The sequence below is a fragment of the Triturus cristatus genome, chromosome 6, assembly GCF_964204655.1.
Source record: "Triturus cristatus chromosome 6, aTriCri1.1, whole genome shotgun sequence".
Taxonomy (NCBI): Eukaryota; Metazoa; Chordata; class Amphibia; order Caudata; family Salamandridae; genus Triturus; species Triturus cristatus.
This window is the reverse complement of record NC_140589.1, coordinates 1,922,630,898-1,922,775,076: the sequence shown is the minus strand read 5'-3', so window position 1 is coordinate 1,922,775,076 and position 144,179 is coordinate 1,922,630,898. Positions and strand designations below refer to the sequence as shown.

Genomic DNA, 144,179 nt, shown 5'->3' with positions numbered 1-144,179 from the left:
TTGACTAAATTGTATGTTGTTTGGTTTTTATATATGTATATATGTATATGTAAATGTAATATATGTCTGATTCACTCCTTTTTTACATGTGTTTGTAAATGTTATATATGTCTGATTCATCTTTTGTACATAACATATATATTTGTCAGAATTTGGAATTGAACTCTTGTGTTTGTTGAGGTGTGTTTATTAATTTATATGGTAATATGTAATGATGTCATTTTTCTATGTAGTATTGGTTATGTAGTTTGTTGTGTTGTATGGTGCTTTTATGTTTGTTTTTTATACATATGTATGTTTTTATCTATGTTTTCTCACAGCCCTGACGAAGTTCGTAGAGAACGAAACGCGTTGGCTGAGTCTGTTTTTTGAGAAATTGAATGGAAATAAAAGAACAACAAATTGGACTTATTGAAAAGACTTTTTTCCTTGGTGCACCGTCTTTGTGTAAAAAATGCTCCGGGAAAGGCAGCTGGACCCGACGGTCTCCCCGGCGATCTTTTGCTTCATGAAAAGGACCTTTGGGCAGAATGTATTCTTTGAACTTTAAATAATTTAGCTTTAGGATACCAGTCCCGGATTCATGGAAGGGGGAGGAGGTGGTGGCTATTTACAAGAAAGGGGACAGGGGGGACCCTGCCAACTACAGACCGATTAGTTTAATCGATGTAATACAAAAAGTGGTTGGCAGAGTCCTCCTGACTAGGATTAAGGCCTGGATAGAGGAGGAGGGCATTTTGAGTCACTTCCAAGCAGGATTTAGGGAAGGAGTCGGTACTATCGACCAGGTTTTCAGATTCTGTACCATACACTGGAAATCTGTTGTTATTGAAAAAGGCAGCCTGTATTTGGCATTTATTGATTTAAAAACAGCCTTTGACCTGGTCCCCCCACGATTACAGCTGTGGCAGGTGCTGTGCGATTTGGGCATCCCTCCCCTAATCCTGGACCTCCTTAAATGCCTTCATGAAGGCAACTTTGCCAAAGTCAGGTCGGGACACCAGGGTCAGCTCACAGAGAGGATAACTGTCGAGAAAAGGGAGCGCCAGGGTTGTGTCCTTGCCCCGACCCTGTTCTCTCTTTTTATAAATGGGGTGGCAGCCCATTTGAGAGATGACATTGTCGACGCCCCAACCCTGTGCGGGGAAAAAATACCCACTTTGCTTTTTGCTGACGACACTCTGTTTCTATAAAAAAAGCCCTATGGGCTTACAAAGATTGTTGTCCCGTTTTTCCCAGTTTTGCGACATCAGGGGCTTGAAAATAAATACATCAGAAACAAAGCTGATGTCGCTATCACCTTCAAAAAACTTTACGAATAACATCAAGCTTAATGATACCACACTTGAGCTAGTGGAGGCTTTTGACTATCTTGGAGTGAGGGTCAACAACAAGCTTAAATGGGCCCCCCATCTGTCGAAAATGCTCCTTGTCCATAAAAGAGTCTCAGGGGCAATAGCGAAACATCAGAGGCTCTCATATAGTAGGCCAATAGCTGCGGCAGTTAAGGTCTACGAGGGGAAGGCATTGTCAGCGGCCCTCTACGGGGCGGAACTGTGGGGATTTGAAAACCTAACAGAGTTGCTCAGATCGAAGAATAAGTTCTTTAGAGACTTAGTCTCGCTTCCTCTGTCTACCCCGCTAGTTCCACTTCGTAGTGATCTCGGTAGACAAAACATCAGCAATGTGGCCAGGCTGCGCCCTATATTATATTGGACAAGGCTCAGAAGGTCCCCTTGACTTCACCACTACGCTTCTGCTCTGGACGAGCAATTAAAACTTGGAGCAGAGCACAAGATCCCCTGGGTATCGAATTTGAAAAAACTGTTGCAGAAGATAGGTCTGGAAGAGGCTTGGGAGAGCCAGCTCCCTCCACCCAAATCTATGCTAAAAAAGATCTATTGGGAATGGGTCACGGCTGACACTCTAAGAAACCAGGGGGGTGCGCTAACTGTGAATTTTTGGGATGCGAAACCTACTCCCAGTATGGAATCCTTTATGGACCTGATTGAATCTCCTGGTGATAGGTCACTATATCTCAAAATGAGATATGGTACCCTTCCACTTCACGAGTTCCAATCTAGCTGGAGTAAGGCAATCGTGTACCCAAAAGGCTGCCCAGGCTGTGCCTCGCCCATAGAGTCCATCGGCCATTTTATGTTTGCCTGCCAGGCGTACAGGCAACCAAGATCAAGATGGCTGATACCGGTCTGTAAAAATCTGGGCACTAGGTCTGCCAGGGTGGCATTGCGCATCCTGACCTATGAAACATCAGTCCCTAGTGTTATCTGTGGGACTGCCAAATATCTGGGCTGGGCCTGGAGGATAATACGCAAGCTACTCAAGGCGCACCAATCATAAGCCAACCATCCTTCTTCCTGACTCTGTACGAATATCACTGTTTATTATATTACCTAATGGGGGTCTGCGTAAATGCTGTATGTACATATATATTGCTTTTTTTACTCTTTTTAACTTTATAAGGATTGAAGCCATTTGTTGTTGTGGGTTTTTAAAATGTTTTTATATGTATTGTATTATACTTTTATGATATTTTGTATATATCGAATAAAGTAACTACAACAACCTGGGAGGCAACGATCTCACCACTATGGGCAGGGGTGCTCTCTTACAGGCGATGAGGACTGACCTGGGGGATTAGCAAGCACATGGGCCAATATGAACTTTTTTGGCCTGAAATCGTGCCACGCCTGTCTTGGCACGGTGCCAAGTCTAACGAAGCAGTTGAACATTCCCGCAAAAGGGTTAACAGTGCGATACGCAAGTTCACAGACCAAAGAGGTTTTGGGTTTATCAGACATGAGCTGATCCAAATGAAGGTGAGAGGCTATTTTGATGCCGATAAGGTCCACTTGTCACAGGTTGGAATGGACCTGTTCCTCTTGGACATGCAAGAGACACTGGAGGGAGCCGGGTGCAAGTGAAGAAAGTGCTGTTGGATGGTGGGGGGCTCGGTAGGCGACGGGGGCCGCCTCCAGGGCTGTGGCGGATTTACAGGGCGATCTGGAAGCAGGCTGGGTACAGGAAGATACCTCTGCACGAGCACAATAGGGGTGCCAGAGCCAAATCACAGGAGCCTCAGGGGAGGGTCCTGGAACAATGACGTCGGCGCCCCGTTAGTCCGTAGGGTGGTTGTGGGCCTCAACAACCGGGGGCTTGCCTTGCTACGCGCCGCCCTGAAAGGGGCGTGAGTAATAATGGACTAATGTCTCACGTGATCCAGTAAGGGGATCCCCCCTATAAGGGTAGCGCTGATTGGGTTTTTTCCACAGTGCTTGGCTCATCAGGCGGGCAGGGCAGCATAGGTTAGTACGGCAGCCGGCCCTTGGATCGCCCGTAAGATAACCCACCGTATGTTGCATACTTTTGTATGGAATAAACCTGCAGCAATAACTTTCTCCAAAACAAAGAAATTATGTGGTGTATTTATTCATGCGTGCTTATTCTGCCGTGGTGTGGGTGGGGGTCTTGTGCCTATAATGGAACTATGCACAGCCAGCTCGATCAGCAGGCTTAGGGTAAATCAGGATGTCTAAGACAGCCGCCTCACCAGCGTCAATAATCTCATCTGTGATTTGGGTGAACGGGCGAGAGAGAGACTGGAAGCAAGCCTCATTTACAATAATGTCACTAATCTGATATCTCCATTTTTCTTGGGCATTTTAACACCCATGACGACTTGAGATTCCTGCTGATAGTTTAGGGCTACCTTGCGCCAACTCACAAGTTTTCTTTTTTAACTTCTTTTTAAGATCGTTAATCGTTTAATTGTTTCAGTGTAAAATGTGTGTGTTTTCATCAGTGCGCTCCTCCCGTTCTTCACACAGCTGCACATGCTGTTAAAGCAGATTGTATATATTAAAAGAGGGTAGGACCCTCAGGAGTTGAACCTTAGCCATGTTGGACCGCCATGTTCCTATTTTCACACACCGACACAACACACAGGATGCGGGTAGTCAGCCCTTAACTCTGCTGCTCATCCCCGTGGAGGGAGAACTCATAGTTCTAGTTTATACCAGCACCTCGTTAACCCACGGTGTGTTCCTTGCCCTGTACTAAACCTCAACTCATTAAAATGCACTCGTATAGCTATGATCAGTGTGCACATTTTTATAACAACATTGCATGAGTGCACTTATATATTAAATGTGAATCATGATGTGCCCTAAATAGAAGATGTGAGTGAACGTGAACACGTATGCTGCAAACAAAGAGAATGTGCCCCCTTTTAAAGCTAATGAAATTCAGCTCAGTGTCTGGATCTGATCGAGAGCAACGCACTGAGAAGACTCCCTGCGCCGAAACGCACTCGTCTGTCTGTTTCTGGCTTTCACTGCTGGTGGCCATTATGGTTTGTGTGTTAAATATCATCTATCTGTTTCTGGCTGTCACTGCTGGTGACCATTATGGTTTGTGTGTTAAATATTGTCTGTCTGTTTCTGGCTGTCACTGCTGTTGGCCATCATGGTTTGTGTGTTAAATATTGTCTGTCTGTTTCTGGCTGTCACTGCTGTTGGCCATTGTGGTTTGTGTGTTAACTATTGTCTGTCTGTTTCTGGCTGTCACTGCTGTTGGCCATTGTGGTTTGTGTGTTAACTATTGTCTGTCTGTTTCTGGCTGTCACTGCTGTTGGCCATTGTGGTTTGTGTGTTAAATATTGTCTGTCTGTTTCTGGCTGTCACTGCTGGTGGCTATTATGGTTTGTGTGTTAAATATTGTCTGTCTGTTTCTGGCTGTCACTGCTGGTGGCCATTATGGTTTGTGTGTTAAATATTGTCTGTCTGTTCCTGGCTGTCACTGCTGTTGGCCATTATGGTTTGTGTGTTAAATATTGTCTGTCTGTTTCCGGCTGTCACTGCTGGTGGCCATTATGGTTTGTGTGTTAAATATCATCTGTCTGTTTCTGGCGGTCACTGCTGGTGGCCATTATGGTTTGTGTGTTAAATATTGTCTGTATGTTTCTGGCTGTCACTGCTGTTGGCCATTGTGGTTTGTGTGTTAAATATTGTCTGTCTGTTTCTGGCTGTCACTGCTGGTGGCCATTATGGTTTGTGTGTTAAATATTGTCTGTCTGTTTCTGGCTGTCACTGCTGTTGGCCATTGTGGTTTGTGTGTTAAATATTGTCTGTCTGTTTCTGGCTGTCACTGCTGGTGGCCATTATGGTTTTTGTGTTAAATATTGTCTGTCTGTTTCTAGCTGTCACTGCTGGTGGCCATTATGGTTTGTGTGTTAAATATTGTCTGTCTGTCTGTTTCTGGCTGTCACTGCTGTTGGCCATTGTGGTTTGTGTGTTAAATATTGTCTGTCTGTTTCTGACTGTCACTGCTGGTGGCCATTATGGTTTGTGTGTTAAATATTGTCTGTCTGTTTCTGGCTGTCACTGCTGTTGGCCATTGTGGTTTGTGTGTTAAATATTGTCTGTCTGTCTGTTTCTGGCTGTCACTTCTGGTGGCTCTTATGGTTTGTGTGTTAAATATTGTCTGTCTGTTTCTGGCTGTCACTGCTGGTGGCCATTATGGTTTGTGTGTTAAATATTTTCTGTATGTTTCTGGCTGTCACTGCTGTTGGCCATTATTGTTTGTGTGTTAAATATTGACTGTCTGTTTCCGGCTGTCACTGCTGTGGGCCATTGTGGTTTGTGTGTTAGATATTGTCTGTCTGTTTCTGGCTGTCACTGCTGTTGGCCTTTATGGTTTGTGTGTTAAATATTGTCTGTCTGTTTCTGGCTGTCACTGCTGGTGGCCATTATGGTTTGTGTGTTAAATATTGTCTGTCTGTTTCTGGCTGTCACTGCTGTTGGCCATTGTGGTTTGTGTGTTAAATATTGTCTGTCTGTCTGTTTCTGGCTGTCACTGCTGTTGGCCATTGTGATTTGTGTGTTAAATATTGTCTGTCTGTTTCTGGCTGTCACTGCTGTTGGCCATTGTGGTTTGTGTGTTAAATATTGTCTGTCTGTTTCTGGCTGTCACTGCTGTTGGCCATTGTGGTTTGTGTGTTAACTATTGTCTGTTTGTTTCTGGCTGTCACTGCTGTTGGCCATTGTGGTTTGTGTGTTAAATATTGTATGTCTGTTTCTGGCTGTCACTGCTGGTGGCTATTATGGTTTGTGTGTTAAATATTGTCTGTCTGTTTCTGGCTGTCACTGATGTTGGCCATTATGGTTTGTGTGTTAAATATTGTCTGTCTGTTTCTGGCTGTCACTGCTGGTTGCCATTATGGTTTGTGTGTTAAATATTGTCTGTCTGTTTCTGGCTGTCACTGATGTTGGCCATTATGGTTTGTGTGTTAAATATTGTCTGTCTGTTTCTGGCTGTCACTGCTGTTGGCAATTATGGTTTGTGTGTTAAATATCGTCTGTCGGTTTCCGGCTGTCACTGCTGGTGGCCATTATGGTTTGTGTGTTAAATATTGTCTGTCTGTTTCCGGCTGTCACTGCTGGTGGCCATTATGGTTTGTGTGTTAAATATTGTCTGTCTGTTTCTGGCTGTCACTGCTGGTGGCCATTATGGTTTGTGTGTTAAATATTGTCTGTCTGTTTCTGGCTGTCACTGCTGTTGGCCATTGTGGTTTGTGTGTTAAATATTGTCTGTCTGTTTCTGGCTGTCACTGCTGGTGGCCATTATGGTTTGTGTGTTAAATATTGTCTGTCTGTTTCTGGCTGTCACTGCTGGTGGCCATTATGGTTTGTGTGTTAAATATTGTCTGTCTGTTTCTGGCTGTCACTGCTGTTGGCCATTGTGGTTTGTGTGTTAAATATTGTCTGTCTGTCTGTTTCTGGCTGTCACTGCTGGTGGCTATTATGGTTTGTGTGTTAAATATTGTCTGTCTGTTTCTGGCTGTCACTGCTGTTGGCCATCATGGTTTGTGTGTTAAATATTGTCTGTCTGTTTCTGGCTGTCACTGCTGTTGGCCATTGTGGTTTGTGTGTTAACTATTGTCTGTCTGTTTCTGGCTGTCACTGCTGTTGGCCATTGTGGTTTGTGTGTTAACTATTGTCTGTCTGTTTCTGGCTGTCACTGCTGTTGGCCATTGTGGTTTGTGTGTTAAATATTGTCTGTCTGTTTCTGGCTGTCACTGCTGGTGGCTATTATGGTTTGTGTGTTAAATATTGTCTGTCTGTTTCTGGCTGTCACTGCTGGTGGCCATTATGGTTTGTGTGTTAAATATTGTCTGTCTGTTCCTGGCTGTCACTGCTGTTGGCCATTATGGTTTGTGTGTTAAATATTGTCTGTCTGTTTCCGGCTGTCACTGCTGGTGGCCATTATGGTTTGTGTGTTAAATATCATCTGTCTGTTTCTGGCGGTCACTGCTGGTGGCCATTATGGTTTGTGTGTTAAATATTGTCTGTATGTTTCTGGCTGTCACTGCTGTTGGCCATTGTGGTTTGTGTGTTAAATATTGTCTGTCTGTTTCTGGCTGTCACTGCTGGTGGCCATTATGGTTTGTGTGTTAAATATTGTCTGTCTGTTTCTGGCTGTCACTGCTGTTGGCCATTGTGGTTTGTGTGTTAAATATTGTCTGTCTGTTTCTGGCTGTCACTGCTGGTGGCCATTATGGTTTTTGTGTTAAATATTGTCTGTCTGTTTCTAGCTGTCACTGCTGGTGGCCATTATGGTTTGTGTGTTAAATATTGTCTGTCTGTCTGTTTCTGGCTGTCACTGCTGTTGGCCATTGTGGTTTGTGTGTTAAATATTGTCTGTCTGTTTCTGACTGTCACTGCTGGTGGCCATTATGGTTTGTGTGTTAAATATTGTCTGTCTGTTTCTGGCTGTCACTGCTGTTGGCCATTGTGGTTTGTGTGTTAAATATTGTCTGTCTGTCTGTTTCTGGCTGTCACTTCTGGTGGCTCTTATGGTTTGTGTGTTAAATATTGTCTGTCTGTTTCTGGCTGTCACTGCTGGTGGCCATTATGGTTTGTGTGTTAAATATTTTCTGTATGTTTCTGGCTGTCACTGCTGTTGGCCATTATTGTTTGTGTGTTAAATATTGACTGTCTGTTTCCGGCTGTCACTGCTGTTGGCCATTGTGGTTTGTGTGTTAGATATTGTCTGTCTGTTTCTGGCTGTCACTGCTGTTGGCCTTTATGGTTTGTGTCTTAAATATTGTCTGTCTGTTTCTGGCTGTCACTGCTGGTGGCCATTATGGTTTGTGTGTTAAATATTGTCTGTCTGTTTCTGGCTGTCACTGCTGTTGGCCATTGTGGTTTGTGTGTTAAATATTGTCTGTCTGTCTGTTTCTGGCTGTCACTGCTGTTGGCCATTGTGATTTGTGTGTTAAATATTGTCTGTCTGTTTCTGGCTGTCACTGCTGTTGGCCATTGTGGTTTGTGTGTTAAATATTGTCTGTCTGTTTCTGGCTGTCACTGCTGTTGGCCATTGTGGTTTGTGTGTTAACTATTGTCTGTTTGTTTCTGGCTGTCACTGCTGTTGGCCATTGTGGTTTGTGTGTTAAATATTGTATGTCTGTTTCTGGCTGTCACTGCTGGTGGCTATTATGGTTTGTGTGTTAAATATTGTCTGTCTGTTTCTGGCTGTCACTGATGTTGGCCATTATGGTTTGTGTGTTAAATATTGTCTGTCTGTTTCTGGCTGTCACTGCTGGTTGCCATTATGGTTTGTGTGTTAAATATTGTCTGTCTGTTTCTGGCTGTCACTGATGTTGGCCATTATGGTTTGTGTGTTAAATATTGTCTGTCTGTTTCTGGCTGTCACTGCTGTTGGCAATTATGGTTTGTGTGTTAAATATCGTCTGTCGGTTTCCGGCTGTCACTGCTGGTGGCCATTATGGTTTGTGTGTTAAATATTGTCTGTCTGTTTCCGGCTGTCACTGCTGGTGGCCATTATGGTTTGTGTGTTAAATATTGTCTGTCTGTTTCTGGCTGTCACTGCTGGTGGCCATTATGGTTTGTGTGTTAAATATTGTCTGTCTGTTTCTGGCTGTCACTGCTGTTGGCCATTGTGGTTTGTGTGTTAAATATTGTCTGTCTGTTTCTGGCTGTCACTGCTGGTGGCCATTATGGTTTGTGTGTTAAATATTGTCTGTCTGTTTCTGGCTGTCACTGCTGGTGGCCATTATGGTTTGTGTGTTAAATATTGTCTGTCTGTTTCTGGCTGTCACTGCTGTTGGCCATTGTGGTTTGTGTGTTAAATATTGTCTGTCTGTCTGTTTCTGGCTGTCACTGCTGGTGGCTATTATGGTTTGTGTGTTAAATATTGTCTGTCTGTTTCTGGCTGTCACTGCTGTTGGCCATTATTGTTTGTGTGTTAAATATTGACTGTCTGTTTCCGGCTGTCACTGCTGTTGGCCATTGTGGTTTGTGTGTTAGATATTGTCTGTCTGTTTCTGGCTGTCACTGCTGTTGGCCATTATGGTTTGTGTGTTAAATATTGTCTGTCTGTTTCTGGCTGTCACTGCTGGTGGCCATTATGGTTTGTGTGTTAAATATTGTCTGTCTGTTTCTGGCTGTCACTGCTGTTGAACATTATGGTTTGTGTGTTAAATATCGTCTGTCTGTTTCCGGCTGTCACTGCTGGTGGCCATTATGGTTTGTGTGTTAAATATTGTCTGTCTGTTTCCGGCTGTCACTGCTGGTGGCCATTATGGTTTGTGTATTAAATATCATCTGTCTGTTTCTGGCTGTCACTGCTGGTGGCCATTATGGTTTGTGTGTTAAATATCATCTGTCTGTTTCTGGCGGTCACTGCTGGTGGCCATTATGGTTTGTGTGTTAAATATTGTCTGTATGTTTCTGGCTGTCACTGCTGGTGGCCATTATGGTTTGTGTGTTAAATATTGTCTGTATGTTTCTAGCTGTCACTGCTGGTGGCCATTATGGTTTGTGTGTTAAATATCATCTGTCTGTTTCTGGCTGTCACTGCTGGTGGCCATTATGGTTTGTGTGTTAAATATCATCTGTCTGTTTCTGGCGGTCACTGCTGGTGGCCATTATGGTTTGTGTGTTAAATATTGTCTGTCTGTTTCTGGTGGTCACTGCTGGTGGCCACTATGGTTTGTGTGTTAAATATCGTCTGTCTGTTTCTGGCTGTCACTGCTGTTGGCCATTATGGTTTGTGTGTTAAATATTGTCTGTCTGTTTCTAGCTGTCACTGCTGGTGGCCATTATGGTTTGTGTGTTAAATATCGTCTGTCTGTTTCTGGCTGTCTCTGCTGGTGGCCTTTATGGTTTGTGTGTTAAATATTGTCTGTCTGTTTCCGGCTATCACTGCTGGTGGCCATTATGGTTTGTGTGTTAAATATCATCTGTCTGTTTCTGGCTGTCACTGCTGGTGGCCATTATGGTTTGTGTGTTAAATATCATCTGTCTGTTTCTGGCGGTCACTGCTGGTGGCCATTATGGTTTGTGTGTTAAATATTGTCTGTCTGTTTCTGGCTGTCACTGCTGGTGGCCATTATTGTTTGTGTGTTAAATATTGTCTGTCTGTTTCTAGCTGTCACTGCTGGTGGCCATTATGGTTTGTGTGTTAAATATTCTTGAACATTCACTGCCCTCAAGGAGGTCCGAAGGGGGGCTTCTCTGAGCCACACCGACATTTTTAAAATGTTGGTATGTATGTGCTGGCCGGTGAATTCAGAAGAGTAAAACTGCCTTTTACATACTTTCATCATGAGAGGCCTGTAGTTTTTTTTTCTCCAAGTGTTATATAGCGCAAACTTGACCCGAAGGTATCCGGCATCAGAGCGCTTTACACAAGCACCAGTTACGCACAGCGCAGGGAGATGAAGTGATTCGCCCAGAATCACAGGATGTGGAGCATCGTTGCTGAGACTCGAACCCAGTTCCCTAGTTTTGAGGTCGACCCCCTACCCGTTAGGCCAAATCCTCTCCACAACACCCTCTACCCAAGGCAGTTGGCAGATTAAAGTGCGCAAATAGATTCGCCTGGCAGTGCCACATTCAATCCTGCCCTCCCTCCGCACACTGGGTGATCACATTGCGACCATGTCACCTCCCTCACATGGTGCCTGTCTGCACTGGTGCATCTAAGTCACACATGGGCTGCTGAAGCCACCTACATGTTACCCTGGGTGTCACAGCTCAACACACAGATCCTGGCGGCTTGGTTGCTAAGACCAACATACATTTGCGCACACATCGATTAGGGTGACGTGGGGGAGCATCAGAGCATGTACATTGCAGCGCAGCCCCTTGGCTATGTCTTGCCAGCAATTCTGACACCGATCCTGGCTCTGTTTAAAAGAAAATGGCCACTATGACTAGAAATCGTCTGTCTCGATATGACAGTGGAATTTGCTTTATTCTCACTGGTTTGAGGTCTCTGGTTTAACAGAGCAGCACTTCGTGGCCGTGACCAATAAGGATCTCCACTGTGGCACCTAGTCAGTATGAAGCAGCACTGGGTGAGCCCTAATCAATACCAACAGCACTGTGGAGCCGCCACTGGTCAGGCATGAGCCTGGCACTATCTGTGCCAACTGTAAGCTGGCAGCAGGCCTCTGTAGTCTGCAAGCAATGTGCATTCACACCCAGAGTGTAAATGACATAAGCGGATAGAGCCACACACAGTCTCACAAGCATGTCCTCTTCTCATCCTTGCCCCCTGATTGGGAGTACTTAGGCGTGTGCCTAGCACTGTTTGCCCAGGAGTCAGGACACATACTGAGTTTCCACTTTAAAGGTCGGCAGCAGGCCGCAAACGCACAACCCAGGCTGAAAAGAGATAGTGTCACAAACACTCATCACACAATGGCACCGACATAAACAGAAAAAGGCTAGCCACATCTGACAAAGTAGCAAAAACAGCAAATTTCACACATTCCACCTTGTGGCTTGGCTTTATTAAGTTCTGTGGTTATACTGAATAAGCAGCTACCTACATCATTATCATATGAAATCCCTTTATTGAGGTCATAACTATACTTTCACAATTACCTTATTAACCTTCTTGCTTTCTCAAATTTATTTAAAAATACACCATTTGCCCACCCTTTGCACACTGGCCACAGGTCACTCGTTTCAAACTTTTACGGCTCACCACTTTTAAATGTCACCAGCTGCCACTGCTCCAAGGTACAGCCTGCACTCTACCAGGAGGAAAAAAAGAGAGAGCCTGTGGACCTTCTGTCCCATCCTCATGTGCATGGTTATCCATGTTAAAATCATCATGCTCCTCTAAGTCAGGGTTTGAGTTTAGGTCAAAGAAGAGGATACCTTCCAGCCCATCCGCAATCCCTGTCCCACCCCCTCTCCCTACTTCATCTGGCCCTGGAGCCTTCCTAAGGTCATCTAAGATAAGTACCTCAACGAGTCGTTGGGTACTGGGGTTTCTCCCTGTCCTCAGCTTCCTGGACACACACATGGCTTTTAATTCATTGAATCCCAAGCCATTGTATCTAGTGGGTAGGGAGCCAATGGGCTCACCTTTGGAAGACATACTTGTGAGGTGTGGTGTATGCACCTACCTATCCTAGTGGGAACTAAACTCTCTTAGGTTGGAGAAAGGGTGTGCTAGACCCTTAACTTACCCAACCCCAAGTTCAGTAGAACTTACTTATTCTAAACTTGAAGTATTATATGTGCCTAATAAGTTAGTGGTTTTCAGTTAATCAATCAATGAGATTTATCAGGTAAAACAATAGCAAGCTTGAATCCCACCGCTGCACACCAGTGTGAGAAGTTGACCTGGTATATACTGTCCACTAATTGAAGTGGGCACCTTGCACTAGTCCAAACAACCCTTATGATGTATGAGGTCAAAGATAACCTTTATTGAAAGCTATCCTAGTGGTATCTGTGGAGAGCAGCCTTCAGGCTTAGTCTTGAAGGAATGCAAAGCCGCTTTTTTTACCAGAATATCACCTCCTGAATGACCAAACGAAAGGAGAACCACACAGTGTCTGTATAAAAATATGTATTTATTTCTAAAACACTCTCTACTGTTCCCAATGTGAGAATAGACACAAAAAACACTCAATACGTTGCAATAGAACAATGCAAGTAGCACAATACACAGCGGGCTCCAGGGGGAGACCGAGCCATATACTAAGAAAATGGCATAACATAAATGACTTCAATAGACAAAGTGCCTAGAGCACGTAGAATTGCTGGGACCCCAAGGACCAATCCACAGGGAGGAGATTGGGACCCCACGGAGGACGGGTGCAGTGTTAAAACACGGACGCGGGCTCCGTACAACTCTATGGGAAAGTCGCAGTCAATGTTTTACAATTTAAGGACACTTCAGAGAGGACTTCAAGCAAGATAATCGAGAACTAGGAGGTTCTAAGGCCAACCCACCCGTGGATACCAAGGTACCCGAGTTACCTATCCCAGAGGAGCCGGGTGCATAGGAGTCAATTGGTGTGGGAAACCTCAGTCATTTTCAATGGCGTGCTGAGAAGAAGTACTGCTGCCGTGCAAGTGGAAAGTGTCCGGTGGAACCCAAGCCTGGATTCGAGGTGAGAAGAACCTGAAAGCAGAGGGGACAGAGTCTGGGTCACTTCAGGTGACCAGGGGCTCAGTAGGCGAATGCCCACCGATGTCGGGTGCTTCAGGTCAGAAGAAGGTGCTGCTTGACTCTTCAGCCACAGGGACCAGGAGACGTCAAAGATAGCCAAAGTCTGGAGGTGAGCTGTCCCATGAAGGATGTCAGGTGGAGCACCAACAAGCCTTGGCAAATGCAACCCACTCGGAAAGAGGAAACAGGTTCCGGTGTGGACCAGCAAGGTCCAGGAACTCCCCAAGCAAAGGAGAGTCTGGGCACATCTGGAGCAACCAGGTAAGCCCAGGAAATCAAAATATGACCCTCTCCAGGATCCACAGACCAACGGACCAGGGATCGCGAGGAGACCTCAAGCAGGATTACAAAGTACAGGCCCACGGAGCACACGGTGCGAGGAGGCCGGAGATCTTTGAAGGAAATATTGCTCAGTGTCAGGAATACTCAGAGTCCAAAGCACGACTTCAGGAAATGCTGGTAAGTACGTGCAGTAGCAAAAGAACACCGTGCACAGGGGTACGGGTCACACGGTCCCCAAGATGGATACTGGCATCAGCTGCGCTGGAAGGGCAGATCGACCGCGAAGACCTTCAGGGACCCACCTCCTGTGTTGCAGAAATCTTCAGAGTATTCAGGAGCTTGGGAGATGCAAGCCGGTCAGTTGCAGTACAGGTGCCTGCTTTTGCAGGGGAGTAACTCCTTTACTCCAAGGGAGATTCTTCAGTCGTCCAGTGGTGCAGACAGTTGACCAGCATCGTGCAGACAGTCGAAGTACCTGGTTTCTTCTTTGCAGATTCCTGTCCAGATAAAAATCTAAAGTCCTGTAGCCAGGTAACCCACTTTATACTCCTGAACCGGTTTGAGCTAGACTATGCACAGGGACACCAAATGTGCCCCCAGTGCAGACTTTCTGGCACTCTAAGAGTGCCCCCATCCAGCTACAATACACTAAAGCCTGTCTGGGAGGTGGTTACACCTCCTTGTGACAGGAAACCTATTGTCATGCCTTCCCCTGTTCGAGCTTGGCTCAGCAGCAGGAGGGCAGACGCGTGTCTGTGGCTGGCAGCATCCATTTTGTGCCGCACGGGTTTAGGAAAGCTGGTACGGAGTAGACCGGTGACCCACGCATGTCTTCGTGGCAGGGAGGAATCATACCTCCCACCCCAGTCCTGGGTAGGATTCCAAGGTGTTTGACACCAAATACGACATGTTTCGGTGCAGCCGTTGTAAAGTTACATTTTACAGCGAGATTATAATGCACTAAACATATATGTATGGCTGCAACACAGACAGCACCGGAGAATGGACTCCGAGCGCTGCAGAGGGGCTCTACTTATGCAGGGGCACCCTCTCACGTAAAACCCAGCACCCTGCCTTCAGGATTGATAAGGCCTGCTATAGGGGTGACAATAGGTTTTAGGTGTAGTGATATATGTATCAATATAGGGATACTATATTGAAGAAAGTGGTGCACGCACCAGCTTACACAGTTTGCAGTAGCCAACTGTTGGTGTCAGTTTGAATGGACTCTCAGGGGTGGCACAAGACATACTGCAGCCCCTGAGAGGCCTCTGAGGTATTCCAGCCCTTGGTACCTCTGTACCATATACTAGGGACTGATAAGGGTACCCCACAATCCAATCTGGAGTGTACCTAAAGTACAGACATTGCCAATTTAGGGAGAAAGCTGAGAGACTGTAGTCGTGAATAGCAGGATTCCAGTCAGACTAAGCCATAAAACAGTGAAACATCAGCAAAAAGTGGGGGTAATCATAAGAAGCAGATCCTACTTTCCTGCAACGGGGACCTTAATATGCCACACCGCCTGTGAACTGACTATTAGCACACAACCAACAGATAAACCTCAGGCTAGGGAGGTATTTAGGCATGTCTTTGATACTTAGGCACTATATGACATATGGCGGACCCATCACCACACTACCCCCAGCTTCACATTTTACTCAGGGCCCGCTCGGTTTGGTCACGGTTAGATTAGTGGTTCCTGTCGGCCACTGCCCACATGTGGGTGTCTGAGATCACCATGCTCCCACGGACACTTTTGGACCACAACCCTGTCATTTTTAAACTCTGGATCCCACATGGCTGTTGCCTTGAATACCTTGGTGATTCCATGGCGATGCGCTCTGGGACCAGGTGTTCCATAGAGAACTGCAAAGCTCCATCCTTGAATACAGCTGGCGATTCCATGGCGATGCGCTCTGGGACCAGGTGTTCCATAGCGAACTGCAAAGCTCCATCCTTGAATACAGCTGGCGATGCCATGGCGATGCGCTCTGGGACCAGGTGTTCCATAGTGAACTGCAAAGCTCCATCCTTGAATACAGCTGGTGATTCCATGGCGATGCGCTCTGGGACCAGGTGTTCCATTGTGAACTGCAAAGCTCCATCCTTGAATACAGCTGGGGATTCCATGGCGATGCGCTCTGGGACCAGGTGTTTCATAGTGAACTGCAAAGCTCCATCCTTGAATACAGCTGGTGATTCCATGGCGATGCGCTCTTGGACCAGGTGTTCCATAGCGAACTGCAAAGCTCCATCCTTGAATACAGCTGGTGATTCCATGGTGATGCGCTCTGGGACCAGGTGTTCCATAGCGAACTGCAAAGCTCCATCCTTGAATACAGCTGGCGATTCCATGGCGATGCGCTCTGGGACCAGGTGTTCCATAGTGAACTGCAAAGCTCCATCCTTGAATACAGCTGGTGATTCCATGGCGATGCGCTCTGGGACCAGGTGTTCCATAGCGAACTGCAAAGCTCCATCCTTGAATACAGCTGGCGATTCCATGGCGATGCGCTCTGGGACCAGGTGCTCCATAGTGAACTGCAAAGCTCCATCCTTGAATACAGCTGGTGATTCCATGGCGATGCGCTCTTGGACCAGGTGTTCCATAGTGAACTGCAAAGCTCCATCCTTGAATACTTTGAGATTAAACTTGTACCTTATAAGTGTTTAGCCATGCAACAGTTGATGTTGTTGCACCAAGGATATTGTGCTGCATAACTAAATACTTATAAGGTCCCAAAAGCGAGACCTATTGGCTATGCCAATGCTTGTTTCACTTTAGTGCCTAAAATAGGGAGGGTGCCAAGCTCCTGATGCCACCAACACGGAGACCAGAAAGACAAGTTCCTTCCGAACAGTAAGACCTCAGTTTGGGATGAGTTTAACTTTGGACAGTTGACACTGTACTACACTAGGCAGCGCGGCTAGTCGGTGATAAGATACATATACCCGCACAATGCAAAATGGAATGTAAAGCAATACTCACCTGCGCAATTACCATGCCAGACGTATAGACCTGACGGAGGAGGGAGGGCTCTTGGGTAACCATTAGTAGTTATGTTGATAGCCAACTCAAACAAATGCATCTATTTTAAACTTTCATCATACAAACTGCCTTTGTATTAATAATATTATCCTGGTGTACCTGTGCACATATGGTAATACTCCTACTAGCATAAGCTAGCTGCATAATGACGAAAAATGCCTCAGTTAAATGCTTTGTAACTATTGGACAATGCTTTATGGTAATCAATAAAGTTTGTTTAAAAACAAAACTGGACAGTTCTTGCTCATCCATGTCCCTGTATGTAGAATACAGTCATGGAATCTGGCAGCAGCCCCCTCTGGGTGGCCGGTGACCGACACCGCAATTTTGGTGTCATCTGTATAGGTCACCAGCTCAAAACCAAACAATTCAATCAGTGGAGTCACATAGCGATTAAATAAGGTGGGTCTTAGAGCTGAGCCCTGTGGGACACCACGTGGCAGAGAGAAAGGGGGTGAGCTAAACCCATCTAATGCCACAAACTGCACTAGTGCAGGTAAAAAAGATTTAAGAAGGGAGAGTGCTTTGTCCCTGATATCTAACAAAGCCGGACGGTCCAGAAGCAGAGTATGGTTGACCATGTCAAAGGCTGCCGAGAGGTCTAATAAAATCAGGGCTTCGTTTCCTCCCGCATCCAGGATCTGCCTGATTTCCTCAGAGGCCGAAATGAGGGCTAGTGCTGTACTATGGTGGCTTCTAAAGCCAAACTGGGTAGCTTCCATAAGGTTATTTTGATTGATAAAAGATGTAAGTTCTAGCTTGATGGCTTTTCAACTGTCTTTGCAGAGAATTGGAGCCGTGATATCAGCCGATAGTTGTTTGAATCTGTTTTGATCCAGATTGTTTTTTTTAATCAAAGATGGAATGGGTGCTTTCTTCCACTCTATTGGAAAGTGACCGCACTGAACATCTTACTAAAGATGTCAGTTAGAGCTATGGCAGCAGTTTCAGGCACGAACTGCACGATTGTGGGAGGACAAGGATCATTGGGAGCACCAGATTTGATAGACTTTAACATCCCTAAAGTTTGATCGATAGTTAGAGATGAGAAGGAGGTGAGCAAGATGGACGGCCCCTTCTTTGAAAAGGTTTTTAGTAAGAGCAGTGACAGAGTCTATGATATTACTGTGAATTGTGCCAGATCATGAGGAGAAACTCCATCAGGTAAACAAATCAAAGGAAGATGGGTTACACAAACATCATAGTCTATGGTCTGAGAGGAGTTGGTTCTGGCTAGGATATTCAGGCTATGGTACTAATGTTGTATCCTCTATCCTGGTTTTGGTGAGACTGACTCTGAGGCTGCTGGGCCTCATGGCCTCCTGCATCCTTCTTGTGACGTGCCCGTTGGCATATGCAGGCTTTATAGTGGGACCAGAAGTTCCAGTTGTCGAAGCATCAGGGGAATCTCTCTGACATGGGATCTTGGACGGAACTGCTAAAGATCTGCAGGGGTGGCTAATGATGAACCGTGATTGGGTTAGAGGCAGACAACTCTCCCTTCCCCAACCAGATCTGGTGATAGTGACAAATGCGTCACTCCTGGGATGTAGAAGCCAGCTCGGGGAGGTGGAGATCAGAAGACTCTGGTCTCTGTCGGCATCCAGACTCCACATCAATATGCTGGAGCTCCGTGCAATCCGACTGGCACTGAAATACCTCCATCGGTCCTCCATCAAGGGACTACTAGTGTAGATGTTCACGGACAACACATGCCACCATGTGGAACTACAACAAACAGGGTGGTGTAGGGTTGTCGATCCTGGACATGGCTGGAACAGCTGGACATTACCCTGGTGGTTCAACACCTGGTAGGCTATCGGAACGCCAGGGCAGACAAACTCAGCCGCTTATGCCTAGCAGATCGCGAATGGCGTCTCCACCCGTAGGTGGAATAAGATCTCTTTCAGCAATGAGGAAAGCCTTGGTTAGATCAGTATGCCTCCACGGAGAACGTGCAATGTCAGCAGTTTTGCACACTAGAGTTTGCAAGGTGGCCTCCTGTACACCTTTCCGCCTATACCACTCCTGCCCAGAGTTCTCAAGAAGTTCAGTTACGACCGGGCCCAAGTCTTCCTTGTACCTCCAAACTGAGCACAGATAGTTTGATTTCCTGAGCTACTGAGCATGGCCATTAATCCTCCGATCAGGCTGCCCCTTCGGGAAGGATCTTCTGTTGCTGCAGCAGGGGACGGTTCTTCACCCAAACCTTTCAACTCTCCCCCTTCTTGCATGTAGATTGAGGGACAACAGTAAGTCTATGATGTCATCCTGGAAGCTAGGTGTCCCTCCATCATACGCCTGCCTCTGGAGAAAAATTGTGGAATGGTGTACAGAAAAACACATTGACCGCCCTCCCCCCCCCCCCCCCCCCCCATCCCCATCCCCATCTAAAGTCTTACTCTTCATTGTTTCCCTTGCCCGGTCTGCTCTTTCTGCGACTGCCTAACCAATCCTAATTGTTTAAGTGTCCTACTGAACACTGGTTTCTAAAGGGTCTTGTCCATCCCTTCCCTTCTTCACCATGTATTATCCCTTAGTGAGACCATACCCTGGTCTTAACTTTTTTATTGTGTGCTCTCACATCCACATAAGACAAAACTGCTACAGGTGTTGTCCATTGTGAAGTAGGTTACCAGTCAGTAGCATGAATGAATGAATGATGGATTTGTAAAGCGCATGACTGCCCTTAGGCTTCCCAGCGATGTGCAGTCAGGTACTGAGTTTGGGCAAGTTAAACCTTACAGATATTGCATGAACAGCCATGTTTTGATTTTCTTGCAGAATTGTGGCTCCCCCTCTATCCACCTGAGTTCCAGTTGTAGGGAGTTCCATAATTTGGGAGCCAGGTGGGAGAAAGATCTTCCTCCCCATTTTTCCCTAATGACCTTGGTCTGTACTAGCCTCTCTTCTGCGCTGGAGCGCAACTGTCTCTTTGGAATATAGGGGAAGATTAGATTTCTTATTTTTGGGGGCTTTCTTGTGTCGTGCTCTGTGAGTTATGACCAAAATGTTGAACTTTATTCTGGCCTCCACTGGGAGCCAGTGAAGTTTCCGCAGGTGCATTTTTACTGATTCCCGCGCCGGGGGTTACACAGTATTCTTGCGGTAGCATTCTGGGCTATCGGCAGCTTCTGAATAACATATTTGGGTGCCCCCAGGAATAGTGAATTTCCATAATCCAGTCGCGAGGTCACTGTCTTCCTTAGCTGGGTGGGTATTCTGCCTATGATTTTCCATAGACTTCTGAGAAGTCCGAAGCAAGTTGCTGTGATCTTATTGGCCTGCGCAATCAAACCACCCATCTCCATCCGAACAGGCATGGTATAACCGATAGAGACCTGCCACTGGCCAAGGGAGGTCTTTAATGTCGTTCAACTCTGCAGGTCCCGACCAGCTACATAATGTGACCACTTCACGACATCTCACAATGACAATCAGATATGGGATGATATTAACAAAGATTATTCCAGCAGATCTCTCACCATTTCTCCCTCCCACTTAAGCTGCTCAGGCCCATAACATTTAAAGACAATAGTTCACAATGTACAACCCAGAAGTAACCATCTAAGTAAACAACGATCAGAAAAAACACTATAAAGAGACTTGCAGAGCTCCTCAAGGCTTCCAGCTTAATGAAAACCATAAACTGTGTGCCTTTCTCTCACACTTCTTCATCCATCACACTGCTAAGTGCTGCGTCCTATAAAATGATAACCACACCTCAGTGGTCATCATGTATGACATCGAAAGTCTACCCACATAGATCAAAACAAACACAAAACACTTGAGAGAACACACCCTACCTGGTATAGTGTGGTACCCTGTTAGGAAAGCGCTTCAGCACCCCACATCTGTATAATAACCGCAATAAAAATGTTGCAATACAATACAATAGAACATTTAACATTCAACTAACAAAGTGTAAAACAACTGCAGACTGCATTAACAGGAAGAACAGCTCACTTATGTTAATGGTCACAAGTGCCCCCGCTCATGCGTGCCACTGCTCACAAGTACAACAATAATCGTACTGCAGCTCTTACATCTGATAACAAAATGTGGGCCAATCCCGAAGAATGTTTGCTAATTGGGCATGGATTTCTAGGGACTTAATTTCTCAACTGCAAGGTGCTGTATTCTGGGTTTTATATTTACAACGGGATGCATTCTGCGAGTTCTAGTCCTGTTTATTTTAAACACACTCCTAAATAAAATGATTTGTAAATGAAAAGCCAAGAACTGAGGGATTGTATACTTGGTGACTGTGTCACCTGGTAACTTATCCTGTTATGTTATGCAGAATTGTGGAGCACACTATCACCCGGGAGGATATCCTGGCGCTGAGCAGGTGTGAGTGAGACAAATCTATGGCGTAATGGGATTACTCAAAAGGCAGAGTCCTCAGCTTCTTGCAGAATACAAGTGGCGAGGAGGTTCATACGTGCAGTGGGAGGTCGTTCCACTCTTCAGGACGGATGTAGGAGAAGGCTCTACCACCGGATCTGGTTTTCTGTATGCATGGGATGTGGACGAGTAGGAGTCCATACAAGCGGAGGTGGCTGGAAAGTTTGTGAGGTCTGCTGGACCAGTGTTATGCAGTGCCTAGAAAGTATGGGTGAGGAGGTTAAACTGTGATTTTTTTGTGTATGGAGACCCAGTAAAACTCCTTCAGGTGCTGTGTGATGCGAGTTCAACATGGGAGGTTGAGAATGATTTTGGCCACTAAGTTTTGAATGGTCTGTTGTCTTCTAGTGAGGTTTTTGTTGACCCCGGCATAGAGGGTATTTCCGTAGTCCAGCTTGCTTGTCACGAGTGTGTGCATGATATTTTTCCATGTGCTGATTAGGAGCCATTTGAAAATCTTCCCCAGTATCTTCGGTGTATGGAAGCATGAGGCGTTGACGGCATTGACTTGGGCAGTCATGTCGAGTCTGGTGTCGATGACGATCCTGAGGTGCTTGGCGTTGTCGATCCTAACTCTGTTGGTTTCCAGGTGGAATCCCACAGTGAAGTGCTCTCCCTGAAAATCTCAATTTCGGTCTTGTCAGTGTTCAGCTTTAGACAGATGGTCTCCATCCAGTGGGCAATTTCAATCATGCAGGCATAGAACTTGATCGGGGGACTGGGCGTCTTGTCCATAAGGGAGAGAATAAGTTGGAACTAGGAGAGGATGTTGATGTCGTGAGATGATGCTGGCTAGAGCGATCATGTATGCGTTGAAGAGAGTCTGGCTCAGGGAGGATCCGTGTGGAACCCTGCAGATGAGGTCGCGGGCGTCCAAGATGTATAGTGCCAGGCTGACACTCTGGCTCATTCCAGTCAGGAGAACATCCATCGGAGTGTGTGTCTTTGGATTCCAAAGTTGTGTAGACGTTGGAACCAGATTGAGTCGTGTTGAGGAATAGGTCTAATGATCACATCCACCTCCTTTTAATTTGATCTACCACAAAGAAACTGGAGTAAATGTATGAAATGGTTTACTGAGACCGTTGGAACCAGACTGAGTGGTGTCAAGGAGTTGCTGTTCTTTGAGGTATTTTCTGAGACTTCTGTTGATGATTTTCTCTAAGACCTTGACTGGGAATGGTAGTAGGTAGATCGGTCTGTAGATGGTGAGAGTTCAAGGCTCTGCAGAGGGTTACTTGAGCAATGGGAGGACAGTTGCATGTTTCCAAGTCTCCGGGAAGGTCACGGAAGACAAGGAGGCATACAGAACGGGAGTGAGCATGGTGCTGATGGGTTACAGTCCTATAGAGGAGGAGTTGTGGGTCAGGGGGCCGAGGGGATCCCTGAGTTGAATTAATTGTAGCAACGGTTTCTTCTTGGGTGATGATGGGAAATGTGGTTAGCATTGGTTCTTTGATTAACATCAGGAGGTATCTAGTGAGTTCTTTTGGGTCCAGTTGTGTGTTGAAGTTGCTTTAAATGGCAGTCATTTTGTACTTGAAGAAATGAGAGGGATAGTTGCAGAGGTCTTGCAAGAGAGTAATCGAGTTGGAGGCGACTGTCAGTGAGGTGAAATACTTCACAATGGCGACGAGAGGGGCCCAGGAAGTCAGTCAATCAATAAATATGGGGTTTTTGAAGCGCACTAATCACCATTGAGGGTCTCTAGGCACTGGGGGAGTAAGGGGGGGTCAAGCAGTTTCATCTCATCCGTAGAGACAGGTCTTGAGGTCTTTTCTGAAGGCTTGCAGTGTGGGGGTTCATCTGATGCTGAGTGGGACTTCATTCCAGGTCTTGGCTGTGATGTAGAAGGACCACACCCCCCCCCCCGCTCTGGCTCTGCAGATGTGTAGAATTTCAACCAGGGCAAGCTCGGCGAAGCAGAGGCTCCTCTTTGGTGTGTAGAAGGAGATTCTTTTGTTGAGGTAATGGGGTCTGATGTTGTGGGGGGATTTGTAGGCATGAGTGAGGAGCCTGAAGGTTACTCTCTTTTTGGCGGGGAGCCAGTGGAGTGCTCATAGGTGCCGAGTGATGTGGTGTTGTCGTGGGATGCAGAGAACCAGTCTAGCTGCGGTGTTCTAGATTGTCTGGAGTTTAAGGAGTAGAGATTTGTTTATTCTGGTGTAGAGGTTATTCCCATAGTCCAGTCTGCTGGTTGTGAGTGTGTGGGTGACTATCTTTCTGAATTCAGGGGGGATCCATTTGAAGGTCTTGCGGAGGATGCAGAGGGTGTTGAAGCATGCGGAAGATATGGTGTTGATCTGTCGGTTCATGGGGAGGGTGGAGTTGAGTATAATGCCGAGGTTGCAAGCGTGGTCTGTGGGTGTGGGGGGGATGCCAAGTGCGGTGGGCCAGCAGGTGTTGTCCCATGAGGAGGGGGTGGATCTGAGGACGAGGACTTCAGTTTTCTCTGAGTTGAGCTTTAGGCAGCTGTTGCTCATCCAGGATGCAACGACTTTCATACCTTCCGAGAAGCTGTGTCTGGTGCTTTCGTGTTCGTTGGTGAGGGAGAGGATGAGCTGGGTGTCGTCGAGTGAGGATCCTTGTCGTACTCCGCAGAGGATCACTGTCGGTTTGGAGAGGAAGGGCGAGAGTCTGATTCTTTGGGTTCGGCTGGTGAGAAAGGAGCGGATTCAGTCAAGGGCTGTTCCCAGGATGCTGACATCGTGGAGTCTGGCGGTTAGTGTGCGGTGGGAGATGGTGTCGGAGACTGCTGAGAGGTCTAGTAGGATGAGGGCAGTGTGTGGCCCTGGTCAAAGAGGGTGCGGATGTCGTCCGTGGAAGCTAGGAGGGCGATCTCGGTGCTGTGGTTGCTGCTGAATCTGGGTTTTGCTGTGTTGTAGTAAAACAATAGTCCACTTTCCACTGGGGCACAACCTTAAAGATAATTGCAGCGTCCACAATCTGTTGGGGTGTAATTGAGATTTAGGATAAACGAAGAAAAAGAAAACTAAAATGTTATTTTTATTTCCTTTGAAATCATTCCCGGGCCAACTGTACCCACTTTTTAAGGTTTTCATGTTAGCGCACTGAAGACCGGCACAAATTGCCATGTGTCAAAGTATTTTCAAGACGCCAAAAGTCTTCAGCCAAACCAGGGTCGTGAGGCTGGGGGTGTGACTAGGGACTTTACTGTGGTAATTCTAGTGTCTTCCCACATGTAAACACTAAAATCCAGTTTAAAGCAGGCACTGTACCCACAACAAACCTAGAGACAGAAGTCTGGTAGTACAAAAATCAGGGGGTTTTGGCAACCAAAGCAGGGGCTCCACAAAAATTGTGTTGGCATTCACTTCTCTCACTTTGAAGTGTACTCCGAGTGTTACTCATAGTACAGCAGACCTGCCAAGCAGGATTTGACACTAAGCTGTCAAGTCAATAGGTCCAGGTGGCACTGCAAGTTTACACTGCAGCAGTCAGGTTACATGGCGTAGCCCTATAACGAGGTTTACTGCCATGTTAGTAGATGGCACAATGGGTGCTCCAGTCCACATATGCCACTTACTTTCCAGGCCCAAGTGTAATTTTCTACATCATACACTAGTGACTTACAGGCAAGTTAAATGTGCCAACTGGGAATAAGCCAATTTAACCAGGGTTAAAGGGGAGCATACTGGTTACAAGGGTATTGTGCACAGAGTTCTAAATCAAACAAAGATATAGAGTCCGGCAAAAGGTAAAAACAAATCCGGGGTGATCATGCAATAAAGGCAAATTGCCTTCCAAGGCCTATTAGCTCACCCATGTAAAGTTCCTCTTCTTTGTGGTTACCCAGTCCTTCATGCTAACATTGTGAGTGTATTAAATGTGCTGTATATGTGGACAGTGTAGCACATGAATGCTGTGCGTGAGTGAGCCAGAGAAATGGAGGGCAGTGGTACCCGTCTTGAATGCTCCTGGTCTTGCACAAGATGGAATTGTGACGTCTCTGTTCCCAGACAGTAGAAGTGTATTGCTTTCACCCCTGTATCTTGGGTTAGGAGACTGTAGTATCCTGTGTGCTGCCTTTCCCTGTGTGTCTGAACTGGTGTCTGGAAAGCTAAGAGTGGAATACTGAGACTGACGTAGTGGAATGTTGGTGTGTGGTCTGCAGTGGCAGCTGGGGGGATAGGCACAGTTGGTGAGGGTTGGAGCCCTAACTGGACCTGCCAGGTAGTAACAACCTAGTTGTCTTGTTTGGTATGAGGTGTGTTGAGCACCATGTCTTAGTCTGTCACTCATTTTATACAAATGTCATTTGTTGCTCTGTATCCCATTTTGATTTGGTTAGGAGTCCATTTTGCTAATGACTTGATCTGTGATACTCAATGATGGCAGGGCATGCAGAATGTGTGCAAAAGGCAAGTGACCTTCAGGGAACCCATGTACCCTTTTGTTATTAACAGCTTTTACACAAGGCTAGTTCGGAAAATGAAACTTATGACACACAGCATTTAGACAGCCTAGCACCAACTATCAGTGTCGCACCATAGATAGACTATGTTTAACATTCCTCCCTGATTGGATAAAAGAATGTGGCAAAATATGCTATTTTTAAAATACTTTGGAAAGTACAAGTCTGAATTGTTGGGCATGTGGAAATCACGAGGCCACCATCTTGTAGCATGCCGGTGGCACAAGCCATTGCCTTTCTCTGATTGGTTATGTTCTTGATAATCATGCTGAACTATTCTCCTGATCAACAGCATAAGATGCAATTGTGCATGATATGTAGAAATGCTCCTTGTGACTGTATGTTCATTGGATGTATATTAAAATGCCCTTTGTGGTTTACAAGAATAAAAGACCGCACTGGACTTCTGCAAACTGGAAACTGGGTTGCATAGCCTATGGTCCCTGTGTACACATATATAAAAATTCTTGATAAAGTCTTGGCCTATTTTTATTCCAGCTTCTACATTGTTATTGTGTGTCTTCATGGGTACTGCAGAGTATTAGAGATTGGTGTTGGGTGAATGTGTAAATGAGACAAGTTGGAGATGGAGTGGTTGTAAATGATCATTCCAGTTGCTTACATGCAATGGAATAGCTGTTTTTTGTTTGGTTAGTAATGAAGAGAGGCCTGTTGTATCCTGTGCTCCCATTTCCTGTGTGGCTGAGCCAGTGTCTGGAATGTGTGTCGTACCCTGTATGCTCCTATTCTCTGTATGTCTTATCCGGGGTCATGAATGTGTGTCGTATCCTGTGCACCTATTCCCTGTATGTCTGAGCTGGTGTCTGGAATGTGTGTTGTATCCTGTGCTCACATTCCGTGTAGGTCTAAGCTGTTTTCTAGAATGTGTGTGGTATCCTGTTGTCCCATTCTATGTATGTTTCAGCTGGTGTCTGGAATGTGTATCATATCCTGTGTGTCTGAGCTGTGGTCTGGAATGTGGGTCGAATCCTGTGCTCCCATTTCCTACATGTCCGAAGTGGTGTTTGGAATGTGTGTTGCATCCTGTGTGCTCCCATTCCCTGTATGTCTGAGCTGGTGTCTGGAATGTGTGTTGCATCCTGTGTGCTCCCATTCCCTGTATGCCTGAGCTGGTGTCTGGAATGTGTGTCGTATCCTATGCTCGCATTCCCTGTATGTCTGAGCCGGTGTCTGGAATGTGTGTTGTATCCTGTGCTCCCATTCCCTGTATGTCTGAGCTGGTGTCTGGAATGTGTGTTGCATCCTGTGCTTACATTCCCTGTACGTCTCAGCTGGTATATAGAATTTGTGACGTATCCTGTGCTCGCATTCACTGTATGTCTGAGCCAGTGTTTGGAATGTGTGGCGCAACCTATGTGCCCATACCACGTATGTCTGAACCGGTGTGTGAAATGTCTTGTATCCTGTGCTCCCTTTCCCTATATGTCTGAGCAGGTGTTTGGAATGCTGTGAGCAAAGGTCGTAAAAGAATATTGGTGTGTGGTTGTGAGGAAATGGGGTATATTCTATGGTATGGTTGTGCGACTGTGACCTCACCATGTAATACACCTACCAACCCTTTTAGGATCAGTAGGTTTAGTTTGTTAAACGTTAGCTCAACCCTGGGTGGCTGTGACTTTTAACAGCAAGGCTTACACAAAGGTACAAGTGTGAAGCATTTAAGAAAGCACTAAAACAATTGATGAAGAAACAACTTAGACACAATAAATCAGATACCAATTTATAAAAATAAAGCAGATTTTATATATTTCTAGAAACCACAATGAAAATGATCCACTGGAGGGATCTGGAATTTACAAGCTATAGTAAATCAGAACATTTAACTTAACCGCAAATAAGCAAGGGCAAATTTAACGAATTTGGCACTTAGAATTATTTTCACCAAAAAGTTGAACTAGTTGTAATGCGGTCAGTTAGAGTTACTTTGGGCAACCAACTTCAGCAGGGAGCCAGATAGGGGGCCCGCAAGGCACTCAGAAACCGTTCCCTCCACAGGAGAAGCAGTCTTCCGACAGTCCCAGGCACTTTAACCTCGTTGCGATGGATTCCTAAGGCAGTGGTTCTGATGCGAAGGATACAGCATGCTGAAAATGCTCAAGGGTGGTGTGGATACAATGTGGTTGAGGGAGGTCTTCCTGCAGCTGCTCCCTGGTGTGCAGGTTTGGTGAGGTGATCCTGGCTGCACGGGTCAATGTCCCTTGAGGTCTTCTCGGCCCTGGCAGAAGTCCAGTTTCCACTGAACTGCCTACTGTCCTGTATCACTGTCACAGCCAAATCCTTCCCTGGGCTGTAGCTTCTCCACCAACCTTCCCAGGTCCAGCAGACTCGGATGGAACTTCTGACAGCCAGGTCCTGGTCCTTGGTCCTGCACAGCGATGAGGAGCTGCGATCAGGGCGATCACTCGCCCTTAGCAGACTTCTTTAACTGTTGTGTCACTACGCTGTGAAGAGGAGGTCTGCCAGCTGCTCCTTCGAGCCTCGGCTGGGCCCGGAAAACAACTTCTCCACTAGCAGGAGACAGCAGGATGCCTTAGGCTGCACCATTCTATCCACTCCCAATACGGCAGAAAACTCCTTAGCCCAACTCAGAGGTGTGGCTACCAAGGGAGCTACATTCCTGTAGGAGAGCAGGATCTGCACTTATGTTGCCCCCACTTTTTTCTGATGTATACACTGGTTTCTGGCTATAGTCTGGCTGGGTCCCTGCTAATCAGGGCCCCAGTCTCTCTGTTCTCTCTAAACAACTTGGAGTGCATACTAGATGCACTAGTGATTGGATACTGTGGTACCTTATGAGCCCCTAGTATATGGTACCCTAGGTACTTCACAGGCCTACCAGGGGCTGAAGCATGTATTATGCAACCCCTGGGAAGCAGACTAAATCTGACACCACAGGCCTGCTACTGCAGCCTGGGTGAGGTAGTGTTAGCGCTCCTCACTGAGGTATAGGTTCCCTATATCTCACCATACACACACATATAAACCTATCAGCCACCCCTAAGGCAGGCTCTATCAATCCTGAGGGCAGGGTGCTTGGTTTACAATGTGAGGGGGTGCCTCTGCATAAGCAGGGCCCCTCTGCAGCTGGCAGAGTCTATTCTCTGTGGCTGTTTGTGACTGCGGTTAAACTATATACTCTTAAGTGCATTATAACCTACCGGTAAATGTTAACTTTGGAATGACTGCATTTCGTGTTTGGTGTCAAACAAATTGGAATCATACCCCCACACCAGTAACTGGTGTGGGAGTTTGATCCCACCCTTCTAGAGGGAACGACATGTGCCTACTGTGGTAACACAGTAGAAATCTGAAAGAGCCCTGGCATCACAAAATGGATGCCACCAGCACAGACACTGGGCTGCCCTCCTGCTGCTGACTGAAACTCGCAGTGGAGGAGGCCCAACAATAGGCATCCTGTCACAGGGAGGTGTCACCACCTTCCAGACAGGATTTAGTGTATTGGGGCTGGGTGGGTGCACTTCTAGAGTGCTTTGAAGTCCTGCACTGGGGGAGCAGTTGGCTCCTCTGTGCATATGGACAAAAACAACCTTGCCATTGCAAACTAGATATCCCTGAACGACGCTCTACAAGAAGAATCCTGGCCCTTCGATGTTCCACTACCTTTGGACGACAGAAGAATCTCCCTTGGAGTCAAGGAGTGACTCCCCTGCTTGGCAGACACCAGAAACTCTAATCAACGGTCGCAAACTTTCCCGCTCCCGCCAGAGTTCGAAGTCCCTTCAGCCCCAGAAGTGGATTTCCTGACTTCTCGATAGCCATTGTGAGTCCCCAGCAGAGCTGAGGCGAGTGAACCTCACGAGTGACGAGGAACAGCAATACCCGTGTACCGTGCACTATTGTCAAGTGCAGCCCCTTCATGACGTTCTATGAACTTGTGCATTGGACCATTTGTGGCCCAAACCTCCAGCAGTTTTTATAGCGAAAATCAGAGGCCTACCCCATCCCGAGTGACCGTGGGCTCCTGTGAAGCATTTCCTCATGAGGCATCTTTGCGATCCCTTGCCCGTTGGCTTGTGGGTCCCCCGAAGACTTTCTTATCAAACCAAAGGGCTCCTCTTGTTGCTCCAGGCCTGTCCTCACTCACCCTCACTGGGTGAGTCCCTCAGACCTTGCTGGTCTGCACCGCTGACTTTATTCACTTTCCACGAGACTTGCTGTTGCCAAGGCTTGTTGGCTCCAATCCGGATGCCGACACCTCAGTAAGCTGCAGACTTTGTGGGGCACTCCGAATCCAGCTGCTGGTCATCGTCGATGCTTCCTGGTCCTCGTGAGCAAAGAGTCAAAACACCCTTGATCACCTGAAATCACCCGACTTCACTGTCCCTCCTGCTTTCAGGTCATCTTCATCCTGAATCTACCCTTGGATTACACCGGCCACTTCTTCAGTCTTTGCAAGTAGCAAATCTTCTTTGGTCTCCATAGAAAACCCGACACCAAAAGACACCTATGCACCCGGCTTCCCTGGGTGAGGTTACTCATGCACTCCGGTGCCCTAGTGTGTGTTGGCCCTCGAATTACTTACCTTGTAAGTGGCTTGCTTGTAGACTTCCTCGAAGTACCCTTAAACTTTAAAAATCAAACCGTGACTTGCTCCATTGAAATCAATAGGGAACCCGCGGCTGTGTTCTCACACTGCACGCGTCTCCCGTGGGTCTTTTACTTACCTGCTTTTGCTGCATTAGTGACGCCCCAGCGATTCTACAGGCCCTAGGCCTAGTCATTCTGCAAGTCGACTTTCCTAAACCTCTTTTTTAGTATATGGTCTGGTATGCCCCTAGGGCCCCAGCCATATTTGTGCTTAACTTATTGTGAACGTTGATAATTGAATGTGTTCCTGACTTCTCATCTCATAAAGAGATTAGTAGAGTGTGTCTAGAAATAAATACGTACATATTTGATATATATACCTGTGTGGTGTCCTTTCATTTAGTAATTCAAGAGATTATAAGGTAAAACAAGCTGCTTTACATTCCTCTGAGTATTAGCCTGAAGGCTGCTCTCCACAGGTACCACTAGGATAGCTTTCTTTAAAAGGTTGTCTTAAACCTATCTACCATAAGAGTCGAATTGGACTGGTGCAAGGTGGCCACTATAACTAGTGACCAGCATATGCCAGGCCAACTTCTCACATTGATGGGCAGCGTGTGGGATTCCAGCTTGCCATTGCTTTACCAGAAAATCTCTATTTGAATTACTAACTGAAAACCGCTAAAGGTACTGAAGGTACATATAAAAGTCAAGCTTAGTATCAATAAGTTCTACTGAATTTAGAGCTGTTTGTGAAGGGATAGCATACCCTTGCTACAGCTCAAGCTAGGATCAGTAGGCCACAAACTAGTGTAGGTAGTACAACACTGCACAACACTAGATTGTCCTTAAGGGATGGAGCCAGTGGGTCCACCCAGCCTCAGTATAAGGACATGACCTTCTTTGACTTGAAGGCCATGTGTGTTGCAAGACACCTGAAGCTAGGACAGAGTCCCTCCACACTTCACTTGATAGATCTGTTGACCACAGATGACCTTAGGGTAGCTCTAGGAGCTAAGGGGTCTGAATCAAGGGGTGGGTCAGCCATAGTCTCTGGGTCAGATGATGAAAATCAAGATGACCTGGACTCTGTGATTGAAGGGCCAGACCCACATGGGTCTGAACAGCACAGAGGAATTCTCCCTAAGAGAACTGACAGAGTGGAAGAGAGGCCTAGGTCCCCTTCAAGGGAATCTGACCACTCATATCACTCTGGCAGAGAATCTGTCCAGCAGAGGAACTCATACGTTAATAGAGAGACCTCCTCTGAAAGAAGGTACAAGATGCTCCAGTATGAAAAAGCTAGGCTTGCCGTCAGAACCAAGCAATTGGCATTAGATAGAGAAGCCTTTGAGCTCCAGAGAGCTTCTAGAAAAGAGGGGTTAGAACCCCCTGGTGGCAGCAACAGTGTCCCTAGAGGTAGAGAATATACTCCAGACCATAGGAACCTGTCCAAGGTTGTTCCTCCCTTCCAGAGTGGGGATGATATCCACAGATGGATAACTGCTATGGAGAGGGCCTGTAAAGTTCAACAGGTCCCCCAGAAGCAGTGGGCAGCAATCGTGTGGCTCTCCTTTTCTGATAAAGGTTGAGACAAGCTCTTCACTGTTAGAGAAGAGGATGCCAATGACTATGAAGCCCTGAAGAGTGCATTAATAGATGGGTTTGGCTTAACCACTGAACAGTACAGGTTGAAGTTCAGAGACACCCAGAAAGCACAGACTCAGGATTGGACTGACTGTGTTGATTGTGCAATGAAGGCTATGGAGGGTTGGCTGGTTGGTGGTAGAGTTACTGTTTTTAAGGGATTGTATAATCTTATCATGAGAGAACAGATCCTTAATAATTGCCAAAACCAGTTGTTGCATCAGTACCTGGTGGACTCTGATCTGACCTCTCCCCAAGAATTGGGAAAGAAGGCAGACAAATGGGTCAGAACTAGGGTGAGGCAGAAAACCCAGAACCAAGGGGGTGACACTAAGAAGCAGGATCCTAAAGGCTCAGAGAAAGGTGGGGATAAGTCAAAAGACCAGAAGTCTTCACAAGGGCCCCAAAAATCTGCATCTGGTGGGGATTCACAGTCTACAAGGGAAAAGGCCAAAGGAAGCTCTGGTGCAAATTCTGTAAACAGAAAGGGCACTGGACTTCCGATTGTACCAAGTCCAAAGACCAAACCACCACCACTCAGGCCCCTAAGGCCACTGTTCCCCCTAGTGCAGCTACTGGTGGAGGTGGTAATCAGAATAAGGGTGTAGTAGGGTTGACCCTGGGTTCTGATGGGGACTCTGGCCTAGTCAGAGTACCCACACAGGCATTGATGGTTTGTGAGGGAGACCTTGATATGTCCTTCCTAGTGAGCCCCAGTAATCTGAGCAAATACAAACAGCAGCCTATAATTAATGGCAAACAGGCTTTGGCATTCAGGGACACAGGTGCTAGTGTCACCACGGTGGCAGAGGATCTAGTGGACCCTGCACAGATCATCCTGGGTGAAATGTACCAGGTTGCCAATGCAAGCAATGTCAGGACCAACCATAGTCTGGCAGTTGTGAATTTCTCCTGGGGAGGGATAACTGGCCTCAAAAAGGTAGTAGTCAGTGCAGACCTCCCTGTCGAATGTCTATTGAGCAATGATCTGGAAACTTCAGCCTGGTCTGAAGTAGAGTTATGGACTCATGCTGAGATGTTGGGCATACCTGCAGAGGTATTTGCTGTGACCAGGTCACAGGCCAAAATGCATAAAGCTGAACCAGCTCTGGAGCCTGAAACTATGGACCAGCAGCTTCCCAAGAGGAGGAGCAGTAGGGTTAAGGCAGTGCCTTCCCCTCTGTCTCATATCTCAGATTCCCCTCCTGAGGGAGGAGAAGCAGATCCTGAAGAAGGAACTGCCCCAGAGGGACTTGAGCCTGATCAGGTGGAGTTCTTGGGGGCAGGAGGACCTTCCAGGGAAGATCTGAGTAAGGAGCAACAGTGATGTCCCTCTCTTGAACCCCTCAGGCAGCAAGCAGCTGCTGAGGCTGCTGGGACTGCTAGTGGGTCCCATAACGTTTATTGGGATGAGGGGCTCCTATATTCTGAGGCTAGAGATCCTACCCCTGGAGCCAACAGGAGGTTGGTAATACCTCAGACATTTAGGGGGTTCCTTTTGACCCTAACACATGACATCCCATTGGCAGGACACTTGGGCCAAAACAAGACCTGGGACAGGCTTGTACCTCATTTTCATTGGCCACACATGTCAGAGGCCACCAAGGAGTCTTGTCGCTCCTGTGTCACTTGCCAAGCCAGTGGCAAGTCAGGTGGCACAACAAACGCCCTCCTGATACCACTACCTGTGGTGGAGGTTCCCTTTGAAAGGTTAGGGATTGACATTGTTGGTCCCCTTGACCCTCCAACAGCATCTGGGCACAGGTTTATCCTGGTGGTAGTGGATACTGCCACCAGGTACCCAGAAGCAATTCCCCTCAGGACCACCACAGCCCCTGTGGTAGCAAGAGCCCTCATTAGAGTTTTCTCCAGAGTGGTTTTCCCTAAGGAGGTTATATCTGACAGAGAGACAAACTTCATGTCAGGGTATCTAAAAGCAATGTGGAAGAAGTGTGGTGTAAACTACAAGTTCACTACTCCCTATCACCCACAATACAATGGGTTAGTTGAAAGGTTCAACAAAACCCTAAAGGGAATGATTAAAGGCATCCCAGAAAAGCTTAGGCGAAAATGGGACCTTTTACTTCCCTGCCTTCTGTTTGCATACAGGGAGGTTCTACAGAAGGGGGTTGGCTACAGCCCTTTTGAACTTCTGTTTGGGCACACGGTCAGAGGACCATTATGTCTGGTGAAGGAGGGATGGGAGTTACCTCTCAAACCTCCCAAACAGGATGTGATGAACTATGTACTTGGTCTCCGCTCCCGGATGGCCCAATACATGAAGAAGGCAACCAAAAACCTTGAGGCTAACCAAGAACTACTACAAAAAGCTTGGCATGACCAAAAGGCTGTCCTGACTGTTTATCAGCCGGGCAATAAAGAATGGGTGTTGGAGCCTGTGGCCCCAGCAGCTCTCCAAGACAAGTGGAGTGGCCCCCATACCATTGTTCAGCAAAAGGGAGAAGTCACCTACTTGGTGAATCTTGGAACTCCCAGGAGCCCCCTTAGGGTGTTCCATGTCAACAGATTGAAGCCATATGTTCACAGGGCTGACATGGGCTTGCTCATGGCAACTGATGAGGAACAGGAGGAGGAGAGTGACCCTCTCCCTAACCTACTCTCACAGAACCCTGATGATGGGTCAGTTGATGGTGTTGCTTTGGCCAGCAGCCTCACTGATCATCAGCAAACTGAATGCAGACAAGTTCTGCAACAGTTCAGACATATGTTTAGCCTGACCCCAAGTCAGACTTCCTTGTGCACCCATGAGGTGGACACTGGAGACAGTCTGCCTGTCAAGAGTAAAATCTACAGGCAACCTGACCATGTCAGGGACTGTATCAGGACTGAAGTCCAGAAATTGTTGGAACTAGGTGTAATTGAGCCTTCAGATAGCCCTTGGGCTAGTCCAGTGGTCCTTGTGCCTAAACCTCATACCCAGGGCGGTAAGAAAGTAATGAGGTTTTGTGTTGACTACAGAGGCCTCAATGCAGTCACCAGGACTGATGCCTATCCAATTCCCAGGGTAGATGAACAGATAGATACTTTGGCCTCAGCCAAGTATCTGAGTACATTTGACCTAACAGCTGGCTACTGGCAAATCAAGTTAGCTGATGATGCCAAAGCCAAAACAGCATTTTCAACCCCTGGTGGGCACTATCACTTTGTGGTGATGCCCTTTGGTTTGAAAAATGCACCTGCCACTTTTCAGAGGTTGGTGAATAAAGTTCTGACTGGTATGGAAACTTATTGCTCAGCTTATCTAGATGATATTGCTGTCTTTAGTTCCAACTGGTAGGATCACCTGGTCCACCTCAGAAATGTTTTGGAGGTCCTGCAAACATCAGGCCTCACTATCAAGGCCACTAAGTGCCAGATAGGGCACAGTCAGGTTGTGTACCTGGGCCACCTTGTAGGTGGAGGCCAGGTTCAACCATTGCAGAGCAAAATCCAAACCATAATAGAATGGGTAGCTCCAACAACCCAGACACAGGTTAGAGCCTTTTTAGGCCTGACTGGGTACTATAGGAGGTTTGTTAAGGGATATGGATCTATAGTGGCCCCCTTAAATGATCTGACCTCTAAGAAAATGCCAAAAAAGGTTCAGTGGACAGCTAGCTGTCAGAAGGCATTTGAAGACCTTAAGCAGGCCATGTGCACTGCCCCATCTTACAAAGTCCAGACTACTCCAGGAAGTTTATTGTCCAAACAGATGCTTCAGAGCTGGGTGTGAGAGCTGTACTGTCTCAACTGAATGATGAAGGTCAAGACCAGCCAGTAGATTTTATAAGCAGAAGGCTGACCCCTAGAGAAAAACGTTGGTCAGCTATAGAGAGGGAGGCCTTTGCTGTGGTGTGGGCCCTGAAGAAGCTAAGGCCATACTTGTCTGGCACTCACTTTCTAGTTCAGACTGACCACAAGCCCCTCCTATGGCTCAAACAGATGAAAGGTGAAAATCCTAAACTGCTCAGGTGGTCCATTTCCCTACAGGGGATGGACTATACAGTGGAACATAGACCTGGGACCCAACATGCCAATGCAGATGGACTCTCAACGTATTTCCACTTAGAACACGAAGACTCAACTGGTCAAGGTTACTTTAGTGTCCCTGCGTTTGGGGGGGGTTGTGTAGGAGAGTAGGATCTGCACTTAGGTTGCCCCCACTTTTTTCTGATGTAGACACTGGTTTCTGGCTATAGTCTGGCTGGGTCCCTGCTAATCAGGGCCCCGGTCTCTCTGTTCTCTCTAAACAACTTGGAGTGCATACTAGATGCACTAGTGATTGGATACTGTGGTACCTTATGAGCCCCTAGTATATGGTACCCTAGATACCTAGGGCATAGGTACTTCACAGGCCTACCAGGGGCTGAAGCATGTATTATGCCACCCCTGGGAAGCAGACTAAATCTGACACCACAGGCCTGCTACTGCAGCCTGGGTGAGGTAGTGTTAGCACTCCTCATTGAGGTATAGGTTCCCTATATCTCACCATACACACACATATAAACCTACCAGCCACCCCTAAGGCAGGCCCTATCAATCCTGAGGGCAGGGTGTTTGGTTTACAATGTGAGGGGGTGCGTCTGCATGAGCAGGACCCCTCTGCAGCTGGCAGAGTCTATTCTCTGTGGCGGTTTGTGAATGCGGTTAAACCATATACTCTTAAGTGCATTGTAACCTACCGGTAAATGCTAACTTTGGAATGACTGCATCAAAACATGTTGTGTTTGGTGTCAAACAACTTGGAATCATACCCTCACACCAGTTACTGGTGTGGGAGTATGATCCCACCCTTCTAGAGAGGACGACATGTACCTACTGTGGTAACACGGTAGAAATCTGAAAGAGCCCTGGCATCACAAAATGGATGCCACCAGCACAGACACTGGGCTGCCCCCCTGCTGCTGACTGAAACTCGCAGTGGAGGAGGCCCAACAATAGGTATCCTGTCACAGGGAGGTGTCACCACCTTCCAGACAGGATTTAGTGCATTGGGGCTGGGTGGGTGCACTTCTAGAGTGCTTTGAAGTCCTGCACTGGGGGAGCAGTAGGCTCCTCTGTGCATATGCCAGCTCAAACCTGTTCAGGGGCTACATGTCCCTGCTCTGGCGTGAAACTGGACAAAGGGAAGTGGGTGTAAACCACCCCCTACCCTGACCCTCCCAGCGGAGTGGTCATAGAGCTAGTCCCTCCCCTACCTTCAGTATAAGATAGGGAAACCTTGCCATTGCAAATCAGACATCCCTGGACGACGCTCTACAAGAAGAATCCTGGCCCTTTGACGCTCCACTACCTTTGAAAGACAGAAGAATCTCCCTTGGAGTCAAGGAGTGACTCCCCTGCTTGGCAGGCACCAGAAACTCTAATCAACAGTTGCAAACTTTCCCGCTACCGCCAGAGTTCGAAGTCCCTGCAGCCCCAGAAGTGGATTTCCTGACTTCTCGACTGCCATTGTGAGTCCCCAGCAAAGCTGAGGCGAGTGGACCCCACGAGTGATGAGCAACAGCAATACACGGGTACCATGCACTATTGTCGAGTGTAACCCGTTCATGATGTTCTACGAACTTGTGCATTGGACCATTTGTGGCCCAAGCCTCCAGCAGGATTTGCAGCGAACATCAGAGGCCTACCCCGTCCCGAGTGACCGTGGGCTCTTGTGAAGCATTTCCTCATGAGGCGTCTTTGCGATCTCTTTCCCATTGGCTTGTGGGTCCCCCGAAGACTTTCTTATCAAACCAAAAGGTTCCCCTGGTTGCTCCAGGCCTGCCCTCACTCACCCTTGCTGGGTGAGTCCCTCAGACCTTGCTGGTCTGCACTGCTGACTTTATTCACTTTTCATGAGACTTGCTGTTGCCAAGGTTTGTTGGCTCCAATCCGGCTGCCTACACCTCAGTAAGCTGCAGATGTTGTGGGAGACTCCGAATCCAGCTGCTGGTCATCGTCGATGCCTCCTGGTCCTCATGAGCGAAGAGTCAAAACACCCTTGATCACCTGAAATCACCCAACTTCCGTGGACATCCATCTTCATGGCCCCGGGTCACTGGCAAGTGACTGAACACTGTCCCTTCTGCTTTCAGGTCATCTTCATCCTGAATCCACCCTTGGGTTCCACCGGACACTTCTTCAGTCTTCACAAGCAGCAAATCTTCTTTGGTCTCCATAGAAAACAGCGACCCGACACCAAAAGACACCTATGCACCCGGCTTCCCTGGGTGAGGTAACTCGTGCACTCCGGTGCCCTAGTGTGTGTTGGCCCTCGAATAACTTACCTTGTAAGTGGCTTGCTTGTAGACTTCCTCGAAGTACCCTTAAACTTTAAAAATCAAACCGCAACTTGCTCCATTGAAATCAATAGGGAACCCGCGGCTGTGTTCTCCCACTGCACGCGTCTGCCGTGGGTCTTTTATATGCCTGCTTTTGCTGCATTAGTGAAGCCCCAGCGATTCTACAGGCCCTAGGCCTTGTCCCTCTCCAAGTCGACTTTCCTAAACCTCTTTTTTAGTATATGGTCTGTGTTAGACCTGTCAGCCCTAGGGTGGTCTCCCCATCTATTTTTGATCGTGCCTCATTTTTTCCACCCTCATTTTTATGTTGGACTAGGTCTCCGGGCGCCTTTTCATTGCCAATCAGTGTTAAGGTGCAGGTGCTCCCTTCTCCCAAGATGGCTGCCACAGGCCCCTGCTACTGCAGAGTGGTCTTTATTAGTAGCACCCTAGCTGCCAGGAGCTGGCTGGAACCCCACAACAATGTTGCGACACCAGCCCGCCTTTTTTGTCCCATAGGTAGAATGGGGAAGCTCCTGGAATGTGCTGGAACCTTCTAGAAGGGAGGTGTGGTTTTTACTTTTGCCGCCTTGGCTAGAGGTCACCTGACCTAGGGCTACTTAAGTGAGGGAGGGAACTTTTTCTAGTTAGTTGGCCAGTGGGGTAAAGCAGAGCTGGAAAATCCATGCAGGAGTTTTAGGCGGTAGGGCCTAGCCAGGGACTTATGCCTCTGAGAGTGACAGGGCTTAGGTGCTGCCTCTTAAGTGAGTGAGGCATCCTGTAAAACCCACTGATCTTGCCCAGCAGTAGGAGGATCCAGGGAACCTCTGCACAGCCTGACAAGGAAGGACCTAGTCGCCAACTCATCCCCTACCCCCAAGGAACAGAACCCCCAAGGGCGCCAGTATCACCTGCGCCGCAAAAACTGAATACTGAAACTTCATGACAAGAACTGAATACTGGAACGACATGACACCAAGCTCAATACTAAAACTTCCTGCGAAGACTGATTGCCTGACTGCTGGGGATCAACCAGGTACTAGCGCTGTGTTCCCTGCGTTTCCAAACCTGGCCTGGGATCCCCCGCGTTGATCTACCATCGAGCACGGAGCTGGCAGAGCTCCTGCTTAATTTGTGACCCCCCCTGGCGCTAGGACCAGCAGCGCGATCACCGCCGCGGCCCGGAGGCCTCAGGGTCGTGTCAGCACTGAGTCGGGGCCCGCAGAGAAGCCCGGGGCCCCGTCGCTGCCGTTGCAGCATTGTGAGGAGGAGCTGTTGGCCGTGACGTGTCCCGCGCCGTTGCGCCTATGAGTTGAAGGGCCCGGAGCGGAGCCGGACGACGAGACAGAGGTAACCCCCCGGGGGCTGGGAGGTAGCGTGGCCGTGGGAAGCCCTGGGACTCGCCCCCCTGCTCCCTGAGAGACTTGGGAAGGCCCCGGTGCGCCCCCTGCCGAGTGGGAGCGACACCGCGTGGAGAGACTTTGACTTTCCCCCTCCGCGGGAGACTCCCCTTCCATCTGGAACTCGAATTACCCCTCCGTGGGATTGCCCTTGCCTGGGGACTGCCGTGTGTCTGGAGGAGTGCAATGCGCTCTGTGTACGAGTAGCGTTCTATCTGAAAGTTTTGCTCTTAAATGCAATGCGCTCCGTGTACGAGTAGCGCTCTATCTGAAAGTTGTGCTCTTAAATGCAATGCGCTCCGTGTACGAGTAGCGCTCTATCTGAAAGTTGCGTTCTTAAATGCAAGGTGCTCCGTGTACGAGTAGCGCCCTATCTGCAAGTTGTGTTCTTCAATGCAAGGCGCTCCGTGTACGAGTAGCGCTCTATCTTCAAGTTGTGTTCTTAAATGCAATGCGCTCCATGTGCGAGTAGCGCTCTATCTTCAAGTTGTGTTCGTAAGTGCAACGCGCTCCATGTACGAGTAGCGCTCTATCTTCAAGGTATGTTCATAAGTGCAATGCGCTCTGTGTAACGCTTTATCCTCAGGTTATGCTCAGAAGTGCCCAAGGTGGTATAAATACGGCTCAATGTACTACGTATGCGTGTAGCGCGTTGTCCTTACGTTATGCCCAGGAGTGCCTAATCTTTGATGTAAACAAGCAACGCTTCAACCTCACGTTATGCCCAGGAGTGCCTAATCTTTGATGTAAACAAGCAACGCTTCAACCCCACGTTATGCTCAGGGGTGCCTAAGGTTTGATGCATACGAGGAATGCTTTACTCTTACGTTGTGCTCCAGAGGGTGCATATGCGTAATGCTCAATGTATACGAGAAGTGCTTAATTATCAAGTTATGTTCATGTGCATTTGATTCTTTGTAGATACCAGTAGCGCCGTGTATGCAGGCCTTGGCCCGCAGCACTGGTGAAGCCCATGCTAAAGATCTGCAGGGATTGCTGAGGTAACTGTAATGAAATGCGATAATACCAACGTTAATATGTTCAAGTGAGACCCATTGCCATCTAAGAAACTGTGCGTGCTCCTTTGATTAGATAAATCTGATTAATTTGCATTCACATTAACTGTGTGGCGTCCCTTATTGTGTGCGTTTACTGCTTCAGAGGATGTGTGTGTTGTATGGTCGCTTAACACATAGGCCTTTGGGTGCCCAGCCGCTCGTGTCACGTTATCCCCTTAAGGCTTGGTGACCCCACGTCTTACATTGTTGGCAGCGGTGGGATATTAGGACCTGTGACCATACAGCACCCTTCCGTGAAGCGGATGGCGCCACAATTAAACGCCTATTGTTTTAAAGCTCTGAAACCATTGATTGCTGCATTTATTGATTCCACTGTCCAGGCTGAGGGTGTGAAATCCTGGTTAGCTTGTAGCTGTCACCCATATCCTAGGAATTTCTTCCTTAGTATCTAGGTCCCCACCTGTCACGATGGAATTCCGGTTAGCTGACCTCGAGGGGTACACTGTAAAGCAACTGAGAGAGTTCGGGCAGGGGATGGGGGTGCCTGGGGTGCGGAAGGCCAAAGGACCGGAACTCTGCACCGCCATCAGAGCATGGGTAGAGGCCCACCCAGAAGGGAGAGAGGATGAGGGACAGGAGGCGCCAGATGCACCTCAGGAGGAGAGCGCCCAAGAAGTACTAGACATACTTAATGTGAATATGTCTGAAAATGTGCCCCCAGGGAGAGGTTCTGGGGCCAGTAGTAGGACAGGGTCTAGGAGGAGCGCGTCTCCAGAGGAATATGAGGACAGGAGGGAAGAGAGGCAGTTAAAGTGGGAGCTGGCCAAGTTGGAACAAGAAAGAGAAAGGGAATTGGCCAAGTTAGAACAGGAGAGAGAGAATAAGAGATGGTCAATGGAGGAAAAGAAGCTGGCACACGAGCTTCAGCTGAAAGAGTTGGAATTGAATGCGTCCAATAAGGACAATGGTGGCAGCATACCTAAAGAGTCTCATGAGTCAAAATTTTACCTACCCAAGGAAGTCATTGCCAACTACACAGTGGGGGACGACATTGCTAAATGGTTGGAGGCATACGAGGTAGCCTTGGCTGCCCATGGGGCACCCGAGAGCAATTGGGGAGGTGGCCTATATCGTTATATACCTCCCAATGTCAGGGACACCCTGTTATATTTGGTCAAGGCGGATCAGGTCAGGTATGCCCCCATGAAAGAGACCTTACTTAAGAAATTTGGTCTCAACCCCGAGAGGTACAGGCAGAAGTTCCGTGGCAACCATAAGCTGTCCACACAGACGTGGGTGGATTTTTTTGACTATGCCCGCAAGGCACTAGATGGTTGGGTGCGTGGCAGCGAGGTGCAGGACTACCAAGGGTTGTACAATCTTTTTTTAAGGGAGCACCTCTTGGATAAGTGCTTTCCGGAGCTGCGCCAACATCTGGTGGACCGCAAGTTGATGGATCCTCGTGAGCTTGCGGAGGAGGCAGATATTTGGGTGAGCACCCGGGTGTCTCACAAGGGCCCCGGGGGAGATGGCTCGAAAGGCGGACAGGGTTTCCCCCAGAAGAAAGAGGGGGGAGATAAAAAGGTGGAGTTCTCTAAAGGCCCCCAAAATAAGTTTGGGAAGGGAGTAGGAACCCCACCCCCGTCCAATTCCACAAGACCCACTTACCCTGACAGGAGTCAGCAGCCAAGGATTGTGCGGTGCTACGAATGTGGGGAGATTGGACACTACAAGGGAGAGCCCAAGTGTCGCAAGCGACCCCCAGCCCCAACGGGCGGGAAAAGCCCCGGGGTGAGTAGTATAGCGCTTGGGGTGGAGCTGCCCTTAGATAGGGAAGGGGAGTGGACAGGCCTGACCCTGGTTTCACTCGGGGATAGAGAGGTGGTCCCCGTAGTGCCACTGCCCCCGAACACTGCTAAATATCAGCAGAGGGTGAGAGTTAACGGGGAGGAGGTGGAGGCTCTGAGGGACACAGGTGCCAGCATGACCACCGTAGTGAGGCGGCTGGTGTCCCCAGACCAAGTAGTCCCCGAGGAGTTCCCTCCGGCCGTATTGGCTGACGGCAGTGTGAGTCACTATCCAGTGGCTCGTGTTCCATTTGAGTGGGGAGGAGTCAAAGGCCTACTAAGAGTTGCAGTGAGCCCTGCCTTGCCTGTGGGGTGCTTGCTAGTGAACGACCTGGAGCACACCAAGTGGAAAGATGTCGAGTTTCGAGCTCACACAGAGATGCTGGGATTACCAGGGTGGACTTGCGTAGTCACGCGGTCCATGGCTGCCAGGCATGGAACTCACCCTGGGTTGGAGCCTGGAATCATGGCCCAACCCAACGCCAGAAGAGGAAAGAAGAAGGGGGTAGAGGACACACCCCGTGAGATGGATGGAGAGGCCGGAGAGGTGCCCCCGGAGTCCGCGGAGGTAGATGTTGTTCCCGTGGAGGACTTGCCGACCCTTGCTAACTGGCATGTGGAAGGAGGGCCTACCCGGGAGGAATTTTGTCAGGCACAAAGGGTGCGCCCCACGCTTGAAGGCATACGGCGACAGGCCGAAGTCCAAGTGGCCAGTCAGGAGATGGGAGGATATCATGTGTATTGGGAGGATGGTCTCCTATACAGTGAGCCCAGGGTGCCGGTACATGGATCTTCGAGGGCCATAGTGGTCCCCCAATGTTACCGGGCCTTCCTGCTGGAGTTAGCACACGAGATACCCTTAGCCGGACATCTGGGTCAGGACAAAACCTTTGCACAGTTGGTCCCTCATTTTTACTGGCCCAGGATGAGAATTGCCTCAGACACCTTTTGCAAGACCTTTAAGTCTTGCCAGGCAAGTGGCAAGACTGGGACTAAATTGAAGGTCCCTTTGGAACCGCTCCCGGTGGTCGGGACCCCTTTTGAGAGGGTCGGTATCGATATTGTTGGGCCATTGGACCCTCCGACCGCAGCGGGACAACGGTTCATCCTGGTTTTGGTGGACCACGCCACTCGGTACCCAGAGGCTATTCCTCTGAGGACCATCACTGCACCGGTGGTGGCACGGGCACTGTTGCGGATTTTTACCAGAGTGGGATTCCCCAAGGTCGTGGTGTCGGACAGGGGCACAAACTTTATGTCGGCCTACATGCAGGCCATGTGGAAGGAGTTTGGGGTGACCTACCGGTTCTCCACTCCTTACCACCCCCAGACTAACGAACTTGTAGAGCGCTTCAATAAGACTTTGAAGGGAATGATCCGAAAGCGGCCCCACCGGGTACCACCCCAGAACTTCGGTTCTGTGTGGACTATCGGGGGTTGAACTCTGTCACGAAGACAGATGCTCACCCCATCCCACGTGCAGACGAACTGGTGGACCGGCTGGGAGACAAATTGTACTAGTATTTAATCTATACACTAACAGTGACTCAAGTCAATATTTCCACTGTTGTCGTTTAATAACAAAATTGTACTTCTACTGCAGGTCAATACATTGAATTTTTTAATATGGAATCTGGACTCACTCGGTACACTGCAGTCTGAGTTGAACAACACCATCATGATGACCACAGTGACATAGTATCTTCGCAGTCACTCAGTAGGATCAGAGATAATTGATGGAATAAGTCAGGGCGTTTCATGAGTGGCATAAATGGTAAACAAGTCAACAAGAACCACAGCAGACCTAAATGTCTGTGTAGCGGTGGAGTCGCGTGTAGTGTGGTATGACTGCGGTGCATTGATTTAGTCACTTAAATTGTAAAATGCTATGGTGCTGGATATGTGCTTTGTCCAACTCTTTCAAAAAATGTACGCTAAATGGAGGCTGTGCAAAGGATGCCGTCAACGTGGGCCTGCTCTGTCCGGTTGTTGTAGGTTAATGCTGGAAACAGACTAGAGTAGACATGCTGCATTCATGCCGCCTCTGAAAGTGTTCTTGTTGCACTACACCATAACTTGTGCATTTTTTTTCGACTTGGCTTTTCAATATCCCTTTTGTTTTTCCATCTAAAATTACAGGCCGGCCCTTACCATGTGCTATACTTGGGCAAACAATGCACACTTATCTTACCAATGAATCTACATCTGCCAGGCAGGCAGTGGCGTCACCCAAGATTGAGGGACGGAGCATCCATGGAAGGGAGGACCAAGAGGAATGCCGAGATGCAACTTCCTATTTTCACCAGGATAACACAGTAAAAGTATCAACTTTCATCATCTTTTAAATAATTTGATTCATTTTTTTGTCTTCAATCATTACTACAGTGTGTTGTTGTTATTATATAATTCATCCCTACAGATATTTTTTAATTTTCTTTGCTATCTTTAAAAGTATGCCCGGTACAACAGAACACAAACTGTATGTAATCCGGATCAGTCGTTATCATCATGCATGCATTTCCTTTTTCTCCCTTAACAGATTGATATGGATATGGTAGTCTACAAAGATTGTGTTTTGTTGTTTGTCCATGCGTACTATTTTTCTCTGTCAAACCTTTCCCCAAACCCCCCTTCTCAACCATTCAACAAACCCTAACCCTCTTCCCCCGGGCTGTGTGACTTATTGAGGTGTGACTAAATTAAATGTACACCAATAATTTATCACACGCTTGCTGGGGCGGATGTGGCAAAAGCAACAGTAATTCAAATTCAAGGCAGGGCGAGGACCTTCTTCTGCTTGCCCACCCAAGAGCAGTATATTTGTGAGGTCATTTTTTTACCAAAGGAACCTAATACATCAGCATTAATTGCCGGCATCGATTGGATTTGTTGTCATCCTCCTACACAACACTAACGGTTATGCTTGTGTCCAGTGTACTGTAGGCCTAGTCGAGTGACTTGACACAACTAGAGTTTGTAACTCTATGTACTAGGCTATCCCCAGCACCATTATGTTTTGTTGTATTTTTGCATATTATTGTTTGGCAGTAAGTTCTGTACTGTACTTCATTCTACTACTCCTCCAACAGTCTCTCTCAGGCGACTGACGGTCTCATTTTCTTTTTTGCAAATGCTACTGCCCGTGTCTACTACTACTACTACTACTACTACCACCACCACCACAACCATGGCATGTTAGGAAAGAAAACCATCATTACCATGCAGCCCTCGCTGTGCCTAAGTTAATCATCAAGCAAAGGTAAGAGAAGTTTGGGGGAGGCATAATTAATAATGGACATTTTTTCATTAATTCAATTTCAGACACCCCTTTGAGTCCAGTTGCAGAATGCATAGACTAGGAGGAGAGACTGACAGTACTAGTAGGACAAGTCACTCAATGAGCGGTGTCGCATCTATCTGTTCGTGTCTTACAAAGTCAGCCAATTATTTAAATCAAACATTGGCTGTGGCCCTGCACCAGCAAGGAAACAGTGTGACGTAAAACAGAAACCCCACCCACAAAACATGAACAACATTGCATGTAAAGTATAAATATATAATTTAATCCCCTAACAAAAATAAACTATGTAAAAAATCCCACGACAACACCTGACCCACCCCTCCCCCTAACTCCAACCAATGTCCGTAACGAAAAAGTCCAACCTATATGAATGTCCAATTGTCCAAAGAAAGTTAACCCCAACGCCCGATTCCCACCCACCAAAAGAAGAAATAAAAAAGGGGCAATTAACAGGGTCTTATCGGCGGGCTCTCCTCTCCTGGAGAACACGAACTAGCTCCTCTAGCCGGGCAATGCGGCGCTTCAACGCGTGGCAATTGCATCCACCGGGGGGGCAGCAGTGATATTAAAAGAGGGGTGGCGGGCGGCTGCCAGACGGTGGTGCCATAACACTGGAGGGGGGTGGCTGGGGCCCGGGGCATTGGAAGAGGCTGCAGCTGCTGCTGCCGCCTACTCCTCCTCTGCCAGAACCACCAGCCGACGGTATTCCCTTTGTATGGCCTCCAGCTTCCGGCGCCGGGCCTTGGCTGCCAACTCCTTCCTGTCCGGTTTCCTTTTGGAAGGAGTAGCTATATCAAGAAGAAAAAAACAAGACTATTGTAAAATATACTCTTAGCAAAGCAGTAAGTCAAATTAATTCTACACATAGTAGCACTAGCAAGCACAGTACATAACATTTGTGGTATGTATATATCCTCCCACTTCCTTGGCCTTTAACATTTGTGGAAGCTCCAAGCATTCAACCAGCCATGCATCTGATTCCTATCAGCCACCTATGCATGCATGCATCCCATGTATCCTTCTCTGCCAGTCATAAATATTAAATCTCTTCCTTCTTCCTTCCACCCTTCTTTCCCTTTTCATTCAACACATTCATCAAGGACATCTGATCTGAGTTTTAGTCTTCTCCATAAAACTTTCACAGCTGAGTTGAAGTCATATAGAAGAGGCCATTGGTTACTCAACACTCCCACAGCTAATGCTTTTACTAATGCTAAGTAAAGGGTGTCTTCAACCGTTCACAACAACTTCTTACTTAGTAAGTCTCAACAGTACAGTATACAGTACACCCTTGCAGTGAGTGTAATGTCAATAAGTAAGGATTAGGAATATAACTTACCACCGCCTGCCACTGATGCTGGCTCACCGCTTGCAGCTCCTCCTACAACTGCATTTTCTCCCTCAGCAGCCACGTCGCCTTCGCCGCTGGCCCCGGCACTGGTGGTTGGTAGTACGCCTAGAAAAAAACAGTACACATTTTTTAGATGTCATATACAACTCCCCCTATTCTTCACTAGCAAGAATGAAAAAATAGTTCTAATACATACATATACAACATACATCACTAGTATAAATCAGGTAGTAGAGTAGACACTAGTAGTGTTATATCATGGGTACTCACAAACTTTCTCTCGGAGGCCAAATTTACAGTGTGGTTTGTGGCAGAGGGCGGGCACTGGTGGGGGCAGGGGCAGTGGGGGAGGGAGGCAGGGCTAGAGCAAAAAAAATAAACTGTGACCATTAGGTTGAACACAGGCCCCTGCAGCGGACGCCTTCGTCTACTGAGCCACCAGACCCGGAATACATACATCTATATATATATATATATATATATATATATATATATATATATATATATCTCTGTCTCTCTCCCTCTGTCTCTCTCCCTCTGTCTCCCTCCCTCTGTCTCCCTCTCTCTGTCTCCCTTTCTCTGTCTCCCTCTCTCTGTCTCCCTCTCTCTGTCTCCCTCCACCTGTCTCCCTCCACCTGTCTCCCTCCATCTGTCTCTATATGTCTCCCTGTCTGTGTCCCTCTCCCTCCCTCCCTGTCTCCCTCTCTCTCTGTCTCCCTTCCTCTGTCTCCCTCCTCCTCCCTCTCCCTCCCTCTCCCTCTCTCTCTCTCCGACTCCCTCTCCATCTCCTTCTCTCTGTCTCTCTGCCTCTCTGTCTCTGTCTGTCACTCTGTCCCTGTCTCTGTCTGTCCCGGTCACCCTCCCTCTGTCTTCCTCTCCGTCTCTGTCTGTCTCTGTCTGTCTATGTCTCTATCTGTCTATGTCTGTCTATGTCTGTCTCTATCAGTCTCTGTCTCTATCTGTCCCTGCCTCTATATCTGTCTCTCTCTCTGTCTGTCTCTCTGTCTCTATTGCTCGCTATCTCTGTCTGTCTCTTCCTCTATCTGTCTCTGCCTCTGTCTCTGTTTCTGCCTCTATTGGTCTCTGCCTCTATCTAGCTCTGTCTGCCCCTGCCTCCATCTGTCTCTGCCTCTATCTTTCCCTGTCTCTGCCTCTATCTAGCTCTGTCTGCCCCTGCCTCTATCTGTCTCTGTCTCTATATGTCTCTATCTGTCTCTGCCTCTGTCTCTGCCTCTATCTGTCTCTGCCTCTATCTGTCTCTGTCTGTCAGTCTGTCCCTGTCTGTCTCTGTCTATCTGTCTCCATCTGTCTGTTTCTGTCTCTATCTGTCTCTGTGCCTTGGGCAGTGCACCCGTACTGTGTCTACACGCCCCCATCACCAGCCCAGAGACAGCCCCTCCCCCACTCCCGCCTCTCCCTGTGTAATGTAAAAGCCAGCTCGTTTTCTCGCTGAATTTGCTGCTTTGTGGAGTTTGTGTCCCACCACTGGGCCTGGGGTCACATCTGGCGCTGGCTTTAATTTGGACTCTCACACCGAACAGTCAGATCAAAGGCCCCCTTTGGCACCAATCACACAAGTACTTCACAGGTCTTTAACAACCATTTACTTGTTAATGAGGCCTTGTTGTATCTGACCTCTTCTTAGCTCCCCTGCATCTCCATTCTGACTATCTCTGGAATCGCCCGGCCCCCATAGAGCAGCAACCGGCGGTGTTTGCAGACACTTTAAAAATAACACAGGTATGATGTCTGCAAGGTCTGCGGGCCGCACAGGAAGGCTTGGTGGGCCGCTGGCGGCCCGCAAGCCATACTATGAGTACCCGTTTGTTATATGGTCCCTAGGGTCATTCTAGTCTTTGCTTAGTTAGCCCGAGCCATGCAACCATTTTACCTTTGTGCCTTTTATTTTTGTGCATGTTACCTCGCAGCTTGTTATGTAAGATGCCTTTGAGCCCACATGAGCTCATTCTGCTACTAAGCGCTGCATACAAGGTCAAACAAAAGAAGCCACTTTGTTATGGAGTTCTGGTGTTAGTCCATATTGCTTATCCATAAAAATGCTACACTTTTTGGCACGACTGAGAAATGCTTACAATATACTAAAGCGCACCATTTTTCTCATAACAGACGGAAGATTCCCTTCTACGAACCAGAGCTTTGCAGAGCTTATGATGTAACCAGTACTAGGTTCTTCTAAGGTGAGGGGTCCCCAGAATTCACTCAGAGATCTTCATTTATAATTTTATATAAACTATATTCCTACCAAGGGGAGGGTGGTGCTTCCACCACTGTTCAGTTATCATGATTTCGCATTTTGTCTTCGTTCTATGGACTTGTAGTTGTTTTAAGTGTAACTAAGTGCAACAATGTTTATTATTTTAATCTTATGCATTTTGCTGTTGGTGCTGCATTATAGAACAACGTACAGAGCGTGTCACTTGAAAATAAACCTTTTGAATTTACATAGACTCAGTGGTATTTGGTGTGGACTTACACGAGGGAGTGAGCGAAAGGAAGGGTGTGCATGTTTAATGCTTCCCAACTGAGAGGTCGGGAGTGTTATGTTCTGAGTTGTCTACTCATTGGGTATCTTGGGGGGGGGTTGGAGAGCTAATAGTAATGAGACACTACTATAACTAGTAGGGTAGGGGTTTGTGGTGGGTTCTGATTGAGGTATGAGGAAGGTCCAACCTCCCATCACCAACGTCCTATTTTCTTGTGCAAAGTTCTGTATGTGCTGAATCCCTACAACAGTAGTAGTATGTCCTATCCTATCAAAAATAGTAAAATCTGGTTGGCCATTTTGTTGGTGGGAATTGTCAAAAAGCCTCAAGATTAAGAACGCCTCAAGATTAAGAAGACTAGAAGTAGTAGAAGAGGACAACCCAAAGGACTGGACTCCATAGCTAGAGCTATTGGGGAATCTGAGTTTTATTTAAAACCTTTTAAATAAAGAGTGGCCAACTGGGCAAGCTTAGCTACAGACAGACTAATAGTAGTAATACAGAGAGTCATAGCAGAGGCAGTTAGAGGCAGGGATAACAAGAATTTAGAAACACATAGTCTAGATCGAAGGAGAATTGCTAAAAAATAGCATAAGGAAACGGAAACAATAGTTTGGAAAAAATAAGGTGCAGTAAAAGTTAGGGAATAATAATTATTAATATTAAAAACAGGAAGACTTACTGGGGCCAGCAGCAGAGCCCTCGATAGAGGAGCGGTCCTGGTCCTCCTGTCCCTGATGTTCTCCAACTGCTCCCGCCGACTCCGACCCCGTCTTCTTGCCCATGGATGCTGATCATGAAAGGTATAAGAAAGAAAGAGACAAACATTGACGATTTGGTCGACTAGTAGTATCGGGGGATTCGCGGACCGACTAGTTACTATTTATCAACACTAATCCAGTGTTCCATTCTGATTCCAGAATACTAACAAAGCCTAAGTACCACCTGAACTAGCCCACCTATTCCAGGCGTGCCAATTGTTCATAAAGTCTACATTTCCAGTTCTTTTAGTCCTCAAAAATGCATAAATGGAGGACACATGCCTACATTTTTGCATCCATCAAACTGTTGATTGGTTGGTTGCTGCTGATGTTCTGCTAGTACTAAGCCTATTACCACTCACTGAACAAACTACAAAAGGTTCTACTAAGGACTGGGGTAAGCAGCACTCAGCAGCACGTGACATAACAGAGGGTGCGTCACACAGACCACTAAAAAATTACCAACTCATACTAATAAGTAACTAAACCTAAGTATCAATCCACCACTATCTCTTAGTGACAGGACAAAGGAAGGACTAGAGTCTCTCTAGCATTACCTAACTTAAGTTCTCTAAAAGGAACTCTTATATAATCACGCTAAGCGAGCGCAAAGTTGCAAACAAGTAAGATTAGTAGCGCAGAGCACCTGTGTCATAACAATCACAGAAGACTTTTAAACGTAATTTACCTGCAAAGTAAGCAGCAGCATTCTAGCTGGTCAGAAAAAAAATATATTCGCAATATATAACACAGAACAGAAGAACAGACACAAAGTAGTAATAATTAAATAGCTACTCACCAAGCCCTGGGACCTCCACTCCTAGCAGGTCCAGCAGGTCCTGCTCCCGGTCCAGGATATCGGACCACCGGTGCGTCAACTGGTTATGGGTGCGCCGGACACCAGAGCAGCGAAACACTACCCGGCGCACCTTTCTCCAACGCTGATGCTCCCGGAGCCCGTACCCGGACCCAGGTCTGCCACCTGCTGCCAGGGTTAAGGGGAGGTGGAGCTGCACAAAAAAAACAGTGCGGCAACCTCCGCCTTCACAAATAAGGCCCGTGCCTGCACCCCTTGTGGGCGCCGCCTTCCGCAAGGAAGGCTGTCGCGGCTCTGGCAACGACGAGTCCTGTGGGCGGAAAAGAAAAGGTAAAAATGAAAAAAGGAAGTAAAAGAAATTTAAAAAGCAGGTAATAGGAAGAGAGTGAAAAAGTAGTTAAAAACACACAAAAAGTAGACAAAAACAAAAAATAGAGAATCAGGAAAATAGAGAAATAGATAATAAATAAAAAAGATTAAAAAAAAGTTTCCTGAAACAACGGATTGAAAAGATAGAGGGAGGATTAAAAAGCAGGCCCCAGAACCATAGCAATAGAGTGAAAAACAAAATGGCTGCGCCCATTGCGCCCGCATGGGCAAGTTCGCGCAATATTTCCCACCCCGAGCACACAAAAAGTGTTACAAACACGTAATACGCGTTCCCGAACAGGAAATGATTATCGCAAACGGGCGGGAGCTTGCAATGCACGACACGGAAGGAAATAAGCATTGCGAGCAGGCGGGACAAGTGAAAACAAGATGGCCGCGCCCATTAGCGATCGCATGGGCAAGTTGGTGACACATTTCCAACGCGATCACGCAAAAAACATCGCAAACAGGCGGGGCAAGCACTTCCACGTCTTTGCGATATTTCCACGTGTTTGCAGAGATTTTTGGCGCTTTCGCAGAGATTTGCGTAACGCGATTACGTAAATTCCACCCACCCCTAGTGGCCATCAGACATAGGATACTGCTTCTGACCACGCCAGAAACCTTGGAATCATCAACAATCTCACCATGAAATCACAGATCAACGCCACCTCCTCTGCCTGCTTCCACACTCTATGCATATACAGAAGATGTTCAAGTGGCTACTCCTCCACGCAAGATGCACCGTGACACAGGCCCTCATCACCAGCCGACTGGACTATGGCAACACCCTCTACATTGTCGCACACCTCCTACAGAGACTTCAAACCAAACCGAATGCCACAGCCAGACTCATCGTCTGCCTTTCCCGACAAACCCACATCACAAACCACCTCAGGCAACTCTACTGGTTCCCTGTACGGAAGAGATGACAATTCAAGCTGCTGACCCACGCACACAAGGCTCTACAAAACCAAGGACCCATATACATTAACCACTGCCTGAACTTCCACAAACCATCGAGAAGACGACGCTCTGCCTCCCTTTTACTTACCCATACTCCCTACATCCACCCAAGCAGAAGTGGAGGACCCTCGTCCCACATTGCAGCAAAGACCTGAAACAGCCTCCCACACTCCTCCGGACCATCACCTCACTTCCCATGTTCCTTTGGGGACATTGTTGGGCAGCATTTTGAGGGGCAGGGTCTAGTTGTCAACTGGCCGACCTGACCCAACCCCCTATTTAATGGGAGTCGCGACGCGATGCAGCTGCCCCAAAGGCAAGCCTGTCTGCGCCCGTCCGTGGCCAGCACCAGTCATGATGCCCGATTTTCTACCTTGACCCATATTGCCTGGTCTGGAGATCAGCTTCTAAGCATGGACGAAGCGGCCTCTCCGGGTAAGGCCAAGATAGACCTGGGGACAGGTGCCTTTGAGTATTGCCTCAACACATGCCTCTTTAAGCCGGTGGTTAGCGGAGGTAGGGCGAGTGGCAGTATGACCACATCGAAGCCCCTTCTGATGCCCCCCTTGGCCAATAGCATTAATATCAAGGCCTGTTTGATCAACTGTACATCTTTACCCAAACACGCAGAGGACTGTTGGCTCTCCCTGGAGTCAAACTCCTGGGATCTTATGTTTCTAACAGAAACATGGCTGAGGGAGGGTACTAACCCTGACCTGACGCTGGCAATACTCGGCGGCTTTTAGATTACTTGTGCCAATTGGGGTGGCAACAAGATAGGAGGGGGAATGGCTATTATCCTGAGGGATGTTTGGGAGATCTCCAGTAGGAGAATGGAGCACATTGGGAACATTGAGGCTCTGACCTGTGTCAGAATCTCACCCTCCTCCTCCTCGCTGGCCAGGATGTTGGTATATAGACCTCCTGACAGCCCATCCTGCCACCTGTTACAGCTCCACGACATTGTCGCTCAACTCTCTCTGAAGTACATCAATCTAACTGTGCTGGAAACTTCAACATCCATGTGGATGATGAAATGTTTTCCTAGGCATTATTGCTGATAGAAACTCTAGAAGGTTTAAATCTCACGCAATGGGTGACCGCCCCTACGCATACGGCGGGCCATATGCTTGACCTTATTTTTTCCAACAATTCTAACCTTAAAGTGGAGGCACCAGTGCGCCTGACCTGGACGAACCATTTTCTGGTATCATTCAGTTTCTGGCTTGAATCCAATTGGTCTAACTCCTGGTTGATTTCTGACAGGAGGAGAAACTGGAGGAGGGTCACCCAGAAGCTATGGGACCGGCACCCCAAGATGCTCTCCCCCAGTGAACGGGTGATCCGACAGTGATGTATCCAGCTTCAATCGCTGGGTCACCTCCGCCTTAGACAGTGTCACCCCACTTAAGTCGCTGACGTCTTCAAGAAGGAAACCCTCAGCCACCTGGTACTCCACAGAATTACGAACAAAGAAAAGTTTCTGCAAAAAAATTAGAGCGTTCCTGGAGAAAATCCTATGATCCAGTGGCTAAATGCCTCTACACAAAGGCATTGAAAAAATTCCATAGGCTTCAGCTCAGTAATATGAGAGAATATTTCTCTAACCAAATCAAACAATCCAACAAAGAATTGTTTAAAATTGTCCAAAGTTTTATTAATTCCACTGCTCTGTACAGTACAGTAACGCCATCTTCTACCCTCTATGCTGACCTGTCAAAGTACTTTGAGGAAAAGATTCAAATGATCTACTTCACCTTTCCTCTGTCAACGTCCTCCCATGTGCCAAGTCTAACCCCAGACCCTCCTGGCACCTGGTCTGAATTCCGCCAGTTGCCGCCCGAGGTGTCACGCAGGGAGTTGCACAAGTGTAAATCTGGCTCTCCGGGAGATCCTTTCCCGGCTCAGTTCTTCAAACTACTGGCCCCTTGGCTCAATCTTCTTCGGAACCAGATCTGGAACTCCTCCCTGACAACTGGCATTTACCCAGCTGCCTGGAAAAAAGCATTCTTGCTGCCTCTACTTAAGAAACCAGATGTGGATCCAGGAGAACACAAGAATATTAGGCCCATCTCCCTACTGCCAGCTCCAGTGTCAGGAACCTGGTGAAAGCCCTTACCATGGGAAGTGTTATCCCAAGAAACATAGGGTAGTAATCAAACCCTCTACTGTGAATTATTGGTTTAATGTAAAACCGGTGAAAAAGACCAATGCAAGATGGCCGCCGTGTTGCCCACAAAGTACCAGAGCCTCCGAAGGTGACGTTCTAGTCTTGAAGGCTTTTCGGAATGATGCAGCTCGCGAGCGCGCTCAACTGCTCACTTCAATTCGTATCTGAGGAAGAGAAGTCTGAATTCGAAGCGCGCTTCTTTCTTTAAGTAATAGCGGAAGCGGCGTTTACTCAAAGATATAATTTCACAGAGAGAATTAATTCCCCTTCAAGTGCGCGGAGTACTAGTGTCCTACTCTTATTTTGGGCATAGTTAATTCCGCATGTGAGGGGCCAGTTGAAGCCTTCCCGGAACTTTGTGAAACCAAGGTTGGTGTGGCCTGATTCTTCACAGTCAAGGAAGCCAAGAATTTATCCTGCATTTGCGCTAAGGAGACTGCAAGTTTGGAGCAGCGCATTTTGCTTCTGTACCCTTCCTTCCTTGCGAGCTTCCCTTTCCTTTCCTTCCATTCTATCCTTCCTTGTACCTTTTTGCGCGTACCTTCCAGAAGCTATTATCCACATAATATCAAGGAGAAAAGAACTAAAATTCAGGAAGAGAGACTTTCCTTTCCTTAGACTAAATTCTGAACATTGGATGAGAATCATAAGAGATAGGTCTAGCTACCATTTAGGTAGGAGAGGTCCACTTCCCAGTAATAAGAAGAAAGGTTGATGGTTGTGCTGTGATATTAATGTTATATCTTCCATATGTATTAGGCAGCAGCAGTTCCAGGCCAATAGGGACTGAGAGACCGCAATACAGAAGTGGAGCCTAAACTCCAGCTAAACCTGGTAGGATAGAGTAAGTAGTGAATCGATAGTAATGAACCGGATTGCTATGTGTATTTGAATGCTTTTGTCCCCCTATGTGCATTAGGGATCCCAGAAGACTGAAAATCAGAAGACAAGGGAGTTCAGGTCCAGCTCGATTGTCTTTCTCTTCTCTGTCCACTCCCCTTTCCCCCTGCTTAGAGCAGCTGCTTAACACAGTGTGTTCTGAGAGGAAGGAATTGGGAATAAGCTTCTTCTGCCTCTGTGGAGAATCGACGGCCTTGACATCCAGCGAAAATTCTGGAGAAGGAAGACCAGAAGCAACTTGCTGAATTCCTTGAATTAGACAACTGCTTTCATGATTTGCAGCCGTGTTTTAGAACGGGGTACAGACCGGAGTCCGCACTTCTTGAAGTCTCTCAAACTGTGCGTGAATCTGTGGACCAGGGCACCTCAGCTTTGCTGGTGTTGCTGGACCTGTCCACGGCTTTCGACACAGTGGCTCAGCCTATTCTACTGGAGAGACTGAGACAGGTGGGAGTGAGCGGTACTGCTCTGTCCTGGCTCCAGTCATTCATGGAGAATCTCTAACAACAAGTATTCCTACGCCCTTATGCCCCCTCCCAGAAACCCCTTGTTTGTGGGATACCCCGGTGTTCAGCGCTGAGCCCACTACTTTTTAATGTATACATGGCCCCTTAGCGACCTGGGGTGTGAGAGTAGTCTCCTAAGCTGATGACACTCAGCTGGTGTTCTCTTTCAAAGAACACTTGGAGGCTGCCTTTTTCCACTTTAAGCAATGCCTGAAAAACATCTTGGCCTGGATGATTTAGAATTGCTTAAAGCTTAATGCTGAGAAAACAGAGGTCTTATTCTTCACTCAGGCGGCACCACCACCTTCTAATTTGTGGTGGCCCTTGGAGCTGAACCCACCACCTAACCCGGTGGATTTGGCCAGAAATCTGGGGTTTAAATTTGACAACGACGTCTCTTTCAAGACCCAGGTGCACCGTGTCTCCTCTATATGCTTCTGGAAGTTAAGAGCTTTGAGAAAATTCTTACACTTCCTGCCAGAGGACTGCAGGAAGACTACAGTCCATGCACTGATGACCTCCCAGCTGAACTATTCTAACTGTCTTTATCTAGGGCTGTCAGCTTATCTGGTCCTCAGGCTGCAGATAATTCAAAACGCCGTTGCCAGACTAATTAGGAATGTGCTGCTTCGCCATCACATTAACCCACATTTGCAGCACCTCCTTTGTCTTCCTGTTATTAGGAGGATTGAGTTCAAGGTGCTCACTTTGGCCTACAGAGCCACCAGATATCAGGGCCCTGGTTATCTGAGGCAGAGATTGCAAATATATCAGCATGACCAGGCCCTGAGATCAAACCACCTGCAACTGCTTAGAGTTCCTCTCTTCCTTAAGGCCAGGATAGGTGGCAGACTGTTCACGGTGAAAACTGCTAAACTCTGGAATGCTATGCCCCTTCACCTCCGCAAGATGGAGTCAGATCAGGACTTAAGGAAGGCACTAAAATCTTGACTCTTTAACCTGCCTTAGATTGACCCACTTGTTACCCTCACTGCAAATTTGCAATCTAGCGGTGGGGCACCTCTGTTGAATTAGGCGTGCGCTCTACAAACGACATTCATTATTATTACTCCGGAATTCCGAATGGCCCTTGTTAGAAATGGGGGTCTCTAGCTGGCAGAGGTAGGTACCTTTGTCCAAATAGGGACCCTTGCATCTAGTCAGGGTAAGGGGATATACACTTCAGATAACCCTTGCTCACCCCCTTGGTAGCTTGGCACGAGCAGACAAGCTTATCCCAAAGGCAATGTGTAAAGTATTTGTACCAACACTCACAGTAACACAGTGATAACACCACAAATGGTCACCAGACTGGTTTAGAAAAAAAATAAAAGCTTCTTTATCTAAACTTTACAAGACTAAAATGACAAAAATCCGACATACAAGTATTAAGAAAAATGAATTTCAAAAGGTTTTAGCAACTGAGTCCATAGAAAACTATGGATATGTGATTTCTTGCAAAGTACCTGTTGTTGCGACAAAATTCACCAAGCCAAACAGCCGCAGTGATGAGAAGCGTCGAAAAACAAAGAGATGCGTTGTTCCTGAGACCTTCGTGGATGCGATGCGGCAGTTCCGCTGTACACAGGGGAACAATGCGTCGGGTCCAGTCTGTAGGGGGAAGCGATGCATCGATTCGGAGACTACTCCGATCCACGGGTGATGCGTGGGGGAAAACTTGCCACACAGGGGCAACGCTTGGAAATCCGGGATGCGTCGGCGAACGATGCAGCAAGGCACTGCATTGACCTTTTCAGCCGTGATCCCTCGATGCATCGATTCTTGCCGCGGTGACAAGCGCTGCGTTGGTTTCGGCAGCGGCGCGGCGATGCGGGAAGATTCTTCTCGCACCCCGGCGTTGTGTTGGAAAAACTGTCGCAAAAAGAGCGATGCATCGATTTCCTTGTCGTTTCCAGCTCCCAACAGCAGAAACAACCTCCAGAGGCCCAAGACTCACAGGCACCTCTTGGCAGGTCAGAACTCCCAGCAAGGAAGTTCAGGGGAGCTGGGGGTGAAGTCTTTGTGTTCCAGAGACTTCAAAACAGGAGGCAAGCTCTACTCAAGCCCTTGGAGACTTTCTTCAAGCAGAGGATACAGCACACAGCAAAGTCCTTCTCCTTTCCTTGGCAGAAAACAGTAGCTGCAGGCCAACCCCAGACACAGCAAGGGCAGTACTTCCCCCTCAGTTTCTCCAGCTCTTCTCCTTAGCAAAGGTTCCTCTTGATTCTAGAACTAGTCTAAACTTCAGGGGTTTTAGGTCTAATACTTATACCCAAAATGTCTTTATCCTCTTTGTGCAAAGGTCTCTGAGCCCAGTCCAAACCAGTTCTGTCCTCGCTGGTGCAGCTGCCCGGCAGGAGGTGGAGACAGCATTGTGTAAGGCAGACAGGCCCTATTCAGGTGCAAGGGAAATCCTCTCCCACCACTCTAAATGCAGACCGGGCCTACTTAGGTGCTAGTGAGAACTCCTCCCCCTACTCTGAATGCAGCCCAGGTCTATTCAGCCCAGCCCTGACTCATTCAGGAAAGGCAGGACACACATCAACCCCCCCCCCCGGTGGATGGCTCAGAGAATGCACCTCCCCAGCCCCTGTCACTCCAAAACCAGACAGTCAATACACAATTTAACAAACATTGGCATAGCCAATAGGTCTCGCCTTTGGGACCTTATTAGTATTTAATTATGTAGCACAATATCCTTGGTGCAACAACATTAACTGTTGCATGGCTAAACACTTATAAGGTCCCAAAGGCGAGACCTATTGGCCATGCCAATGCTTTTTTTTGCTTACTGTGCCCCTCTAGACAGAGGCCCAACTACTGCAAATCAGTACTGACCCTGTTCCTCTTGGAAACAGTTCATCCTACCACTCAACTCTGCAGCACACTGCTTTTGCAATTCACACATCCCAAGAATTTCACTGACTAAGCTCCGCCCCTGTGTTGCATGCTTTAGCAGGTCAAACCCAGACCTGTTGGCTTTGACAATGTTTTTCTTTTCCTGTTGTGTTGTTATACCTTGCATACACAGTTGTTACCTATATTTACAGTAGATATAAATGCATAGTTGTCGCGATACTGTGGTGGCATCCAGTTACTTAGCATTTGGTGGCGCATGCTGCGTTCTGCACTCTCGGTGGAGTGGAATTAACATTCCTAGCGGATAAACATTCTAATGTGTTATTCATGTTTGGATGCTTTGAGAAGTGGAGCAACCAGGGCTGGTGTGCTTAAATTTTAAACACATCTATAAAGACCCCTCACGGCATGCTTAACCTCATGGTCCCACCTTACAGCCTATAAAATGATCAGTTAAATCCATCATAGTACGGTATCCACCGCTGACCTGGAAATGAACACATCGTATTCAAGGCCTGTGCACTCTAAAACAAGCCACTAAGCCAATGGTCAGCAATGGGCGGAACGCGTTCCCAGGGAAGCTTTTCGAGTGTCCCCAAGATGTTGTCACTAAACCAGACAATTGGACCTGTACAGAGCAGCTGCAGAGAAGTACATGTGGGTGCACGCACTCACGCACAGCGGCCGACACGTGCATATGCTTGCACTCACTCAGCACAGTCTCAAGTTAATCAAAGACCGAGACGTACTGGCACGTGCACGCCCTCGCACGCTAGACTCAAAGATAAATAGACAGAGAAGTACACGTGCTTACACGCACTCACGCTCCGTCTCAAAGATAATTAGCTTAGTTTCAAAGGTGAACACACACGGAGATGTATACTCGTGTGCACTATGCACGCAATCAGAGGCAAACACACACGGAGATGTATACTCGTGTGCACTGTGCACGCACTCAGGTAAACACACACAGAGATGTATACTCGTTTACACTGTGCACGCACTCAAAGGTAAACACACACGGTGATGTAAGTATACTTGTGTGCACTGTGCACGCACTCAAAGGTAAGTACACACTGAGATGTATACTCATGTGCACTGTGCACACACTCAGGTAAACACACACGGAGATGTATACTCGTGTGCACTGTGCACACACTCAGGTAAACAAATGGATATGTAAGTACACTCCTGTACACACTGAGATGTATACTCGTGTGCACTGTGCACGCACTCAAAGGTAAACACACGGAGGTGTATACTCTTGTGCAGTTTGCACATACTCGTATGAACAGTCTGAAATGTACACACAGAGGAAGGGGAGTATACGTGCATGCACACTCGCACAGCCTCAAATGTAAACACAGATGCAGACAAGGGAGCGGGCACAGGAGCCACACACTCCACGCACATACTGGGGCCGCACTGGTGAAGTCTTGAGAGGGGGGGGGCACCTCAAGATGGAGAGTATGGTGGCAGAGGAGGGCCCCCACCCCCACCCTCTCATCCGTGCCCTTTCTCCAGCCGGATCAGGTCTTGTTGCTATGGCTCCTCTGAGAGGCCCTTCACTGCACTCTCAGTACCTCTGCTGCACCTCCGGCTGCAGACTCGGGGAGGGGTGCACCTAGCTTATCCCCCCCGCACCACCACGCTGCTGAGAGCCCCCCTCCCACCGACGCACACGTTCAGCAGATTCGTCTGGCTCTTGGGCTCTATGTGAATGTCCACCCTGCCCTCGTCTGTGTGTGTGCTTCTGTGGGTATGGGGTCTGTGTGTGTGTAGGGGGTGGGGGTGCATGTGTTTGTGTGGGTAGGTGCGCACGTGTGTGCGCTTTAAAGGCCCTAATCACATGTGAGTATATATATGAATGAGTGTGTGCATGGAAGTATAAGTGCATGTTTCCTGCCACATGTGTCAGTGTTTGCTTGTGTGTGTGCTTGCACGAGTGTGTGTGTGCGCACGCGTTAGCTTGCTTGCACAAGTGTGTGTCTTTTCTTGCATGAGTTTGTGTGTGTGCGCCTGTCTGTGTGTGCATAGATACATGTGTTGGTTTCCTTCTGCATGTGTCAATGTTGGCTTGTGTGTTTACTTGCACAAGTATGTGTGTGCATGTGTGTGTTCAATGTGCTTCCATCACAAGTGCAAATTCACCATGTTACACCCATTCTTGGGAGCAGCCCTCTTCCCAGAGGTCCCCGACGTGTAGTATTTATATCACCGACAGCCAGGTGTCCATAAATTCCTCGATCTGAAGTTCAGACCGTGCTGCTCAGTGCCCACCTCCCACAGCAGACATCCTAGCAGACACACATCACTGAGACGCATCAGCAGCTCTCGCCACACGCTCTGTGTGTCTGGGTGTCTCTATCAGTCATCGGCTGTGGTTGTTTATATAGGGGTGGCATCTTTATGTGTGGCAAGGGGGAGGCGAGCTTGAATCAGTGGTAGGGCAATCATTATATAAATAAACAAGGTTGGTATCGTACATGAGAACTGCAGTAGTAAGGCTTGCACAGTGGGGACGCAGATGGCATGCTGCAAATCCACCCTTCTCTGCCACCACCAACCTTTTGCCCTCAGAGCTCTTACAAGCCTTTTTTGTCATTTTCCTTCTTTTTAGATCTCGCCTCACCTGCTACGACATGTTACACAGTTGGCACACTAGACAGCTGTCACTCGTAACTGAGTTTAAAAAGTCGCTTTATAGTGCAGTATGAGCATGGTCCCCTATAAACGCAATAAATGTGTATATTTACACCTCTCACTCACCGCATGTACATGTGGCCTATTTATGCCAAGGTGTTTCCTCCATGTGTGCCTAGGAGTTAACGTGTAAAGGCAGCGGATGTGAAACGAGTGGTGCCTGCGCCACACCGAGACATATGTTTCCTATTATCGCGCACGCCTCTGTGCACGATAATTGCAAACAGATGTCAGGCCTGCGGGTAACCAACACCAATAGGCCGTGGGCGGAGCAATGCGCCCACCGTCGGCCAATTGCGTGCTGTCTTTGTTAAAAAGACACACACAAAGGCCAATAGCGTGGGCCAAAACAAAAAGCACACGTGTGAGACCGGCCTCGTGGCGTGGACCCTCCAGACCAGTAAGCAACCCCTGCCATCACACCTGATCCCCCGGTATCACAGACTCCGACCACCCTGGCCCAATAAACCCGATGGCCGGCCGGGGCCCCAGCACAACCTAGACACTACCGCGCATGCCCAGCCAAGAGAGAGAGGAAACCCCCAGCAAGACTGGGAGGCACCGTCTCTGTCACACCTCTGAGCTCCTCCCCGAGGAGGGTTTCGATCGGCCACCAGGACCCCGGTGAGCGGGCGCCTCGCATGCTGGGTGTCTGGAGTCCCTCCCAGGCCAACCTGAACAGATCAAAGGGCCGAGCGGCAGGAAATCCCAACACACCGCCCCCAGGCACCAAGACCCCTCTCTGCGAGGACTCCGGACTTCAAAGAGGAGGGGGAGTATAACAAGGGGTGCTGAAGGGACAGGTGGGAGAAAAGACCTGGACCGACGAGAGCCCTGCTGACCTGGTCGTGGCTCGACTGACCCCTGAAACCAAGAACGCTACCTGTCCCACGGAACCATCTGAGCCCTGCTGACGCTGTCGCGGCTCCCCCAACTCTGAACCATCTGAGCCCTGCTGACGCTGTCGCGGCTCCCCGAACTCTGATCCATCTGAGCCCTACTGACGCCGTTGCGGCTCCCGAGAACCTGAAACCACCTGCGCCTGCTGACAGACTCGTGGCGCTCCTATCCTGGAAGACCAACGGAGTTGCCGAGCAAACCCCATATCCTCCAGCTCAAGGACTAAGAGCAGTGCGAAGGATACTCCGCAGAGACACTGAACTTAAGACTGTCCCGCTACCCCCATACCCCCAAACGAACCCGCCGACGTTGTGATAGTGATCCAACAGCTGTATCACGGATCATAAAGATCTCCAGAACTTATAGATAAAGTATACTGTCTTACTAAGAACTACTGTGTGGCGACCCTCTATCGAATAGTGTAAGCAGCGTGTACGATCCTAGGAACGAGCCCCTTCCAAGAAGGGCCTCCCCGCCAGTGCTCGGCCTAACTCTGGAAGAGGTGGGTCAAAGGGTGGTCAGGAACGTATTCCGAAGCCTCCCGGAGAACGCCCTTCCAACATTTGGTGGCAGACGACGGGATCCGAGCCGACACCTAGGGATCATACAGTAAACGGCTGACGCACTACCAAACGGAGATGGAAGGAGAAACCGCCATGAGTGCCGCAGGAACCAACACAAGCCCGACATTCCGAGAGGATCGGTTGGAAGATTATACGCATCGAGAACTAAAACAGTTCTGCAAAGACCTTGGAATCGCTACCACCGGATTAAGCACCAAAGAAGATTTCCAGGAAGCGCTGAAGACCTGGGTCGAGGCGGGAGCTTACCTGCCCCAAACCGAAGGAGGCGCCCGGGAAAGAGAGCCGCCAAACGAACCACGAAGCATCCCGGTAAGGAGCAACACGCCAGAGGGGGGCCTATCCCCGGAAGAGCTAGCGACCCGAGAGAGGGGCCGCAACCACAAACTAGAACTAGCCAAACTAAAAATAGAGGGAGAGCTAAAATTGGCTGAAAAAAAGTTAGCCGTAGAACAAGGGGAACTCGAGGAAAAGAAACGCCAGCGAGAACACGAAGAAAGAAGTCTTCAACTAGAACATGAACGCAGCCTAAAAGAGATCGAACTAAAGGCCAAGAGTGAGGAGTCCAGAACCACAGGAAACCAACCGACCTCCCCCGCAGTAGAACCAAAGGTCCACATCCCCAAGGATGTGGTGAAGGAATACTACAAGAACGACGACATCAAGCAGTGGTTCAAGGCCTACGAAGTCGCCATGACCTTCCACCGAGTTCCACAGAAGGATTGGGGGGCTGGCTTGTGGGGCCGGTTCCTGAGCGAGGGGAGAGATACCCTGCTGGACCTGCCCTCCACAGTGCTGAATTCCTACAGCCACATGAAAGAGGCCCTATTAGCCCGATATGGACTCACCCCCGAGATGTACCGGCAACGGTTTCGAGACTGTAAAAAGATACCCAGTACCACGTGGGTGGAATACGTGAACTTTTACAGCAGGGCCTTGGACGGGTAGATCAAGGGCAGCAAGGTCTCCACCTTTGAGGAACTGTTTGACCTGATAGCATGGGAACACTTGCCCGCAAATTGCTTTGTGAAGCTACGCCAGCACCTCCTGGACAGCAAGCTCACTGATCCTCGGAAACTGGCTGTTGAGGCTGACTGATGGGTGAACACCCGGGCCTCCCGGGGCCCCATGGGAGACTACGGCCTCCCCAGTCAGGGATCTCCCAGCCAGAGGGGCGGAGGGAACCAAGGCAGACAAAGAGAATCCCAGGTGGGCCCCCAGCCTAGTCCCCCCAGGAACCAACCCCCGCACTTTCCAGCCCCACCTCCAGCTGATGAATATAGGCCCCAGCTAGGCCCGCAAGACACAAGGGTTCGCTCTCCTGTAACGGAATCTATAAGGAAGTTGGCACGGAAACTGCAAAGTACAAAAACAGCATTTATTAACCCTTAAGGGTGGTCCTACAATCCACACAACACCCTTCAGTATTGCATGGAGTAGCACAAAGAACTTGCGTACATAGTCCCCTTTTATACACAACAGAGGGGCTCATAAGTGGGTGGATACAACATGAGGCCGAAGAACATTACCATTTATGGTCATTCTCGATACTGATTCAATACATGGGCGGAGCCAACACACTACTTGAGCCCGCGGAACACATGGTCAAGCAAGGCTAATTATAACAGATGTGGTCAGGTCTGGGCATGCGCCAGATGGACAAGAGAGAGCTATTTATAAACTGTTACTAGGCAGATTACAAGAGCAACTAACACAGAGGTCGGACTCTCCTCGTGGCGAACACGTGGCAGCATGATAATACAAAATGGAGTCCGGACTTCGGTCAACATAACGAAGAAAACATGATCTAAAGGGAAAGCATTAATGTCTTTAGTAAATGCTTAATCACGTTCTGTTTCAATTTACAACAGACGACCCTTTCAGCATTTACTGAAGACATCCGGTTTCCAAGAATAATCATCATATATATCAATTATCATCATTCCTTTAACCTCTTTAGCTAGACCCTTCTGGTGAGCAACATCGGCAATAGTTTTCTTATCTGGAATGCAGAATGAAATGCATACAGAACAGCACAATGGTCCACATTGAACACACATACAGAAAAAGAACAGAATTGCTATAATAATACAGAGACCAGTTAAGACCTTCCATCCCCAGGCAGTAACCAACGCCCTAAACCATCCAGAAAAGGACCAAGTGCCGTTTTCTGTGTGGATTTCAGCTGCTATTTTATGCAACTTGTTAATGGCGTTATAAACGGATGGCGTATGATCAGGGATAAACACACAGCAACTACTTCCAATAATTTTACAAGCTCCACCTCGATCAGCTAGCATTACGTCTAATACCATACGATTCTGTAATGCAACAATCCTAGTTATTTGTAACTCTTCCGTAAGATTCCCAAGAGCAGCAGCAGTCTGATTTGTCACAGCTTCTACCACTCTTGTTAATCTTCGGATCTTCCTACTATTCAAGGCGGCTCCAACAAAGAAAAACAGTCCTAAGTTAAAATCAATATACTGTTGCAAGCTGGTATCAGTTTGATCCACATCATCAATCGATAAAGTACGTTTATACCTATTCACAGTCACATTATTCAACAATTTCAAGTCTTTATGATACGATGCAGGTGCTAGGAATACAGGAGGTAATAGGAATGATACATAGCATACCCCAGACCACCCAGCCGGCAAACGGTAATAACCTTTATTTCCACACACAAAGTACGTATTATGGGAGGCTAAAAAGGTACTGTTGTTCAACCCATCAATGTTTAGAACAGTAAGGCAATCACTGACACCAACAGGGATGAAACCCACACTCTGGACACACAAGTCCGCTTGAGCTTGTGCCACTTGGATCACGAATTTGTCCTTCCCCACAGTGTCTCTGGTGTTCGTGAAGATGTAGGGGATGGATTCATTGTCTGGTCGGTACTCTTCCCACTCCCAAATTGTCCCATTCGCTTGTGGATACCCATTCTTGTCTTGATGGCATTCTTTATTAAGTCTAAAAAGCAATCGTCCCACTGTCGGTTTCCGAGTGGCAAAAAGCAAAGTGTACCATGCTCTACAAGAGCCATTATGAGAGAAAGGAAGTGGTATAAATGGCGTTCCTCCTTTCTTCTGATGGGCCGGCATCATCCCACATATCCAACAGTTCGTAGCATTCGTAGCAACGTGGGTATGATGCAGCATCTGGATGAAAGTGTTGTTCAAGTAAGATTGTCGATGCTTCAACTCTTGATACGGTAATGTATAAAAGTAGTGCTCCTCAGGCACCGGAGTTGTCAACACAAGTGTTTTCCGAGCAGGAGTTACCTCCTCCACAAACCATGTGGTTATCCCAACAATAGCTACTGTTAGCATGAACCCCAACGCACAAAGGATTCTCTTCTTCTCCATGTCAAAAGAAACAATACCCTGATATTTTCCTGAAACTAAAAGGTCTGTCAGAACTCTTCCCCTTGGGCAGCGGTTGATTTCTTCACCAGCGGGCCAAGACGGGTGTCACTACACTAATGCAGGGCTGATCCCCCCCCCTTGCCTCATCGGCTCTCCGTTTCACTAACCCAAGGGCCGTTCTGACAGTATGTCCCGGTACTGGAAACCTCACTTCCTGGGTCGAAGATGATATCGCCTTCCTCCAGAAGTCGCGTGGTCCGGAAAGAGCTCCTCAGTGTCTCGTGGCTTAGCAGCACGGCCTGTCTCTGCTGCCAGGATTTCTCGTTGATCGGTCAGCACGGCAGGCTCCACCAATCCGGGCGGTACCTTTCGACAGTGCAAGGAATGGATCCAATTCTTTCGGTTCGAGACTCGCACAGCCGTCCTCGTTGCAAGGAGGACTTGCTCAGGTCCTACCCATCTCGGCTCCAAACTGTTCGTTCTGTCGAAGACTTTCACCATAACATGATCTCCAGGCCGGAGACCATGTCCTTCGCCGGTAGACCGATCAGGGAGCGCCTCTCGGACCTGTTGATGAATAGAAACCAAGTTATCCGTTAACTGTGCCAGATAATCGCTCATCATTACACAAGGTACATCATACACAGCCTTAGGCCTTGGTGGACCCCAAATGTTCATTGGGCGTCCGAATACTATTTCGTACGGCGTAAGGCCGGTTCGAGAGTGTGGCACTGACCTAATTGACAATAACGCCAGTGGCAGGGCGTCTGGCCAAGTCAAAGACGTTGAAGCTTGGATTTTGGCGATCTTAAGCTTCAGTGTACCATTATACTTCTCGACTAGTCCGGCAGACTGAGGGTGAAACACGGCGTGGAACTTCTGGGTGATGCCTAGACCCTTCAAGACGTACTTTATAACATCCGCTACAAAGTGAGGGCCATTATCACTCCACAGAAGTCTACAGACGCCATATCGAGGGAAAAACTCTTTTAGCAGTAGCTTCGCCGTGGTCATTGCAGTATTGTCTTTCGTAGGGTACGCTTCAACCCATTTGCTGAAAGCGCAGACCACTACTAGGACATACTTCAGATTCTTACAGCGCTCAAGCTGGATGTAATCCATCTGCAGAACCTCAAAGGGTGCAGTGGGTGTCGCAAATCCTCCTGCTGGGGTTCGAGTACCCTTTCCTGGGTTATACTTCAGACAGATCATACAGGTCTGCACCACCCTCTTTGCTGTGCTAGCAATCTCTGGATGCTCCCAGACTTGGGTAAGCAATCTCACAATTGCGGAAGCTCCAACATGTGCTAGCCCATGTGCCATCTGAACCATAGGTTGTACAAAGGCCGTGGGTAATTTCTATCTATCCATCTGCTTATTCCTCCAGCAACCCTCATCATCCAGTTCTCCCTCGCTAGCCCATTTCTCCCGCTCTTTATCAGAAGCGGTCCTTTGCATTTCTCGCACTTCCTCCTTCGCATCACGCCATCTCTCCACCTGTGATTTCACTACATACATGGCAGTAGTACCGGGCTGCATCGCAGTCTCCCGTGCTACTCGATCCGCTAACGCATTCCCTTCTCCAACTTTATCAACCACTTTCCTATGGGCGCTACACTTAACGATAGCAATTTTCTTTGGGTATGTCAATGCAGTTAAAAGATTATGAACTAACTCTCCATGCATTATCTGTACTCCATGTGACGTTAAAAACCCTCTCTCCTTCCAGAGTAGGCCGAAGTCATGCGCTACTCCGAAGGCATAGCGGCTATCTGTATAAACATTCACACATAATCCTGTACTGAGCTCACATGCTCGTGTTAATGCTATCAGTTCCGCTGCTTGAGCTGATTTCTGTGGTATGCGTGCTGTCTCCACTATCGTGTGTAATGTGGTAATTGCATACGCTGCTGAAGTCGTACCATCTGGTAGCTTCAGGCATGATCCGTCTACCCACAACTCTCCATCTACATCTGAAAAGGGCGTATCCTGGAGATCAATACGACCCTTTGTTTGTTCCTCAGTCACAAGAATACAATCATGCGCTTTCTGCGCCTCAGGCTGGGTCTCGGGGTATGGCAACAATGTGGCCGGGTTTAACGTTACGCACCTTTTCAACGTAATATGAGGAGCCAAAAGCGTCAGCTCATATCCCGTTAAACGGGCACTGGTCAAATGCTGCGTCTTTGTTTGATTAAGCAGGGCATCCACAGCATGGGGAACTAACACCAACAATTTATGGGACAACACAATTCCTTCACTTTGGCGTATTGACACAGCTGTCGCCGCTACCGAGCGAAAACACCCTGGTAATGCTCGGGCGACAGGATCAAGCACAGCCGAAAAGTATGCACAAGGGCGCTGCTTGTCGCCGTGCATCTGCACTAAAACTGACAATGCACATCCATCTTTCTCATGCACATACAACGAAAAGGGTTTTGCATAATCAGGGGTCCCTAACACTGGTGCTGAACAAAGGGCCTGTCGCAGTTGCTGAAAAGCAGCATCACACTCATCTGACCAAGGGATTGGGATAGGCGTGTCTTTTGTCAAAAGCGCTAATAATGGCTTAGCTATGTGTGAAAACCCCAATATCCACTGTCTACAAAAAGAAACAAGGCCCAAAAATGCACGCACATCCTTCTGTGTGGATGGTCTCGGTGTGTCCAAAATTACTTGGATACGATCTGGTGTGAGTGCACGTCCCTCCTTAGACAAAAGGTGACCTAAACAAGTCACCTTTGGTCTACAGAATTGCAATTTCTTCCTAGATACTTTATGATTGTGGGATGCTAAAAAGGAAAGTAGGGATAACGTGCTTTTCTCACACAACTCCAGGGTGTCAGCCGCCAACAAGATGTCATCGACATATTGAATGAGGGCGACCCCCTCGAGTAAAACAAAGGAATCCAACTGTCGCTTCAAAGCCTGACTGTAAATACTAGGGCTTTCTGTATAGCCTTGGGGAATTCTACAAAAACGATAAGATCTATTGTTTAATGTGAACCCAAAAAGAAATCGGCTATCAGGGTGAATGGGAATAGAAAAGAAGGCATTTTTCAAATCAATCACTGAGAACATGGTCGCCGTAGGCGGGACCAAGGTAAGCAACGTCGTGATATCGGAAACCACCGGGTACTGAGGTATCACGATCTTGTTCACCTCCCTCAAATCAATTATGAACCGATAGACCTTTGCATCCGTGTCCTTTTTCAGAATAGGGAGAATCGGACTGTTACAGATATTATAGGGAACTTCTTCCACTACCCCTACTGCGATCAAGTCTTGCACAATCTGTATGAGAGCCTCCTCGCCCTCCTGGGAAATACGATACTGCGGGAGGCGTGGTAACACCGCCCCCTCCTGGACACTAATGTGGACCGGAGGAATCACCATTTGTCCCACATCTGTGTCCGAAGTCGCCCATAAAGCTCGGGGGAGGGTAGCCAACAACGCATCCTCTGATATCGTACACATCCGCCCAGACCGGGGGTAGTTGTCATTTAAGATCACTCTCACACCCTCAGGGGAGCAGCGGATTGTAGCCCTAAAGTACTTTAACATATCAAGGCCCATAATGTTATCCGGTGTATACGGAGCAAGCAGAAACGGACAGGGCGCAGAAAAAGAATCAACCTTAAATGTAAGGGGCTGTGAAAGAGGGCTTCGGGAGAGTGTACCGTCAAACCCTACCGATGTAACCACTGAGCCGGATGGGGGAGCCCCCGGAACCAAGTACCTAGACAATGCACTACGTGTCGCTCCTGTATCTACTAGGAACTGATCAGTAGAACCTAAAACCTCAGCCGATACATAAGGACCCGTCTGATCGACCGGCACCTCAACTGATTCAGACCCCCATCCAACGCATTCCTATGCATGCTGCGAATCGTGATATCCCGATCGATCGATGTCCGACACATGATACTGGTGCTGGCGATCGAAAACATTTGAGCTATCTCGGTGCTGCCCAGCAGTATCGAAACGGACATTGTCGTTAGAATTCCCTCTAAAGTTCGAGGAACCCCCTCTACCTCTCGGGCCACCCGGAGTATGCCCCTGACGCGAAGCACGCAACACTGGGCAATCCCTGGCCCAATGGCCCAATTGCTTACAATACGCACACTGGTTCCTATTCAAATCAGATCGGCCCGAAGGGGGACCATAAGATCCGCCCCTTCCTCTATTATTACCCCGTCGGGGCGGGCCATATACTTGTGCTAACATTACCTTGGTTTTGAGATCTTTCGATTTCTTCTCCTCCTGGCCCTTCGCCTCGTGCTCCTGACGCTCATAATACTGAGCGATGGTCAGAAGGGCCGTCGGTGTCGCGGAGGACCAAGAACTCTCACTCGCTTTTAACCGGGCCGCAACTGCCGGTAGCAGATTAGCCACATATTTGTCCGCGAAAAGGTGGCAGCCCGTGTCGTCAGTAAGCGACTGGCCACTAAAATCATGAAACGTCTCCTCAAAGCGCGTAAAGAAGTCCGCCACTGACTCGTCAACTTTCTGTTTACATGCAGCTAACATATTCCAGTCAATTTTTTTAGGGGGGATAATCGTCTTCAACTTAGCCACAATAGCCGCAGGGAGATCTAAAATATTCTGGGGTGGTTTCTGTGCGGGCTTTCGTTCCCTATCCTCATCCTCAAGGTCAGACCACCGGGCCTTGAAGGCAACCGCATCATCTACCTTTCGGACAGAGCGCCACGTATCCGGCGGTAGGATAAGGCCAAAGAACAGGTCTATATCCGCTAAGGTCATAATGCAAGAATTCAAGGCCCCCTCGACTTCTTCATAGAAGGCCGCTGGATTCTTGCGGGGGTCAGGCAACGCATTCTTTAATGCCATAACATCGGCCCTATGCCATGGAGTGTAAACCCAATTATACACAAAATATCCCCTTGCATCGGCGGAGTTAATGTCCGAGCTAGTCCCTGCTCCTTTAGGAGGAACATACAAAGGCGCCGCCTCTCGCATTGGTTTAGCATGCACTATGTCATCCTTATCTGACTGGGAGGTGGATGAGTGGCCCCCTGCTGCAAACGAATCCGACTGCTTCTCCTCCTCCGTTTGTTGGCGTGCTTTCTCTCTAAGGGCCAGCACCTCGTCCCGTAAGGCGAACAGCCGCCGAGCCGCATCAGGAGCCTTAGGGGGAGAAAAAACACCGTTACGTAATGCTCCGGCATCCGAAGACACTTCGTCAGGCTCAAGGACACTAGAATATTTTCGGAAAGCAGCAATTACTTCATCCGCGAAATGAGATAGAAAATACACCCTCTCTCTATCTTGCCACGACCCCCAAGTATGGAACAACTCCTCCCTAGACATCTTGCCCTTAAGTGCACGGAGGGAAAGTTTCCGAAGCTCAGCCATATGCTCGGCCGATAACATGGACCGTGTGTCTACCTTACCCGAAGCCGGGCCAGAATCTTGCAGCCGCGGAGCAGATGCGCCAACATAAGGGGGCGGAGAGCGATCTAGCAAATAAAAATCATCATCAGGATTATTAAGGACAGGATAAAGCGGCTGGCGAACAACATATTGACCCGAGACCTGTAGCCTACGCTCTTTCTCTTGTCTGTCCGTTTGCTCTTTGTCCTCCCGACGCTTCGCTTCCTGCGCTCGCACATGATCATTCTTCCGTTGCTCTTTATCAAACAGCGCTTTCTCACGTTTCTCTCGCTCACGCACTTCCTTCACCCATAATCGCACACACTCAAACATATCCTGACGAGCACGTCGCTTACACATACACTGTTCCACATACTCAATCTTACGTATATCAAACGATCCATACAAAGGCCATCGCAACTCAGGATCCTTCTTCGTGTATTTCCTCCATAGTGTGCTGTACATTATGGAAGAAAGACCATGCTTCACATACATATCCCTATTAGGAGTCCCCTCTGGGGGAGCTGGAGCAGATTCCTCGAGGTTCAACCGGTTACCAAAACAGCAGCACCACTTACGGAGTGCGCTAAAAGCAGGCATGCTAGGAATAATGCAAAATATGCAATATAATAAGGAAAAATGGCACTTAATCGTTGCGCCGTTCAAAGTTTACACAGCTCCGGAGAAATCTCTCCACATTACCTGCCTATATGTGTTGCAACGCATATATTTTCACAAAGACAAATTCAAAATATGACTAGTCATCATCAATCAAACTCAAATAGCCAAACCAGGCTTCAAAAACTCGGAGCAAGTACCGTACAACGGTTCTTACCAATCAAGAGTCCAGGTTCCAACTGCCAAGCTCCACAATCGCCCAAACGGCTCTCACGGCAGGACCGACAGAAGAGGTCTCAGTTGATGACCGGCGCCACCCAGACGGTCAGCTCGGAAGGGAAGGAAGGAAAACCTCGGGATGCCAGGGCTAAGACGCCGCTGGCAGTGATCACGTCCCCGGCCAAACTCCTCACCTTCGTCGCGACCAGTCCTTCGAGCATCCGAGTCGCCGATGAGCCCCACGTGACGGGCGCCAATTGATGAATATAGGCCCCAGCTAGGCCCGCAAGACACAAGGGTTCGCTCTCCTGTAACGGAATCTATAAGGAAGTTGGCACGGAAACTGCAAAGTACAAAAACAGCATTTATTAACCCTTAAGGGTGGTCCTACAATCCACACAACACCCTTCAGTATTGCATGGAGTAGCACAAAGAACTTGCGTACATAGTCCCCTTTTATACACAACAGAGGGGCTCATAAGTGGGTGGATACAACATGAGGCCGAAGAACATTACCATTTATGGTCATTCTCGATACTGAATCAATACATGGGCGGAGCCAACACACTCCTTGAGCCCGCGGAACACATGGTCAAGCAAGGCTAATTATAACAGATGTGGTCAGGTCTGGGCATGCGCCAGATGGACAAGAGAGAGCTATTTATAAACTGTTACTAGGCAGATTACAAGAGCAACTAACACAGAGGTCGGACTCTCCTCGTGGCGAACACGTGGCAGCATGATAATACAAAATGGAGTCCGGACTTCGGTCAACATAACGAAGAAAACATGATCTAAAGGGAAAGCATTAATGTCTTTAGTAAATGCTTAATCACGTTCTGTTTCAATTTACAACACAGCCAGGCCGGGACCCCGAGTCAAGATCACCTGTTTCCGCTGCCAACAGACCGGACACTATGCCAGTGACCCCCAGTGTCCCATGTACCAACGACCCGCAGCGACAGCCCCTCCAGCCCGTCAAATGGCTTCCGTGGCCCTAGGAGAGGAGATGGAAGACTCCGAGGAGTGGGAACTAGCATCCATGGCCCTGGTTTCCCTGGGGGACCAAGAGATGGTTCCCGGAACCCCCCTACCCGCCAACACAAAAAAATACCGACAACAGGTGACGGTCAACGGTCACCGAGTCGAGGCTCTCCGCGACACCGGGGTGAGTGTCACGGCGGTCCACTGCCACCTTGTCTCCGACGAGCAGATCCTGCCCGACGCCTTCTGTCCAGTCATATCCTCGGACAACTCCGAGAGCCTCTGCCGGATGGCCCTGGTACCCTTCGAATGGGGGGGAGTCACCGGTAAATTGAGAGTGGCCATCCGAACCTCCCAACCAGTAGACTGCCTCCTGGGCAACGACCTCGAGAGCTCCCTGTGGGGACAAGTGGAACGAAGAGTCCATCTGGAGATGATGGGCCTACCTGAATGGGTATGCGCCACCACGCGCTCCATGTCTGCCCGATCGCCTTCCCTCGAGGGTGTTGAGGCCTTATCCCTGAACCCAGTCGCCGTCCCCGAGGACCGGGACGCGCTTCCCGAGCCAGACGACCCTCTCCCGGAAGGAGAACCCGTTACCAATGACAGATCAGTGCATCCAGACCCAGAACAACTGACCGAGCTAGGGGACCTACCCGAGATGGCCCATTGGCACTGCGAAGGGGGTCCCTCCCGAGAAGAATTCTGCAAGGAACAAGCCACCTGCCCATCACTCATTGGACCCCGACAGCAGGCCGAAGCCCAGGCCGCAGGTGACCAGTCCGGAACCCACTGGGTATATTGGGAAAACGGCCTCCTGTACAGCGAACAGAAGTCAGCCGAGCTGGGATCGGCCCAGATACTGGTGGTACCCCTGCACTTCCGAGGTTTCCTCCTAGGCCTAGCCCATGATGTACCCCTGGCAGGACACTTAGGCCAAGACAAGACCTATCATCGCCTGGTTACCCACTTCTATTGGCCCAAAATGTGGGCTAATGTCGAGGCCCACTGCAAGTCCTGTCTCACGTGCCAGGCCAGCGGAAAAAGTGGTGGGAAGCGCAAGGCTCCATTACAACCCTTCCCCGTTGTTAGTACCCCCTTTGAGCGGGTGGGGATCGACATCGTGGGACCCCTGGACCCCAGGACCGCCCAGGGCCATGGGTTCATCCTCGTCCTGGTGGACCATGCCACCCGCTACCCAGAGGCCATTCCTCTCCACACCGTGACCGCCCCCGTCGTGGGCCGGGCCTTGATGGGAATCTTCTCCCGCGTAGGGTTCCCTCGCAAAGTCATGAGTGATCGTGGCACAAACTTTATCTCAAGATACATGAGGTCCTTATGGCAACAATGTGGGGTCTCCTACAAATTCACCACCCCATACCACCCCCAAGGCAATGGACTAGTCGAACGATTTAACCGGACTCTAAAGGGAATGATCATGGGCCTCGAAGAACCCCTTCGCCGGAAATGGGACGTCCTCCTCCCTTGCCTCCTGTTCGCCTACCGGGAAGTCCCCCAAAAACCCTGGGGTTCAGCCCATTCGAATTACTCTACGGACACCCCGTCCGGGGACCCCTGAGCCTAGTCAAAGAGGGCTGGGAGACGGTTCCCCGAGGAGCCCCTTCCGATGCATTCCGCTATATCCTGGCGCTCCGCAACCAGACGCGGAAGTTCCGGGAGCTCGCCGAGGCGAACCTCGAGGTTAGCCAAGAAGAGATGAAGAGCTGGTATGACCAGAATGCCACGCTGGTCGAGTTTCAGCCGGGCCAACAGGTCTGGGTAATGGCCCCGGTGAAACCCTGCACCCTCCAAGACAAATGGACTGGACCCTTCAAAGTGGTCGAGCGGAAGAGTCAAGTCATGTATCTAGTTGACGTTCAGTCTCCTCGGAACCCCCTCCGGGTCCTCCACGTGAACCGCCTCAAACCCCACTTCGTGATGTCGTAAATTGGCTGCGATTAAATTAGCGTTAGCGGAATCCATCTGGTATTTAGAGGCTATCCTGTACATTTTGTGGAATCCATTTTGTATTTCCGGCAGCCATTTTGTCTGCCATGTGCTTACCAAGAGCTGTTTCCTTCTTCACTGTTGTTTACCCTTGTGCTCTGTTTAAAGGACTGGTTATACTTAGACTCTGCTACTTTGCGCCTGCGCAGAAGAATCTAACTGTCCATACATCTGTTTTTAGTCTGTAACTATCAGGTTGTTTCTACCAGAGTCAGCAACTGCTAGCTCCTCCTTTACTGTGGACTGTGCATTTCTGTATGACCATCTATGTATGTAACTCTTCTCATGTATACTTGTACCGCCCTCTTTTTGATCCCCTGTGTGGGTATAAAAGACCCATGGTTCTTCTACTCTGTGTGCTACATTCATTCAGCACCACAGGGTGCTGTTTGAAAGTGGTTCCACTTCATGAAGGTTTATTAAACTTTGTATTTTCTATTCCAGTTTCTGTGCCAACTTCTTCTACTTGTCTGAGGACTCTGTGCAGAGAAGGGCGAAACCCTTGCACTGGTAGGCCTAGCTGAGGTCTCCTTACAACAGTGAGGACGGAGTTGAGTTTGCTCCTGGCCACCGATGATGGGTCAGAAGAAGACACAGAGCCCCTTCCGGACCCCCTATGTGCTAAGGGGAAGGATGGCTCCGTAGAGGGAGTGAGCCTGTCGTCCACCCTCACCCCCCAACAGTCCGACGACTGCCGCCAACTATTGAGACAATTCACAGACCTCTTCTCCCTCACCCCGAGGGTCACCGACTGGTGTGTCCACGACGTAGACACCGGAGACAGCCCGCCGGTAAGACACCGAGCCTACCGAGTCCCTGACCGGGTCCAGACCTGCATCCAGACCGAAGTAGCCAAGATGTTAGCCCTAGGGGTGATTGAACCCTCCGACAGCCCATGGGCCAGCCCTGTAGTACTGGTCCCGAAAGCAGCCGCCCCTGGTGTCGCCCCCGAGCTAAGATTCTGTGTAGACTACCGGGGACTCAATGCGGTCACCCGAGATGACGCTCACCCTATCCCCCGCGCAGACGAGCTCATCGACCGCCTCGGGGCTGCTCGCTACCTCAGCACCTTCGACCTGACCTGCGGGTACTGGCAAATTGCGCTCACCGAGGGAGCCAAGGAACGGTCCGCCTTCTCCACCCCGGATGGGCACTACCGCTTCAGAGTCATGCCTTTTGGAATGAAAAACGCCCCGGCCACCTTCCAGCGGCTGGTGAACAGGGTCCTGGCCGGGCTAGAGGGGTTCAGCGCAGTGTACCTAGACGACATTGCAGTATTCAGCTCCCAATGGACCGAACACCTCCGGCAAGTACTGGTGGCCCTGTGCCAGGCCGGCCTTACCATCAAAGCCAGCAAGTGTCAAATTGGACAGGGCTCAGTGATCTATCTGGGACACCAGGTGGGAAGCGGGCAGGTCACCCCCCTCCAGCCGAAAATCGACGCCATCTTGTCCTGGGAACCCCCTACGACCAAAACAGAAGTCCGGGCCTTCCTAGGCCTCACCGGCTACTACCGGAGGTTTATTAAAAACTATGGCAGCATCGCAGGCCCCCTCACAGAATTGACCTCCAAAAAGCACCCGAAGAAAGTACAGTGGACTCCCCCGTGCCAAGAAGCGTTCGACGCCTTGAAAACCGCTATATGTACTGCTCCGGTACTCAAAGCCCCCAACTACTCGCAGGAATTTGTGGTCCAGACGGACGCTTCGGAGCACGGCATCGGGGCAGTCCTCTCACAGTTCAATGACAAAGACATAGATCACCCCATAGCCTTCATCAGCCGAAGGTTACTACCTCGGGAGCAACGGTGGAGCACCATTGAAAGAGAAACCTTCGCCGTAGTCTGGGCCCTCAAGAAGCTACGGCCCTACTTGTTCGGAACCCACTTCCGGGTTCAAACGGACCATCGACACTTACGGTGGCTGATACAAATGAGGGGAGAAAACCCCAAGCAGCTACGATGGTCAATCTGCCTCCAGGGGATGGACTTCACTGTGGAACATAGCCCCGGGACTGACCACGCCAACGCTGACGGCCTGTCCCGATTCTTCCGCTTCAGCGAGGAGAACCCCCAAGTGGATGGGTAGTTCTCACCGCCTTTCAGCTGGGGGGGGGCACGTGTGAGACCGGCCTCGTGGCGTGGACCCTCCCGACCAGTAAGCAACCCCTGCCATCACATCTGATCCCCGGTATCACAGACTCCGACCACCCTGGCCCAATAAACCCGATGGGTTAGACACTACCGCGCATGCCCAGCCAAGAGAGAGAGGAACCCCCCAAGCAAGACCGGGAGGCGCAGTCTCTGTCACACCTCTGATCTCCTCCCCGTGGAGGGTTTCGATCGGACACCAAGCCCCCGGTGAGCGGGCGCCTCGCATGCTGGGTGTCTGGAGTCCCTCCCAGACCAACCTGAACAGATCAAAGGGCCGAGCGGCAGGAAATCCCAACACACCGCCCCCAGGCACCAAGACCCCTCTCTGCGAGGACTCCGGACTTCAAAGAGGAGGGGGAGTATAACAAGGGGTGCTGAAGGGACAGGCGGGAGAGAAGACCTGGACCGACGAGCCCTGCTGACCTGGTCGTGGCTCGACCGACCCCTGAAACCAATAACGCTACCTGTCCCACGGAACCATCTGAGCCCTGCTGATGCTGTCGCGGCTCCCCGAACTCTGAACCATCTGAGCCCTGCTGATGCTGTCGCGGCTCCCCGAACTCTGAACCATCTGAGCCCTGCTGACGCTGTCGCGGCTCCCCGAACTCTGATCCATCTGAGCCCTGCTGACGCTGTCGCAGCTCCCCGAACTCTGAACCATCTGAGCCCTGCTGACACTGTCGCGGCTCCCCGAACTCTGAACCATCTGAGCCCTGCTGACGCCGTCGCGGCTCCCGAGAACCTGAAACCACCTGCGCCTGCTGAGAGACTCGTGGCGCTCCTATCCTGGAAGACTGACGGAGTTGCCGAGCAAACCCCATATCCTCCAGCTCAAGGACTAAGAGCCGTGCGAAGGATACTCTGCAGAGACACTAAACTTAAGACTGTCCCGCTACCCCCATACCCCCAAACGAACCCACCGACGTTGTGATACTGATCCAACAGCTGTATCACGGATCATAAAGATCTCCAGAACTTATAAAGTATACTGTCTTACTAAGAACTACTGTGTGGTGTCCCACTATCGAATAGTGTAAGCAGCGTGTACGATCCTAGGAACGAGCCCCTTCCAAGAAGGGCCTCCCCGCCAGTGCTCGGCCTAACTCTGGAAGAGGTGGGTCAAAGGGTGGTCAGGAACGTATTCCGAAGCCTCTCGGAGAACGCACTTCCAACAACACGCGTGTGCGATTCTTAGGTTAGTTTTCGAAAGCCCCTACATGACGTCTTCACCAGAACAGCGCATGCGCGCTGTTACAGGCTCGACCTAAATACCATCTTTAGTAAAAGATGGGTTATTAAATTCTAAGTTCAGAGAGCCTAAACTTTATTTTTCTATCTTATACTATGGGAAGATATGCTTGTAAAATGTTACAGAGCATTCCCCATTCTGTCATATGGGGCAAGATAGCCTATCAATAGTGAAAAACGAAATTGGCAGTATTTCACTATCAGGACATGTTGTACACATCAGTACATGTCCTACCTTTCACATACACTGCATCCTGCGCAGAGGGGTACCTTGGGCCTACCATAAGAGTGTCCTATATGTAAGAAATGTGAAGGTTAGGGCCTGGCAAGTGGGTGCACTTGCCAAGTCGACATGGCAGTTAGCAAACTGCACACAGGCCATGCAGTGGCAGGCCTGAGACATCTTTTAGGGCAACTCATTGGGGGGGTTCAATCAGTGCTGCATGCCCACTAGTATTTGATTTACCAGCCCCGGCACACCCAGAGCACTTGACTAGGGACTGACCAGTAAATCAAAATATGCCAATCAGGGAGAACCAATCATAATAATTTACAAAGAGAGCATATACACTTTTGCACTGATAAGCAGTGGTAAAGTGCCCAGAGTCCTAAAAACAACAACAGGTCAGGAAAAAATAGGAGGAAGAAGCAAAATGTTAGGGGATAACCCTGCAAAAAGGACCACGACCAACGGCCCTCAAGACCTGGCTGTTCGAATAAGCCTACAGGACCTGCAAGCGCCTGGATAACCTATTGGGCGATTAGCCGTGCTTTATAAATCCTGCTCGACTGAAGCCTTGATCACTGTGGAATTAACAGTTAGGCTTTCATAAACAAGTAAAGCGAAGCAACCAGTTTTTTTATAGCCTCTATCCAAGTATCGATGTCTTCAGGATGGTGAAACACTGACCTATCAATTGTCCCTTCTGTCCATTCAAGGACTGAGGATTTATTTTTGTATACTTCCCACTGTGGCTCTTCGGTCACCAAATGGGCCCATACAGTTCAGTAGTATTATGTTGGTTATCCTTGTTACTCAATCAGACTCCCGCCCTACTCCTGAACCCAAGGACATCATCTGCAGCACCTCACAAAGATCCTCCGTTAGCCCCCCTTCTCCTACACTTACATGACACCCCGAGCCAACATTGTCAGTTCACACGGGCTGAAGGTCATCTACACCGACTAGACCCACCTCACTAAACCCAGAGACAACTTTCATAGGTGCACGGCCAACATCACCGACTGGATGAAGCACAACTGCCTAAAATTGAACATGGACAAGACAGAAGTCCTCACCTTCAGTAACCACGTATCTCCTTGAAGCAACGCATGGTGGTCAGCAGAACCTAGCTTCTTCCCCTTCCCAACCGCCCATGCCCGTGACTCCAGCATTGTCCTGGACAACAAGCTCTCGATGAAGAAGCAAATCAACATGATCTCTGCCATCTGTTTCCTCAAAATGCGCATGCGCCACAAGATCTTTAGATGGCTCACCGCCAGATACATGCATTCCGCCTCCCTCTTCCTAGCTTAAACTCCTAGTCTAAGGCACAAGGAACGGAGGTCGCTCTTACTCTCACCTGGCTGCAAAGACCTGGAATGAACTCCCCCTGCACCAGAGATCTGCCTCATCACTGAATCTGGAAAGGACTCAAGACGTGGCTGTTCAACTGATCGGCTCCTCCAGACAACAACTCCTCACCCAGCGCCTTGAGAACCTCACTGATGAGTTGCCGCGCTTAATACCCATTGATTGATTGAGTCTGTAGATTCATATAGATTTGTCTCAGTGGGGACTTTCTGATGCGGATTTAACTCTCCCTTGTCAATAAATGCCTTGCTAAATTCAGTGAGGGCTTCAGGGTTGACTTTTGATGCAGAGTTAGCTCTCCATTTATGAATGCATGGTCACATTCAACACATTTGTAGAGTTTCTCTCCTGTGTGAACATTCTGATATACTACATTTTGTAATCAATCCCTTGTCACATTCCATTCATTGATAAGGTTTCTCCCTAGTGTGGATTTGTTTATGCTGCATTAACTTAATAAAGTCTTCCACAGGAAGAATAAACTCTGTACATACATTGGATTTCCTGCATGTAGATTTTCAGATGTTGCTTCAGTTTTCCCTTTATTATGAATGCTTTGTGGTATTCAGAACATACATATGTTTTCTCCCCTGTGTGAACTTCCTGATCTTGTATTACATTTTGTTTTGTAATAGATCCCTTGTTACATTCTATAAATTCATGTGGTTTCTCCCCAGTGTGGACGCTGATATTCCTTTAATTCTCCCTTTATAATAAGTACCTTCTCACGTGCGGTGCAGTTGAATGGTCACCCTCCATTTGGAATAAAAATGCTATGTCACATTTTGTACAATTATATGGCTTCTTTCATGTGTGAACATTCTGATGCATTTCTAAACTTTGCTTTGTAATAAGTGCTAAGTCACATTCAGTCCAGCCATATCGTTTCTCACCAGTGTGGAATTTCTGATGTAGTATTTATCTTTGCCTAGTAATAAATGTCTTTTTGCATTATGTACATTCATAGGGTTTCTCTCCTACGTGGACTATCTGATGTTGCATAAGATGCTACTTTCTAATAAATGCCTTCTCACATTCAGTCCAGTTGAATGGTCTCTCTCCGGTGGAGATCTTCTATTGTTGCTTCAGCACTCCATTGATTAAAAAGGATCAGTCACATTCTGTACATTGATATAGTTTCTCCCCAGTTTGGACTTTTTGATGTCGCTTCAACTGTTGATTTGTTATAAATGCTTTGCCACATTCTGTGCATTGGTATGGTTTCTCCCCAGTGTGGAATTTCAGATGTTGTTTTAGGTGTCCAATTGTTATAAATGCTTTGTCACATTCTGTACATATATATGGTTTCTCCCCAGTGTGGATTTTCTGATGTTGTTGTAGCTCTCCAATTGTTATAAATGCTTTGTCACAATCTGTACATTTATATGGTTTCTCCCCAGTGTGGATTTTCTGATGTCGCTTTAGCGCTCCATTTGTTACAAATGCTTTGTAACATTCTGTACATTTATATGGTTTCTCCCCAGTGTGGAATTTCAGATGTTGTTTTAGGTATCGAATTGTTATAAATGCTTTGTCACATTCTGCACATATATATGGTTTCTCCCCAGTGTGGATTTTCTGATGTTGTTGTAGCTCTCCATTAGTTATAAATGCTTTGTCACATTCTGTACATTTATATGGTTTCTCCCCAGTGTGGATTTTCTGATGTCGCTTTAGCGCTCCATTTGTTACAAATGCTTTGTCACATTCTGTACATTGGTATGGTTTCTCCCCAGTGTGGAATTTCAGATGTTGTTTTAGGTGTCCAATTGTTATAAATGCTTTGTCACATTCTGTACATTTATATGGTTTCTCCCCAGTGTGGAATTTCAGATGTTGTTTTAGCAGTCCAATTGCTATAAATGCTTTGTCACATTCTGTACATTTATATGGTTTCTCCCCAGTGTGCAATTTCAGATGTTGTTGTAGGTTACTATTATATATAAATGCTTTGTCACATTCTGTACATTTATATGGTTTCTCCCCAGTGTGGATTGTGTGATGTCGCTTTAGATGTAAAATTGTTATAAATGCTTTTTCACATTCTGTACATTGATATGCTTTCTCCCCAGTGTGGATTTTCTGATGTAGCTTTAGCCCTCCATTTGTTATAAATGCTTTTTCACATTCTGTACATTGATATGCTTTCTCCCCAGTGTGGATTTTCTGATGTAGCTTTAGCCCTCCATTTGTTATAAATGCTTTTTCACATTCTGTACATTGATATGCTTTCTCCCCAGTGTGGATTTTCTCATGTCGCTTTAGCTCTCCATTTGTTTTAAATGATTTGTCACATTCTGTACATTTATATGGTTTCTCCCCCGTGTGGATTTTGTGGTGTCGTTTAAGACCTTTACTTGTATTGAATGATTTGTCACATTCTGTACATATATATGGTTTCTCCCCAGTGTGGATTTTCTGATGTTGTTGTAGGTCTCTATTAGTTATGAATGCTTTGTCACATTCTGTACATTTATATGGTTTCTCCCCAGTGTGGATTTTCTGATGTTGTTTTAGGTCTCCATTAGTTATAAATGCTTGGTCACATTCTGTACATTGGTATGGTTTCTCCCCAGTGTGGAATTTCAGATGTTGTTTTAGGTGTCCAATTGTTATAAATAATTTGTCACATTCTGTACATTTATATGGTTTCTCCCCAGTGTGGAATTTCTGATGTTGCTTTAGGTCTCCATTTGTTACAAATGCTTTGTCACATTCTGTACATTTATATGGTTTCTCCCCAGTTTGGACCATTTGATGTCGCTTCAACTGTCGATTTGTTATAAATGCTTTGCCACATTCTGTGCATGTATATGGTTTCTCCTCTACGTGGACACTCTGATGCTGCATTAGGTCTTTCATTGCAAAGCAACTTTTCCACAGTCAGTCCATCAATATGGTTCTTCTCCAGTATGATATTCTGATGTTGCACTTGATTTCTCTCCCTAATAAATGTGTTGTCATTTTCTATATATTCATACGGTTTCTCTTCTGTGTGTTCTTTCTGATCCAGGCTAGTTCTTTCTTCGTAGTGAGAACCTTATCAGACTTGTTTCAGTATGTCAGTGTGTTATTTTGTCAATGTATATCAGGTGATCTCTAAGAGCCAAGTACAGACCACACTGGGCAGTTTGGATTTTCTGCTGTAGAAAAAGACTTTGGCAAGGCATTAGCCTTCAAGGGAAGAAATTGCGAGGTGTACTGTTTTTACATCACTTCCTACACAAGAGATGTTTAATGCCTTCTCCTTTTTTGTTCATTACTGTATTTATTTCACCTGTTGGAAAATAAAAAATAAAAAAACACTGGATAAGCTTAAATGGTGGGTCCATCATGAAAATCTATTGGCATTTAATGAGACATTTAATTGACCACATAGACAAGTGTGCTGAAGAAATTCTAGATTACACTTTCAATGTAAAGATGCAATAGGCAGAGCAAGGGCATACGATCCTTCCTTGACGCCCTCCTATCGCGGAGTGTGGACTCAAGGATTAACCAAGACTCCAGTTGAGTATTTTGTGTAGCACCACAGTTCTTCTGACAGCGGTTCTGTGTAGATCCATAAGAGTCGGATTTGATGGGGCTAGAGACTCAGCACTTACATCCGAATTGGCCTTTGATATAAGGGAAACTTCAAAGAGTGGTTTTGAAGTGCACCAGTATCTCTTTCAATCCCAGCACTCACTCCAGACTACCAAAGAGAGTTATCATTCCTTTGTATGTGGTCAGTCTACTACCCTGTGATGGGTAAGGGTGGGCCCCCTTCCTCCCATATGCCCAGAAAGACCCATCGGGATGCAGATGGATGCAGATAAGTGCTAAATCACACCCAACCCTTGCAGTGTCTGTGACTCTCCAGAAGGGATACAAAAAGGGGTCGGTCACCTAGCCCAGACGTGTACTAGAGACACAAAGAGCAGTACAAGCAGAAAAAAGTCCACTTTCTGAAAGTAGCCTTTCTAAAATAGTAATGTTAAATCCGACTTTACCAGTAAAGAGGATTTCTCATTACCATTGCAAAGATATAAAACATGAAAAGGCTACTCCTTTCCAATCAGGAATTACAGCTTAAAGGTATTCTAAGGAATGCCCAGTTCTAGCCAATGACAGGAGTAGGCCTTACAGCAGTAAAAAAGTACTTTAGCTGTTTGTCACTACCAGGACATGTAAAACATAGAAGTATAGCATCCTGCCCTTTGGGTTACCAAGGGGCGACTTATATGTAATAAAAGGGGAGTTTTAGGCTTGGCAAGTAGCTTTAAATGCCAAGTCGATGTGGCAGTAAACTTCACACACAGGCACTGCAGTGGCAGGCCTGAGACATGATTTCAGGCTGCATATGTGGGTGGCACGGTCAGTGCTACATCCCACTAGTAGCAAATAATTAGCAGGCCCTGGGAACATGTAGTACACTTTACTAGGGACATAAGCAAATGAAATATACCAACTGAGTAGGAGCCCATGTTACCATGTTTAGAGGAGAGAGCACAAACATGTTAGCACTGACTAGCAGTGGTAACAGGTGCAGAGTCCTAAAGCCAGCAAAAACGATTCAGAAAAAGCAGCGTCAGTCAGCTTGATCAGGTACAATCACAGAGATCCTCATCCAGAAAGAATTGTTATATTCAAGGTTTCCCGTTCTTTTTGCCAAGGGAAACCGGCAGACCTAGCTAGGAAAAACCGCTGCACCAAGCAATCCGGTGCTCCGGTTCCGTGATCGGTAAAGAGTGAAAAAAGACCTCAGTGGGAGGTGAAGAACTAGAAGGTTTGGCACAATGGTGGTGTTGCTGCGCTAATGACAGTGGTGAATTCTCTGTTAATAGGTGGAAATTAAGGCACAATATCGGTGAAGGCTACTAAATAGGGAAGAACAGGTAAAATCACATATATACTTTATATATTTACAGAAATCCAAATTTCGAAGGTATTTGTAATATGCAATCACGCATGCTGAGCACTTCATGGAGTGTGAACATTGTATGCGTGCCCACATTTCACAGTTGTAATTCTTAGTTAGTGAACACATATTTCATGAGAGTAGATCTAATATATACAGTTCAAATGTCACAGCAAAAATGAATTAAATAAAGCTGTTGGAGCAAGCATAGTCAGGTGTCAGATGACATACAGGTGTATTCAGGCCACAATGGTTATATCACAGACAGTTGTTTAGCAAAGGGTAGTGACATACCCTCTCCATTCCTCAGCAGAATTAAGCCCTTCATTTATTGAATTCACCTGGTCTATCCAGCGGCATTCATTCCGTTGGAGTATCTGAAGGATGTCACCTCCTCTTTCTGGAAGAGTGGCGATCTCAATTACTTGCCACTTTATTTCATCAGCAGTACGACCTTTTACATTGTAATGAGACACAAGTGGTGCGTTTTCCACTGATCTGCGTATACGGCTGCGATGTTGGCCAATGCGAGCCTTGACCGGTTGCTGTGTTTGTCCAATATGGGGGAGGCCACATGGACACCATATGCAATAAACAATATTCTTTGTATTGCAGTTAGAGAATGATTGTAAATCGTGTTTTACAATACCATGTTCAAATGTGTTGGTTTTGAACATGAAATTGCAGGATACACAGTTCCCACATTTGTGGTGTCCTTTCCTTTTGGGTAGGCCCCATGCAGTAGTCAGTGTGTTTGTCCTCTTGGTGATTAAGTCTGTTGATGACCTGACCAGATGATCTTTTAGATTTTTTCCTCGTTTGTAGGCAAACAGAGGTGTGTCTATTGTCAGTCAGTCAGTCAAAAGCTTTTATTTCGGCATGATGCCATAAAAAGACATAAATAATTCTGTACAATAAAACTCAATTAAATCAGATATACATAGAGTGCAAGCCATAAAAACATTAAAACTTTATGCTAAAAAATTTGAACAGAGAACAAGATAGAATATTTCCACAAGGAGCCAGTTATAGAAACTATGACCAAACCCCCAAGTAATCTCAAAACATCGGCAGATTCTAGAATAGCAATAAAAACCATGCCGGAATCAAAAGGGTTATGGGACAGTGATCATCTTTTTGGACCTGGTAAGCCACATGGAAAAAAGAAATTTAGCCATCGCAAAGACTATCAATGGAGTGGTGTCATATTTTAGAATCCTAAAGACTAACTGGAAATCCCTAAGGCCCCTAGACTTACATAGCTGAATAATCAACTTCTTCCTAGCCTTGACATAAAGGGGACAAAAAAGAACAACATGCATCTCAGTTTCGCAAGTGTCAATACATGCGGGACACGTGCTTGAATGATCAGATGCATTAGACCATCTATAGGTGAGGGCCCTCAAAGGTAATGAACTATGACGAAACTGGATGTAGAGTTTCTTTGCCAGGGGGGGTTGGATAACATCCAGGAAGATTTCATACTGGGGGCTGGACTTAATGTCCAAAAAGATGTCAGTGAGCCTACCCAGAGACGAGTGTAATAACAATTCCTTCCGATAGAGACACAAGGCCTCATTCAAGGATTTCTTGGGTAATGTGCCGCTTGTCTCTTCCGGGGCAGTCCAAAGGTCCCCCTTCCCTATGGCATAACACAAGGTCTTAACGTGTGTTAACCAGGGAATCTTATTCAGTTTCCCCCTTGTCAATATGTCGGCCAGGTCAAGCCTATAGCTTGCAAGCTCGGGTGTTGACCAAAGTCGTCTCCAAAACAGGAGAGGGCGATTCAGGGCAATTTCTTCTATAGGAACTAGGCCTAGATCCCATCTCAAGGGGATTAGGGGGGTACTTACAGGTAATTTAAGAAGACGCCTGATAAAGGAGTTCTCAGTTACCGCTAAAGAAGCAGGAGTAGAGTACCCCCAAAGCTCAGCGCCATATAGCGCGCCCCCTCTTGCTTGGGATTTATAGATTTCCATGGGGGGGCCCAGAGGTTTAGAAGAGCCGTTATTAAAAACCTTCAGTAGACCCCCCACTGATTGAGCTAGCTTTAGGTTATTGTAAGATCAATACTCTGGTTAATATTCCAATTTTTGGTGATCAGGTTGCAGACTTGATTGGTGTGTGGGCCAAAGGTGGTGACACATACAATCGTCTTAAGAAGATCTTCCCTGGGGCAGTGCCAGGCGCGTTTGAGAGACTTTTATACAAGTCTATTGGGGTACCCTCTTGTGACTAGTTTGGTCCTTAGTATCTCCGCCTCTCGCATGTAGTCTGTTTTAAGGGTACAATTGCGGAGTATCCTAAGAAATTGGCCGAAGGGCAGTCCATCCCTTAGTGCAGGTGGATGTTGACTTTAGTTTCCTATGGAGGGAAGTGTATAGTCTCCCTTTGTCATGATTGATGTTTAAATCAAGGAATGCGATGGTGGATTTATGTACTGAGGATGTAAATGTGAGATGGGTCTGGATGGTGTTGAGGTACGTGTGAAAATTGCCAAAGTCTGTCTCACTTCCTGTCCAAATCAGAAAGATGTCATCAACTGTCTGTGATATAACAATTGTGGCCTGAATACACCTGTATGTCATCTGACACCCGACTATGCTTGCTCCAACAGCTTTATTTAATTCATTTTTGCTGTGACATTTGAACTGTATATATTAGATCTATTTTCATGAAATACGTGTTCACTAAGAATTACAACTGTGAAATGTCTGCACGCATACAATGTTCAAACTCCATGAAGTGCTCAGCATGCGTGATTGCATATGTCAAATACCTGTGAAATTTGGATTTTTGTAAATATATAAAGTATATATGTGATTGTACCTGTTCTTCCCTATTTAGTAACCATCACCGATATTGTGCCTTAATTTCCACCTATTAACAGAGAATTCACCACTGTCATTAGCGCAGCAACACCACCATTGTGCCACACCTTCTACTTCTTTACCACCCACTGAGGTCTTTTTTCACTCTTTACCGATCACGGAACCGTAGCACCGGGTTGCTCAGTGCTGCGGTTTTCCTTAACTAGGTCTGCCTGTTTCCCTTGGCAAAAAGAGCAGGAATCCTTGTATATAACAATCTTCTCTGGATTAGGATCTCTGTCATTGTACCCGATCGAGCTGACTGATGCTGCTTTTTAGGTCTCGCCTGGCGTAGGCTGCGCAGACATGCGCAGTCTCGCTGGCGAGATTTAATGATTTAGGGTAGATTTCACTAGCGGGGTTTAAGCCCCGCCCCTCTTTTCCATTGGCTGGTGTCACCGTTTATGCTAAATGGTGGCCAGCCATTAGAAAAGAGCTTCCACTGACGTACACTTTTCTCTTTTAGAGCCGTCCCAGTTGAACTGGCTCGCTTTCCTTACGTTTGTGGTAAAAGGTTTCTTATCTTTATGGGGCCAAACACATGGCCCCATAAAGATAAGAAACCTTTTTACAGGCGAGGCCTGTTTTTTCCGCCGCCGCGTGCACATCTTCTGTCCCTCCCCTTTTCTGTAATGTAACGGTCTGGTCCGGGTCGAGTTCACAAAAAAGGAGGTAATGGGGAAAAGAATAATAATCGGGGGAATGTATTTTCTTTACCCATTACCTAACATTGGAATAAGGGCACTATTAGGCAGGAGACAGTTACAAAAAAGCCATATCTGGCTTTAAAAATATAGTCTCCTGTCTAAATCGAACATGTTAGCCAAATGTAACCATACTCACGCTCTACGATGGCCGCCCTTGTTGCTCTTCGTAAAAGTAAAACCACAAATGAAACTGTAAATAAATGGCCGCCGCTTGCAAGTACGGGACTTTTAAAAGAGGTTTGACTCGCATGAGCTAACACAGTGTTAGGACTGTGAGTAAAGTCATTTGGTTTTGCCGCAGAAAGGTGGCGGTTACCGGGATCCTTTGTGCGAAGAAATTGAGAGAAAAACTGCAGCGAGAGCTCGAGGCCGAACACGTGGTAAGGAAGTTGTTATTACTAGGGTCTCATGGTCCAGTAAGAATGTGGGAGTAATTTGACTGGGGCGAACTGCCCCTTTTACCGGTGACCAGAAATTCCAAATGTCCCATTTCCATTCATTTTATTGTTTTAAATACATCGTAGTTGTTTACGTATTTCACACCAAGACAAACGTACTTAAAGCAATTTCAATTGGGGAGGGGATATGGTCCGTCGGCTAGACTGCCAACTTTGGTGCTGGAAACCAGGGTTCGAGCCTCAGGGTCACGTCCACACCCTGTGATTCTGGGCAAATCACTTAATCTCCCCGTGCCTGAATGTGTAATGTTGATTTGCATATTTATATAGCGCAAACCCGACCCGAAGGTATTGGAGCACTTTACATGAGCACCGTATTTACATTACACATTGAGGCACGGGGAGATTAAGTGATTTGCCCAGAATCCCAGGATGTGGGCGCGACCTCGAGGCTCGAACTCTAGTTTCCTGCACCAAAGTCGGCAGTGTAAGTAAATCAGTTTAATGTAAATACGGTGCTTGTGTAAAGCGGTCCAATACCTTCGGGTCGACTTCGCGCTATATAAATCTACAAAAAAAAGCAAAATACATGGTGTTATTTTATGAATAATCCTATGATGTGGTCAACTCGACAAAATCTTATAATCTAACAAGCATTTGCAATGCAGCAAGTCTCGCATTTGTATAGCCAGAGCATTTGGTGTTTACAAATGACAGTGCGGTGAAAATCTGGGTCTGAGGGTTGTTATGAATTGGTAATTAGGGTGTGTGTGTGTGTGGTGTATGTGGAAAGCTTGCTGACGGTGAGGGATGTTTTAAGGGAAAACGAAGTAGCGCAAAAGCACTTTTATGTATATAGCGGAAGGGCCGGAAGCAATCTTCTGCCTGCCCTCTTCTCCCCCACAAGGCTAACAAAAAACAAGCATTGAAAATGCAATAGGTCTCGCCTTTTAAGTTAAAGCCACTTGCTTCCCTATACAATACCATTAGCAAAGCAAATGGCTTTATCTTAATCAAAGGAGAGACCTATTGCATTTTCAATGCTTGTTCTGAATCTACACGCAGAGCGCTGTCCCGCTTTTCTAATCTTCTACTGAGGTAAGAAATGGCACATCCGGGCCGCTTAGCCCTTGCACTCAGCTCTTTTTTTTTAGCATACTGACCCCTAGATCATTATTATTTGAATTTCCAGAGAAACTCCCAGTGCATTGTCACTGTTAATCCACAAAGGGATTCTACCACGCTACGGCTGTGGCGTAACATTAATTGAGCCCCTCTGGCCTATCTACATACCCTATTGGATTGACAGCCTGTCCTCACATTGAGGTAAGAACCTTGGTGAAACTCGTATTTGATTATACACAGCGCATTGTCCAATTATCAGTAATTGCAACATTCTTCTTTGCTTCTTTTCTCACAATCATAGTACCCAGACGGGTCCTCAAGTGAGTAAACCCTTTTCCTCTATTCTTCACGTGTGGCACATCATTTTCACAAGGCTGCGCAATCATAAATTCAGGTACCTTTTATCCAACTGCCTTTATTTTCCTTTTTTCGCATTTGTGTCGGTCTATGATCCTTATGCTCTTTTTATTTCATTCCCATTTAGATCTCCCTTCGTCAGTAGTCCTGAAGAGACCCCACATTGTTTTGAGGGTCGAAACGTCGTCGACAAACAGAAGCAAACCATTTTCCCAGTACATATCACTGTACATAGCAGCTGTTCACATGGAATTATTTTGATAATGGTCGACTTGTACAAACTGTGTAAACCTTGTATATAATATTCACATTGTCACTTAGCTTAAGCACAAAAAAACATGGATCGTGTTTCGATGCCACCCTGCATTTATTTGCGGTTCAATCTCGCCATTTCTCCCGTGCATTTTATGACGAGGGAAATGACATTTTTTGGGAACAGCGCTTGGTATTTTCACACTTGACTGCCCAAGCCAGTCAGGCTTTTAATAGCCGTTCACAGCCTCCAGATAACTGCACGGATCAGGGGAGGGGGGTGCGAGCACATCCCACCCTTTGATGGGCTTGGAATGGAGAGGGGACCATGTGCCTAGAGCCCTGGCCCCCAAACTGCAGCCAGACGAGCCCAGTGGGAAGTCAGTGCAGGCAGACCGAGCGCACACAGTATACTCATCTGCTGTCCATCGGACCTGCAGGAGCAGCTGATGTCTAGACATCTCTTCAACCTGCCGCCGGCTCACTGGTGAGTTGGAGCAAGGTTTATCCCTGCCGTAGCTCTCTGGCGAGACTCATTCAATGTTTATGTTGTAATCTGTACAGGATGACACTTGTAGCCATGTTGTAGGTTTCAAAGCCTTCTTTATTGTACCAGTTCCAGATCACTTCAGACAAGGTTCAGCCACGCACCAGCTTCATCATTAGCCTATCTTAGGCCCTTGTTACAGCCTCTATGTCAGCCCATGTAACAGCCCATATCACGGCCCCACCAGGAGCAGCCTGCCTAGCTGCTCAGCCCATCTCCAACTGTCATCACTCACCCACACAGGCACCCAGGCATTCCATTCATCACAGTCACACCAACATTCCGTTACCATCTCTCACTCTGGCTGAGCAGCTAGGAAGACCTAGGCTAATTACAATTAAGTCAAACTCAGGATATAACAGTTTACTCACAAGATTCCTGCCCTGCTGTGTAGCTCTCTGGAAAAGACTCATTCAATGTTTACTCACAAGGTTCCTTCCCTGCTTTAACTCTCTGGCCGAGACTCATTCAATGTTTACTCACGCTCCTCCTTGAAGCTGCACACGTAGCTCTCACTGGGTTTGCACAACTCTGCCGTTATCCCAGCTGAAGCGGCGGTGCTGCTCAAATTAAATAAGCATTTACAATGCAATGGGAAAACGCCTTTACAATGAGGTAAATAAATCGCATGCATTTGCCTCACACTTTTTTAGCGCACATTTTTTACCACGATTATACATTTACATCGCATACCAATACCACAAATTTAAGGTAAGTTAGGGGAGTGGGCGGTCTAAATATAAAAACAATGCGGGGTATTGGAATGCGATGAAAATGCATAATCGCGGTAAAAAAATGCAGGCAATATATTTATCAGCATTGTACCGTTGTACAACCCTATGCAATAGGTAACACATTTGCAAGAGTTTAAGCTATTAGCATTGTAAATGACAGTGCCTTTTATTTATCTGTTTTGATAATTAACACATAAATAAAAGGCACTGTCATTTAAAATGCCAATAGCTCAAATTCTTGTAAATGTGAGACCTATTTCATTTCAAAGAAGAGGCCACCATTATCCCGGGCTGCTTGGAAAGTGAAAGAGCGCATGGTGCAGCGAATGTTGCAGGAAAGCATGTCGTGCCTGTAGTATGAGCAACTCATTAAAGTAGTGTTTACAGACTAAATAAGACATATAATGTAACAACAGAAGTAAAAGTAAGTCCACATGGGAGGTTACAAACGAAGACAAGGCGGTACTAAGGAGAGACAAACAAGCCTGTTCACAAATCAGAAGTCAGCATGTACGAAGAACATTGACACAAGCCAATGACAAATATGGGTAGACAGTGGGCAGGGTTTCGCGTCTATTCTCGAATACAGCATGCCTCACAGACCAGCACATGCACTGCCCAAGCTCGACCTAAAAAGTCAGTCCTCACAGTGGTGTGTGTCTTGTTTTGTCAGTGTTTACTACCACTGGGAGGAGCTACCAGTGTAAGTGAAAAATAAAACACACACACACTAAAAATACTTAGATTTTGAAATATACAGGTTTATGCAAAGAAAAGCAATCCGAAAATGACCCAGGGCAGGTTTGCATTTCTGCGCATGTTTAGAATGTGTCATGTGGAAGGTCAGTGAAGGCCCTCGAGGGAGTGAAATGCTGGAGAATGATGTCAACAAGCAGCATCTTAGTCTGGAAGAATGAGTGACGTGCCTTGGAATTCCTGCCATGGACGCACAAGTCTCATGACAACGAACAGATGCCCCTCTGACCCACATATGAATGTGAGGTGAGAGTACCAGCAGCGCAACATGAGACAGACAGACAACCCATTACTGGAAGCTCCGCGTAAACACAGATCTGAGTGACGCTGCAGGAATGCGCCACAGCAGACGCTCAACCTCCAACAAGATATCCCCACCCCAGTTCTTTTAATACTTGATTTTTACTGCCCTAAGCGTCAGATGCGTGCCATGTTTCCCACACGTACACCAAGCCAAACATAACATTTAAACGAGAAGCAACACAGAGAGTAGCCTGTCCACATGTTGACAGAGTGCACACTATAAGTCTCCCTGCTACAATTAGGTTAATACAAAAAAATGAGACAATTGTTGCCTCGGGCCAAGTAATAGCGCAGAAAATAAAAGCAGAAAAATAAACTGCAGAGATGAACCCTGGAGACCAGAGATACTTAGTTAATTATCCTCCATTATAGCTATAAACCAAAAAGGAAGCACCACGGAGATGAGTCCATCTTTACACGCAAGGCCGAGCCAGCAGTGACAGCATGCGGCCTCCTCTGAATTCATGCAACTGACAGGCAAGAGAAACTACACCCACCCTCCCTTCAAGCAAACTCACACAAGAAAAAGAAAATGAAGCTGTAGCAGACAACATTAATTTTATGTGAAAGAGGGACTGTAAATCTTATTTTGTTATGTTATATTTAATTTATACAGCGCACGACTACTCAAAGAGTGTCCCGGCACACAGATAAAAAGCTAAAGAGCAGCGTTTTTAGTTTTGTCTTAAAAAGCAATGGATCCTGGGTGCCCTGGAGGGCCAGGGGCAACATGTTCCAGGCCAGACCAGCTTTCTGAACAAAGGAGCTCCCACCGAGCCTTTGGAGATTGAACCTGGGGGTCTGAATCTGCAGCTGAGCGAACGAGCGCAACTGTTTCCCTGGTTTATAGAACACAAATCTCTTCTGAAGATAAATAGGGCCTAAGCCGTAGAGGGCCTGATGAGCGATGGACAGCATTTTGAATTTTAGACTAGATTCAACTGGGAGCCAATGCAAGGTGCGCAGGTGGGTGCGTACACTATGCCTAGAGGACAGACCCAATAGCAGTCTGGCTGCCGAGTTTTGGAGTACTTGCAATTTCTTGGCAAGAAAACCCCGACTACCAACCAGAAGGGCATTGGCATAGTCCAAGCGGGACAAGATCAGGGCACGGACCGCAGTTTCTTTGGCACTTCTAGGCAGAAGGGGAAGAAACTTCCTCAGGGTTTTCAAAGTGCCAAAGCAGGTCCCTGCCAACTTCTTCACTTGTGTCGAAAAGTTCAAATTTGTCATCGAAACAGACGCCGAGATTTTTTACGGCACTTTTTCCCGCAATGGGCCGGGGAAAACCGAGAGGCCAAAGCCTCTCTCTGAAATCAGCAGATAAAGAGCCATACAAGAGCACCTCAGATTTTCCTTCGTTACACTGCAGCTGTGCATTCGCAATCCAGTGAAAGACGGAAGACAGACAGTGTTGCGCAGCCACGACAGAGTGATCCTCCTTACTCCAGGAAAACAAAAGAGTATCATCAGCGTATGCCATCACTTTGGCCACTAATGACTTCGCGAGATAGACCAGCGGAGTCACATAGATGTTAAAAAGAAGGGGGTAAGTGATGACCCCTGCGGAACGCCGGTTGTCACCTGCATAGGCACGGAGGCACACGGGGGGAGCCAGACCTGCTGCGACCGGCCTTCTAAGAAGGACCGGATCCACTGCAGAGCCGATCCAGAAATACCTATTTCTGATAGACGATCAAGGAGCAGGGAGTGGGGCACAGTGTTGAATGCCGCAGAGAGGTCTAGCATAACCAAGGCTGCTCTCCCGCCGGCATCGAGACACTCCCGGATCGCCTCTGTCACCTCTAACAATGCTGACTCCGTACTAGCCGAGGCACGAAAACCGGATTGCGCCGGATGAAGCAGGCCTGAAGCCTCTTCATAGATGGTAAGTTGAGACATGACCACCTTCTCGCAGACCTTAGCCAAGCTTGGCAAAAGAAAGATAGGGCGGTAGTTATCAGGTAACAGAGGGTCAAGCAACTGATTTTTGAGAAGGGGAAGAATCAGCGCCTGCTTCCACGACATTGGAACGAACGCCTCGGAAGCGACATGTTAACCATTAGATTCACCTCGGGATTAATAGTTTCCGCCACTTCGGACAGAAGCCTGGCCGCACACGGGTCATTAGGTGAGCCCGACTTTAGTGCCTTAAGGATTCTGAGAGAGCTGGGCAGATCGACAGGCCTAAACGTGAAAAAAAATGAAGGCAGATCCTGACATCAGCTTTCCTAACGGGGCGACTATAAGCTTCCTGGAAGTAGTCGAAAAAGTACTTTGTATACTAATTATTTTGTCCCTGAAACATTTCGCCACGGTGTTACACCAGGTCTCCGAGGCTGGTGCCACATTAGCCTGGGCGCTGAGGGCCAAGAAACTCTGCACGATTGCAAAAATTTCTTTCAAATTGTTATTGGCCCAGTCAATGTGTGTGAAGTAATGCTGGCCTTTGGCCACTGCAATAGCTGCATAGTAGAGTTTTTGTTTGGCTCTAAGAGCGTGTTTGGCAATGGAACAATAACCACTGGAGCACCATGCTCTCTCCAATACTTTACAAGCATGTTTCAGAGTCTTCAACTCAGGGGTAAACCAAGGCTTGGAGGGGGTCTCTCTCCTCAGCTTTGGCTGACATGGTGCAGATAGAGCACAAACCGAGTCAGAGATCCAATCTGCAAACCTAGACACATTTTCCTCCAGGTCCCCTTGAAGGGAAGGCCGCAAGGCTGCCAGAAAGCTACTATGCTGCCCAGGGTCCATTTTCCTAGAGGTCGGGGGGGGGGGGGGAGGGGATGGCAGCTGGCCAGTCGCGAAGAACGCTTAATATCCCATGAGAAAAATATGGGAAAGTGGTCCGACCAGGAGACCGGCAATGGCCTCACAACTGAAATGGGGAAATTTGAGCAGATGGTATCCAAAGTGTGCACTACTTGATGGGTAGGATACCTGACCCATTGGGAGAGCTGGGCCAAGTGAAGGGAGTCAAGAAAAGTCGCAGAGTTGGTCATCTCCGTGTGGTCAAGGTGGAGATTGTCATCCCCAAGGAGCACATAGTTCGAAAAACGCAATGCTCGCTCTGTCAGCGCGTCCCCGCAAGTTTCCAGAAAGACACTGGCTGGTCAAGGCGGCCGATATATCAGGGACCCCCCCCCCCAAGAGTGAAATGAGCAGAAAGTTGTAGGCTAAAATCCAGGACCTCACAGTCACCCCTGAGAGTGGATGTTTCACTATGAAGGGTCCAGCATTCCCTGTACAGAATGGCCAAACCACCACCTCTGCCAACTGGGCTATCCACCCGATGAACTTTAAAGCCAACAGGTGTGGCCAAGGCCACGATGGGGTTTGAAAAGGCGTCAAGCCAGGTCTCAGTAATGAACAATAGATCTAAAAGATTGTCAGAGACCAATTCTGCAACATCTACATAGTGCTTCCTCAGTGATCTGGCATTGATAAGGCAGGCACTGATGCTTCCAAACATGAATGAATCAGCAGACATGTTATTCAGAGAGAGCTCCGGCATAAATATGTACCCACAATCCACGCAGACAGAATCACTTGTAAGACCTACCGAGTTGCCGCTATGTGACGGGCAGGATAGAGGTCTGAGGGATTTTAAGAACTCACTCGATAACTGGTTGTTATTTCTGGTCCCTGATTCAAGTCGGGCAGTATGACTCGCCCTGAGTGCTGACGGGCTTGCCTTAGGCACGCCTTTGGTGCGCCATCGGCGCACCCACTGCGCGTTAGAACGGAGGCCATTTAAAAAGGGTATGGCTGATACCGGCATGCAGCGTGCAACGACTGGAACGCTGACCACGATCAGTGCGAGTCACGTCCAAGATGGCCACTAACCGGCAGTAGCCTCCCAAAAGTGCAAATAAAGTTGCGTGGAGTATAACACACTTCAAGTGAAGTTAAAAAGAGGTAACATACAAAAGTAAAACAATTTCTGTGGTTAAAAAATAGCAGCTATATTCTTGCAGTATTTATAGAGAATATTCCCCCCAATTCCCCATGCCCTAACAAGCTGAGTAAAATCTTTCACTATAATCAGATTCAAATAGGTGAGCAAGTTAACCTTTCCAAATCAAACATTTTGATAAAATTAAAATAAAACGCAATCACTGTATTTGTATTCTAAATTTATATAGTGCTGCTCTGTCGGAGGAGCAGAAGAGAGAAAGGAGGGACAAAGAGGCAGGACCGGCCACTTGCAAGCAGGGATGTGAAGGACGCTCACATAGACAAATGAAAAGCAATGTCAAGAAAGGGGATGGACTTTATGTCCACAGACCGATTACAGTACAATCTAAAAAATGCATTGAGAGAGAAAGCGTGTCCTGCCTGCAACATCAGGCAGAAGAAAACCAATTAAGAAAATAGTGCTCCCAGGCTCTAATTAAAGCAAACATGTAACAACCGAAAGGGCCAGTCGCCATGGGCGGTTGCAAATGAAGACAAGGGAGGGACTAACAAGCCTATTAACCAATCAGAAGCCATATTTATGAAGGACAATGACACAAGCCAATGACAAATATGGGCGGGGCTTCAATTACTTACTCCAATATTGCATGCCTCTTAGAGCAGCGCATGCTCGACCTAAAAACATTAAACATTTCAATGGGACTCATGAAATATGGCTTTCATCGCCATGACCATTCCTCATAATTCTGGTGAGATTTCCGGTTTAATCAACATTCTGTTAATCAAAACCTTAAAACTCTAGTCTCAATCAGCACAACTTGCGGGAAACAGATTGAAGAATTTCTCCATTCTAAATAAGGGGTGGGTATTTAACAAAGGAAACCTGGTCTAACTTTTTCGTTCCAGCAATAACATTTAGTATTTATTCTTCATTACAGATAAACAGACAGTCTATGATTTTACTTACAATTTTCAGTAAACAAGTTTTCCCTGGGGGTGGGGAGGGCGGCCTACTTAAAGTAAACATACTCAAAATAAACGTGACTTAACTAAAAAGGTCACAATTTGATGCCTCCATTATTAAAACAATGGAGTGTGTACACAACCAGCCAGGTGATTGACAACCGTCCAACGACACAAACAGCAGAGAATGCATGCGAGGCCCGACAAGAACACACCCCTGATCCTCACAGCCAACCTACTGCCACGTTCAATGTAAAGTACTCAGGCAATATATATCTTGGGTGGAAGGAACTCCATTAAAAAAGGCTGACATCAAAATATCTGGTCGGAGTGAGAGTAGGGTACACCCAATATGTGTTGCCGAGTAGGAGGTGGGTACACCCAATATGTGCTCCGAGTGGGAGGAGGGTACACCCAATATGTGCTCCGAGTGGGAGTAGGTTGCACCCAATATGTGCTCCGAGTGGGAGTAGGTTGCAGCCAATATGTGCTCCGAGTAGGGTACACCCAATATGTACTAAGAGTGGGAGCAGGTTGCAACCAATATGTGCTCCGAGTGGGAGTAGGGTAAAACCAATATGTGCTCCGAGTGGGAGTAGGGTAAAACCAATATGAGAGGATGTAACGTTACGGATAGAGCGGTCGACCTCGAAGCTGGGGAACCGGGTTCGAGTCTCGGCAATGACGCTCCTGTGATCCTGGGCAAATCACTTAATCTCCCCGTGCCTACCAAGAAATGAATGTGTCCTTCTGTAACAAAACTTGTACTGATGTAAAGACCACTGATACCCGATGTCTCAGGTCTAGTTCGCACTATCTAAAACTCCCCCCCAAAAAAAACAGGTACTCCAAGTGGGAGTAGGGTATATCCAGTATGTGCTCAGAGTGGGAGTAGCGTACACCAATATGTGCTCCGAGTGAGAGTAAGGTATATCCAATATGTGCTCCGAGTGGGAGTAGGGTACATCCAATATGTGCTCCGAGTGAGAGTAGCGTACACCAATATGTGCTCCGAGTGGGAGTAGAGTACATCCAATATGTGCTCCGAGTGGGAGTAGGGTACATCCAATATGTGCTCCGAGTGGGAGTAGGGTACATCCAATATGTGCTCCGAGTGAGAGTAGCGTACACCAATATGTGCTCCGAGTGGGAGTAGGGTACATCCAATATGTGCTCTGAGTTGGAGTAGGGTACACCCAATATGTGCTCCGAGTGGGAGTAGGGTACATCCAATATGTGCTCCGAGTGGGAGTAGGGTACATCCAATATGTGCTCCGAGTGAGAGTAGCGTACACCAATATGTGCTCCGAGTGGGAGTAGGGTACTCTGAGCTGGAGTAGGGTCACCCATCACCCTCAGGTCTCTCACAACCTACAGTGTTAAGGACTCTGACAGTCACACGAGTTGCTTGATTATCAAATGAACGCTGCTCTGATGCTTAATGACAAAACCAACCCCAACATTAAAGCCATGTTGTTCAACATTTCATTTACGATTAACATCAAACAATCCAATGTACCTTGCTCTTTATTTTTGCTGTACTTTCACTGCACAGTATTTCTATAGGTGCTGTGCATTTCTAAGCTAAGGTCTATGTAAACACACCAATGTATTATAATCCAGGGGCACTGCCCCTAACTTCAACACGTGGTATACCCGGGCCCACGCTCTTAGGGGGCTCCGAGGGCCACTTTTCCATTTCAGCCCAAGTTCCCAAGGAGTGACAGTCTGAGCAGTGATATTTTTTTTCTTAAATTGTTCTTAGCCATCTATGTAAGATTGGTAATGTTACTGTTTAATAATACCCTTGGACTGTACTCAGAGCTAGGCGCGCTGCTAGCACCGGATTAGAAACAAGGTCCTGGATAGCAGGGTTAAAAACAAGCATTTGCAATGCAATCGGTCTCTACTTTGGGACCTCATATGTAGTTAGCTATGCAGCACATTAGCCTGGGCGCTGAAACATCTACTGTTCTTTAACATGGAGGGAAAGTAAGCACCAAACTGTGTAGCACGCCAGGTATGGGAACACATGGAGAGAAATATTGCCTTTTAGAGGGAAATGGCATAGTCCAAAAGCTCAGTTTTTCATATAAAATCAGGGGCTTCGGTGGTCATATCACTGAAAATACAGAATTTGAAAAAATTATTATTGTCTACGGATGCTCGTGGAAGACAAGTTCTATGGGCTGGAATCTAGAGAATGCTAAAGGGATTCTGGTATTTTACTGACCTCTGCTGGTCGTTTTCTATCAAGAAAGGTAAATAGAGGCAGGATGGACACAGACACCAGATGGTGCCAATATATCAAGGCCTGGAGTCCCAATGTCCTGCCTGCTGAGTCCGAAGTACATTGCTCAGCCACACTTCTTCCACCGCATTCCTGTAGGCTGCTATTTACTGAACTACAGTTCAGACTGGGCGGTTGTTTATTAGATAAGATTTACAAGCCCTGATTCTATTTGTAGCCTGCATCTAAGCATCATGCATTTTCTTCTTTAGGTTGCTCAGACTCCTGCCTCTAGGATTGCCCCCTTGCTGCTCATAAAGCTCGTAGAGCCTTCCTTCATTGGGTCTTGTTGCGTTAGATGTCTCGAACTTCACATGACCCTAGTGATTCCTAATTGTGAGAAGCATTATCTAAGATGTTTATTTACTTTTGGTCCTGATGAAGATTGGCGGATAATTGGAGGATGTCCACCGAAACATTTTTATTGTCCACAGTGGCTTGGCAGAAGAATGCTACAGACACTTTCTCCGGTTTGTTGAAGACCCTCATGCTGCTACTAGGCCTGGTTTTTAATGAATGGACTATTTGGGTATTATTGATTGTGGGGTTCTTTTTGATGATTTAATTAATCTGTACATTGTAATGATGTGTTTTGATTATCAATTAAAGATAATCTATTTTTCAGTGTATCTTCTGGATTTTAATACAATAGTCTAAGCAACATTTTTTACAGCTTGAAAATGATTTGCATGGCTCCCACTTGGGCCGCACACAGTGTTCACTGTTTTACTGCATACATTTTGACCAGGCATTCCAAAAAAGTTTGAATTAATTTAGTTGTTCTTTTTTGTAATATTAATGATCCAGCAATGAGCATAGAAACAGGTATTAATTTACAAAACTCACCTGATAATCCCAATGAGGATGAATATACAAGTAAAACCATGCTTGGATCTTGTGGTAATTTAATATTCAATTTGTTCACACAGTATTCAAAAACTGTATTCCAGAGGAGATTTAATCTAGGATAGTGGAATATAATATGGGGCCAATGCCCGCGCCACCAGCGTCACAGCTGGAACAATCTGGTGGATATTCAGGAATTATCTTCAGGTTATTTGAATCGTCCATCGATACCTTGCTAATATGAAAACAAACCATATATCCAGATGTTATCATTTGAATTAACATGGGAAATGGATGTTTTGTGGCCCTGACGGGTGAGGTGGATGATAGTTTTTTTTATATTGTGCAGATTCAAACTGCACTATTAAAACAAATTACAAATAAATAAATAAAAAGTACGCTTTATATGGAAACTTACTCTGACCCAACTATAAAATGGCGAGCAAGTGTGTGTGTGAGAGAGTGTGAGAGAGAGTGTGTGAGAGAGTGTGTCCCAAGATTGCAGCTCGCCGCCTGGCAGTGCCGGTGTCAGCGACAGCTTGGACCAGTCTACAATACCCTTGAAGTGAAACGTCCCTTCCAGCGGGAATAGAACACAGCGGCACACCAACTCATTAGAATCCAGTTTGTTTATTCAAAGACTATGTATGTCGGCTAGTGCCGTAGGCTTTGTCAAGTTGGCAAACAAGCTCCCATTGTGCAGACATAAAGGGTAAAGTTCATGAACAAAGGAGCTGTAATTTCAAATTTCATTTTGAAACAATATCTATATTTTATTTACTTCTTTCCTTTAAACTTTTTGACTTTCCCCAAAGAGTGGATTTAATGGAATGCCTAATTTGCACAATTATAGGTACCAGGCATAGACATAGAAGACATAATACTGGCTGCATTTCGACACCTTTGTAACCCGGTCCATTCAATTCATTCTAGCACAACGACTTGAGCTACCTCGTGGCCAGACATTTTCATCTGAAGCACAATGGGGAAAATACCCTTTTGAAATATACTGGCATAGACCGAGTTGTAAAGGGGGCGTGGCCAAGAAGCTGATGAGGACGGACGCGTGAGTTGGGAGCTCCGCGCCGCCCCATCGATTATCATGACTTGGGAGCCGGTAGAGGACAACAGACCGTACATAGCTCCCACCGGAGTCGAGAGCTGCCTACAGAGATATTTGCCGTGATTGGACCTCCATTGCTGACCGGGTGTTCAATCGGGGAAACAAGACCTGTTGGAGTGAATCAAGATGGCGCTGCTGATGGCCAATAGAAGAGGCTGGAAGACGGCTTTGCACGGCGGCCGCAGCGCTTGAAGAGTCTTGGCCACGGGAGGTGGGAACTCCGCGGCACTGGCCCTGGTGTGATCTTCTGAGGGATGGCTGATGCGGGACCCGCGGTGCTGCGGGACTGGCGTCTCCTGCCTGGTGCTGGGGGTGCACGGCAGTGCAGCGCTCCGCCGCTGGGAGTGACTGATTGGCCGATTACGGATCCAATTTCCAGAGGCGCGAGGGGGATCACACATCTCCTCTAAAGCGGTGCTTTCTGCTGAGGGAGAGACCCGCGAGGGGGGTCCCTATCTTGGGAACTCCGGTGAGTGGCCCACCCGCGAGTGGGAGCACATCTGAAGGCACCTTGGCAGCACTGAAGACAGTGGAGCGAGTGCAGTACCGACGGCTCCAGCTGGCGGAGGGTGCCTGGGGGATGCGGTAGGGGCCTGACAGTAGTACTGCAGTGGCCGTGAGGACTGGCCTCGTGGGGGAGGAGCCCCTTGTGCATGAGAAGGACAGCGGGTGGTCATGTGTGCAGAGATGTGAGGAATGGCGAAGTGAAGAGAGTATTGGAGTGTCTCCCCCTAGGAGAGCAGGGGGTCGCCCTGGCTGGGAGCGTTGCGAAGGACCCGAGATACACATCCGTGCTTTATGTAGGGCGTGTGGCCCACGGACGAGGATGCCATTCAGTGCACTCTGTGAGTGGCAGGTCCGTGACTGGGAACAAGGAAGAGGGCTCCCCTGGTGGCATTAAAGGCAATGAAACACGGATATGGGAGTGCAGCAGTTGCGGTACCAGCTGACAGAGGGTGCCCCAGGGGGACCGGCTGGGCCCCGACGGCAGTGGCAAACCAGTTGTGAGGACTGACCCAGCGGTAGAGGAGCCCCCAGAACATGAGAAGGTTGGTGAGGAGACATGTGGGCGGTGACGCGGCCAGGGATGGCGAGGTGAAGAGGGGACTGGCGCCTCTCCCCTAGGAAGTTCAGGGCATCGTCTTTGCTAGGAGCGCTGTGGAGGATCCTGGCTGCTGTTCCCACAGCGTTTGGGGCGCTGGCTATCGCTGCTGGGGGCACGTTGAGGAGGATTCTTGAAGGTGGCTGGGGCGGTTCTCTGGGGCTGCTGACAGCATTAAAGCGTTAATGGCGAGCGCTCTGTAGACAGTTGATAGAAGTATTAATTGGAGCTTGCAAGCCTGGAACCGACCGGTGCTGCAGAACGGAGACCTGGTACAGGACTAGTGCCTGCTGAGCGGAGACCTTCCTACTCTGAGTGTCTGGAGATGAGGAGTGGAAGGCTGGGGGGAAGCATTTTTTTCTGCTTGGGAAGCTGAAATTGTGGAGGGGGGCTACTGGACAGACAAGAGAGCGGGGGAGCAGTCAGGAAGTCGCTGGAGAGTGGGGACCACTATTACAGCAGGTGTTGACAGGTGCCTATGCCCAGCCCCTATGCAGTGACGGGAACCTCAGAGGACTGAGCAGCAGTCAGAGACCTGCAGCGCCGTGACCAATGGTAAAACCATGAGGGAAGCAGGGGGGGGCACCCCAGGAGCTAGGGGAGGAGGCAGCGGAACAACGGAAGCAAGGCGGTGTGGAGCCGCAATCCGAAGGGATGATGCAGCAGCAGGTCGATCAAATACTCAAAGCCATCACTAACACTAGGGACACCCTCCAGCAGGACATAGCTCATGTGGCACAGGGGTTGGACCTCCTTAGAGCGGACCACGCAAAGCTGACTGACCATGTGAAGCAGACCGAAACCACATTGGAGGTCCTGGAACCTGCCCAAAAAGCGCTGGAGGCACGGATGGGGGACGTCGATCACCGGTTACAGGTTCTGGAGCGGAGAGCCGAGGATGCGGACGGGTGGAACAGAAGGAATAATGTGAGGGTGAAGGGGCTGCCGGAAGGAGTGGAAGGGGCTAATATGTTAGAATATCTGGAAAATTGGTTGCGGACTGAAGTTGCCCCCGAGGGTCTGTCACCATTCTACACCTTGGAAAGAGCACACAGAGTACCGGCTCACCCGTCAGCGCCCGGTCAACCGCCCAGACCAGTGGTGGCGCGACTGCTCCACTACAAGGACAGGACCTGTTACTGAACAGGGCTTGCTCCTCGGGCCCCTACAGGGTAGATAATAACTTGACACTGCTCCCGGATTATACGTACGATGTGCAACGCCGACGGGCTTCGTTTATGGAGGTCAAGAAAGCACTCCGTGATGAAGGCATTCAGTACTCTCTGATGTTCACTGCATGCCTAAGGGTTACCATGGACGGTAAAGCATTTTTGCATGATAATCCTGAGGAAGCTTGGACATGGTTGGAGCCTTATAGAGCAGGATCGGGCGCTGCAGGGTGCGGCACAGAGTCGCTGGCAGAGGCACCACGTTCACGCAGGTCGCGGCATGATGGCCAATGCCATCAGGGTGCGCAGAGGCCCACGGTGACTCAAACAGAGAGGGAAAGATCCGTGGTGTTGCAGGCGGTCACAGAAATATCGCAGGACAGAGGAGCAGCATCGATGATGGCGACGGAATCAGAAAAGGTCTTGTCGGGGTCTGACTCAGATGACACGGACACGGGAAGTGCAATTGCCACATGGGACAGCGGATGGGCTAGTCGATGCGTAAAGTTGTAAGACTTTTCAGAGAGATCTCTTGGGAGGAACAATACATGGTTCGTCCTCTTTTGACCCATGGGTGTGGAGGTCAGTAGTGATGACAAGGACTAGAGGGCTTTTGGAAAGTGTGGCTCCCTCAAACCAGACCACCTCTTTAGAGGCTAAGTGTTCTTTTCTAATGGGGTATGGCACTCGATACTGGACGTATTGTGGACAAGACCCTCTCAGCTCTTGGTCGCCTCCCACATTTTTGTTAGTCGGGTGGTTCCCTGGCAGCTACCAGAGGGGCCATTAATTTGTTAGTTTGGATGGGTGCTAGAATCTTAGGACCTGTTCTGGGGGGGGGGGGTGGGGAGGGGAGGAGGTTGGGGTTTTTTGAGGTGGGAGTTTGTTCAGGGATGTAAGGGCCACCGGTGTGTCTGCAAGGAGCTAACAGACATTTATGCAGCTTGGAACACAACATGGGGACGGTATCGGACTTGAAATGCATTACATGGAATGTACGGGAGATACATACGATGAGGCGCCATAAGGTACATGCTTTTTTGGTGCATAGGGGAGCACAAATAGCTTTCCTCCAGGAAACCCACATTAACTGCACAGAAGGGTTGGCGTTGCAGTGTAGGTGGAGCGGGCAGCTTTATTATACAACATACTCAGCTTTTGCTAGAGGGACGCTAATATGGATTAGTAGATGACACAGCAGTTAGTGGATCCAGATGGGAGGTTTGTGGTGGTGGTTGGACGTCTGAATGGGGTGGAAGTGACGTTGTGCAGTGTATATGCCCCCAATGTGGACCAGGTGGCATTCTTTGCTCACTTGTCTGTGAGGTTGGTGCTCTATTTGATCGGTTCGGTAATGATGGGTGGTGACTTTAACTCTATAGCAGACACCAATATGAACAGGTCCCATCCCCCTTTGCCAGAAGCACCCATACATAGACTTTCTAAAGTCAGACGGGATTGGCAGGATAGATGGGGACTGGTAGACACGTGGCGTGCGAAGTACCCAGGGGACCGCGACTATTCTATCTTCTCGGCATTACATGACCTGCATGTACGGCTTGATGCGATATTGTGCACCCCAGACATTCATGTAAAAGAGGGGCACAGTGAATGTCTTGCGAGAACACATTCAGATCATAACCCGTTATTGCTAAAAATGCACTGGGTCCAGGAGAGACCTGTGATCCCGATCTGGTGGCTAAGGCCAGAGGCACTGGAAGATCCGGTCTTCCATGCCGAGGTTGAGATGGGCATCACTCACTACTTCCTCGAGAATGAGGGTACTGCATCGACGTTGGCAATGGAGTGGGATGCTTTTAATGTAGTGGCGCGGGGATTGTGCATTATTAAAATGGTGGGAGTGCGGAAGACATTATTACATGATCTAGAGATGGTGGAGAAACATTTGTGAAGGGCAGAGAGGGCCTGCCCTGAGAACCCTGGAGTGCAAGGCGAAGCCTCCGACGCTAGAGAGGCACTGGCAGCGCAAATAGAGTGGTTGCGCGGCTTTGATCATAGATCATACCTGGCGAGGGCACATGCGGAATGGGATAAAGCGAGTACGCTGCTGGCATGGTTGGCCAACCCGGCCCCTAGGGGCACACCCATATTGGAGTTGGCCACAGCGACGGGAACATCTGTGTATACCCAGCAAGGGATAAACGGGTTGTTCATGGAGTACTATACGGATTTATACCGGAGCAAATTGCAGGTCTCTGGAGAGGGTATGGGGGATTTCTTGGAAGATATAGAGTTGCCACGAATAGAAGAGGAGCAGGCAGATGTGTTAGGACAGGAGATCTCCTTGGGGGAAATAAGATCGGCGGTTAAACACATGGCACGTAATAAAACGCCGGGTGCGGATGGGCTGCCTATCGAGTTTTATGCGCAATATATTGATTTATTGGCCCCCTAAGCTGTTGGCTGTTTTTAGGGAAGCACAGAAGATGGGTAGGCTGCCAGCCTCCACTAGAGAGGCAGTTATTATCCCTCTATTGAAGTCACGGAAGGACCCAATGGGTAGGTCGGCCTACAGACAATTATCCATGTTGACTATTGATTATAAAATATTGAGCAGGATCCTCACAACTCGGCTTCTCCCGCACATGGTGCAGCTGGTCCACTATGATCAGGCCGGATTCATCCCTACTCGAAATACATCCACTAATGTGAGACGTTTACTCCGCATACTGGGGGTAGGTCACGGCATGACCCCTGCCGCGGCAGTCCTTTCGATAGATATTGAAAAGGCCTTTGACAGCCTGGAATGGCCCTACCTGTTCCAAATTATGCGCGCCTTTGGTTTTGGGGAGGCATACGTGGGGTGGACAGAGATTCTTTATAGATCGGCAACGGCTCGGGTACAGACGGGGATGATGGTCTCTTCCTCCTGCTTAGTGGGATGGGGAACGTGACAGGGATGCCCACTTTCTCCGTTACTGTTCGCATTGGCCATTGAGCCCTTGGCGGCACATGCCAGATTGGGACAACACTACCTTGGTTAAGATTTGCGAGGGGATTTGCAAAATATATCATTATATGCGGACGATTTACTTATGTTTTTGGCCAATACGGCAGATGCATTGGACGGAGCAACAACATTGCTCTGCGCATTTGGTAGGGTCTCGGGGTGAGCTGGACGAAGACTTGTTTGTGTGCGGTGAATCCATCGGAGGTGGGTCCGGCTCAGGTGACAGGTATTAGGTGGGAGCCTCGATGTCTGCCTTATCTTGGAACTAATATTTATCATACATCTGATGATTTGTTGGAGGGTAATATAGGTAGAGCTGTGCGGGGACTTCGGGCAGTCTAGCGTTTTGGGGTAATCTGCCACTTTCGCTAGCTGGGCAGGTGGCACTACTGAAGATGGTGGCGCTCCCTCGATTGCTGTACTATTTTCGGACGTTGCTGATTTGGGTCCCGGGATCAATTTTCAGACCGCTCCGGATGATGATCAGTGGATTTTTTGAGGGGCTCTGGTCGACGGCGGGTAGCATTGGCTACATTGATGCACCCGAGAGCTGATGGGGGCTTGGCTGTGCCCGATTTCGAATTATACTATTTGGCAGCCCAACTGCAATGGCTTACTCAGGCGGTGGCTCAGGAGTTCAGGGGTCCAGATGGTCCTGAGGGCCAATGGATACCACGCCATGTATAGTTGTTTGTGGTACTTCAGCAGCGGCTGCACCTTGGGACACTATCTATTGAGGAGCGGACTCTGAGACTGTGTTGGAATCGGAGCCAGCGCAGGGCTGGCATTGCCTGCCCTTACGCCCCAGAGATACCTTTGGGCATGTGTACCGCCCTCCTGCATGGAGGGGACTGGAACGCGTTGGCCGAGTGGGAGAGGATGGGTGTACAAGTATTGGGAGATTTATACGAAGATGGGGCCCTGTTACCATATCAGGCGAAAACATGGGCTCAGTTGATTAGGAGGGCGTGGAATTGTACCAGGAATGTTAGATTCCAGTTGGTCCATTTTTTTATATTACACAGCGCGTATTTAACCCCTGCTAAGATTAATCAATACTTCAAGACAGACTCGGCCCAGAGCCCGCCTTGCAATCTGGTAGGGGCGGAGTTACACCACATGTTATGGGAATGTCCGCAAGTGGGAATGTTCTGGGAAGAGGTGGTTGGCCTGCTTTGCGGAGTAACCGACCGACAAGTGGAATGTGAAATAGGCACTTGCTTATTGCATTGGTTTCCCCATACAACTAGAATGAAGGTAACAAGTAAGTTCTTGGACCTAGGTTTGTTGTTAGCCAAGAGGGATATTACAGCACATTGGAAGTCGAGGCAGGGACCTAACTTTGAGCGTTGGAAAGCAGAATTGATTAAGTGGGCAACGAGTGAATGTATAGCCCGGCTACAACATGCTAAGCGGTCTAATAATGATAAGGCATTGGAGACAGCTAGGGCATGGGAGGCCATAGTAGCGGCACTGCAAGTACCCGAGGCAGACTCTGATACTAGTTCAATCCTAGAAGTGCAGACTGAAGTACCGCAAACCTCTGGAACAACCTGAAATCCCTAGACATAACCCTGTAATGCACCAGTGAAAATGACACAAATGAAGGTGAGATTGTTTTGTCCCGCAACTACAGTGATACAGATTCCAGAAAGAGTTATCTCTTCGTTTTTCAGCTCCTAGGAGACAGCGCACGCCGGTGGAACGAGGTGGGATGGGGGGGGGGGGGGAAATGGCATGTTGTTTGTTATAGTACAATGGTCTCATAGCAATTTTACTCAGTATTTGTTAACACGACCAGACTAGCATGGAACACGGTTATAATATAAGGATACGGTACAGATGGGAATAGCTTTAATAGTATGAACAAGTATAAAGGTGTTGTTGCAATGGGAAGGTACCCGAGGCAACTGAGCCGGCAAGCATAAGTGATGGGGTACATTAAGAATTCATTAAGATGTAATGTTTGCCTTTTGGTTTGTGAAAATAATAAAAACAGTTTACATAAAAATACTAGACCGAGTTGTAAAAAAGTTGAGATGGGGGGGGGGGATCATGAGAAACAACTGCAACTCCTTGAATTCCATTCCATTATTGAACTCAGTACAAAATTCCCATATGGTCACAACAGCGACGAGGAGTTAGCAGTACGCAATTGTTTCAGAGACCCCCTACATGTCCAAGAAAGGGCAACACAAGCGCTCTTTTTCAGTGAAACCACACATTTGCCCAACTCGATGCTGTACTCCCTTATCGAAAAGCAGGTGGAGCCAAGGTCGATCTCTCAAGAGTACTCTGAAGCTTGTTTTCTGTTGATCACACAAGATTTAGTGACAGCCACGCTGTCAAACTACACCTAATAAAGTGTAGAGCTTAGGGGTTATTTCTTTTGTTTGAGCCCGTGGCTGAATCATACTTTTCAGACTTCTAATCAGCACTGAACGCATTAACATAAGTTACCCAAATGACTGTCTTAAGACAGAGTGACCATTTCAAGGAGGGTCGCTGGATCCACATTAGACGGTAAGAATGCTTTATTAGCATGTGCCTTGAAGTTCAATGTCCGCAGGCTTTGAATGTTGCAGAACTTCACAGGCACAGTCATTTGATCTCTTCCAAGGTATGCGAATGCTTCCTCTCTCTGGCTCCCAGTTGCTACCATCTATTCTTATAACTGAGCCAGGGGCACCGCACTCTGAGCCAGGGGCGCCGCACTCTGAGCCAGGGGCGCCGCACTCTGAGCCAGGGGCGCCGCACTCTGAGCCAGGGGCGCCGCACTCTGAGCCAGGGGCGCCGCACTCTGAGCCAGGGGCGCCGCACCAGATTATCCCTGTAGAACGTCCACCCGCCGCTATGTCACTAGGGACACTTTCCAGTCCTGGATTTTGCGTGACTGCCTAATTGAATCTGGGTGTTGTCGTCTTACTTTGCATCCATTGTGCTAATTAGACTAACATACCTAAAATGAATGATTTATAGATGAGAAGTTCAGGACTGGAGACAGAGTCCATAATAATCTAGAGTGAAGGGATCACTCTATATTCATGTGATAGTCTGAAAATGAAACATGTTGGATTAAACAGCTTCCAAATTCAAATTGAAATGACTCATAGCATAATAACTGCACTGAGAGGTGGGAAGCATCCCATGGTCGACTTTCGAGAACATGTTTAGAATGCCAAAGCCTGCACCAGGGGGGTCAGGGACACGGACAACACCAACGGCAACAGAGGCACAGAAAAGGGTCGGTGCAACATAGACCTACAACTACAAGGGCAGTGACACAGCTAAACTAGCAACATTAAGACAGACACTCCGTGCATCACCACCATAGATATGGAATAGACCGTGACAAGAGCGCAAGGATCAGCAAACAAAGACAGTGCTGACGATGCAGGCTGAAAAACAAGACAGCAAATGAACACAAGCGATGTGATATAAACACAGACGCACAGTCTATTCCTTTAACACAAAGGCATAGATCTATGGGTCTTAATCTGGGGCCTTTAACAACAATTTATGGGAGCCTTGACAGGTGAGAAATGAAATAATATTAGAAACATTGTAAAATTGAAAAACATACAACTCTGTGCAAATGTGAGGGAACATGAAATGAGAGGCTAAAATGTAAGTTGTCTCCTTAGCCTGATTAGTGGGAGCAGCACAAGGACAGCAAGCAGAATCCTGCTGGTATGGGTGGTCTCAAGTGAAGCACTGGTATGCGTCAACAAAAGGACAACATGCAGCATGAGTAAGCCTCCCTGTTTTCTGTTTTTACTTATTTTTACAGATAAATAGATCTATTTACTGACACACTGCTGCTGCTATTGACACACTGCACTTTACCTAGGCTGCTGGAGGCTAGCTCCGCTTTTTAGATAGTTTTAAAATTGTTTTGTATGCTCGTGTACATTTTAATTAATCTGGGTGATTAGAGTGCTAATTTATTAACCCACCACTCGTGATTATACTTTTTGATTGCTTACCTGCTAACCCTCAAATTTACAGGCTAGCTGGGCTATTCTCGCCGGAATACTTCCGCCCGCCATCTTGTGAGGGCTAGACACGCGGACACCACGATTGGGTGCTTTGCGGTCTAGTCCTTGGCTCGTATCCCCTGCCACTTCCTATTTACTCTTCCTAGAATGCAGGCGCGCAGCGAATGCGCGCAGCGGGGCGCCAGAGGAAAGCCCGTCTATGCCCGTCCGGACCCAGACGGGCCTAGGGCCTGCCATTATGCCCGTTGTTCCATCTTTGCAGGGTAGTTTCATCAGGTATGCCACGATTGATCTCCTGTCATTGCGACCCCCTAAATCGGATACATGTGGGTTCATTGTGAACCTTTTGTAAGTTGTAAGGTGTGTAGCCCAGGGCCTGGGGCCCATAAGGCTAGAAAAAAGTTAGAATTTGGTCTGTTGAACTGTAGGTCACTTCCCTGTCACTCCACAGAAATTAACTCATTAATCCTGGACTATGATCTTGATGTCTTATTTTTAACGGAGACATGGATCACGTCCACATCCGGCCCAGATATGGTCCGAGCCCTCCCGCCGGGATTTGTGATTTTCCATCTCGACAGACCCATAGGGCGGGGAGGGGGTATGGCTATTCTGTACAGGGATACGCTCAGTTGTAAAGCGCAGGAGGCCGGGGTCAAGGACTGCGAAAGCTGTCAATTCTCCCTCCGGCTGTCCCCCATGGTCGCCATTTCAGGTCTCCTTGTCTATCGCCCCCCTGGGGCAGTGGCCGGTTTCATTGATTCACTAATGGAATCTGTTACCTGCCTAGCTTCCTCTACTACGAATTTTGTCGTTTTAGGAGACCTGAACCTCCATTTTGAGGATTCAATGGACCTGCCGGCTACTGACCTGCAGTGTGACCTGGGCGCTATGCAGATGAGACGAATTAATTTAGGTGCGACCCATGAAAAGGGTCATCTGCTTGACCCAATTATCTCAAATATGGAGCAACTAACCGCCCTACCTCCCCTTGCCCTACCGTGGACAGACCATTTTTTGGTCTTAGTCAGCTGGGCTCCTGCGGTTTGGGATCTCCCCACACCCAGGACATTTAGGACGGATAGAGCTTGGTCGAGGCTCCCTATGGATAAATGGGCGGCCCACTTGGAGTCAACATGCCCCCAAGGGGGGTCTGACCCGGTGGATGCGGATGCCAGCCTGGAGAGCTGGTTGAGTAGCTCCCTAGACGCCATTCTCCCAAAGAAAAAGATGCTCATCAGGGATAAGAGAGCGGGCTCGGCCCCATGGTACTCTCCTGAGCTGAGGGCACTGAGAAAGAGCTGCAAAAGGCTAGAACGGGGGTGGAGGAAGGATTGGGGGATAACAAGTAGGAACAATTATCGCTCAGCCATGAGATCGTACAAGAACGCGATAAGGGAGGCTAAGATCAAATACTTTGATGAAAGAATTTGTAAAGCCACTTGTTCCTCGAGAGAGTCCTTCAAAGTGATGAAGGAGTTGCTAAAAACCCCCGACCCACCGGTTATTCATGACAATCCCCAAGGGAAATGCCTGGAGCTGGCTACTTCAATTCCAAAATTGAGACCATCCTACGCTCACTCCCTCAGCTAACTGCAGTGGCAGAGCCAACTGCTCAGCAAAGGGTAGGAGCAGCTGAGCTGGACCTTTTTGGCCCTGTGAGTGCGGAGGAAGTGTTGAATGTGCTTGGGAAACTGAAGAGTGGCTCTCCCAAGGACCCTGTCCCGATGCGATATTTAAAACAGGTTGCGCCGACCATCGTGGCCCCAGTGACCGAGCTGATTAACCTGTCGCTTTCGCAGGGGGTGGTGCCACCTGGATGGAAAGGAGCGGTCGTGAAGGCCCTCCTGAAGAAGCCGAGCCTTGACCCCACTGACCTGGCTAATTTTAGGCCAATTTCCCTGCTCCCAGGCGTGAGCAAGGTGGCTGAAAGACTGGTCAACTACCAACTCTCGAATTTCTTGGAGGCCAATGGCCAGTTACGGGATTCCCAGACGGGATTCCGTCCTGGACAGGGCACAGACACCGCCCTTCTGGCCGTGGTGGAGGAAGCCAGGTGCATTCTGGATGCAGGAGGGTCAGTGGCAATGATCCTCCTGAACCTGAGTGCGGCTTTTGATACCGTGAATCATCAGGTACTACTCCAGTGGCCGGAAGGGTTGGGTGTCACAGGGATGGCTTGCCTCCTTTTTAGGAGGACGGTCATTTGAAGTTTGGGAAGGAAACGAGAAGTCGCCCCCCTTTGCCCTCCAGTGTGGGGTTCCCCAGGGCTCGTCGTTGAGCCCTACATTATTTAATGTATATATGGCCCCCCTGGAGGATGAGGTGTCTCCGTTTGGCTTTAACATCATCAGCTATGCGGATGATACGCAGATGGTGGTGGGGCTCTCTCAGTTAGAGCAGCAACCAGCGGTGCTTCATTCCTGCCTGGAGGAAGTGTTTGGGTGGATGTGTAATTCATCCCTTAAACTGAATGGCTCAAAGACCGAGCTTATGATCTTAGGTCAATCTTCCTTCTCCCTGTCCCCCAGTAGCTGGCGGGACTGCATGGGAGCTCCTCCCAGCCCGAAGAAGGAGATTAAGAGCCTGGGGGTGTGGCTGGAGCAGGACTTGATGTTCAGAACACACGCCAAAAAGACCGCGGGTGCATGTTTTGGTATGCTCCGGTCAGCCCGCAGGATTCTGTCACTCCTCCCTGAGACCTCCCGTAAGCTGCTTATACAGGGGCTCATCATTTTGAGGCTGGACTACAGCAATGCACTCTTCTTGGGCGCGCCGGAATCCACATTTAAGAAGTTGCAGCAGGTACAAAATGCAGCAGCCAGACTGCTGATCAATGTTCCCAGAAGGCAGTCCGTCAAACCGGCACTGAAGGCGCTGCACTGGCTCCCGGTGCGGGAAAGAGTAACCTTTAAAGCACTCTGCATGGCACAGAAGAGTCCGCAGGGGAAGGGTCCAGCGATCCTGAGGAACATGATCCAACCCTATAAAGCAGCAAGGGCTCTCCGCTCGGATCATAAATTCCTCCTCCAGTCTTCTAGAGTAAGGCGAGCCCGCACCGGAGGGAGAAGGTTCTCAGTGAATACTAGGGGTGGGCGGAATTTGCGTAATCGCGTTACGCAAATCTCCGCGAAACGGTAAAAAATCTCCGCGAACACGCAGAAATTCCGCGAACACGCGGAATTGCGTGTTCGCGATACTTTTTTCCTGTTCGCGATCGCTGTTTGCGTGCTCGGGGTGAAATATCTCGCGAACACGCATATTGAGAACGCGAACAAGCAAAAAATTTCGCGAAGTCGCGGAACGCAGATTTTTGGGCAATTTCGCGTTCTCCGTGGAACACGAAATTACCCAAATTCCGCAAATTCCGCGAACGGAACGGAATTTACCGCCCAGGCCTAGTGAATACGGCTTCCGCTTGGAACTCGCTTCCACTCGTGCTGCGGGCAGAGATCAGCACTCTGCGCTCCCGCAAACTATTAAAAACTCATCTGTTCCCAGCCTAATGTGTCATGTGTTGGGCGGTGGTTGATCTATGGATAGCGCTGGGATGCTCAAGGGTAACCGTGCGCGATATAAAACTCCAAATAATAATAATAAAACATTCACTTTCGCGTCTGTATTTATTTTTAAGTGTGGATAAAAACGGAAATTGGTTGATTTTTGAGTAATTCTAAATAGTCAAGTCAAGTCAAGTCAAAGAATTTATATAGCGCACTACATACCCGGAGGGTCTCAAGGCGCTTAGGGAGGGGAGGAGGATTACTTGTCAAATATCCACGTTTTAAGTTGCTTTCTGAATGCTAGGTGGTTCTGGGTAAGGCGAAGGTAAGTGGGGAGTGAGTTCCATGTTTTAGCAGCCAGGTATGAGAAGGATCTGCCTCCCATTGTGGTCTTGTTGATGCGAGGTACAGTGGCGAGGGCTTGGCTGGAAGAACGTAGTTGGCGGGAGGGGGTGTAGAAGGACAGTCGTGAGTTGAGGCATTCTGGTCCGATGTCGTAGAGTGATTTGTGTGCGTGGGTTAGCAGTCGGAAAGTGATCCTCTTATTGACGGGTAGCCAGTGGAGGTCTTTCAGGTGACCAGAGATGTGTTCGTTGCGCGGGATGTCTAATATGATCCTGGCTGAGGCGTTTTGGATTCGTTGGAGTTTCTTCTGGAGTTTAGCGGTAGTACCTGCGTAGAGGGTGTTTCCGTAGTCCAGTCGGCTCGTGACCAGAGCATGGGTGACTGTTTTTCTGGTTTCGGTGGGGATCCAGCGAAATGTTTTTTTGAGCATGCGAAGAATGTTGAAGCAGGATGAGGATACGGCATTGACTTGTCTGTACATTGAGAGTGAAGAATCCAGGATAACGCCTAGGTTCCGTGCGTGGTCTGTCGGGATGGGTGCTTTTCCAAGAGCTTCCGGCCACCAGGAGTCGTCCCAAGCAGAGGGGGAAGTACCCAAGATGAGGACTTCTGTTTTATCTGAGTTCAGTTTCAGACGGCTGTGTTTCATCCATTCGGCAACTTCTTTCATTCCTTCGTGTAGGTTAGTTTTGGCGGTGCTGGGGTCATTGGTGAGAGCAAGGATCAGTTGAGTGTCATCCGCGTAGGAGATGATGTTGAGGTTGTGTTGGCGGGCGATGGTCGCGAGGGGACTCATGTATACGTTGAAGAGGGTGGGACTGAGTGAGGATCCTTGTGGTACGCCACAGATGACTTCAGTGGCCTCGGACTTGAATGGTGGAAGGCGGACTCTCTGGGTTCTACCGGTGAGGAACGAGGTGATCCATTCAAGTGCTTTTCCTTGTATTCCGATATTTCTGAGGCGTTGTAAAAGGGTGCTGTGGCAGACTGTGTCGAAGGCTGCAGAGAGGTCGAGGAGGATGAGGGCGACTGTGTCTCCATTGTCCAGTAGAGTTCGAATGTCGTCTGTTGCTGTCTCAGTGCTGTGTTTTGCTCGGAAGCCGGACTGTGAGGAGTCGAGGGATTTGTTGGCTTCGAGAAAAGCGGCGAGCTGGTTGTTGACAGCTTTCTCGATTACTTTGGCCGGGAATGGAAGGAGCGAAATGGGGCGGTAATTTTTGAGTTCGGTGGGGTCCGCTATGGGTTTTTTCAGAAGGGCGGTGAGTTCAGCGTGTTTCCATTTTTCCGGGAAGGTGGCGGAGTTGAAGGAGCAGTTGATGACGTCTCGGAGGTGTGGTGCTATGGCGGAGTCTGCTTTGTTGAAGATGTGGTGAGGACATGGGTCTGTGGGGGATCCTGAGTGGATGGAGTTCATCAGGCGGATGGTGTCCTCAGTGGAGATTGGGTTCCAGTCGTTAAGGGTGTTCAAGGGGGGAGAATGTTCGGCATATGGTTCGGTGGGTTAGTCTCCGGGTTGGTTGTCGAAGCTGTTGTGGATGTCTGCAATTTTGTTGTGGAAGAATGAGGCTAGGGAGTCGCAGAGGGTTTGAGAGGGGGTGATGTCGTTGGAGTTGGCCGAGGGATTGGTAAACTCCTTGACGATGTTGAAAAGTTCCTTGCTGTTGTGGGCGTTGTTGTCAAGTCGATCCTTGAATGCTGTTTTCTTGGCCTTTCGGATTAATTGGTGGTGTGTGCGGGTGGCGTTTTTGAAGGCATCCTTGGTGCTAGTGGTTGGGTCTTTTTTCCAGGCCTTTTCGAGGGAGCGGCAGAGTTTCTTGGATTTCTTAAGATCATCGTTGAACCATGAGGCCTTCTTGCTGCCAAGTTTGATTTGTCGTTTTTTCAGTGGTGCTAAGGTGTCGGCGGTGTTGGATAACCAAAGGGTGAAGTTGGCGGCGGCTTGGTTTGGGTTAGAAGAGTGGGCTGGGGTGTTTAGAAGGAGCGATGAGGAGATCTGGTCGATGGTGATTTTGTTCCAGTTTCTTTGCAGAGTTGGTTGGAGGTGGTTGGTGGGTTTTGGCTTGTTGTAGGTGAAGTGAACGCAGCTGTGGTCAGTCCAGAGGAGATCCGTAGTGTAGTTGAAGGAGACATGTTTGCTGGAGGTGAAGATGGGGTCGAGTGTGTGGCCTGCGATGTGGGTGGGGGAAGTGACCAGTTGTTTAAGTCCGAGGTTGGCGAGGTTGTCCAAGAGGGTGGTGGTGTTGCGGTCGTTGATCTTTTCAAGGTGAAAGTTGAGGTCTCCCAGAAGGATGTAATCTTTGGAGGGGAGCGCGTGTGGGGTGATGAAGTCCGTGATGTCTTCACTGAATTTTGCGCGGGGTCCTGGCGGTCTGTAGAGGAGGGTGCCTCTGAGTGTGGTCTTGGGGTCGATGTGGATCTGGAAGTGAAGGTGTTCGGAGTTGGCGAGGTTGGCGTCAGAGCTGGTTGAGATGCGGATAGATTTCTTGTGGACGATGGCGATTCCTCCTCCTGTGTGGCCGATGCGGTCCTTGCGGGTGATCTTATAGTCTTCAGGGATGGCAATGGTGATGTCTGGGGCGGAGGAAGCGTTCATCCATGTTTCCGTAAGGAAGGCGACGTCCGGAGAGATGGTGTCTAGTAGATTCCATAGGTCAATGGCGTGCCTGTGGATCGATCGGGTGTTGAGAAGGATGCATTGTAGGTGATTGGGGTCGGGAATTTGTGGTGTGGTCATAGCGGAGATGTTGTCGGTGCCGCTGAATTTGCAGGAGTAGCAAGAGAAAGGTCCATGGGTGTGTCCGGGAGCGGCTTGGACGCAGTTGGGGGCGCGACCGGGGTTAAGGGCTAGGAGGGTGGTGGCATCGTAAGTGATGCGGGAGGGGTGGGGGGTACAAGGGCCAGGGGGTCTGGCGCTGGGCGCGGTCCAGGCGCGGACGGGCTTACCTTTGGCGCACCTTCGGCGCGGATTGGGCGCGGTCGCTGCGCGTGAACGCTGCGCGCGGGAACGGTTGTCATATAAGGAGGGTGGGGGGGAGGGGCGAGGGCGGCTCAGCTGGGAGGCGGGGCGGGCTAAGTAGGAGGACAACAACAACAAAATGGAGGGCGCTTGGGGGAATACACTAAAAGAGCAGGAAAGTCGCGCTGGCAATCTTAATAATGAAATATGCAAAGCGGCATACAAAGCGCACAGCAGGCAATTAATTTCACACAGTTTCCAGCAAGAAGCGTTACACAACGATACCGGAGCCAAAGGGAGCGACCACTCAGCTGGGAAGCGTCGAATACTGTCTACCATGACTGCCTGGCCAATAAATGTGTGGATTGATAGGAAATGGGGTTAAAAAAAAAAAAGGACTTTTAGTAAAGAGGCTTTAACAACAGTAGATACGCACAAGGTTGAAACTGAAATGTGCATATTTTTCTATAGGTGCACGGATGTATCTCCTGCGGGTGTTCACAGCACTGACACCTGGCAAACGTGCAAGCAAGAGCGCATATTTATAGGTTAAATAAATGTGGAAAAATACTAACTTCAGCTTCTTTTTCCACATAATCCAAAATAAATATGGATAAATACAGACGGAAATGACGAAAAAATAAATACCATAAAACCGGGAGCCCTAATTAGGGGCAAGGAAACAGAGTGGTCTGCTATTCCAGTATACAGCTTTGCCTTTTAGAAATAAATACAGATTTTGAAAAGTTCCAACCTTCCCATTAAAAATGTGATTTTTATATATTTTTGGTGTGTTTATTAAGTCAAACATTTCATAATTTTGCATTGTTTTTTGTATATTTCTCTCTGTATTTTGCGCATAGTTTTGAGGTTCAAAGCATAGAAATAGCTTCGGTTGGGGTCCCCGGTTTTCAGCAGTGATTCAGCGGGGGCCAAAGAAGTCAAAGGGTTAAGAATTGAGCCCTGAGAATGAGACTGAAACAAAGAGACAAAGTGTGTGGCACTGGCAGTGCCAGGAAGGATTGCAGTGCAGGAAGGGGGCAGCCACAGATATACAGCCAAATGTTGGGGGTCACTCTAGAGACCTGTCACTAAGTGAGAGACACAAGGATTGAACTCATGCCCCACACGCAGGAACAAAGGTGATGGACAAAGTGCCAAGGAGAGCCTCAGAGGTGGAGGCATGTGAGCGTGGAAATAAGACACAACATTAACAAATGGAGCACAATTGTGCCAAAGACACAAGAGCAGCAAATAATACGTGTGTGCGAGCATGCAAGACTTGGAACAAGTGCCCCTAGTGATTAACAACAACTAAAACCGCCCCCTCCTCAGCACAGCAATCAGACTCGGAGGCCCGAAATCTGCATAGACCCTGGCTTGTAAAGCCTGCCTGGGAACGGGCCCCTCAAACTCCTTTTGTGTAAGTGGGGGCACTTTTTAAGTGTGAAAGAGTCCCTCATACATTGAAATGAAAGTACTGCATGATGGAGGTGGAAGAGTGATAGAAGGGGTGGCACTGCCATGCTCGCGGGCACAGCTGGTATACTTTATACACTCAGTGTCCATGGATGCATACGTCACTTGTGCCCTCATGCCAGACCAATGAAGAGGGGGGGGCGTGCTCTCATGCCAGACCAATGAAGAGGGGGGGTGCTCTCATGCCAGACCAATGAAAGGGGGGGTGGCGTGAATAGGGCGTGATGCCGCTCACTGGAAGGAAAGCGGACTGGCACAAGGGGTCACACGGTCAGATTGAATGCAAGATGCGAGGAATGATCCTGGCACGCCTGTGAGAGGGGGGCGATCTCAAGGGGTCAGTTGTTGTGTACCCAGTGCCCGCATCCATAAATGAAAACATTACACTTCGGCTTGGAACACACAGCGGCAAACTGCATGAAGCACAACCAGTGCATCACAGGGTGAAAGTAATCCGAGGGGGTGTGTCTGCCACCCCACAACTCACCTGCAGCAGATCACACGGCGCGCTCAACTCACACAACACCACAACTCACCTGCATTAGATCACACGGCGCGCTCACCTCAAACAACACCACAACTCACCTGCATCAGATCACAAGGCGTGCTCACCTCACACAACACCACAACTCACCTGCATCAGATCACACGGCGCGCTCACCTCACACAACACCACAACTCACCTGCATCCGATCACACGGCGCGCTCACCTCACACAACACCACAACTCACCTGCAGCAGATCACACGGCGCGCTCACTTCACACAGCACCACAACTCACCTGCATCAGATCACACGGCGCGCTCACTTCACACAGCACCACAACTCACCTGCAGCAGATCACACGGCGCGCTCACCTCACACAGCACCTCCGAATGAAAATAACTCGCCTGCCGGAGTCTGGCATTCAGGACTTATGTGGTCGCCCTGCCATTGACAGTGACGTTAAAAGTGCATCATCCAGGGGGAGTGGTCAGATGGGGGCAGTCCTAAAACACCCTGTCTGTTATGCCCCTTGGTTCGGTGCCCATTCCCCAAGGGAGGAGGATGTGTCTGGACCAGCCCCCCTCCCTGGACCGGGAGTTGGAGGGCTGGGGATGCAGGAGGTGCTGGGGCGGGAGGTATGAAAGGAGATTCCATGCCCCCCCCATGGGCAGCGATGCATCAGCACCTGGACTGTGCCAGCTCGAGGACTGGTGCTCCCCCACCAGGGAAGTCCTGTGGGTGGGGTGACCAGATCTTGAGAAGCGAAAACCGGGACCTTTTGCAAAAATAGAAGAAGGACTACAATTTTACATCAACAATGCTTCGCAGAATGACAACTCTTATCAACATTGGAACCCAGAAGAAGCGCTAAGAAAATAAATAAAATGTAATTTCTAAAACCAGCAGAATACCTGTTCATTAAATTGCTTCCTTTTAACAGCTGCTAACCAGCACAACTTTAGAACACACAATCTCACTTCTCACTGGTTTCAGGCGACCCCCTCTAAAAAGCGGAACATGAGCCAAAACTGCAAAAATCTTCCAGGACAGCTGGTTAAAAGCCGGGACTGTCCGGGCAAATCCGGGACGCCTGGTCACCCCACCTGTGGGGCTGGCTCTCCATCCGCGGGCCCCGTGGGAAGGGCCCCCTCCCAGCCCCTGCACCCCTTCTTCTGTCGCCTTTCTTAGTGTGTGTGTGGATACAGGCTCAATGTAGTGCTAGAAGGTGGAGTTTTGTAGCGCTCAGAGGTTGCAGGCTGCGGCACATAGTGCCAATATCGGCAAACACTCACCCTCCCCCATACAGCAATCTCCTAGAGCAATAACCAGACAAGACACCTTCTTTGTGGAGAAAATTGCTGCAGGTTTATTAGCATTACAAATATGCCAACATTGGTGGGTTATCTTACGGGCGATCCCAAGGCAGGCAGCCCCTCGCCGCCTGCCACCTGATGAGGCAAATTACACCGTGGCCCTGCCCAACAGTGTTTGCCATATTTTTGGGGAGTGGAGACCCCTCCCACCTGTGGGCCAGCTGCCCACCCCTTCGCTCACGCCCCATAAGGGGGTAGAACCTGCCAGGCAACCCCCGGTTGCTCAGGTCCACAACCGCCCGTAGGACTAACGGGGCGCCGTCGCTCCTCCAGGGTCCAACGCGAGGACCTCCCTGGGGATATTTGGCCTTTGCACCCTTGATGTGCTCCTGCAGAGGGTACCCCTCTGTACCTTACAGCCTCTGGATCGCCCTGTAACTCCGCCACAGCTGTGGGTGTGGCCACCTTCACCCCAGAGCCCCCCACCAAGATAGCCTGCATTACTTACACCCTGCTGTCTCTAAGGCCTCCCCCAGATCAAGTAAGAACAGGTCCATACCCACTCTGGACAGGTGTACCCCATCTTTATCAAAACACCCTGTGGCCTTAGTGTGCAGTAACCCATGACGGATGAAGCCAAACCCCCTTTGCTCAGTGAATATCCTCATGGCGCTGTCAACCTTCCTGCGAGAGACCGCCATGGCTTCCCTTCATTGTGCGACCTGCCACACTCGCCGGGGCGTTATCCCCGACCACCATATCTCACAGGTCCCCAGCTGGTTGCTCCTTACACATGGTGCCCGTCAGTGCTTGAAGCAGTGCCCTTCTCCCCAGAGATGCCAGATTATTCCCTCCCAGGTGTATGACCAGCACATTAGGACGACAAATCTCCCCCAAGACTCTGCTGTAGCTATTTCAGCAAGCAGGTCCAGCGCATGCCCGGGTATCCTAGCCAAATAATGTCTACTCTTCAGTAAATTTACGCTTGGCGCGGTTAACTCCTTTGCGCGTGGCTTCCAGGCCTCACTTGACCGCGCTCCTTGCTTCACTAAGCAAGTGGTTATCCTTGACCCCTATAACTCGGATGCCCCTCAATAGTTGCCATCTTACGCATGGAGGACTTAATTTCTTACATCAGTGCCTTCCTACCCAGGGAAGGCAACTCATTGCCTCTTAACTGTATGTCCCACTGTAGGAGGGGAGACACCCCCCCCCCCCCGGGTCTGTGCCGCAGCTATCTTCAGCAAGCTGTTCAAGCGCCAGCCTAGGCCCCCAAACCGAATTAACTCAGTGGTGGAAACAACACCTGTCTCAGATGCCTGCATTCCGCCCCTCGCGCCACCCTGAAGATGCACAAAAGGCCATATGCCCACCCCTTGATCCTGGCAAAATAAAACAATGCTGGGTTGCTTAACACCATTAATTGAGCACTGCACACCTTCATTCAGCAGATACACAGGCCTCTCCCCGGCCCAGCAAACAAATCCAAGGCCACTTTTAGCAGGTGAAGCCCCATCTTCTTCAAAACACCCTGTTGCCTAGGCAAGCAAATGCCTCGCGCACATGCCCCCACTTGTTGCCTAACTTCCACCTGGAGGACTTCATCACTTGCAACAGATCCCTCGTCCCCAAGAGAGACAAGTGAGTACACAGGGCCAGCGTTCTTGGCTAGTGGAGCCCTGTGGAAAGTCATATGCATAACGTGCCTGCCCTTTCTTTTCCTATTTCCCGCACGTCCAACCGTCTGCAAGCGATCAAAGATGTTGAGTCACCCTGCTATTGTCCCCACCCTGCCGTGAGTGACCCAGTGCCAAATGTCTCCTATTGTAACTCGGAAGCAGACATGAGGATGGTGAGAACGGGAGGACAGTTAGCGACAAATCCCCCCCCCCCCCTCGTCTGACTGCAGACTTTTATGGAGTTGTGTAGCCGTCCCGGTGTAGCCACCCTGGAGTGGAATACCCAGCCCCCGGATTTGGATGTTGCTGGCAGCAGGAGAGGATATGTAGGAGCTCTAATACACTTTCTCAACCAGAGTCCTCCAACAAATGTACCCCACACCCGAGGTCCCTACCGTCCTCTACGGGTAACCACTCCTACCCATCTGGCTGGGCCAGCAATGGGGCAGGCAGTCTATAACCAGGAGGAAGCGGAAGCGTCCTGTGGTACCCACTGCTGTCCGAGTCTAATTCTATGCGCCGCAAGCCCCTACTGCGCCTGCGCCCCTAGATAGGACCTTGACCTTACTTCCTGTAAGTTTATAGGGGACCAATTATTTGACCATCAATAACTTAGTTGCCGCCTTGAGTGTGGTCTGTTGTCTTTCCAATTACTTGTTGGTACCAAATACTGCCCGACACCTACCACGCTCTACTGAAGATCTATCATGCCCCCTGGCTTACCTCCTGGCCTGCCCCATGCAAGATCCATTTGTGGTAGCAGACAACCCCTGAAGGGCAGTATCCTCTCACACTGCACCCAAACACTTTCCCCTGTCAGATGCTAGACATGTAAAGCGCTGTTCCTTGAATTTTCACCCTGTACTTAACTCATTGAGCCTATCCTCCGGCCACTCCCCTGGGTGGCATACAGACGGGAGACCGTTGCAATATGTTCCCACATGGTACAGCCCCATCATATTAGATGTCTGCTTCCTAACCGGCCAAGCTGGGCTGGCTATGTGGGACGGGATGTAACTGAAGCCACTTGTACCCTGGCCTCGGGCCTGTCATAATGTATACCAGGGCTCAGTCAGTGGGCGGTGAGAACAGGCGGACAGTCTGAACAGAATCCCATCCCAGTCTAACTCTGGACTATGACCGGTGCACCCTTCCTGGTGGGATTACCAAGCCCCCACCTTAGAAGAATTGCTGGAGTGCCGGAGAGGAAAAGGGGTAGCTGCCCTGCACCTTGTCAGCAAGAGTCCTCCCCCCAGTGTACCTCACACCTTGAGGCCCTGTCCCCCTATAAGGGCCAACACTCTTAGACCCCCTGGCAGGACCAGCTATGGGCAATCAGTCTCATAACAAGAGTGAAGCGTCCCATGGGACCCCTGGTGTGCTGAGGGACCTTCCCGTTACCTGGCCTCTAGGTTTGCCCCTCCCCCAGTTGTTGATACCTCTGTATCGAAACCATGTTGTGGCGTAGTCCAGTACCCCTGGGGAATAATCATTTGTGGCGCGCCAAGCCTGTCAGTGCCCTGCCCCCCTGTAGCACGGATCAACTCCAAGAAATCGCAGGCAGATCCCACGCAAGAAACTTAATAGTGACACCGAAGATCAATGCACTCTCCAAATGCCTTTGGAGCGAACTCACCTGCCAGCTTATTCCTAGCTTAAACAAGGTACAGCCCCCTAAACCTTGCACCAAGACCAGCTCCTATCTTACCAAGTCTTTCCTCTCCTTGCCACATGGTGAGGTAAGCTTGCCCACAGGGTTGGCATCTGCTATGCCAAACATAACATGGGAGTGTTCAAACACCCTGTCCCCGACGGATAGCATAGCACTGATCAACAGTATTGCACCCCAGTCGACGAATAAAGGTCTTACCCATAATAGACATGTCCTAACCACCAAGTCTACCCAAAGGTGAGAAAGATGACCCCATACTCGCCGGGCCCCGCCCTAGCCGACCCGTTTTCATCTGCCAGATGTAGCAGCAGTGTCCAATACCGAGAGGAGGCAGCAAGAACCACTCCCGGTGGCCCAAGGGTCTTGATGGCAGAGCCGCGGAGATACACTCAATGCACTAAATACAAACCCTACTTCTACTGCGTTGTCCCCTAAGTCAACCGACACCAGGTCTGTATGCCTGTGTGACAATTAAGACAGGTCGAGCCCCCCAAGCTTTAAGAATTGTTAGGCTGGCAGGGATTAGTTGTGTTGGATTATAAACAACACATTTTCTGCTCATTTTAAATGAGCAGCTGTCCTAAGTGCCGGTGCCCGTTAGCATGTCAATGTGCATAAATTCAATATCCGTAGTCCACACGCCTAAACCTGCGCCCGACCCATTGTTAGGTCATCTAACACGGTCCCGAATGCGACAGCTTTCCCCTCACTATCGCGATTCCACTAGTTTGCCCCTCGGCGGACCCGAGTCCCCTCCCCCAGGTGGCCTGCACCCTGTGTACCATTTAAAAACCCACATAATCTTTTGGTATGCCTGCACGCCTCCCCCTAATGTGCGCCCTGTCCATACCTGCTCCAGTTCCCTGTAATGCCCTCCTTGTGTAGTGCGCAAATCTTGCTCCTGTGTGTCCTGTATTGAAAAACACGTTGAACTCATTCCAGGCATTCCTGTCTCCTGGGACCCGGCTTCCCTGTCCGGAGTGCACTGTGTGCCCCATAACCATGTAAAACACACAAGATGATGGACGGAATGTTGCACATTGGCAAAACATTCACCCCCAGTCACAGATCTGGGTTTAATCCATCGTTATTTTGCTCACCACGCCACCCCAGTTCAGACATGGCCATATGCAAATCAGTGTTGACCCTGTGCCTCATGGGAACAGTCCAGCCTGAACTGCCGAGCCATGTCTTCCCTGCCCCTTAACCATGTACCTGATCTTTGGCCTAGCGCAGGCTTGGTGTCTGGGCGTCGTCGTCTATCCAGTTGTGGAAATATGGATTTTTGTGATCAGTTATGTCCCCTATCTTAGACCCCAACGGCTCCATGTATATGTTACAAGTACATGTATGTTCCCTCCAGTTCCAGTTATGAAGACGCAAACACATGTGCGTCCACCGTCAACATGTCCTCTTTCAGATCCGCCATGAATGGGCCGGATATTCCATTCCTAAGTATGAAAGGCCACCGACTTTATATGGTTCATCTACTCCATTTTGCAGTTCAGGCGAGTAGGCCCTGAATGCTGCCATCAAGCCTTTCCCTGCTTTCTACCTCTGACAGCTCCAGTCTGAGCTCGCATCTGTATCCATGAACTTTGTCCTACTCCCTGCGCGGCTAACGGTGCCTGACTCGGCCTGTCTGCCTGCCAAAAACTGTATTTCACCTTCAAGACTATCTGCTCCGCTCCTCATCCAATGCATTCCTGTCTAGTAGTTTAAGTAAACATCCTTCCAGCTACCGAGCTAAGGGCCCGGCTTCTCTGTCTTCATGCAAGTAATTCATGGCCCTGTTACTGTGGAAGATTTCTGCCCCTCGCATCTCATGTAGACACTTAGACGCTTGTACACGCACTCACAGTCAGTATAGAATAGATTTTGTTCGAGAGACCTTTCCTTTTGGATAACATAGTTCTTTAAACATAGGATGTTAGATATGATTTGGGATTAGGTTGACTTGACCCCCCAGACTTTTGTCTCCACATGTAGAGCTAAATGTCAAGTCCCCTTCACCCCCTAGTTGCACGTCAATCACACGTCATGCTGCTGCACGCGCATCTCTGCCAAGTATTTCTGCTGACATTGCGAAATTCTTTCATGGATCCACCCATTTATGATATCATGAATAATGACGTTTTCTAGTTACGCCTAGTTACGCCTATTTTAGTTACGCATGTATGTCCTTATCTATTTTATCAGCTGTTACGCCTCCTGCATCTGTGTCACTGTAATGCCTTTTCTATAAAAATGATTACTTGTCAATAATGTATTGCCATTGCCTTTGCCATTGCCCTTCACTTCCTGAACCTCCGTGGTGATGGAATCTGATGCCTACAATTCGAATTGTATAAGGAATAAAGCCCGTTCCGAACCTCTAATACCACGGATTCTGCCTCTTATTTTACTGAGTTATTCTTAATAATTTTCCGCATCAAAAATAGTACCGGTAATTAAATTATTTACCACATAATTGGCGCCCGAACAGGGACACTTTCTCATCTCACGCGCCGGAGGTGCGTTGCAGGCGCGGTCTCCTGCCACAGCTGGACGGACAACAACGCGTACCCACAGGATTTCCTGTATCTCCCTCCGGTCAAGCGGGGGCGACTGAGGCTGCGATCAACACCCAGACGAGGCGGTGAGAAGTGCGAAGTATCCCGACCAGAGCCTAGCTGAGAGAGCAAGATCCGAGGTATACAGAGGCCCACCAGGTTCCGAAGTTCCGAAGTCCCGAAGTTCCGAAGTTCCGAGTCGAGTCCAGTCCGGTCCAGATCAGTTCAGTTCCGAGGCCTTCCGTTCCGAGCTACCCGGTGAGTACCATTGCCGGGGAGGCGTTCTGACGTGCACATAAGGTTGTGCCGGTCAAGACGGGTTTGGGTACACAAATCCGGTCTGCACTGTTTCAGCAGTGTATCTGTACTGTTTAGCAGTATATCTAGTATGTCTAGTATGTTAAGTGACCAGTTCTCTAATGGCCATCATCATTATTGTTCGTTAAATGTTAAACGTTAAATGTTAAATGTTAAATGTTTTTAAATACGTTCTGCATATTGTGGTGTGAATGACTGTTCATTATTGTGTTTATTGTATTAAGTGTGTTCAAGATTAAGTATCAGATCAGTTCTCAATATGCCGCTCTTTTCGAAATTAAGACAGATCAAAACTAGAAAAGGGGTACTCGAAGAAGCTGTTCCCATTCCTCCTAGGGACACTCCAGGGTACTTCATGTATCATAAACATGGCCTAGACGCCGTATTATTTCTTGATTTATGGGTAGACTACACCAAGGAATTACCAGAAAGTCAGAGGTGGCCCGCAGCTGGGACCTGGGATGCGGATTGCATCATGAAAGTAGAAGAAGAATTATGGAAAAAGAAAGCTAGACAGTCACAGAAAGATGCCATTGAATTATGGCGTAAAGAATCATATAGACGTACAGAAAAAGCGCTCAGACAGGAAGAGAAAAGTAAGGAGAATTCAAATAAAGTCCGAGAAAATCTATTAATTGAAGAAGGTACCCGAGTAAAGTCAGAACAGGTAGATAGACAAAGAAACGCCCTTATGAATGGTATGTATCCTCTTCTGGCCGAAGGGTTACCTAAGGCTACTCCGGAGATACCAAAAGACTTGCCACCTCCATTGTTTCCGATAAAGGTACACCCCAAAGGGCATCCCAGAACCGCAGAAGATGTTTTCCTTTCCTCTTATTTAGATGACGCAGCTCCCGAATATGCTAACACCGCAACACATAGACCGCCTGCCGAGGGTGTTCAACGCCAAGATCCTCCGTCTGTACCTCCGCAACAACAAACTCCGACACAAGTTCCGGCAAACACATCTGTTTCTACAGCTTTTCCCGCAACTACGGTTGCTGTCTCACGTTCAACAAATCCTTTCACGTCCAGCACCCCAGACGGTGCGACAGGAGGTACAACAGACATTTTTTCCACGCCACCCAGAGTACATAAATTATCCTTTAAAGAATTAGCACACCAACGTACGCCTAAATTACCAACCCCCGATATGCTTAAAGAACTTCTAATGGATTGTAGATATGATCCTGTGCCTGGCAAAGAGGACGAAATGCTGCTGGCATCATTACGTATCCGACGAGCTGCCATATGTTTAGCGAGGCTACCAGGAATGACTACACATTTAGAAAATATATATCACTTTGTCCAGTCAGGGCGAGGTCCTGAAAGTATTAGCAGAGCTATGGAGTACCAGAAAGTGGAGATACAGGGACAACTGTTACGTTTCCTCATAAACTGTGTAATCAGAAACCAAGACCGGACTGGGGTAAATCCGGAAGAAATGCAAACACTTACCACATGGGGTCGGAATATATCAGAGGGAAGACATGATAGACTATTAAGTATAGTAGCTATGTGTCGAAAGATCCGCAAAGAAGTAGAACGAATACACGAAGAAAGATTAGCGGCAGACCAGCCTGAACAAAACGGAGAGGAGGGGGAAGAATTAGAACTGCCCACAGGACAAGTAGAAACAGTGGCTTATGTAGGTAGAGGAAGATCTTGTAATAATACTAGATGCTTTAATGATCCGATACGTCCGACACGTCCAGATAATAACAGAAATTTCCAAACCCCTATAATAAATATAAGGTCCCCCGAACATTCGTTCCAAGCCGCTGACAAATTACTCCGAGAACGAAGGGGGTATCATATACTCGATTCTATGGACGAACAAGAATTAGCCAGGTCAGCCGTTCACTGGGTTGACAGTCCCGGAAAATATAGTGATGATACACTAGCACACACGTTTTTGAACCTTACCCCAGATGAACAGAGTTTAGCTGGTATCTACATGATTCAACAACTCCTTATATTATATAAAAGCCAACACTCCGATCCTGGTCCCCTACCTGATATATTGACTGAATTACTCACGAATAAATGGAGAGGTTCAGGTACTGATTTAATTAGAGAAATATTAGAATACAGAAACCAGTACATTCTTTTTGTATGCCCAGAACATGTCTCACTGCCCATCAAGGAAAGAACGACGTATTATATGGATAGACAGAATCCCTTACGCGAAGTGCACCCAATAAAAGGTGATGACAATGAGTTTAAACGAGTATTTGTATACACACCCATATCTAAAATGGAACTATTAGAAATGAAGAAAGTGGTACCCAGTCATGAAAAAGACCCAGCGGGTTTCCACCGTGAAATTAAAGACATGTTACTCATGGGAGAGTATACCTATCCCGACATTATGAAAATATTAAAGGTATTGATGCCTGCGGGCATTTACGAAAAACTCAAAGAAAAGGATTGGGAGGTGGGAGACCAAAAGATAGATTGGGCAGCATTAGAAACCGAAGAAACAGCCCGAGGTCCAGGTTCAGGGCTTGGGAGCAAGACTAAAATACTACCAGGTTTATTAGTACAGGTACTGCCACGTTTATTAACTACGAAAAAGGAAGACTGGGGTGCAATCTCAGCCTGTAAACAGAAGCAAGATGAAGACACTAGTGATTTCTATGCCCGATTCGAAAAATGTTTTGGTATAAATAGTGGCATAAAAGCAAGTAGCAAATCATATCCACATCTGTTTGTGACAAAATTGGTTGAAAATTCCCTACCCCAAGTTAAAAATAGGGTATTGAAATTCGAGAGTACCTGGCAAGGTAACACCCCGTCACAAATGTTACAAATGTTACAGTATCATCACAATAGAATTAGGGAGGAACAAGAACATGAACAAAGACGAATGAAAGATACGAAAATGAAAATGCTAGTTGCCCAGACAGTTCCAGCTGACGGTCATAAAAAGGGTATGACACAGTCCAGTGATTCAGCAGGTCCTGTGAAAGGGGCATGCAACTATTGTAAGCAGCCAGGTCATTATATACACGATTGTCCAGTTTTAAAACATAATATCGCCATAGGTATAACCAAGGAAAGACCACGGCCACCTAGACAGGATCAGAACCAACAACAGTCCATGCCAGTTCCACAACAGTCCATGCCAGCTCCACCATCGCAGCCTATTGCTGCCACACAAGCAACGACACGACAGATGTACCAGTATGCACAATATGACTATCCTGATTATCAACGATACGCATGAAACAGCCTAGAGAGGGAAGTTGGCTTACCCCTTATCGAGGTCCCCGTAGATCAAGAGGGACCTTATGTACATAGTGAACTATTAGGCCAAGATAGAAAATTTTTACTTGATACAGGGGCAAGCAGAACAACAATACGACGTAGTGAAGTTCCAGGGGCACCCCTCTCAGGCTCACAGAATATTTCCCTTGGCTTTTCAGGAAAACCTATCATTAATGAAGTATCACAACCTCTTCCACTTACGATTGGTCCTTTGACACGAACTACTGATTTATTGCTTACTAAATCATGTCCAGAAAACCTGTTAGGTATAAAAACATTGAAAGCTCTAGGAGCTATAATATGTTGTTCTCCGGAAGGAGTAAGATTGTTTTTACGTGATTTCAAAGGGCACTATGTGTCTCGAGACATGGATCACCGACTGCAGAATTTACCTACACACCTGTGGGCACAAGGCCCCACTGATGTTGGTTGCATGAACATTACACCATATCGAGTCACACTAAAGACAGGAGTGGTACTACCACGAATGCGACAATACAAGTTACCCCCAGATGCTGTAGTGGCTTTACTGCAAATCATTGACGAGCTTATTGCCCAAGGAGTGGTTGTGGAAACCGACTCCAATGTATGTAATTCCCCGATAATTCCGATTCTTAAACAAACTGATTCAAAGGCCCCGCCAGTATATCGATTAGTTATTGATCTGCGCGAACTAAATAAATGCATTGTACCACAATACCCTGTGGTCCCAGACATCTCTTCATTACTGACAGCCATTGATTCCAAAGCAACGTTCTTTACTGTAATTGATCTCAAGAATTCCTTTTTCAGCGTCCCAATAGATCCGGAAAGCCAATACTTGTTCGGATTTAGTTTGAATGGACGAAGTTTTAAATTCACACGCGCACCTCAAGGATTCACAGAAAGCCCCAGCATCTATAGCCAAGCACTGAAACGAGAACTTGACAGTATCCACATGCCAGTTAACACTGCACTGCTTCAATATGTTGATGATCTGCTGATCACCGCTCGAAGTGAACCTGAATGTGAAAAAGCATCACTGACGGTTTTACAATTTTTGGCCGAAAAGGGGCACAAGGTGTCCCCTTCTAAGCTGCAATTCTGTGTCCAGCAAGTTGTTTACCTTGGGCACTCGCTGTCCAAGGAGGGAAGACAGCTTACACCTGATCGCATCCAGTTAATTGTTAACATGCCAACACCCAAGACACAAAAGGAGGTGCGGGCTTTTATAGGCCTCACTTCATACTGTAGGCAGTGGATCCCTCAATATGCATTTCTAGCAAAACCACTCATTCAGTTGACAACACAGGAGGCGGCCACATCGACTGTCCTCCCTTGGACTCAGGAACACACACAAGCTTTTGAAAGCTTAAAGAAAGCTTTATGTCAAGCACCTGTTTTAGCAACACCATGTTACAATAAACATTTTACACTCTTTGTTACAGAACGCGAAGGTACTGCCTTGTCAGTACTCACTCAGGAACAAGCAGGATTACGCAAACCATGTGCCTATTTCTCTAGTACATTAGATCCCGTAGCTCAGGCTCTTCCTGCGTGCCTGAAATCAGTGGCAGCGACAGCTTTAGCAATCAGACAAAGCGATGCCATAGTGTTAGGACATCCATTGACAGTACAAGTACCACATGCAGTAGAGGTTCTTGTGAACCGAACGCAAACACAACACTTGACTATAGCAAGACTTACCGGTTATGAATTGACATTGTTTCAGCCACGCATAGAAATCAGACGTTGTAGTACATTGAATCCTGACACACTTTTGCCATTAAATGGAACAGACCCACTAGCACATGATTGTATTGAAGTTATTACTATCACGACGAAACCCAGACAAGACTTGACCGATGTCCCATTGTTAGATCCAGACCTGACATTGTATGTAGACGGTTCATGTATGAGAACAAGTACAGGAGAGTTAGTGGCCGCGTATGCAGTCACAACAGACACTGAAGTCATCGAAACAAATTGCATAAATACCTTGTCAGCTCAAGCAGCAGAGCTCATCGCTCTGACACAAGCCTGTATTCAAGCTAAAAATAAGAAAGTCAACATATACACTGATTCACGTTATGCATTCAGAGTTGTACATGACTTCGGCGTGCTGTGGCGAGAGAGAGGTTATTTAACTTCTCACGGTGCCCACATTCAGCACGGACCCCTCATTCATGCCTTATTAGATGCAATTCATCTACCCACTGCAATATCGGTTATGAAATGCAAAGCCCATACGAAAGTTACTGATATCATTTCTCAAGGCAATGATCTAGCTGACAGAACAGCCAAACAGACTGCTCAAACTCACACAACTGACATGACAAAGACAATAGTCCCGACACCAACACATTGCATGACGGTTAAGGATCCCGCTCTTGATGTAATTGACATACAGACACATGCTACACCAGATGAAATAAAGAAATGGACTGAATTAGGAGGGATCCAAACGGATCAAGGATGGATGACGAAGGAAAAATCTGTATGGTTTCTTCCTGACTCTATGGTTCAAGTTATCATTAACACAATACATAGTCCAGCGCACCTAGGAGAGAAAGCTATGCTAGACAGCATTCAACACATTTGGTTCAACAAACATTTACGAGCAGCAGCTAAACAAAAAGTCCGTACCTGCATGATATGTTGTCAGTTTAACCCAGGTAAAAGCATTCCCGTAGAACAGGGTGGATTTCAGCCTCCTGATCACCCTTTTGAAGTCCTCCAGACGGATTATATCCAGATGGAACGATGTCGAGGATTCAAATATGTTCTCGTAGTTGTCTGTGCTCTTTCTCGTTGGACAGAAGCCTACCCGGTTGCAGATTACACTGCCCCGACTACTGCCAAACAGTTAGTTCGAGAATTCTTCCCACGGTATGGTTTACCACGTGTTGTCTATTCAGATAATGGCCAGCCGTTCTCATCCGAACTAATGAAACACGTTTCACTTTTGTTAGGCTATCAATGGAAATTTCACTGTGTCCGACACCCCGAGGCAGCAGGTCTCGTGGAACGACATAATCAAACTCTGAAAATTAGATTGTCAAAAATATGTAGAGAGAAAGGTGTCGATTGGGTAGTAGCCTTACCAGTTGCACTCTTTTACATGAGAATGGTAGCCCACTCACGAACAGGGCTATCCCCATATGAGGTGATCTTTGGTAGACCGCCAAATATGTGGGGGACGCCTATACCCCGTAAAATAACTGATGTTGACTGTAATATGCTGACAGATTACCTGGCTTCCTTGATGTCTGCACTACAATCTTGTCGTTCACAGGTAGCTGCAGCCTTTTCCGATAACACCGAGGTGAAACCCCATGACGTAGTTCCTGGGGACCTGGTGCTGGTTCGAAATTTTGACCGAAAGACTCAGCTAGATCCAAGGTGGAAATCGCCTCAACTTGTACTGCTCACCACAAGGACAGCCGTGAAGATCGAAGGTCGAAAAGGATGGTTACATTCGAGTCATATCAAGAAATTTCATGGACTACCGTCAGATGTGAACGTTACACCTTGCGTGTCTGCACCGATTGATTCAAAGCTCCCTTTGGTTGAACAATGCGATAAGGAACTGTACAAACTGAAATTACGGTCTAAGTCCTCTCCAAGGTGAATCGGTTGAATTTGTCTCTGACATGTATCCCTGTTCTGCTTGGGTTTTCGGATCGGATGGAACCCGCTCTACAGAGCCCTTCTGACCCAAAACAGAACGTTACCCCCTCCCTAGGGTCTTTTTACACCCAAATAACCACATATATACGTACCACCTAAGGACAGGGAATTCCTATTATATATATATATATCAAGACCTCACAGCCTCGCAATCTCAGCAACCACAGTCTCGCAGCCTTAGGCAGACCCAGAATCTCCTACCCATTCGGCAGCGACACACACACGATCTCGCGACCTCAGTCAGGTCCAGAATCTCCTACCCATTCGGCAGCGACACACACACGATCTCGCGACCTCAGTCAGGTCCAGAATCTCCTACCCATTCGGCAGCGACACACACACGATCTCGCGACCTCAGTCAGGTCCAGAATCTCCTACCCATTCGGCAGCGACACACAAAGTCTCGCGACCTCAGTCAGGTCCAGAATCTCCTACCCATTCGGCAGCGACACACACACGATCTCGCGGCCTCAGTCAGACCCAGAATCTCCTACCCATCCGGTAGCAACACACAAAGTCTCGCGACCTCAGTCAGGTCCAGAATCTCCTACCCATTCGGCAGCAACACACAAAGTCTCGTGACCTCAGTCAGGTCCAGAATCTCCTACCCATTCGGCAGCGACACACACGATCTCGCGGCCTCAGTCAGACCCAGAATCTCCTACCCATCCGGTAGCAACACACAAAGTCTCGCGACCTCAGTCAGGTCCAGAATCTCCTACCCATTCGGCAGCGACACACACACGATCTCGCGGCCTCAGTCAGACCCAGAATCTCCTACCTACACGGCAGCCTTAGCACGAGCTCATCCTATTAATACACGACAGGGGAATTGGGACTATATATCAGATCACACAAAGACCATTAGCGGAGCACAACCTGTTCTCCAGTTTGAGAGGCTCATTTCCTCCTCATCCAGTTATCACTTACCTGACCCGGATTAACCCCGGTTCATGTCGCATTAGCTCTGACAGAGAGGCTAGGCTATCCTTCTACGTAAAGACACATAACACATGCTAACTTACAACAAGCTAAATACTTTATTTAAATGCCACATGCACATTTACGGAACACATCATACATATATAACCTGCAAGGAAAGTAAAAGATTAAGTTATACACTTCAAAGAAAAAGGGATCGACTTCACCTTGAGGGTATGTCGCCTGTACTCAATGGTCATCTAGGTTCCCTTCTCGTCTATGCCTCGGCTTAGCCTGGAAGTCACCCCTCTGCAGTTGTGGGTCTGCTCCCTTCTCCCTCTCCGAGTCACTGGAACCTCGTCCTTATCGGCTACTCTCTCCTCTTTGGATTCAAGTTCGTCATCAGTCTTCCCTGGAATAAGTAACAGCTCTTCTGCTAACGGCCAGATGCCGCCTATGGTCTAGAAGCAACTGCCCTTATCTCACTCAGACTTTCACTAATATAGAAGTGCATTCCCTCATGGAAATTTCCAGCTCGAAACCTGCCGCCCACCAAATTCCTGTACCTCCCCGTACCAAGGACACTTTCCCAGCCGGCCGGCCTGATGTAGTGTCTTCGGCATGAAGAAAAATACAATCCTTCGATAAGGGCCGGCCTGAACCGGTTCTCTCCGAGCGAATAACACCTCATAACTAAAACATCCCCCTCCCTCTGGAAAGGTCCCGGGCTGCCGGAGCAGAAAGAAAGATGGAGTCTCTCCCGTTTGAGGCCTACCAGGCCTGAATTCAACACAGCTCCATGAAACAACCTCACTATAGGGCAAATTATCCTCAAGGCTAACGAATCTATCCCCTAGGCTATGTGTGTAGGCCCTGAGCTAAGGGTAGGAGCACGGGATGGTGTCACAAGTGTCTAATAGATAGGCCCTACTCACTACTCCAGTCCTTAGACTCGGATGGAAAGAGACTGAAGTCATATGGATTGCCCTGCAACACCGGAAGGCCGGGAAAATCGAGCAGTACATTCCACCCTTGACTTCAGTCTATTATATATATACTAAATGGAACTAACATCTGTGGAAGAATAATATGAAACAAAACTGACTGATCTATGTCTAGTACCAGATGTGCAGAATTGAAGCAGTGAAGGGATACACTGAATAAAACAACAGATAGAAATTAAAACAACAAGAGCAATCAAAATGCCACCTAATGTGTGGCGTAGCATATTCATGTCTGGCAACCAGTTAAAGAGCCAGTCAAACCAGCTCTGATCAATGTGTTTCCTAACTTCATTAGTTAGGTCATGCAATTTATCTATGTGTGCACGAATGGATTGTGTATGATCAGATAAGTTAAAACAGCAGAGGCCTTCAAAGTCCGAGCAGCCATGTCCATGTTTAAGCAGAAGATAATCAATGGCTGCTCTATTTTGCAAGATGGCTCTACGTTCACCCTGGGCGTCTAATAGTAAGTCAGATAAGACTGTGGAAGTATGATTAATAGATTTGACCATCCAGCAAGCCATTTTCCCAATGGATTTAGCATTATAAACCGCCAAAGCAGGGACACCAATAATTGAAACAGCTAGACTAAGGTATTCAGACTTGGAATATAAATGCAAAGATGAGTCACAATCCTCCTGTAACGTAGTTGTATCTCGGAGCACACGAGAGTTGGCATTTGGATGTGATGAGAACATAAGTAAACTGAGTCTAGTAATGGCACACGGGCCTCCGGAAATGTTCGCAGGGACATAGGGCCAGGAAGTATTACCACATGAGAAAAGCCATCCGGCAGGTAGCAATATTGCACGATAGTGACTGGGAGTAACTACCAAACTATTGCAAGTCATATTGTTCTGGACTGAAACACATGTGGTCGGTGTCCTCTGGAAACACAGAGTTCGTTCATGAGATGTGAGAACAGTGGCGCCTCTTAACTTGAGACGTAGACATTCAGAAATTGCATTAGGATTACATGTGAGGAAAAAGCATAGATCACCTTGTGTAATGTTATACGTAGTTATTTGGGATTGGATGGGAAGTTGCTCATTCGGCAGTTCAGTACATAAAGGACAATATGCATGGGTAGCAAAATCACCCAGAATAATATTCGGACGAGCCTTTGAAACGTTAAAGATGCTTATTAACGTCTCCAGCGAGGCGGGGACAGCAACTAGGCACGTCGCTAAGATATCGTGCACAGATCTCATCGGTGTCAAACAGAAGTGAGGGGCATCAGTTACTCTTTTCGCCAGCAGTGTCCAAAAGTTCGATGACGAGTCCCACGCATTGAAGGAACGCAACACTCTGGTTCCCAATTCATCCCGGGTTAAGGGGATCCCTTCTCTCTCTCCGAAGTAGACCGAACGGTGTCCAGTACCGACACATCCTGCAGCAACAATCCAAAGAATGATCTGAAAAAGAACCAAACACAGGCATTAATCATTCTCGTAAATAACATTTATCAGCTGGGACAGCTTCCCAGCTATCTTTCCCTGGCCTCATAACCAAAATGGTATTATCCTGACCGGTGGCAATAACCTCTGCTTGTTCAGGGGGATTCTTAGGCGATTGCACCCAAATCTTGGCTCCAGGGTTATCCGTAGAGCCAAAGCCTTTCTGGCCTCGTACAGTTAGCAAAGTTGGGGCAGTGCCTTTCATTATTTCACCACTGAAAACAGGCATAATGAGTAATTGAGCCACTCGGTCGGTGCGGTGTATCAGCAAGTCATTCTCACTGCTATTTAGCAGAAGTACCTTAATCTCTCCCTGATAGTCGCTGTCAATTACCCCTCCAAGTACCTGGATGCCTTTTACAGCCAGCCCCGATCTAGGGGCGATCAATCCAAAATTCCCCGGTGGTATATGAATACCAACACCGGTAGCAATGATGACCCGATTTTTGCTTTTTAGAACGGTGTCATCCATGGCATGCAAATCTAAGCCTGCCGACCCTGGGGTCGCTCTGCATGGAGCCAGAGCTCCGGAAGTAATTTCCCAATACATCACAGTTTCATTAATTACATTAGGCATAGTCTCAACCTTTGGGGGGAACAAACGCATAAGTGGAGATTCAGCATTTAAAAAAGGACGATTATTCAGGATTAATAGTGCTTGGGGTAAAAAGTCTCGCCAATTTTTATACTTGTCATCTGTTAATTTGCGTAGCTGATCCTTTAACAGGCCATTCAATCTCTCCACCAGGCCCGAGGCCTGCGGGTAGTAAGGTATATGAAAGATCCATTCAATATTGTTTTCCACACAGAATTCCTGTACCAATCTTCCACGAAAATGGGATGCATTATCAGATTGAATTTGGAATGGCACACCATAATACATCATAATCAATTCTAATGTTTTAATGGTATTCAATTGGGTGGCTTGCTTACATGGAAAAGCTACCAGCAAACCACTATATGTATCGACAATTGTGCAAACATATTGACAATTTCTGCTCATGGGAAGGGGTCCGATGTAATCAATCTGCCAGATTTGAGCGGGCAATTTCCCGCGATGTAAATGACCTCTAACAATTTGGGGTACTTTACGCTGTCTGATATGCTGACAGACGGGACAATGTAGAATAACATTTTTGATTAGGTCCAGGGGAATATAAATTCCTCTATCAGCAGCCCACCTGCTAGTGGCCTTCTCTCCAAAGTGTCCTGCCTTTTGGTGTGCCCATTTTGCCAATCCCGCAATATCAGGATCTTGTCTGTCCACCACTGCCTCGGCAATTTTAGATTTCTCATCTGCAATGTTATGAAAAAATTTGTCAAGAGAATCTATTGGGGTGTGAGCATCCACATGGAAGATGGTAACAGTACTCTGTGGGAGCATTTCCCAAATCTCTTGCCATAACTCTTTTCCCCATAACTCTTTGGAGTGTAACCTCCAATTATGGGAATGCCAGGTCGGTAACCAAACGGCCAGTCCATTGGCAGTGGACCAGGAGTCGGTGAAAATATGGCATACACCAGGTAACTCCTGTTTCAAAACTTGATAAACGGCATAGAGCTCTGCGAACTGACTACTCTTCCCTTCACCAGTTGTGCTCAACAGTTTCTGTGTGATCGGATTATAAGACACCGCCTTCCAGTGCCGTGTAGTTCCAATAAATTTTGCTGACCCATCTGTGAACCACACATGGTTCCTGTCCTCGACGGACAAATCATCAAAAGGTTTACCCCACTTGACAGGAGACTCCTGTTCTAAAGGATCTCTGACATATTATCGACAGACACATTATCGAACTACACAAATATCGCAACAAATATATCGACATCAAAAATATCGACATTGTATACTTATTTAAAAAACTACACTAATATCGACACTACAATATCGTAATACAATTATATCGATCACACAAATATCGCACACATTAATATCGAAATACTAAATATCGACATAAGTTAATAAATATGACACATGTCACAAATATCGATAACCAAAATATAGACATCAATAATATCGTTTTTTTAAATATATCGACAATTCTAATACTAATAAAACCAATACTTTCAACAACATAAAGACAATATTTTACCAAAACATACATTTTCAAATGAGATTCTACTTAAACATAAACATAACATTTATAGCGATCTCTATATTTAACAACATAATAAAAAAAAACTAAAATAATTATCACATTGGCATTTCGAACACATTTAAATAAAATTAGAACACATTATAAACAATCTTTTTATATATAAAAATTTAAAACTCTCCTCCTTTAAAACTAAATATACTCTTACTTAGCATTTTCCATAAAAGGAAACCAATTAACTAAAAAAAATTCAAACCATCCAATAGAAAGGCCACATACAGAAAACAACCAATAACATTCAAGAAACAATTTGAAACCACTATATAAACCAATTAAAACAAGTGTTCCACGGTGCCTTAAACCAAAGCATTGAACGAAGAAGAAGCTCTACTAAACAGAAGAAACCTACATCCTATTACTATTCTAAAAACGTAAGTAAATATTCTTTTCTAACTAAACTGCCAAATTAAACTAAAACACTAATTTATCTTTACTCAAATAAATAACTAACTTATATATTCCATCTCTTTATGTTTCCACTACAGATATTACTCCAAACAGCTAAAGAAAATATTGAAGATTGCCAGAAAAGACTCACTAAAAAGTAAGTATACTATCAAAATACTTTATAAAATATTAATTAAATCCTACTCAAACCCCAAAACATCCTAAACCCCTAAACAAATCCATGTTCTCTTTTTTAAATTGTAAAAAACCTGTATAAATTAACACCTATAGTCTATACCACTGGGCATGAGGGTAGGCTCTGTTTGCTTAGTGAGAGGTTAGGCTACTGCATCTTATTTATTAGGCAGGAGGGGCACATAGTAAGAGGGGTAGGAGACGGGGGTACATTGACATGTGGTGGGGGAGGGGGGGTAGAGAACTGGGTGGAAAGGTTGTTCATTCTCCTGAATAATTGGTCTTGATGATAAATGTGTGGTACTTCCGGGACAGATGAAGGTGGGAGAATGTTTTTTGAATTGTTAATTTGTAAAACAATAAAATAAGTTTCTTCAATAAAAATATAGTCTATACCAAACAGCAATACCACCCCACTTAAAAAACTAAACCAACCACAACAATAAATGTTCTTTAACTTTCAGAGACTAAATCAACTAAACAACATTTTTGCGACAAACAACATCTTCATTCAAATACAACAAAAAAGACTTGGTAAGTATATATAAAAAAAATGCTTTTTTGCTAATTTCATATAAAGATATAAAGTACTATAGCATATATTTTCATATACATTTTTTCCAGAATTGTAACACATCACGATGACAGAAGAAGCCCAATTTATAACTTCGCAGAAAGGAAAATTCCTATTGTGTTACATGGGTTACACATACACCCAAGAAAAGCAGACGGACCGAAAAGTGAACTGGAAGTGTACTAAATATTATTCTAACAAATGCTACGGCCGAGCAACAACAAGAGAAACAACTGTACTATATACAAGAGAGCATAACCATCCACCCAATCTCTCTGAAATAGAAGTCAGATCAACTCTTGAAAATATCAAAGAATTAAGCACAGGTTCACAAACTGCTACAAGTGTAATCCTAAAAGAACTATTACCTAGAGTGCCCAAAGAAGCAAGAGGCCAATTACCATCAATTGCTTCTATAAAAAGAACTATTGCTAGGACCAAAAAAGCAACCACGACAACTATACCATCCCCTAAAACTTTTCAAGAGATCATCATTCCACCAGAATTAAGTATCACCCACAATAATGAACCTTTTATTTTTTTTGATAACAAAAGCCCAGAAAAAAGAATCATAATGTTTGCTACTGCAAACAATATAACTAAACTGCAACAATGCCAAACATGGATGATGGATGGCACCTTTACAATATGCCCAAAACCATTCTATCAGCTTTACACAATACACGGTCAATATCACAACACTTCCATACCTTTAATTTATGCACTATTACCTAACAAACAAAACACAACATATAATGAAATGCTAGGAAAAGTAAAACAAGAATCTAATGATTTTTACCCTCAAACAATTATCATAGACTTTGAGCAAGCCATGATAAATTCCATTCTAAAACTGTACCCCCATACAGCTATCCAAGGATGTTACTTCCATCTTAACCAATGTATATGGAGACATTTACAAAAATCTTCACTAAGTGTAGAATACGCCACTAACATAAGTTTTGCACATCAAATAAAACTTCTAACAGCCCTAGCTTATGTACCAACCACAGATGTTGCAGAACATTACAATCTTTTATTAGAAAGTCCATTCTACAAACAAAATGAAGTAAAGTTATCTCCCCTGTTAGATTATTTTGAGGATACCTGGGTGGGGAGACTGCACAGATCAGGCCATAGACGTCAGCCCAAGTTCCAAATACCTTGGTGGAATGTATATGTAAGTACACTCAACCAACAAGCCAAAACTAACAACGCCGTCGAGGGCTGGCATAATGCATTCCTAACTTCTACTGGGAGAACAACTCCAACACTACAAAAACTACTAATTGCCATACAAAAGGAACAAAGTTTCCAAGAATTAAGAATGCAACAATCTGTCCTACAATTAAAACCAAAACAGTCTAGACAAACTACTCAAATGTATAATTACCTACAACAACAGGTACAGCTATACCCATCCACAAGAGGACTTGAGTACTTAAATATAATAGCTCAAACTCTCTTCTAAACCCTTTTCTAAATATTAACCCACAATTCTACTAAAACAACTATCACAACATAAATAATCCACTTTATTATATCACATATTTAATTATGTGGTCTAAAATATATACATGAATTATATGGACATATATTTAGACAACATAATTAAACAAACCAAGTACACAACAACAATATTAAATATATAAGGTTTCGCCACCAACAATAAAAATATTTAAATGAACTTACCTGTGTAGTATCTCCAATGGGATAATAACATTCCTTCCAAATAAATCCAGGGAGTTCAAAATCCATAATTATCCAAAAAATGACTATCCATTAACCATAAAAATCCCGAAAAATATAAAAAAGGTAAATAACCGCTCCTGGAAACCCGAACAATAAAGGAAGTGTTAAATAAACATTAGTAAACACAACTAATACACACTTCCTTTAAAAAATAAGGTGTTTGAAACCGACGAAAATATCTTCTCCGTAAAACCTACAAAACAGAAACAAACATTCCCACCCACCTACAAACACACAAAACGCATGTACAAACCTCACTACAAACGTTATTCAAACACTATAAAACTTTAACACACCGAAATACCAAAACACTAACAAAGCCACAAACACGGAACACAACGTTAATTATAAAACCGTATACAAACTATTACTAACACCCTAACTTCTGAAACATCAATCAATACACACTTATTACAACATAACTACTTCCACAAAACACTTAAAA

The 144,179-nt window shown here is 47.6% G+C and overlaps 1 protein-coding gene and 1 long non-coding RNA gene across 2 annotated transcripts; one reads left to right on the top strand and one right to left on the bottom strand.

The window, feature by feature from the left end:
• Positions 1-81,193: 81,193 nt before the first annotated feature.
• On the bottom strand, positions 81,194-121,279 carry LOC146822482 (uncharacterized). Its single transcript, XM_085613591.1, has 2 exons — positions 121,160-121,279; positions 81,194-83,991 (listed from the first exon to the last, which is right to left on the bottom strand). Exon 2 carries the CDS (start codon positions 83,574-83,576, stop codon positions 81,825-81,827), a length of 1,752 nt encoding a protein of 583 aa, XP_085469717.1. The 5' UTR covers positions 83,577-83,991; positions 121,160-121,279; the 3' UTR covers positions 81,194-81,824.
• Positions 121,280-141,309: 20,030 nt separating this feature from the next.
• LOC146822481 (uncharacterized) lies at positions 141,310-142,366 on the top strand. The gene is made up of 3 exons (XR_014963315.1): positions 141,310-141,370; positions 141,873-141,942; positions 142,033-142,366. It is a non-coding gene; the product is annotated as an uncharacterized LOC146822481 (long non-coding RNA).
• Positions 142,367-144,179: the final 1,813 nt, after the last annotated feature.

Bases quoted from the DNA above. Each gene is read 5' to 3' on its own strand.
- LOC146822482 (XM_085613591.1), bottom strand. From the start codon at position 83,576: ATGAAAGACCTAATGCAGCATCAGAGTGTCCACGTAGAGGAGAAACCA.